This window comes from Pezoporus flaviventris, unplaced genomic scaffold, assembly GCF_033815535.1.
Source record: "Pezoporus flaviventris isolate CSIRO_AGI_PZ_B2104156 unplaced genomic scaffold, CSIRO_AGI_Pfla_v1 ptg000083l, whole genome shotgun sequence".
In the NCBI taxonomy this organism is placed as follows: domain Eukaryota; kingdom Metazoa; phylum Chordata; class Aves; order Psittaciformes; family Psittacidae; genus Pezoporus; species Pezoporus flaviventris.
In genome coordinates, this window is record NW_026892631.1 from 11184074 (window position 1) to 11328252 (window position 144179).

The window sequence follows — 144179 nt, forward strand, 5'->3', positions numbered from 1 at the left end:
CTCTTAAAAGCGCAGAGTTGAAATACGAGGTGTGACATCGAAAACGAAGGTGGAAAACCAGGCGGAGGAAGGAAGTCCCATCGGGGAGGCAGCAGCGCAGCCCCTGCGCTCCTTCGCACATCCCTCCTCCGCCGCCCTGCACACCGGCTTCGCTCCGGCGCGGCCGGTACTGCGGATGCCGCTAGCGCTTGGAGTGACCGGGGTGGCTCAGCGGGGCGGCATCCCCTTTCCCCGGGCGGAGCTCCGCACCGCGGCCGCCTCCGCCCGAGCAGCTCCGCGGGCGCGCTGCAGGTGCCGCGGTGCTCCTGCCGCTGAGCCGCGCCAAAGGCTTGTGGGGGGGTGAAAGTACAGAAAGTTGTCAAACGGCCAAAACCGGGACAATTCAACCCAAAGCGGTGACGGCGGACACCGCGTCCCGCTGTCCCTGCAGGCCGCTGCCGGTGGGGCAGCAGCGGCCCAGCTGCCCCCCGCCGGGCAGGCCGGGGGCGGGGAGGCCGGGGCGCGGCGGCGGCGCCCGGCTGCCCCCATTGGCGGTGGCGGCGGGGCCGGGCCGGGCCCGGGCCGGGGCGGAGGGGGCCGGGCCTGCCCCCGCGGCCGGCGGCGGCCCGAGGTTTAAAGTGAGAACTTTCCGCTGGCGGTGCCGAGCCGCACAGCCGCCGCCGCGCTCTCCTGCCCCGCAGCAGCCGCGGCCGCCGCCTCCCCCGGGCGGGCCGTACAATCCTCGGCAGTGTCCTGAGACTGTACGCCCGCCTCGGGGGCGACCCGGCCGAACCGGATCGCCGACCCCCGACCGACCGCTCGCTCGCCGCCGCCCGCGGAGCCCCCGAGTCCCGCGGGCAGGTGCTGAGCCCGCCCCGGCCCGAGAGGCGGCGCAGGAGTCGGCAGCCGCCGCGATGACAGCTGACAAGGAGAAGAAAAGGTGAGGGGCCGCCGGCGAGGCTCCGGTCTGCTCGGGCCGCTTCGTGCCCTTCCTCCTCCTCCGCCGGCTCCCCCCGAGGCAGGGCCGTCCTGTTCGGGGCTTTGCGAGGGCTCGGAGCCTTTGCGCGGACCGGCGGCAAGAGTTCGCCCAGCCCGGGCTGGGGCTGGCGGGTAGAGGAGAAGGGGAGCAGCGCCCAGCCCGGTCCTTAGGGCCGCCTGCGCTTCCCTGTCGGGCGCAGAGCGGAGCCCGAGGGAGCGGCGCCGGGGCTAGCAGCGCCCTGCGAGGAAGCGGCCGCGGGTCCCGGCTGTGCCCGGTGGGCGGCGGGCAGGTGCGGGTCCGCTGCGCTGCGGGGTGGCTTTGGTGCACGGTGTGGCAGGGCTTAGCCGCCTGGTATCGGTTAGGACCCAGTTGTTAGGAAAGCATCCTTCCCTTGAGGACGGGGGTTTGACGGGTAGCACCCTTAGCAAAACGCGTTTCGGGGTTAAAACCTTATGGATGTAACTGCCCGCCTGGTAAACCCGTGCTGATTGCTATAAAACCGACACACTGGGACAGATCCTCTCTCCAGCCCAAGAAGCTGGATGTCGCATCAGATGTGCGGCTCGCGGAGTTCCTCAAGTGCCGGCGAGCTTTCCTAGACGGCTGGCAGCTCGGGAGCGCAGGGCGCTGCGCCGTGCCAAGGCCTGCCGCCTGGCCGGGATGTAGCGCTGGGCATTGCCATGGGTGCCATAAGGAACCTTCCGAAGGCAGGAGAAGTGACTCGCTAGTTTTCTATCGCTGTCTCAGTGCGTTTTCCTGTTGGTTCTTGCGATTGAACGTCGAAATAGAACTGAAGGATCCCTAACGCAGAAGTTACAGGTGGAGATTAAGAAGTCTCCAGTCGTGGCTTCAAGCCTGTAAGCAATTCCTGGGGATGAGCAAGGGCACTGACACGGTGGAGGCTTAGCAAGCGAATAAAGGTCCACCAAGTCTCATAACAGGGTGTTTGTTGGGTCTGTTTTATACAGCAGGCACTCACAAGGCTGGATCTATTATTGGCTCAGGTTGCCGGTCTAACTGCAGATTGTGTTTGTAAACGATGTGATTTACAGACTAAGAATTTTATCTTGTTATTTGTCGTGTGCTTTCCAGTTGATGGTGCACTAAACTTTAAACACTGTGTTTTGGTTTGTATAATAGCCCCTTTTTTCATTGAGTCACCCTATGACAATGTAATGGGGGAAATGTTACAGTATAAACCATGCATTTTCTATGTAGTCCCCTCAGTTTATCAAACGCTAATGTGTTAAGGTTAAATAATTGCCTCAAGTATATTTTGTTCTAGGCATTAATCTTCTGTGCAGGCTATAGAATAGGGGTATGGTTTGTGTCCTCTTGTGTTGAGCAAGGGAGTAAAAAATTATAGCACAGTATAATGTAGTTATGAAAATGTTTTATAGGAATGAGAAGAACGAAATGGTGTGCATGTTGAAAATACACTGCGTTTGTTATTCAGCCTTTTTTAATGAGGTGCTCTTAATCTCTTCACTTTTAACCTCTTACTTTCAAGCACTGTGAGGGGTTGGTTGAGCGCTGTCTAATCTTGCAGGACAGCATGCTGGAGTGCTTTGTGGAAATGCTCTTCTGTTACGACAGAGAAACTTCACCGGGCTGGTTTGAACACTAATCCCGACCCTGTCACTGATTTTACATCAATCTCGTGACAGTCTTGTGATGGTGTTCCACTGACCGTTTGCTACCTCTTTCAGGAGCAGGGGAATGGTTATCTGGCTCTTGGGATTGTTGTGTAAATTAATGTTTGTGGAAGAACTGGGGGAGAAGCAGAGACGGGATTTAAGATAGCGTGCTTGTGTCTCCCTGTCTGTGAGCATATGTACGTCCCGAATGGGCACCTACCCGGTGTAGCCTGGTGAAGCAGGGTTATTTATTTATGGGTTTTTAGATTTTCCAGTACTATTACGAATAGATTTATTGCCTTGAGTTCACCAGTTGTTGTATTATTTGCTTGATCTTTATCCAGATACGCAGCTAGGAAATCTAACCTGACTCACTAATAGCATTTATAAATCAATTTCGAGGAGAAAAGGTGGTGGGGGTAATCTGGTTTACCAGCTTTCCAGGCAGATCTGGAACATATGTTTGGAGGAGCAGTTCTTTTACTGTTAAACAGATGCACTGTGGAAGTTAATATTTGATTCTTTTAATGGTCCATTTAAGTTGAGGAGCATCCTCAGCTTCTCATTTGAAGCTCTGTCAATAGAAAAGAGCAGTTGCTTTCTTTGGAACAAATGTTTATAGCACTTTTAATAGGCTATTTTCCCACATTTCAAGTCAGTGCAAGACACTGACCTGCGATTAACATGGTGGTTATTTTAACTTTAAAAAAAAATCATTATCTGCACAGTCTTAGATACAAAGTCTGATGTTTCTTAGAGTGCTAATAAATAGAAACTGCGAAAAGGAGGAGTAAAAGGGTAAAACACACTAGCAAAATAGTAAAAGCTAAGGAAACGGCATCTGTGGTTAATGTGCAGTACAACAGCTAGTAGATAGGTCCCAATTGGGGCAGTTTTGTGGAATACCTTGGTGTGGTTTTGCATTATTTAGTCATCATGTGTTTTTGAGGTATTTGAGGGACGTAGTTATTTTGTTAGGAATGGATAGTGTGTCAAATGGACTGTTCTGGGTGGAGAAACGGTATGAGTTTGAGAAGTCTGAAACCAGGCTCAGGACAAATTGGGTTACCACTGAATATGATTTATTGTTTGGCTTCACCTTTTCAGTTGTGTTCGAAGATTTGTATGCTTGCTGCCCAGTTGTATGAAAAGCCAGATCTGCAGCTCAGGCAGGTTCTGTGCTAGTCCCCGTATAATTATACCAGGTTTGACCCCAATGGTGTGATGTTATATGGGCCTGTTTAACTTCTGGTCCAGATAGTAAACAAATGGGAATCCCGCCAGTTATTGGCTAGCTAAATGACTGCTTTCAGTTACCCTTTCACTCTGGGCTTTATTAGATGTTGTGCCCCTCTGAGCAGACACTTTGTGCCTCAGTTTCCACTGACCTCTACTTCAGGAGAGGGATCTGCCAAGCTGAGGTCACTCTTGGCAGCTACTCCTCAGGATGAGGAGGCAGTCCTGATGGCACCGCTTTCCAGAGCTCAGGTAGTCAATTGCTCTCTCTTAATGGGTGTAATTTGGGTACCAGGAAATGCAAGCGTTTGGATGTGCCAAGGTGTTGAACTGCAGATTGCAGGAAACTTACTACAGGTCTCAGTTTTGTTCTACCTAGTGACATGTAAAGAATGTCACTGTTGCCAGGTGTACTATCTTGCTCTGCAACAGTGGTGAATTACATGACCTTGTCCCTCCACTTGCCAATGTATCTTGTTCCTAATATTCTTGGAAGCCTTGCTTTATGTACTTCAAACCGCAGAGCTTTGAATACTTTCCTTTGTGGACTATTGCAGAGGTTATTTGACTTCATAGAAAAATTGATCGAGTGTTGTTACTGCTGAGCATCTCCCCGCACACAGCCCACATGTTCAATTTAATCCTATTTGCCTCTATGTTAACATCTGCCCTTACAATTTTTCTTATTTGGGGTTGACAAAAGGAAATGTAATCTCCTGAATTCAGGTTGAAATTGATTGGTTAGCACACTTCTGTGATACGGTAACATCAAGCAGCTTGGACTTGCGTTTCAGCACCAAAAATGCAGGTGCTTCATAGCTTGCTGGTCTTCGTGGATGACTCTGGTCACTTCTTCCAGTCATACTTTGGTTTTGCCCCTTCTGGGTTCTGCACTCAGTGCCCATTCTGTAGTTCTACAGATGTGGAAATGGCTTGTGTAGTTAGGCTGCATGAGTACCTTGATATTTCCCTTTGACTGCAATGGCACGTAGCAGAGGTTGGGCTGAGCTCTGATTTGGTGTCCTGGCCTGCTTGGGACAGCTTGACTTCCATCTCTCAGCTGCTGTGGTTTCACCTCTGCAGAGGCAAAGCATTTGAGCTTAATTTGAGCAGCGTGCAATGCAAATGCTTTTTGTGTGTACCATCCTCCCAAACTTACCTGAGCTGCTGAGGATTTGTGCTTTGCAGGGATGCTGCAAGGGCTGGCTTGGCTCTGCTTTGTTTAGCACTTAGATTTTTAACCTGCTCTTGGACTTACGCCCCTTAGTATGCAGCACTTTTCTGTGTCATGTCCTTTTCACTTCTGATGTTGATCATCTCCTGTCATATTTACCCTGAGGTTCATTGGGAATATCTTGCATATCGGAGCTACTCTGCAAATAGGAGGTTTGGGATTAAGCTCCTAATTTAGGAGAGGCATCACAAGTGTCAGAAATGGATATCTCTGCCTTCCTATAGCATTGTTTGTTATGGTGGATTCATAAACATTAAGTATGTTTGTTTTCAGGTTCCAAGTTAAGAGCTGCTGTTAGCTGTGGTAGAGGCAGAACTCTTTGAGTCTTGAACCTTTTTCCATTATTTTCAAATGGGATAGCCTTGTTAAAACTGAGAATGAGGATAAACATTAGAATAAGGGAATGAGCAATACAAAGGCAGGTTTTATTTACAAATAATAAATATATATAGAATGGTTTTAGTCCTCTAAAGCTATTTGTGAAATGCTTTTCTTTTAACTACTCCAATATTGAGAATGTCTTGTATACCCTAGTAATTATGAATAGCTTGACTCCTATGTGCTGGCACAAGGTTGACAGAACCCTTCTCTGAAACTAAGGGGAAGAGCAAGTGTGGTTATAGTGCAGCTGGTGGGATTTTCTCTCATGTATCGTTCTTGTGCTCCATTTGCTTAAAAGGTAATACAATGATGTAGTTATGTGCTGAGGATAAAATCTGGACTTCTTGTATAAGAAAAAAGTAATTGTTTTCTTGAATTTACAAGGCTACTTTTAATGGATAATCTTTCTAAAGTATGTAAAAATGGGAAACAGTCTTTTACTGTGCTCTTGGAAAGTAGATTAATGGAGTAGGCCAATTGGCCAAAGTAACTCTTATTTAATTATGCTATTTACTTCTTGAACTCAAATCTATTTCTGATTTTGGTTTTTTGCTCTGTGACTTTCTTTAGGTCTAGAAAATTCAGCTGAAACAAAATCTGCTGTAATAAGTTCTGATATAAATGGGCATCTTTAGGTCTTAAAACAGTTAGGTTTGTAATTTAAGTTACTTGACTCTTATTACAAAGAGCTTGGAGTTGGATAATGTATCCACTGTGCTTCTCTGTCAACTGCATTGCATGACACAACAAATGGTCAATATTCCATTCTATAGAAACTCATCAGATGTCTTACCCGGCAAGAAGCAAAGCAGTTTTAGTTGAGTTTTTATGTCTGAGCTTCAGTCAAAGAGGTGCCCTGGTCTTGACCCTTCCTCTGTGTGCTAATATATGGAATCAGCAGTTTTCTTGGATTAGGGGAATGTTTAGGGTGTTGCCTCCAAAAAGGTTGTCTGAAAAATTCTGGAACTTTACAATTGCTTTATGTTAGCCTGTGGGTGTGCGGTTAATACTGGCTTATTGCAGCTTTATGGACAAGTCCTGTGCATCTGGGCAGGAGGGAAAACCACTTTCTTACTTTGTTTCTGCTCTCAAGTGGGGGAAAAAACCAAGATATAATACAGCTGCATAGCTTCTTTTATTCCTAATACAAAGACATTAAACCATCCCCCAAGTTACAAACGCTTCTTCGTTCTGCTGTGTGTATATTCATACAGTGATCTGCCTTCAAGCAAACATCAAGTGTCGTATGTTTTAATCTTATGTGGAGTATCTGTAGAACCAAACTGACAGTTTTCCAAAAGCATCTCAACAACTCATTGGTGTTTCCAGCAGCATACAGGAGAACTCAACACACCTCTGAAAGGGTGTCTTGCCTGCGCCTGACTTACCCCTCCAGACCCTACTTCTTGAGGTCGGTCCCTAAATCCCATCTGTGACCTACATGAATGAAAACCCAAGGCTATAATGATTCTAATGGGCTGTAAAGCAGGATTGGGGTGAAGAGACAACAGGGGTTTGGCCATTTATGGGATTTGGCTGGGATTTGTTTGTTTTTTTTTTTTGTTGGTTGGTTTGGTTTTTTACTATATCATCAGTAAGCTTAAGAGGTATTGCCCAACTCTGATATTATCTCACAGCTACTATTAAGTGTCCTCAGCTATTTTTAATCCCAACTAGTTGTTGTGGTGATTAGGTCACCATTTACTCTATAAACACACTGCTGATTTAACAGTGCACCAAGATGAAGGTGAGGTTCTGAGAATGATGATTCCCCCCTGAGTATATGCTTCTGTCCTACAGATCTGTAAAATGAAGACTGTATTTATTAAATAGGTGGTGGACAAGATGCTTTTTCTTACTGATCTGGGCTGGTGTCAAACCTGCCTCAAGTTTTTCTGAATTTAAATAAAGACTTCCTGCTGTGTGCCCTTAAGCTGGCCTGGGTATTAGCCCTTTCCTGCTGCAGGGAGGGTGGTATATATGACCAACATATGTATATTATATATCTCTATATTATATATATAATCATATGCTGTTTCTCACCTTCCATGCTGCTATGCCCACAACCTGTTTAACATCTTAGCTGTCCTCTTCTTTTCTACCTGGGGGCTGTCCCTGGAAGCTGAGGCCATCGTGATGGGGGACGTGGTGTGATGGTGCATGCCTGGCTTAGGGTCCTGTGCTCTAGAGGGTCAGTCTTTTATTGTTTTCCTACAGAAAAGCCGTGAGTGCCAAGTCTTACAGTGCACACTGCTGCCTGCCTCAGCTGTTTTGGTTTTTACTCCAAGAATCACTCATTGCCTTTTGCTTTTGCCTCCTTCCCTGCAACCCCAGCAGAACAGGAGGCTGGAGCACTTTATATTTGGGTATGAAATACTGTGTTCCTTCTGCTACTTTTACAAATAACGTTTTGGTGCCAGAGGAGTGAGAGCAATCTGCCCCTCTCATTTTGTTTCGGGAAATTGTCTTATCTAAGGAGAGGCTAAAATTAGAAGGGATATGGGGAGGGTTGTGTGTGTTGGGTTTTTGGTTGGTTGTTTCGTTATGTTTTTAAACTGAGCAACTCTTCTAGCGCATGAATCATGTGGGTGGAACTTATGGCACTTGATAGCAAGCAGCCTGTCTGAAGGTATATGTGAAATAAGATTGCCAGGATCATTTAGAAACTATTTGGAACTACTGAAATGTGAACTTAATCTATTGTAAATATTTGTTACTCATTATCTAATATACGAAAATACATTTGGTTAGAGTTAGGCAAATGAAGGGAAGATACAAGGTGCCGGTTTCGAAGAATGAGTTAATGAGGAGTGGAAGAGCTGCAGATGCAGTTGATAGAACGAGTGTTTTCTGTAAAAATAAGTATTTTATTGGAAAAGAATCCTTCCAGAGCACCAGTGAAACGCAAACCGGTGTTAGACCAAAGTGAAGGGATGGGGTTGAGAAATGGTAAAAACGTTTGGAGGTTGCTGAAACACTTGGATTCCTGTGTTGCCCATTGTTAATCTAAACCAGGATGGTTTTCCTTTGAATGAGACTTGAGTAATCTTTAGTCTCTTTTTAATTTAAAGATTTATTTTTTTTTTCCTCTGGTGTTTGACTCAGTGAGTGATTTGGTTTCCCCCAGATCTTTTTTGTTTTCCCAAAAGCTATGAGACACATACATGAATCTGGTTTGGTGGCTTGACCTCGATCAAGTTCCTGTCTTCCTTTCGGGGGAGACTCTTATACATTTATCTGCTAAACCAAAATATTAGGCATTTCTTTCACATTACTCGTGAAACCCTCATCACTGAAGGCCTTGAACTGAGAACAGTCCCAGTCTTTCATGAAATGGAATTGCTTAAACAAGTTACCAGGTCTGCTGAAAGTATTTCGTTGTCTTTGGATTGGTTAGGGCAGGAAGTGTGATTTGGCAACAACAAAGGTCTCCTCTAGTTCTGGTTATATGAACAGCTTTTAAAAGACCATAGTATAACTGAAAGCATAGCAGTAAAGACCCTCCCTACCCCTGGTCCACATCACTGGCCTCTGATAGGATGAACAAAGTCAAAATGTAGGAGAGATGAGAACAGCCTGTTGCAGACTTTCTTACTTGGTTGTTCTCAAAGGACTGATAGTTTCAGAGTCATGTTCCTGAAAACCTGCCTACGTATGGTGAGAGATAGAAATGTTTGCCTTTCCCAGGAAAGCCATTGCTTTAAGTAACAGGAGATAATATATCGTGAAATATAGTGATCCCAAGTAATACCCACCTTTGGCATAGTGCATGCGTTTTCCTTAGGTAGTCGGCTTCCGATTCCTTTAGTATGTGTTGTTTAATACAGAGTAGGTGATTTGCTGAATGACTGAAGAAGTCAGTGCAATGGTCTGAATAAGCTGCATACAACCTAAAAAATGTTCCCTATTGCTCTTTTCTTAAAAGGGAAAGCTGTTGCTAATTTATAGCATCAAGAGGCCTTCCTAACTTTCCTAAATCTTTGCATGGGAAAAGGCCATTAAGAGCTGAAAATTTTGGTGCAAGTTGTTTAATAGTGTTCAGATGTTACTGCATAATGTTTTCCTTTAAGATACACACGTGTGCCTGTAAGAGAAATATTTGTTTAGTAAGCTGAAGGAAGTATGAAGTGGGATGGTTATTACACAGTTCTTATAAAGGTGGTAGAAGTAAGCTTTAAAGAACATCCCTTGTATTTTGTTTTAGCCATTAGCATATCTAAGGTCTTTACTGCAATAAAAAGGTACTTCAACTCTTGGTATCGCAGTTGTGGTTCGCACTTGCATTTGTATGATAAACTACAAAGCAACCCCATTCAGTCATTTGGTTTGGGACATTCTTGTGGCTGGTGCTGGTCTTTGAGCCCTGTCCATTGATTCACAATTGTATCACCCTCTCTGCCGGTAAATTCTTGGTGTTATTGGGTACTTCAAAGATCTTTTGTGACGTTAACACAAGATCCCCCACCCCTCTGCATTTCTACATTTGTAAATATGGAATGTTGCTAGGAGGTTGCTAAACTTTAAGCTGTCATGCGATTTGTATCCAAAATTTGTTGCCAGTACCAGAGTGTCTTCTGAGATTGGATGTGTTGCTGCCTGGTTAGATTTTTTGTATGCTATTATGATGAAGTAACATACTCACCAGCTGATGGCAATGACAGTATCTTCAGATTCTTAGGTAATAATGGAGAGCATTGACTTAAAGCTGATACAAAGCTTGCTTGGAACAAAAATGGTTTTTGAATGAGCTATGGAATGGCAGGATCATGCATGCGTGTGTGTAAAGAAATTCAACATTAAGTGGCTTTATCATGCCACTACTCCTTAGGCAGTATTTTGCTGGGATATAAACCCAGTGACTGATTATAGCTGTTCCCCATGCCAGGATTTTTTCTAAGGATTCAATTGTCTCCAGTGTGTCTTATAAACTGGGAGGGAAGATAGGAAATTAGTGGAAATGCTTCTGCTGTTTTTCCTGTAGAGCTTTTGCCAGGTGATCCCTTCAGAGAACTGGGCAAATGTGGCTTTTCCAGAAGGAGGCAGCCTTTGGGAAGGATGGGCTTTTAGGAATGGCCTCCACAAGTTGCACTCACCAGGAGGGAAGGGCTGTCTTTGGAGGGATTTGATTACCATTAGCTCTAGCTGTCCCTGGGTTTTCCCATCTCTCCTTAAAGGGAGCCTCTGTCAAAAAGGAAATAATATGACAAATGTAGCTTTGGATTTACATCTTCCAGTGTATCCTCATATTCACCTGAGTGACCCATTTCTCATCGTCCTTTGAGCTAATGCATGAAGATTGGGGAATATAGGAAGCTGGAATTTGACGACTTTTGTACTTGAAATGGGTGACCTTTGCTTGCACAAGAGGAAACCAATAGCCCATCTAGCCAAGGATGATGAGGCCTGATCTCAGCAAAATAGCATGGCTTACATTTACAAGGAAAGCTAGACATTTTTCAAGCTTAAGTTGTCTTCACACTGCTACTGGGTTTTACATAACAGCAAAGCCATATTTATGTTCCCAATGATTCACAAAAGAGCACTATCCTATTCGCTTAGGCTTGTGCTGGCTTGAAAATGAGATAGAAGCAAGATTTTCTTGAGGGAAGCTTACTGCTGGTGTTTCGTAACACCCATTATTTCCCATTTAAGAAAAACAAACCCCCCAACCCCACTTTTGTTTGTTAACCACACGGCTGGCCCCAACCAAAGCATCTTTGGCATGGGGACCCACGCCGAAGCATGGTGAAGCTGAATAAAATCATAACTTGGATTCTGTCTCTTGAGCTTGTTCATTGCTCTCAGTAGAGCTGGCTGGTGAACAGCTTCAGCAAGTGATTCTGGCCTCTGCAGTTGCTTTTCCCATTGCCTTTACTCTCCACACCCTCTCCGAAAGCCCTTCTCACTCAGCCCCGGATCTTTGTCCTGCTTGGGATGGGGTGCGCTGGGTTGGTAACGTGGGCTAGACGGGGTGGCTGATCTCTTGTCATTACCCTCGCTCCCCAGTCTGGAAAACTGGGATGGTAATATATCCTTCCTTCCACCCTTTGTGTGTCTTATTTATTTAGACTGTAAACTTTTTAAAGTAGGGACTTTCTATGCTTGAAACAATGCTGTAGCGATGTTGGCGAGAAGCTTGTATGATAAACCTAACTTGAAAAATGCTTGAACAGAGGGTTGTCAAGTGGAAGGAGTCTGGTTATCTCTTGCTCTTCTTACATCACTGGTTAATGGCTTTCTTTACTGTACCACTTCATGTTAGCCCTTGGTTTGTAGCTTACACACATGGGTGACCTTGCTTCACCACTGAATTTGGCCCTCCTGTCATGTAAGATCCATGTGCAGTTTGGACACCCCGAGCAACTGAGAAATGGGATGGTGGTGGCAGGGGATTGGCAATGCCCTGAAAGTGTCAGAGAGATCATAAAATGCAGTGTTCTGTCAGATGTCATCACAAAGCAGGCAGGTGAGCAGCCAATTGGGCAATAACAAAGAAAAGGAGGGTTTGACCATGGCGCCAAAACCAGTCTTTTCCGCAGATAGGGAGTTCATTAGGGCTCCAGTTGGCAATCATTTGCTCTCAGTCGCTTTAAACTGAGCGCTGTAAGAAAGGAAAGCAGTACTGAATTACAGGGTTAATTTGACATGGGTTTAGCAAGCTCCTTCACATAGACCACATAGACTGAAACCTGTGCATCTTCATTTGCATTAAGGCTTCTCCCATATACAGGTGGCAGGGCAGGCCTGAAGAGGGAGCAGGCACGTTCTTCTGCATGAAGAAAAGATATTGAGAGAAGCCTAACCATTTATGCAGGCTATAAAAGCCTAACATTTTTTACTGGCAGCTTTGCATACTGTATACACAGGCCCTAAGAAGATAGTGTGAGAAGCCATGTTATCTGTATAGCACCGTGCCTTTCCCTTTGCCTGCCACATCTTAGGACAACATTCCCCACCCCCCCAAACCTAAACGCTACCGTAAACACAGAGAAACTAAATTCCAGCCCCTCCAAATGCAAGCATGAAGCAGCAAACAACAGTGACCAGCACTGCTGCTTTCTGACTGCTTCCGTTTAGATTTATTTTAAAGGAAGCATATGACCACAAATGTTGCTTATTTTAAGCACCACAAAAAGTGCCTTTTCAGTGCTCTTCCAGCCTGGTGAATAAAATGAGCAGGGAGCAAAGTCTGCACTGCAGGTCACCATGAGGATTTCAGGTGCAGTGATTGGCATCTAAAGATAGAGCTGAAAGAAGAAGGGTACCTGGTGCCTGACCTGTTAAAACCTTCAAGAAGAAATCGTGTCAATATGAAGTCATTATAGAACATTCCTTCAGAGGGAGTTGATGTGATGAACACAGTACACACATAAGGTTATATGTTGGATTGTGTTTTGAGTAGGTTACAGCTGTGAATGTGCCTACAGAATCACTTGTACATTGAGCTATGTGCTCGTGTTGGTTGGGTTTCTTATTTTCTATTTGTACCTTATTTAGATTAAGTGCTTTGGCTTTTGTGCCAAAGTAACTCCAGCTCTGGAATCTTTCAAGTCTAATAATGTATTTAGACCTTTTATCATGTTGGGGTTCAGTTGTCAACTGTGTGTAATGTGAACTTTTATCCCTCTTAGAAGGGAATTTTGTAATCATTCTACTTGGGTTCTACTGCTGTTAGCTGATAGATTAAGCAAATGAAATGATCCAACAGTAAGGCATAAGGAAAGCAAAGTAAGCATCTGTTCTTATGCTATTACTTGTATAGGGAGTCAGTTCTGATTAACAGAGTTCTAAGAAGGAAATATTTGGTGGGTGAATCTATTTCCATACACTCTGTTTTGAAAGCGTTTAGTTTGCTTGCATATCAGGAGTTGTTGTAGGGCATATAGTGAAACTGTGGAATATGGAACTACTGTACCGAAGGAAAATAAAGATAAATGTCTCAACCTAGAGATGCACTAGCTGTTGAGAGTCAGAACATCCCCTTTCACCCCAGAGAAAGTAAATGCTTTATGGCTTGTGATGGTATATTATGGTTTTCTGTAGCTGAATGTGAATTGCATACAGGAAGTTTGGAGCAGGATTTTGGCTGGGTGAAATACTGAGAAATGCAGTCATCAAAAGAAATCTTAATACAAGATTTATTTTTTGTAGAAGGTGAGACAGTGATTTCAAGAACTATCCTCCTCTAGCTTATTTTCCTAAGGAATCAAGACTTACACTGTTACACTGCGTTTCTGTCTCCATTCCTGACAGAGCTGTAAGGATCTCAAGGATATTAGATGCCTGGGAATAGGGGTTCAGAAGCAGCATTGCAAGAGCTTCAGGGAAAGGCTGTAGCACAAGTGCATCCACCTGTAGAGTCCAGGGACTTCCTATGGCTGAAGTAGTCACAGGGACAGTAACTCCAGCCAGGTCCATGCTTGCAGCTCGCTGTGCCACAGGTACCAGGGTCCAGCAGGAGTCTGCAGAGCCTGGAGAAATGCAGTTTGGGTAGCACCCTTGTTTGAATAACAACTCCTTGTTTTTATAGCATTGTTCAGTAGTTAACCCATGTGGCATTTTCAATACTCATCGTGAGATATTTGGTAAAAATAAATACAGATAAAATGGTTTTCCTTACTCTGGGCATTTCTGAGTGTTACAGTGTGTTTAGACCTTACTGGTTTTGGATGAAGAAACTGCTATGCAATTATGATAATACTAATGCTTGATATTGTGAGGTGTATTAGACTGGCCACATTAAGATCACCAGTAGGTGATCTCTGGCTCTAAGAAGTGCATCTGGACTTCTTTGTGGGAGATAGACATTGCTGTCTTCAAATGGAGAAACAGCTGCACTTCTGAACAGCTGTAACTCTGGATCCAGCTGTAGAAAGGTCTATTTTGGTTGGAGAGGTCCAACCGTGTGTGTGTTTGGTGTTGCTTGTCAGGTTCATGATTAATTTTGGGCATGGTCGTACCAGTGGTAACAATGAAGGCATTGTCACCATTAACTTTTTCACTTTCCTGTGTTGCCGTGGTACTTGTTGAATTATTTTTGCAAAAGCAGTAGGTTATGGGAACCTTTATGTGTGCAAACCGTGGGGCAGACGGGAATCTCTTGTTTCGAATTTGTTGTTCCCGTAAATGATGGTATTGATGAAAACTTGATTTATTGGTGCTGATAGTCGGCATCTACTGGAGATCTATTATAATTCTCAGAATCACTTCCCCCAGTTCAAGGCAGTACTGCTGTTTGGTTTTTGTTTGTATCGTGTATTTGCTGGAAGGAGAGCACTATTGTGTGTGTTTTGAGGGCGATTACAAACATAAAATAGATTCTCCTGAGAACGCTTTGTCTACGCTCATCACAATTGGTAATTGTTTTATGTTGTGTAAGACTTTGCATGCTGCACTTCTTATTTGGCTGCGTCTGTGTGAACCTCAAAATGGATTCCCACCTCCAACCTTTTGTCATCAATGTTTTAAAGGAGAATGAATCCTAGAACAAAGCGTGAAACTTGTCTGAACTCATGTATCACCAGATAATGAATTTTTGCCATATTGAGGCCCATTTTTTCAGCCATTTTGGAAACAAAGTTGGCTGCAACTTAACAGATGCCTTCTCCATGTAGAACCTGGATGAGGTAGTTCTCAAAAACGAGGAAAAAAAAAACCCAACCCCCCAAATAAAAACCCAACATCCAAACCAATTATTTTCCGCATGTAAGCGGATTAAAATAGTGTATTTGTATGAGAAGTGGGTGTCATCTTTTTGTGCCAAGTCCACTTGCCGTGGTCATTCCAGAATGCCAAGGGAAAAGGAATCCATAACCCTCGCATATCTTATTAGCAGAGTGCCTTGAGGTAGAGATGGGCAAGACGCGTGGAAAAAATGAGGCTTCTGCCAAGTACTTTCTTTGTAGGTCACTCATTGTAGTTGAAATTACAGGGAGCACAAGAGCAAGCGGTCTATTAGCAAAGCCATGCAAACAAACCATTCGCCACTTCTAACAAACGCTGGACCAAAAATACGCCTCGCGTTTTAAAAATAAGCCAAGACTTGGCGAAAAATAAGACCCCAGGTTTATCTGCATTTCATCAGGTACATGGCGTCCTGGAGCCTAGCCCACTGGCAGAAGCATGGGGAGTGTTATCCTTTGCAGCACTGGGAATGTTCTCCGCTGAATTTGGCGCCAAGGACCGAGCTTTGCTTGTTAGCTGAAGTTCACACAGACTCCTTGCCAGGCCTGCCCAGAATGCTGTCTCCTCTGACTTCCTGTGCTCTTGCATAATATTTCCTTGCCGGTTGTGTAACCGTGGCTTGCTCTGGTCACTGCCCGGTTTGAAGGGTTGACTTCTTAAAAGGCCAGTCCTGCAAACGTGTGGCTGAGCCATGCGGGAGGCGGGAGGCGTCCCGGTGGTGACGCTGATGGAAGCGCCCTTCCAACGGGGAAGCCGCTGGCGACAGAGGGGGGTGTGGATGGAGATGCCAAAATGTCTGAAGGCAATAAAGTTGCCTGCCGCAGCCCCGTGACCAGATAAGCGAGCGGCACGGCTTCAGATCGACTGTGCTTTTGTAATACACCACTGTTGCCCTGAGGTTAAAACTTAAACAGGGGAAGTTTAGATTGGATATAAGGAGGAAATTCTTTCCTGTTAGGGTGGTGAGGCACTGGAATGGGTTGCCCAGGGAGGTTTGTGAATGCTCCATCCCTGGCAGTGTTCAAGGCCAGGGTGGACGAAGCCTTGGGTGGCATGGTTTAGTGTGAGGTGTCCCTGCCCTTGGCAGGGGGGGTTGGAACTTGATGATCTTAAGGTCCTTTCCAACCCTAACGATTCTATTTCTGTAACAAATATAGGTGTTAATTGGTGTGTGTGTGAGCACCATGGGCTCTGTATCAATGAAAGAGCGTGTTTTCAGAGCACTATGAAGTTCTCATTACTGCTAGTAGTCACTCAGTTAAAAGTCCTTACATTTGCCTTAAAAACATGCTCCAGGTGCCTGGAGTACTGATTACAGCAAGTTAAGGCATTTAAGAAAATAGTGGTTTCTTTCTGCTGGTTTTAATGCTTTCATGCAAGTTGTTTCTGCAGTTATCTACCGTTAAAATGCACATCAATTTTGTGTTACTGTTGAAGCAAGTGTATGTGTCGAAGTTTACCATTGATTAGCCTGTATTATTTATATATATATATTTTGAAAGTGAATTTCATAGCAGTTTGTGCCATCTAACTGCATTTACACTGATTGTTTTTCAAGTATTTGTGTTTGCCCATGTACTTATACATGGAGCACTGCGCATAACCCAGAGCTTTGTCAGTAACTCATTTTCGGAAAGATGCTTGTCTACCATGACACTTTCTAGGACCATGTTTTAAATTCGGTTTTCGAGCTGTTACTCTTGTTCTTTGGCAACCCTGGTCCTGGCATGGCTTTGAAAAGCAGAAGAGTAGGGATTACAAATAGTCGCTTCTGTATGTTTGTAAACTTTACTCTGTAGACTGTCCTGGTTTGTGTGTTAGAGTTCTCCGATCCTGTATGCTCTTCCAGTTAAATGCTACTTATCTGCTGTGAAGAAACAGAAGAATCACTTTAAAGGAAAAGCATTAGCATTGAGTTAGTCATCAGTTGTGCGAGATTTATGTGTAAATCATCTCATGCCATAATCTCTTCCATGAATCCAGGTTTCCCGTTGTCATAGAAACTTTGACATCAAAAAAGTTCACGCTGCCTACACATGACTTCTTGCAACAGTGCATTGTTAATTAATCTGATTAATTCAACGGAAAGTACACTTTTACTGGTTAATGTGTGTTATGAGGCAGGTTTTCTGGCCATTTAAAAGTGGTTTATTACCTTGTGTTCCTCAGATCAACATTTTAATGACTGCAGTCTAGCTAATATAGTGTTTGGAAAATTGTCAAAGTTATATAGTGGCGGTACTACTGACACCTAGCAAACCATTTTATAGTACTGTGAATACCGGAGCTTCTGGGGGGCAGGCAGTAAATATACTGCATTTTGACAGATTCAAAGCCAGAGTTCCTCGTATGGCTTGACCACTCAGCTCTAGCAACACAGATGCCAAATAAACCAGGTTCACCTCCACACGTTTTTGCCAGTGATGGAGAAGCCACTTTATGTGCCAGTATCAAGCTTGCTTCTCACTGATGGGTTTGAAGTCTTGGATAAGCCATACAAATATGAATTGCGTGGTAGAAATAGTGGTGCTAGGATGGGCCTAACATGAAGCAAAAAGTGTGAGAATTACCAAAGGTGTTGGGCTGAGCATTGCTTAGCCAGCTAGAGAGCACAGTTCGCAGTCATAGAAGAGGGATTTCCTCACTAAATGGAAGCAGACATAAATGTTGAGACCCAGCATTCTGTTTCTTTTTAAAAGTCTTTGTCTGTCCCGTGTAAATAATCAGTGAGCAGTTTTAACAGATTTCAGACAAAAATGTGTTGCCTTATAAAGACAGGGAGCTGGGAGTTTACAATTTACTCAGCACATAGAATAACGAGGTTGAGAAACTCTTGTTCAGAATAGATAGGATGGGTCTCAGTATGGGTATCGGCTGTGGTAGAGGCACACATGCTCTCTGAATCCAAAGGTAGCAAGCGCTGAAGAGGTCCACAGTCACATACATGGGCATGTTCTTCTTGCTCTTCTTTTACTTTAGTTAGGAATGTGAAAATAGGCCTTGCAGAAGGGTTAGGGGTTTAATCCTCAGCTGCACAGGGAGGCACATCCCCACTGCATTCAGTGGGGTTTTGTCTGAATTAAGCAGCTTGGGATTATGCACTTGTGTACATGTCTAAATACAAACCTCGGTCAAGTAAACAAGCGTGTAGCTGTATGCAGTAATCTGCTTTCCAAGCTGCAGAACACCCTGTGTAGCTTGCGTGGCTGAGTACAAGGCCACGTCTCGAGCTCTGTTTGAGCTCCTGGTAAGGCCACTGATTGCCGGTCCACATGCGTCTCGCTGCAGGAGGAGAGCGATAGATATCTCGGAGGGGTACAGCAGCCTCCGTCACTCGGCTTGTGGTGGGGTGAGATACCGCCGGCCTTTGAAGGACGTGTTAAGGCAGATACATGCTTTCAAAATGCCTGTGCTCCCAGATAAAGGCAGAAGGGAGCAGCTTGCCTAACGCTGGATGTTTTCAGCCCGACATACCTGCCCCTTCCTGATGCTGAAGAACTTCTCTCTGTTTCTCAGGCTGAACTTTTACAGGAGCAAGAATAAACCTCTTATCTGAGGAAGAGACTGTGTAAAGGCCAACTAGAGCCACCAGAAATAGGGTTATGCTTACAGTGCCAAAGAGCGTTTTTCATGAGCTGCATTCTGGAGCTGACATTGAGCAACATCTGTAAGTGTCTTGTGTAGGGGGGAATGGGACATACACCTGCCTTTACTTAGATACTCCTCATACAGCTATCACAGTTGAGAGTGCTGATATTTGTTTTATTTTGTTTTCTTCTTATAATGTGAAGTTGTTCAATGAAACTTGCCCAGAGGCTGTAGCCTGGCAGGAGGGAAAGCCAGACTGGTGATGTCGCCACAAAACGTGCCACGTCTCATGCAATATTGTGACTTGTGTGCTATAATTAGGGAGCTGTGCACATGAGGCAGTGCTAGAGGTGTGTAATAACTACTTTATTGTATGCTATAAAACCCAGTCTTGCTGAATACTGAGGACCTCAGGAGTTTTGGAACAGCTTCTCCTACTGTCTGAAGTAGTAATCCAGCATGTTTAGCTTCTTAGAGGGTAGGTCTAATAACAGTTAGTACATTTGTATAAGTATGCTTAAAAAGCTTAAATGGATGTGGTTTGAAAAAGTGAAATGAAAGAGCTGTAAAATTAACATTAAACCCCAGCATATGCTATGGTGAGGAAGTGTAGTCTTAGCCGTGCTACAAAAAATAGAGATCTGAAAAGCTCTCTGGCTGTCAGATATACCAGACCAGGCAGAAGTGGGTATTAAATGTTACTGTTGCTTATGGTGTGTTGGGTTTTGTTTGCATTTTTCAAAGCGTTAGGGAATTATGGGGTTTGTGTGCTTAAAAATGGTGACATTTCCAAAAGCTCCCTTTTCATATGAAGCAGAGGATGAGAGGGATGCTTTCCTTTTGCTGGTGCTAGTGCTCCTGCAAGCTTGGTGAGCTTGTCTTTTGGGTGGAGGTGGTGTATGCAGCACCAGTGCTGCCTGGAGGCTGGGGAGGGACAAGGGGGCTCTGCCCTTTTTTTCAGAGCTCTGCTCACCAGCATTAATTTCTCCTGAGGAGGCTGCTGTAGGTTGCCTGCTACATGGAAGGGCTGGCAGGACAGGTCTGTGAGCTGTGAAGGAAGCTGACGAGCGGTTTCAGCTCTGAGTGTCCTGCTGGCCTACCTCAGCATGTATTTTCAAAGGGGTTTGAGTATATGCTTGACTTCAGTCATCAAAAGCAGCTGTAGCCACCAGAACAGACTAGGGGATTGCAGAGATAAGATGCTAGCCATGGCTAGCGTCAGTTCCTGATCACCTGGAGCATCAGTAGGTTGCAGACTTACAGCCCTGGAAGGCAGAGAGAACAGCATTTAGAGCTCTTTGGAAGTCTTGGGGATTGAATAGCAATCACAAGCAAACAGATTTTTGCAAGGATGTTGGGGAGCCTCTTGTTAATTCTTGCAGTAATGATTGAACTGTTTTCTTATTGCTTAAAAATTGGTGCTCTCATTTGTTTGTCACTGTTCAATCAGTGAATGAAATATGTTGTAACAAATTGCAGCATAGGGAAATAGTCTATTTCAGGCAACATATGAATACTGGAAACACAGGCAAAATGAAAGGTGAAGGTTAATGATTTAATAACAAGGTCCTGGGACTGTGCAGTGTATATAGAAGGCAGCAATTTGCATTTGCTTCCTGTAGGGTGACTTTACTGAAGAACTGAGGGCATTTAGCATATGCCGATGCTGAGACTCTTCTATACATCTGTTGTTATTTGGAAAGTGCAAAATCTGTGCTAGGGACTTGCAAGATGCTACAGGAGGAGGGAGGCCCTGGCAGACTGGAGAGCACTGGTGTAGGCAGAGTGTGATGAGGAGAGGAGATGCTTATAGGCACTCCATAAAGCTGGGTGAGGTACAGAGTGGTTAATGAGGGCAAATAAGCTCTGTTTGGGAAAGGGGTGTTTATGTGCTACATAGAATTGCATATACAGCAAACAGCCTTAAATATGTTTTGCGGTTACCACTACCTATATACAAAGCAAAACCATAATTACAACGCAGTTCTTACTTCTGAAACATCATCGTGTGCCAAACAAGTTGTGGATATTTGTAAGGGCACAGTAATGTCAAAGATCTCCCGAGTGCAAAGAGGATAGGTTTACGGGCACCAGCTATGTTCACAAATCCAGCTGAAGCTGAATTCTCATTCGCATCATATTGTGAAGACTTTGACCTTCAGGTGTTTGACGATGGCTTCTGCAGCACCTGCATGCCCACAGCAGATGTCGCGGGTGGCAGGTGGCTGGAGGTGGGGCAGCTGGTGGAGCAAGAGACTTGCTCTTCCCTGATCCTAGTAGGGCTGTGCAGTATGTGCAACAGCATCATTAATGCCCCTTTGTTCTTCCCCAATGCTGTATCAATAGCTGGGGGCAGAAAAGTCTCAATTTAAGGAATTTTTTAAGAGTTTGCTGCTGATGACAATGTCTCAGTAGTTTCTTTGCCTTTTTGACCATGCTGGTGGCTCTTTCTGCAGCAATCTGCAGTATGTTGGCTCCTTTATTTTTATTTTTAAGCATTTCCAGAAGTTTAAGGAAAAGGTTTTTTCTCGTATATTTGTATTTTTATTTTATTGGCCAATTTGAGACAGTTTTAGAAGAGAGAATCGGAATGTCAGTTGGAAACACGATTTCCTAGACAGCTCAGGACACTTGTTCAACAGCCTTCCCTCTCCTACCAGTGCCCCTGCTGTTGTTTTATGATAAATTACTGATGAAATAGCATACAGGTCAGATGCCTAATGTCAGAGCCAAAGGCTTCAGCTTTGGCAGAGTGGCCACACTCCCACTGACTGTATGTCCCCAGGTTAGCCGTAGGGTATTGAAATTGCTCCATTTACTCAAATTATTCATTGGACTTTTACTCAAAACAGAAAAAGAGAGCATCCCCAAGCCCCTTTGTAATGCTTAATAATAGATCACTAATCATTTTAATGTGTTAGAAAAAAATCCACTGTTTATGACAGTGTGTCTGCAGTAAAGGATTTGTTTTGTCATCCTTTCATAGCATTAAAGAGTGTAAGAAGCACTAACTTTTGCAGGCACCAGTAGAGAAACTAATTGAAAATATGGAGATTTCATGCTTTTGCTGCCCTGCTTGTGCCCTGTTCAATACTAATGGGACTCCATGGGATGTAGATGGCTACAGCACTTTTGCTGTTATATATAAACCCAATTTGGGGAACTTTTAGTGTTTTGTTATGTACAGTGAACCTCTGGGAAAGCTTCAGCCTTTGACCTCTGTAGCGGGTTATGACAGGGAAGAATCGTAAGAGCTTGATTTAGACTCATCTGTGGAAAGCTGGTTAAAAATACTCAACTACCATGTTCTTCCTCCTCCCCCATCCCGGTACAGGACCTCTGAAAATACATTCCCTGTGACTTCATTTTTATCATGACTTTGGGAGTCCTGTAGCCAAGCCTGCTTGTAAGGAAATGATTAAATTATGTTCATGTTTGTCCTTTGGAATCGCCTTGGTGGTAATCCAAGAAGTATTTTCTTGCTCTTCCAAATTTCCATGTGCTTTAATATTAATCTATTGTCATCAGTGTGACCTGCCCCAGCAGTCAAATTTGTTTGGTGGTCATGAACTGATTGCTGAAGGGGCATAAAAACTGGAGTACATTTATTTTGGGCTTTTAAGAAACTTAGTTGAAGACAAATAAGCTTTTATTAGAAAACAAAATGGCATTTGACAGTATCAGTGGGCAGTTTGTCCCAAAACTGGATGGTCATTAAGGAAGTTGTGGTAGCAGAGCTCTTTAATTCTGCTTTCACAAACCAGAATATTCTCTCTTTGAAATACTTTGTCACTACCTTTTAATTTGCATTATATGTTAATAAATGTTTATGCTGGGGTTGTGGTGGCAGTTTCAGACTGAGCAACCAGTAATGACATTATTTGTTGCCTTTGAGAAAGAACCCTTTTATGTGGTCTTTGTATCACAAATTGAGACTTTCCCAAATATCTAGAATGATAGAATCCCTTCTTTTTAATGATAGCACAGGCTGTCTTCGGAGCAAGCCAGAACATCTGGCTGTCAGTTCAGACTGTGAAATTCTGGCTTGCTGATGCCTTTTTGTTAAGTAAAGGTGAAAGAACATTTCATGCAAGAACAGAAGTGATTTTATTACCGAGTAGAATGGCTGTTACTAATGACTATTAGGTGCACTTTAGAGCAGTCAATATTTTGTTGTTTTTCTTGCAAAATAGTTTGTAATCAAAGCCATTATCCTGTTGCTTAAATGGCAAGGCCACTGTTTTCCCAGAACAGCTGTGTAGTTACATTAGCTTCTATAAAGAAGTTTATTATTTTAGATGAAAGTTATAAAGCAATCTGTTTACCTCTACTGGAGTAAGCAGAATAGCTGAAAATATGCTTGAAGAAAGGATGAAGAGGAGAGTTGGAACAACATCCTCCAAGGGTTCTTTATGCATAGTTAATCAAACACAACTTCTTTGTGGTTTTGTGGTCTTAAGAAAACTGGATGGAAGGAAAGTGGTATTTCACTCCTCAGCTGACTGAAATGTAGTGATTTCCTTGTTCAAAATACTCATTCTCCCCAGTTGAGATGTTTTGGAGGCAGACAGAACCAAGGGGGGGGGGGGCAGAATTAAACATGAAAATACAAAAACTTCCATTAATGGTGTGGAGAAAATAAAAGCATTAGCATGCATTCTGTTCTCCTTTAGAAACAAACAGTGGTTAGATACAGGGGGTTCAGTACCGTGTATGCTGAAAATGTGGTCTAAGAGCTTTAATTTACTTTTGTCTGTCCGTGTTAATGGACAGAGCAAGTGCTGGAGCTGCTGTAAAACAAATCTGTTTTCCTTTTGTCTGCTGTGCCAGATAATGAAATAAAAGCTAAATTATCGCTGATAAAAGTAATTTGCAGAAAAGCAATGATAAAAATATAACAGCAGAGCTTGCCATTAGCAGTTTAAATGGATAATGTTTGCTAGTGTTTGTTAACCTACTTCTGTCCTCTGGTTTCTATTGTCTTCCTCCCTTTCCCATGCTAGCAAGGGCCTTTTCATAGGGCATTAAAATTAGAGGTATGATAAATCCTGGCAGGGTAACTATGAGAGGTAACTGCTGTTTTTCTTTTCCTTCTTCTGTACTACAGCATTGCCAAGTCAAAGCATGTACACAGTTTCAAGTGCAGTTATCAGCATAATTTTATCTATCCCAACTTGAGGAATGTATCTGCTAATGATGAAGACCGAGAAAATGGTTTATCTCATTGCAGCCCTGGTAACTCCTATCATGAGTTATATGATATTTACTGCAAAAGCCTTAGTTCTCTGAGTTGTGTTTAGGTGAGACTCATGTTTTCCTTTCTGTCTTCTTTTTATGTTTTCTTTTTTAACTCTTAAGATAGAGAAATTTGAAGTCGTGTCCCAGTTGCTCACAAAAACTCAGAAATGGGAAGGCAAATGTACAGCCTTCTGAGCCCTGTGTGTTGGCATGTGTGCATGTATAAATGTACACACATATGCACAAACATTTGAACTTTATAATTTCCTTGTCAACCAGCCTTATCTCTCTTAAAATTGACTCATTCTTTTTTTTAAATGCTTGGAATTCAGATAACTTTTATGATGGGGAAGCCAGTGTCCCGCCTAGAATGTTAGCCATAGAGTACTTTGAATGGTAATGGTTTCTTGTAAGAGCTGGGCATGCTCACTGGTACCTTTGTAGCTTGTGAAAGTGTTTATATAAAGGCCTTTAGTTGTGAATGACTACATGGGGAGCAAGTGCTAAACTGTAGCTGCGGTACCTAAAAGTATTTGATGTTTGCAGCCCGGACACTGCTGCACGGTGCTTGGCAGTTTGCAAATGTCAAGGGCAGTTACCCTCTCGCATTCCTAAATGGCTTGCCTCTGACCATCCTTCAGAAAACCTGCCCTTTCTCTGGCACTCTTCTCCAGCTACTGCTGCCAGCTGCTGCTTTGTTGTGCAGCTGCAATGGTTGTATTCCTTGGGAAAGCTGGGATGTGTTGGTCCAGGCAGCCTGGGAAGGCACATGAACTCCCTCTCTCTACCCTAAAAAATTAAACAACAGCACATTGAAAGCTGGGAAGACTCTTTTTGCCTGTGTAGCTATGCAGAGTATTGGCTAGAGCACAGTCTTGTCGCTGCTGGTTGGACAATTCCTTGTAGGCCCATGCTATCACATGTATAAACTTTGTCAAGTACTTGTATCTGACAAAAACCTTTTGTGTTAATCTCATAAATGATACAGGTCGGTATTGTTCTGAAGTGCTCTAATATTTATTGTGCCCGAACGGTGTTGTTATGAGTTTATAATGTTATAATACTTTGAGCTTTGCTTCTGTGTTATGTCTGTTCCGTGTGTCATGCTTTATTCCCTCTGCAGCTTCAAAGTGCTTAGGAAAAAAAAGTGTGCTAGTAAAAGTATGTTTATAGCAGAACAGATAATTAAGCTGGTCTTTTGCAATACTGTTCAAATGGCTCCAAATGGCCTTCAACGATGCTTTTAGTGGCATAATAATTAGGTATTAATAGAATGGAATAATAATAATGCCATATTGGAAGAAAGCCTAAATTTTAGTTTGCTATAAATTTGGGGTTATATCGGCAGCAACCTGCAAGCATGGTGGCAGAGGTCTGCTTGCCAGTGTAGAGTAGGAGCTGTATTCTGGCTTTTAACAGGCAGGCAAGCTATGATGCACAAGTTGAGTCTGTTCATGGCATGTTAAACACAACTTCACTGAAGCAAAACCTTAGTAACGTCAAGTCTGTATCACCATAACTGGATGGCAAAGCAGTGTAACGTGTTGCCACCGTGTTTATGTACTGGTTAACAAACATCAGTGAATAAAACGGAGTAGCAAAACGGATACTTGCATGGAAATGGCCAGAGTGTGAATGCTAATGGACAAGTTGATGTAGAGGTAGCTCTGCTGTTTGTCATATTTACATACGTATTTGTGATCTTGTGGGTGCAAATGGATGTTGACAAACTTCACTGCAGAAAATGGTCCTCTGTTCCCTTCTGAGAGTGAAATAGAGAGGTGGACCACAAAACTACTGAAAACATGCATGAAAAATTGCAAGCTTTAGGAAAATGGTGTCTGCTGAAAAGTGGGTGTAAAAATGCACACAGAGATGCACACGACTGCAGAATTAAATCATGAGGATGGCTGGTCCTTAACTAAGCTCTTGTTTGAACTTTCAGTCTGCCTCCAGGGGAGAGGTTGTAAGTGCTCAACACCTCCTGGCCTGCAGTGTGTCAGAAGCATGCTAGAAAGTGAGCCATATTAGTTAGGTTAGGTGAGCAGTCAGACCTGAGATGTTTGGACAGACAGCCATGAAAAGAAGTTGATTGAGGCCAAAACTGGAAAAGATGGTGCAAAAGGCTTTTTGGTAAATGAAATTGTGCTCCAAGGGAGAGTTGTCCTCATCAGGAGAGTACCTACCCTTCTGAGAAGGGCTGGGAGTGGTCTTGCATGTGCAAGTGCTAGAATGTGGTAACTGAGCAAACAATCATGGGAGTTTCACGTGAGGGAGGACGGTACAAGTTGGTGGGCAGCAGCATGGGGAAAAATATTTGAGCAAACAGAAAATAGATCCTGATGTAAGGTTTATTCTTAGAGGGTTTTTTGAGGGCTGAGTTGTATCTGCACAGTCGTGGTCACGTATGTTGGTATGGAGGTGCTGCTTAATAGAAGATTCTTATCTGTTCTATAAAGCTTTTATGCAGTAGCTTTTCTCCTTCCCCGTATCCCTGTGGGCAGGAGGAGTGGCTCCTTCAAGACTATTTCTGATGCACTAAGTCTTGATACATCAGGCTGATCGAGCTACTGGGCAGGCTGGGCCCTTTTGTTCTTGAAAGTGTTATTCATGGAGTTAAACAGAATTAATCTTTGTCCTTCTGACTGCTCTCAAAGCTTGGTTAATTAAGGTGATCAGCGCTTGCATAACATTAACAGAGCCCAGATGTTCCTGTATTTCAGCTACACTTGCACCTTTTACCCTGTGTGAAGCAAGACACGTAGGGTGAGAAGTTCTCCACTTCTCTCTTTATCTAATTCTAGGTCTGCACTTGAAAATATTTTCCATGCTCTTGAAGTCTTTCTACACCCAAGGGAATTTTTTTGGTGTCTGCTTTCCCTTTCCTCTCCCTAAATCTGCTGACGGCACTCCCAAATCTTTCTCCCATTTTCTGAATTGTGTTATCTACTTCCTGCAGAGATGGTTTGATAAAAATCTGGTTTCCAGTTCTCTCCATGCTTTTGGGCCTCTGTGTGGTAGAGAACATCATTTAGTGAAGCTATGTTAGTGGCCCTTCTTGCTTTCATTTGTGGTATCCATTTCAAATGCTCCTCAATAATTGTATTAATTGTTCTATAATGAAATAGAACTGTATTGACACATGAGAAATTCTCTATCATAGGCTAGCAAGACATTCATTCTTTCTTGGCTTACAGAGTTCTGTGAAACCTTCATTTTCTACAAGTCTATTCCATCAGAGTTACCTTTTCCATGCAGACCCATTGTCTTGTTTTAACTTCCCCTGAAACTGTTGTTTCTACCTGTTTTCTTCTTTAAAGATTTACCCTTCTTTCTTGGTAGCCAGGATGTTCCTTCCCATGCCAAACAGTCACTGCCTACTAGTAGCTGGTCTCATGTGATATGTCCCAGGAGAATTTGAGAGCAAAGTATTTCCTGTTTATTGGCATTGACATAAGAAAACATAAAATAGAACTTACTTTGAAGAGCTGTGTTCCGATCTCCCATCCATGCAAGTCAGGGTAAATCCATTTAGGTTAATGTGGTGAGGTGAGGATTCATACCAGGGACTGGTGTGATATGATTCCCCTAGAGGAGGACTTGGGGAGAGAAGACTTCGTCTTCGTCCTGGACTAGCTATGTCCCCACTGTCCTCTCTTCCTTTGTACCACAAGCACCATTGTTTGGATGGTGTTTCAGATGGTTTTTTTTGCTGTCTTTCATGTGCTTGGGTTCCCTGTTTCAGTTTGTGGGTGAGTGTCAGTACTGGATCCCTGCTCTGAGTTGGAGTCTGATGGGTCAAACACAGGGCATCCCACTCCCCAAGTCAAAGATGTTTTTCCCATCTATTTAGTTGCCCTTTAGGTTTTTAATTCTAGAATGAGGAAGTGAAGACTATTTCACTATATCTCAAGATAATAACTTAAATAGCTGCAGCAACCAAAACCATGGGAAGGACACCTTTTGAGACTGGCTTTGCAAAACTGTTTTGAGTCAACCTAAATCGGAGGGCATGCTCCATGGCATTCAGTCCTTCCCATATGAAAAACAGGGGAAGGTCACACAGCAGCAGGCTTTGCAGCTGCTGCCTGTAGCCATCCTTTTGATTTTTACTGTCCACAGCGACTTGTCTGTAGAAGTGCTTATGCCCAGCAAAGTAGTGTGAGGGTAAGTACTAGTGAACAGTGTAATTCTGAAGGCACCTAAGTGATGACCTGCTGTGCCTGGTAAGTATGTAAGGGAGGAGGAGAAATGGCATTCATAAGAGTAGACCCAAGCACTGCACTTTCTGGGAAGTGGGGTGGGGGGGGGTGTGTTGTGCATGGAGTTTCTTCTCCCCAAACCCCATAGCTTATCTTGTTTGTTTCTCTTGTCTTTCCTCTCCCATCTGGCCAGCCTCCAGTTTGTAACTCTGCATTCTTTCCTGCTCAGCTTAAAGTTTTCTCATGTTAAATGCTTGGTTTGAATTTGCACTTCGGTTTTGCACAGAATGTATCAGTGATGCAAGACTTGCTGGACGGGGGATTTTCTAGAATAGAAAATATAAACTGAAAGTTAAGTGGTGTTGGGTTGGCATGTTTATGTGCCCCAAATAACTTCAGACCTTTAAAAAAAGAGGCAGTAAGAAATTAATTCTTATGGACAGAAAGAGAAAATAGGTGAAAATGTTTTGACAGTAAAGCTGACTGATCAGTAGAACAACCTACTGAATGTTACAACAGGTTGCTTCTCCATCCCTGAAAGATGACTGGCCAGTAGAACAACCCATTAAATGTTAAGGTGCGTTAGTTCTCCATCCCTGAAAGATGACTGGCCAGTAGAACAACCCATTAAATGTTAAGGTGCGTTAGTTCTCCATCCCTGAAAGCTGCTTAAATTGACTGGAGTATTCTTTTAAAGAAACGCTCAGATTCAAATTGTATTATTCCAGGTGAATCCTGCAACCTCTGATCCACAGGTTAGGCAGGTTGCTGGCATTCTTCCTTTCCGGACTGATGAGGTTTGATGCTGTCATCCATCCTTCTCTCAGAGCTGTTAGTAAGCCAGGGCTTTGGGGAAACATGGCTTTATTCAGGATTTAAGTAAAACATGCTGTAATCCTAGTGAATAATCCCTGTGTCTACAGAGCACAGGCCTACACCCTACCTGCACTCTGACTTGAAACTTCATTGGAAATACAGCCCATCAGTAGGGTTTGATATTTCTTGTCTCATTGTGGATCAGTTTTACTCGCTGTGCTTTCAGAAAGGTTTTATCCAGTTGGTGAAAATGAAGCAACCTCCTCAGCTGGAGCAAACATGTATTGGTAGTTTTATTTATTGGTCAATAAAGCTTTATTTATTATTATTAATGAAAATTGCCTCTTTGATTCCTAGTTAATGATCTGAGGTATTGGACCCCTCCAAGTGGAGAAACTGCAACTGAAATGCTTGGTCATGTGGGTTTGTTCTGCTGATGACTTGTTCCTTTAGGGTCCTTGGAGATTTTTTCCCCCCAATGTTTTCCAAGTTTTCTTCGGACTAATGGCAGGGTCAGCAATGGTGGAAGTCCATTACTTGTATGAGGAAGTGAGAACAAAAACGAGGGTGAATGTTGATACTGGCGACAGTTTCATCCAATTGTAAGATTTTGCTTTTTAAAAACATCAGGAATAAAATTAACAGGATGCATATAAAGTGGGTGTATTCATCTGTGTCGTGTTAGTGTTGAATTGTATTGGTGCAATTTAGGACTCCACTTGGTGTGCTATGCCTTGCTTTTTTATTATTACTGTTGTTTTCCATCTGCATTGCATTATAAAGGTTTCTTGGTATTTCACATCAGTGTACAGCTGTTTCAGTAAGAGAGTTAAATATTTATCCCTCTCCTGTATTCTGCATGAAAGAACTTCCCCTGTTTTCCTTTTTTCCTTTCCCTGTCTGTGAAGGGATAAAAATCCTTTTTATACCTACTCTTGGCCATAGCAGCATGTTTTGTACAAACATAGCCAACTGTGCTGGCATACAAATCCAATTCAAAAGAACATGCTAACACAACAAGAGATGTTACCTTTTGGATTCAGCTTTTATCAGCAGCAGGTACATGGTGCTCTCTGTACCTGCCTCATCCTTCTTCCGCACCAGAGTTTAGGGTAGGGCTGTAGTGTGGTTGTTTCTCAGTGTACCTCATCTTTGGCCTCCGTACCCATCCCAGTTGTGTTTTCTATTAACAAAGTCATCAGCTTTGGCAGTGATTACAGCTTCTTTTCTTCCTTTTCTTTCTGCTTCCCCTGAGAAAGCCATCATTTTTCGGAACAATTGTGCAGTTCGGTTGATTAAGTTATTTAATTTAGCAAAGGACAGGAAGAATAAAAATTGTGTTTTCCAAGAACTGCTGTAGAGAGGCACAAGGTGTCCTTGCAAAACAGCGTTGGTAGTTCCTGGCACTTTCGGCTCTAAATGGATGAGAGCAACCTTGCCCGTGCCTTGGGAAGTACCATCTGGTTTTTGTAACTCTTGTAACCCCTTGTGCATGTACTGACACAGTTGCTTGCATTTCAGCATGTGTAGCATGGGCTTTCTTGTCAGAACTTTGGCTGTTATACAGCTAGAATCAAAACAGTGAAATATTGAGGTACCACACCCTGACAGATGCAAAGTTCCAATCGATGGCCAAGACCTTCGTGATTGTAATGTGTTTCTTGTTAAATGAGCTTAACATTGTATCAAGTTAAGCGGAAAACTCTGGAAGAACTGAGTTTCACCTACCTACCTTTGTCATGAACAGAATTTATTACAGTTATTAGTCTTCTGCCTCCTGTCCTCCTGGGGTGATGGGGCCATGATGAACATGAGAATCGGGCCCAATGTATGTGTATGTGCCTTGTTTGCTTAATTGTAAGGAGAATATAAAGCTGTAGCAGGAAATATGGCAAGATACTGGTAAGTTCATTCACAGTTCTGAAGTAAAACCCAGAAAATACAAAGAAATGTGGCCATGAGCTTTTGCCTTTGTGCGCACACCGAGTGCTTCCAAGCTTTTCTGCTTCCCATTTATCACCATCTGTTGTCTAGAGTAACCATCCTTTGGTTGTAGATACGTAGGAGTTGAAGGAGTGAGTAGGCAGGAGGAGGACAGGAAACAAGAAACACCGAAAGAGAAAGACTGCCTCCAGTTGATTTGTATTACACCACAGGCTGCCCTTATACTAGTTCCCTTTGCAAGGTTGTGTTTAGTGAGTGATTACTCAGGTGATGTCAGAGGAGCTGGCGGCCATCTCCCAACAGAACCAAGCCTTCATTTTTAGAATACTTGAAATACTGCAGTTGAGTGTGGAGAGGCCATGACTGTTTCCTCCTCAAGTGCTGGGGTTTCGATGTCCCTCTGCCTTCTGCTGCAGCAGCGGGTGCAGAGGGGCAGGGCAGCAGCAAGAAGGCTTCTCAGGGCTTTGCTAGGAGCTGAAGGTAGGATTTGGGGGTGCACAGAGAAGGCAGTGATTGCCCCAAGTTGCATCACTCCAGCCTCTGATTTTAGCTGTAAATATAGAGAGATTGCCTAACTTTACTGCAGTGACTGCTGGTTTTCTGGGTAGGTGGCTGAAGTAGCCTGACCATTTGCTTCAGTCCTTTCCCTCTTAAAAGAAGAATACAATTTACGCCAGTTTATGCTATGAATAGTCAATTTTTGATTGACTTCAGCTAGTTATAAACTTGAATGCTACTGGGAACTTGGAATCGCAGCATGCAAAGTTATCACTATTCCAGTTTAGCCAGTAAGTGAATTAAAGGGAGGCAGACAATTCAAAAGCTGCTGTATAAACCAACAGCCCCTTGAAAAGAAAGGAGGAACTAAGAATGAGCTGTGTCCAAGGATGTTTGCACAGACAAAACTCACACCCCAGAGGGCAAGAAATGTAGCCTGACTCTGGCCTGCACTTGGTCGTTGTTGCAGGAAGTGGAGGAAACTGTCTTACATGGAATGATCAAAATTTAGAGCGTCTGTGTTGTTATTCTCAAGAATTATTATTCCCTGCTTGCCAAAGAAATGGCTGTTTAATCTGTCTTTCTTTCTGCATATCCTTCTCCTTGCTGTGAATGGCTACAAGTCACCAAGAGATGGAGAGGGAGAAACCATAAACTTCCATCATAACCAAGCGCACATTAAAATGATTGAGGTCCAAAAAGTAAGCAAGGGTCACTATTGTTTCATAAAGACTTTATCGCAAGAGCTGTTTTCTTAACTGTATTATTAGAAGATCTGGCACTTGGGGAGGACAAGGCACGGGTTATTACCAGGCAACAGCACAAAGTGATTTTAATGACTGTTTTGAGCATTCTCTAAAGGTGACAAAAGGTGAGTGCTGCCACTGCAGTCTTTAGAGCATCCAACAGAGGCCCTGTGCTTGAAGCAGAGTGACGCAAAGTGGCTGAATTTCCTTTGTAGATGTTCTGCTGTCTGTATACTGAACCTGTGGCTAAGGGCATCATCACAGAGCAGCCCACAGCCTTAGGAGAAGGAGCTCTCTTTGTGTTCCCAAGGCTGGTGGGAGGGTTACCTGCTCAATCTTGATCTGTTGGTAAGCTTGCTGGTTGTGATGGAGGCAAGCCTGGGTGAAGGTATGGCCTCCATGCCTTCAGAGGCTGGTCTCCAGTCTTCAACTATCTGCTGATATCAGAGACCCATTTCAATATGGATTGTCTTTATTGCTCTTTTCTGTCTTGCAGCTGTTCTGTATTAAATATTAATTCTAGCTACTGTTTTAATTGGCAGAATTAGGGGAAAAAAAACCCAAACAAACAGCTGAAATGCACTGTGGAGGGCTGTTCTCCTATATCGCAACTTGTTTAATTGTGGCACTATGTTTCCTTTATGATCCCTATAAATGCTCGCTATCGTGTATTTACCAGCCAGTACAGTTTTAGATTTTGATGAAGTTATCCAACTGAGTCAGCTTAGAGAGCCTGGAGATGCATGCGAGAAGAAAGGTGGTGATGGAGGTTTCGGTGGATGCATGCAGATGTCTTCTGTTTTGGTGAAGATTGCAGCTGCTTTATGGCTTGGGGGTTGAAGAACCTACAACATGTTGAAGGGTGGGCTGTTTGTTTTCCCTGTGTTGTTTTTATGTACTGAAATATTGTAGTGAAAATAACTGGGTGGGGTGTAATGAATGTTTTCAAAGACCTTCCTTTGAAAGAGGCTTTTTTTTTCCATCCCTTGGTGGTCACCACCCATTTTCCTGTGCTGGTGCGCGCCTCTCTCATTGTTCCTTACCCACAAAGGCCCCTTGTGTGAACCTGTCAGCAAATGTGCCAGTGCCACGAGATAACATACCATGGGATATTGGTCCGAGCCTGGCTTGAGCACCGGGGTTTTCACCCGCAGATGTTGGTGGATATTGCCTAAGGTGTAGCATAACCTTAAACTGTAGAACTCTGGGTTTGTCAGCAGTGTTGGCGTGACTCTTTCAACTATTAACAGCTGAGTGGGCTTGAGGCTGAAGCGTAGGTGTGCATACCACTGATAGTGAAGTCGTGTGATGGCAGCGTTTGTCCCTTAGGCTTGACATAAAGCTTAATCGTTCACCTGCAGTTGTGCCACGTTGATAAATGATGCTGGATGTGGTTTGGTATGGGCTGGGCTGGGCTGTGGTCGCTGCCCCATCTGAAAAATGGGGCTGCTTTTGAGGTTAATTTCTGTGCTTCCCCCCACCCCACCCTGGCCTGCAAATTACACTTGGTTCACCTTTAGCTTTAACCCGCTGGTGAAGAGATAAAGCACATCCTTTGGTATGTGTTTTTTTTAGAGTGGGTAAATAGTTGGCTTATCTGAAAGCAGATCTTAGCAATACCTGCTGAGCTCCTGAGCAACAATATGTAGGGACCTCTAGATTAGCTGTCAAAACTGACTGATTACTACAAGTAATGCCACAAGATAAGGATCTGTGATCTCTCAAACACAAATCATTGATAGGGATCTCGGGTTGTGCATTGTCATAACCTTATCCCCACTTCTGTGCTGCTATTTTAGCTCTAGCTGTACTGCAGGGACTCCTGGATGTCTAAGTGGAAACTATGGAGAAAATCGGAGCGGTACATTTATCACCCCCAAAAATTAGCTGATTTGAAAGCAAGTTCAGTTTTGTCCAACACTGAAATAATCCTTTCTGTCGTATTGTTTAGTGGGTTTGGTGATGGGCTTTCTTTAGTCTACAGGTTATCTCTGAAGGCTGCGGTATCTTGGCTAGTGTCAAAGAGTCAATTGCTGCAGAGAAGGAATCCATCATCCCGTGTCTTGATAGAGCAGAGCAGTGCAAAACCAGTCTGGGAGGGAAGGCTTGAGTTAGATGACTTTGTGCTCCTCTGAGATTTAACTGTATGCTGGGCTGCTTGTTTATCTCCAAATGTCCTCATTATTTGAGAAGATGGAGGGGGCATTTTGCTGGTCTGTTTTAGAGTATGGGCTGCAGCAGCTTTACAAGGGTAATCCAGAGCTGTCCTGGCCCTTTCTGTGACCAGCACTGGGGCTTGCTGGGCATGCCTTGAAGCAGGAAACTGCTCTGCCTGAAAATGAAAAGACAAGAAGTCACTCAGTCATCTATCCCTAATGGAATGGGTTGAAAAGGCAAAAAGGCAATACTTCTATCTGCTCCAACTGCTGATCAAAGAGCAGCCTGGCATCTCTGGACATTGTGAGCCTCATGCAGTTCCACAGGGCTGTGCCTTGCCCTAAGAGCAGCATGTTTGGCACGTCCTCCCAGGTACCAGGCTTGTGCTGGCGTGGTGACTGCAGGACAGGCTGCACTCACAGCATCGTAAAATAATCCAGGACCAGATTAATGGCTGCTGAAATCCTAATACTTATCTTTCTGGTTCAAGGTACTCATAAAACTAGAGGGAAAATGGTAGAACATAAATCCTGTAGATGCTGTTTTGCTTACTGTGATTAAATTTATCAGGCTCTGGTGACATATCGTGAACCTAAATGCTTTAAAAAAAATAAAGCACTTCTACAACCTCAGCAAGGTTTTCAACATTGAACTCCCCACGTACTGTTTAGTTGCTGTGACAACTTCAGTATTCACAATGATACTTTAAATTGCAGGTGCAAAGTGGGTTTCTTTTAGTAGCTACATTAAATGCAGCTAATGGTATAAAAAGGATGCTAGTGGTACAAGCATTTCAAAACTATATAGTTTTATAGAATGCTTTTTGTCTCAGCACCATCTTATTTAAGAAACAAATGCCAGGAATGTTCTTGAAAATAAATAAGATACAAATCCAGTACAGCTTAATTATTAAGACTAAAGGCACCATCAGAGCTTCAGACATTGGAGAAGTTAGTCTTGCATGTGGTTTTAAAGTTATCCTAACGAGCTGATGTGTTTCCCACTCAAGAAAACGTATTCTTGACTGTTTAGCACCAGCTGTAGTGGTCCTGGGGTGATGTGGACTTAGTGAATTATAAATATGCCAAAGACACCATACCACAGGTTTGGTATTCACTTAGGTCTCATCTCTTGATACTCTAAGCATACTAGCCAAGTCCATTATCGTTGTGCCAGACATCCTTTGAAGAGGCCTAATAAGAGTAGAAATTAGTTTCTTGGCCTTAAACAAGAACTCTTCCCTCATCTGTCGCTAAGACACTCCTATTCCTCATTTTCCTGTCTCTTGTCCAGCCTTTGGTTTTAAACTTGGAGGAAAGAACCGCATCGCACATTGATATGGCAGGAGATGCCAAGCTTCGTTACCCTAGCAGTGATCTATTATTTAATTGGTATGTACAGAAACACAAGAAATCCCGAAATCAAACCAAGGAGTTGGTGGGGAGTTCCTGTAAGTTAGGGCAGCTTTAAAGGAAGGGTGGAAGGTATTTCATTTCCTTATTTTTGTAATAGCCCTTTCTGTTGGTAGCTTTTCTTGTTACCTTCAAACTCTCATTTCCTCTATTAGCAAATTCCCCATTTAGGCGTCGTTTGTGTTTTGTCTGTGTACTGGGTACCATATCCCAACGTTCTCAGCTTTCATAGTTTGGCCCAAGTTCCTGATGAGTGAGTAAATTGCTGTTTCTAGCACTTTTTATTTACCGATGGTCACTTCTATTCCTTGAACGGAGGGGGCTTTCAGAAGCCCAGTGTGCCATCCAGAATAAACTGCTCGTCAAGTACAATGGTGACAAATGCTTTCTAAAGGAATCTTAAGGCTAAGTAAGCATCGCCGCTGGCTGCTTGGTGTCTGTGCAAGCACATCTCTGGAGGCCATCAGGCAATGTGGTCCTGAGACAGCTATGGAGTGCCTCACAGGCAGAGAAACTCCTTTTCAGTTATCGTCCTGGTTCAAATCAGCAAGGCATTTGCTGAGCAGCAAGTGGAGCAAAATGTAAACATGCAGCAAAAAACGCATTTGCTAGGTTGAAATAAATCTTTGTTGTTATCCAAGATAGCGCTGCCTGTTAAAGTATTTTTATTGAGTTTTTACAGGCTTGAATTGGAAAATATTTTTTCTGCTGAGCATCTGATTTTTTTTTTTTCCATTTACTTGTACTGTAAAACATTTTCTTATCTTTGCATCCTTAGAATGTATTTTTCTTGTCCTGCAAGGTAGCATTTGCATCTTTACCTGTAAACCATTGAAGGTGAGCATTCACTAGGAGTGAATGAGAAATTTCATGTGACAGCTGAATTAATTATGGATTCTTGAATTTTAAAGTGCCGGAGCTAGAAACATTTAATGACCAGCCGCTGGATATCAGGTAATACACTGGTTGTTTTACTAGTTTGCATACATGGCAGTTTGAAGCAAAGTCCAAGGGTCACCGAAATAGTGAAGTAAACTCTAGCGAGTCAGTCTGAACTGTGTATTTCAAAGTGTACGGCTGTGTTGTGCAGTACATACATACGAGCGAGGGCTACCAGGTTACATAGAAGGTGTTTTTATATAAGGTGTGGATTACGATTTCTCTAAAAGCTTCTGTGATCTGGAGCCTACAAGGTGGGAGTGCAGTTCAGTGCAATTACTGTGCTGCCCAGTCTTAAACAAGCAAGCGTGTGTGTGTGTACACAACCAGGGCACCAACCCACATGGACTTGTTGAGAGCAACGAAACCCAGAGCAGAAGATTGCTATCTTGGCAAGCTTAAAGGAGGCCCACGATGTCCTCGACAGAAGGGAGGACTGCTGAAGCTGACCACCCGGTACCAAGGACTTTGATGGGGTAATGTGTGTGGGAAGGACCAGAGAGATGTATGGGTGGAGGTGGCGAGCAGGGATTTGTGATGGTGATGAAGTACTGGTGGGGTTACGATTGCAGAGTATGGTCACAGTTGGTGGAAACTGGACTGAGACCTCAAGTCAGTCCCTGTCTGCTGAGCCAAGAAGGGTTATGTGGGTGCCTGACTGTATTCCAGACCAGTGAGTGATGCCATGTGTTGGGGTGGTCTCTTTACACCAGTGTTTGTGGGGCTGCTCCCTGCTGTGTCTGGGCTGTGGGTGCCCAGGCAGCACAGTCCCCGTCCTGGCTGGCTGCCCCAGCATATCTCCCAGCTGCCCAAGTCTGAAGCTATCGCAGCAGTGAGCACTACAGACAACCCCTACACTGTTGTGATAGCTTTGCAAGGTTGTTTAAGACAGATCAGTTATGCAGGGCTTCAAGGTTTTCCAATAAGTTGCTGTGCCTGGAGTTCCCAGTCCTGCCGTAAGAGAGGCTTCAGAAAGCCAGATTATGATCTTCACCCCAGGTGTGCAAGTCCTTCCTCTGCAGGTATTCCTGCCTATTTCAGTGGAGCTGTGTCGCAAGAGACTGTTGGAGATGAGCAAGGGGATAGGAATCTGCCTTCTTGGATCCATGCAGGGCATTCCAACACCCCTTTGGATGCTTCCAGCAGATAGGATCTCATCCTCTGTTCCTGTTATCGTTGTTGGGACCAGTTTGTTGTTTGGGTTCTTGGGTATGTTATGGAGAGCTTTTGCTCCTGAACTTTTGTGAGCTTCACCTGAGAGGGCAAATACTTGCCCATTGTGTGTCATCTTTGCTCACACATGTTGGCCCGTGAATTCTATTTTCAGAGTGCAAATTAAACATGCCAGGAGGGAGTGGGAAGTCATGTAAACAGCTGTCCTGGGGGTACAGTGCCATACTTGTGTTCTGTGGTGGCCAACTGCCTGCCCTGTCTTAACTCTTCCATTCCCTATAGCCTCCATGTGTGTAAATACTCTGGCCTTGGAGCATCATCCAGCAGCCCTCAGAGTTCTTGCTGAGAATTGGCATCTTCCTTTTCCTTCTCCTTGAGCTTCCCAACTACCCTGTGCATAGCCCAGTCCTGGATGGAGTCCCCAGTCTCATTTCTTAGCTCGGTCTCCCCATTTCCAAGGATATTTGAGTTTTTCCATTTCTTTCTTGTGGTTTTATTGGGAAGGGTCATGCTGTGATTGCAATGTAAAGGTGCGTTTGTGGCTGAGTGGGGTCTTATCCTGCCAGATCACAGAATGGTTTGGCTTGAAAGGGACCTCAAAGATCATCCAGTTCCAACCCCCCTGTGCCGGGCAGGGACACCTTTCCACTAGAGCAGGCTGCTCCAAGCCCCATCCAGCCTTGCCTTGAACACTGCCAGGGATGGGGCACCCTGTGCCAGGGCCTCAGCACCCTCATAGTAAAGCATTTCTTCCTTATAGCGAGTCTAAATCTACCATCTTTCAGTTTAAACCCATTCCCCCTTGCCCTGTCCCTGTGTGCCCTTGTCCAAAGTCCCTCTCCAGATTTCTTGTCAGCCCTTTTAGGCCCTGGAACTGCTCTAAGGTCTCCCCTTATGGAGCCTTCTCTTCTCCAGGCCAAACCAGCCCAGCTCTCTCAGCCTGGCTCCATAGGAGGGGTGTTGCAGCCCTCTCGTTTGGATATTTGGACTGGGGGCTTGATCCCAGGGCTCCTGAAGGAACAAATGTCGGGGAGCACCTGGGAGGATTCCCCTGCACCACCTCCGAGCCTCGCAGCAGCGTGCGGGTGGCTTTCTCCTCTCTCTCCCCTCTGCATTTTCAACTCCGACACAAGCTCGGGTGAGGGAGGTTTCTGCTTCTGCTTGCATCACGTTCCCCGAGCAGTGACGCACACGTGTGCTTTTTTTTGCCACATAAGTGGGTGGTTTATGTGCTGGGAGGGAATGATTCATACATTAGCTGGAACCTGGGCCTTTTCTCTGTTGCTCTAATGATGTGTGAAGAGGAGTCGGTGTCCTCTGTTCTTCCTGGCCTTCGAAAGGGCAGCTCCTAGAGTAGTTACGTTTTCATGCTGTAGCTGTGGGTAGTCCAGCCTTGCTGCGGGTGAAATGTGAATCCTGTAGCTACAGTTAGGGAGTTAACGGCCTTCAATATGAAAATACTGCTTTTAGCAGATTTCTATCACTCAACTCCAATTTTTGGAGGTTCTTGCAACCAGGATGAGTAAGCACAGAACAACCATCTTAGAATCATAGAATAGTTAGGGTTGGAAAGGACCTTAAGATCATCAAGTTCCAACCCCTCTGCCATGGCCAGGGACACCTCACACTAAACCATATCACCCAAGGCCTCGTCCAACCTTGGACATGGGTGTCCCTGGGAAGGAGAGCAAGCAAGTGTAGATGTCTTGTGACTGTGGCTGGGGCCAGAAACTGTGTGGGGCAATCCCTCATTGTGCTTGTACTAGGCTGGCTACACTAACAACGTGACCTGAGGGTGTGCTGGGTGAGGAAAGGCTGGGAGGAAAACTGAGGTGCAGGAAGCCACGGGGGAAATGCTTAACAAGCAAATTGTTTGTTTGCTTTAAATGATAATAGGTGAGCAAGAAAGTCCTTTGAAAGCCACTGGGCAGGCTGATTCCTCCCCTTGTGTTCTGATGTGAAAAAGCTCTTGTGCGGTGTGGAATGTAATGAAGCATGGTGTCTCTGCAGAGAAACCAAGCACAGCAGTCAGGAGTGAGTGGAAGCATCTGCAGCACAGGGAGGAAAAGCCATTCTCTACTCATAGCATCAGTTATTAGAAACCTTGAGCATCCCGTGGTTAATGAAACCAGCTCATCTCATCAGCCACGCTTCAAATTACATCTACAGAGCTTGGCAAAACCAAGTATTCTTCTTTGTGGCTGGAGTGGTGTTATGAGACCCTGTCTTATACAACCCGTTTTTACTGCATGAGTTGTGACATGGCTTTGGCCTCGGTAACCCAAGTTTTGTATTTAAATGAGGAGGGATCGGATCTTGTTCTGTGCAGGTTGGTTTTAATGTGAAAACTGTGGGCTCCAGATTTAGAGCAGACCTTGAATGCTCATGGGTCAAGTTAAATTTTCCAGGTTTTGCAATTGGAAATTCGTGCAAATCTTGCCATGCAGATTTTGTTCTGTTTGGTTTGGTTTTATTTCTACTCTTTTATTTCCTCAGTAGAATTAGAAACTGAGAAGCCTGGGAAGACATGGGGCATTTTCTCTTGTACCTTCTCAGAGAGCTGTATGAAGGGACTTCTTTTTTACGTGGATGTAGTATGACTTTCTCGGCAAAGAGAGAAGTAAAGCGTTAGAGTCGCCTTGTAATATCTGGTCCATTAGATTCAAGCTCGGGTGGGTCGGTGCTTGCTCCAGCAATGCCCCTGAAGTCATTATCAAAGTTGGACCCTGCTGTTACGTACTGAAGTGTGTATAGGTCTCCTCATGTGCATGCCTCCTGTAGCAGATGTGGTGTTAGAAAATATCCACCTCGGGCAAAATCATTGTGAAAGAGGTTGCCGAGGGCAGGCCATGGATCTTGAGGAGATACTGTAAGCATTTATGAGGCCCTTTGCCCTGTTAGCACACCCTCTGGTGAGCACCTATCCGATCCCTGTGCATATGCCAAGCTTCACGTGTTTTGCAGCATGAGGGCCCTACTGATGTGTAGTGTGCACATTCCTGCTTTGGATGATGATGATGTTGAATGCTCAGCCTTGCTTGGGCCCAGCAAACATTGTACTGTAACTTTATTCTTAGCATTCAGCACACACCCTGGCTATTTTCCCCTATTTCTAATTTATGAAGGCACCCATGGCTTCAATGCTAGAAGCTTTTGAAGGCAGTCTAGCTCTTCTAGAAATGGTCATCTTGTTTAGAATACAGTGCTATGTATTAATACTCTTCTTCTATCTTATGCAGAATGAGGCCAGTCATGATTGGAACAGTTTCTAGTAATGTGATGTTTTCCTCATCATCTTCACACAAAAGAGTATATTTATTGGAATACCCTGTTTTGATAGGACTTTGTTGTTGTTGATCCATTATTAGTTTATAGGCTCTTTTTTTATATACTGACATTGAAAAAAAGCAGGTTATAAACTGCTTCAGTTTTAGGCAGCCTTGAGGATGGAGTGATGCTGCTAGTGATCCCACAAATGAATGTGCAGCCACAATGGCAAAACCAGCAGGGCTGATCTATTCCGCACCCTGTTCTGTGCTCATTCTGTTTGCATTGGTACAATATTGCAGGAGTCTGCCTGAAAAGTGATACATTCTGTGTTGACATGACTAAGATGCAAAACCTCAACTCATGCAAGTGAAGGACACTTGTAGTATTGGCAGAGCTACATGGGTTTGATATAGCTGATGGGTTTGACTGGATTCAGGTTCTTCATGTTCTGAAATAAGAATTGTGCTTGATAAAAGAACCTGAAAGTCAGTGAAGCTCCCTCTTAAAACAGTCCTGTCCCAGATCCATTATAAGTGTATCCCTTGTGTATCTTGCATGTTAAATTTAGCTTTGTCTCTCAGTGGCTTAACTTTGCATGCTTGCTTTGTAAAATGTCATCCCCTTCATTATTTTCTGCTCTTCTGTTTTCTGTGGACTTTGAAGACCGCTGGCTCTTTTGGTCACATTCTTTTATTAAAGAAAGAATCTATTTTCATAGACAGTGGAGAGCAGGCTATTTAATTAGAATATCCTCCTACAAAGGAGGGGTTTCTTGCAAGTAGCAGGATTTTCCCTCCCACTTGGTATCCTTCATGGTCAAGAAAAAGTGTTTTTCCAGAGTAGTGTTGGATTAATTGCTGAGAGAGTTGTATATACAAACACAGCTTGATACCCTATCACTACTTTGATTTCAGTGTGGGGTGCAGCCATTGAAACTCTCTGACACTGAAATAACTATGACACATCCACATGTATTGTAATTGTTCCAGCTTTAAAATGGGTTGTTACTTCATCCCAGAATACTTGTCAAGTAAATTAATTTAGATTGAACAAACAAAACTTTTATTTTTAATATTTCCTGAATTCCAGGAGTAATAGGATGCTATTTTGCATTGATTCTCTCACCTAAAGCAGATCCCATTACACTCAATGGGGATTCAGGGAGTCCAAAGGCTGACCTGTGTAGAATCGGAGCCCTTCCCAGCTGTGGCAGTGCTCTCCCAAGTCCCATTTTAAAGGAGCAAATAGACATTAAAGTCTGGTCCATTTATTTAAATCAGTTGACGTAATGGATTCATTCATTGCTGAGGAGATTTACTCTTGCAAATTCTTCTCTTAGGTCATGAATTGCACTTGAAGAAATGCTTTTTTCTCTCTCTTCTTTACCTACCAGGAGCAGTTCTGAGCGGAGGAAGGAAAAATCAAGAGATGCAGCAAGATGCAGAAGAAGCAAAGAGACCGAAGTTTTCTATGAACTGGCACATGAACTGCCCCTGCCCCACAACATCAGTTCCCACCTGGACAAGGCATCCATCATGCGCCTGGCAATCAGTTTCCTGCGCACTCACAAGCTGCTGTCTTCAGGTAAGATCTGGCCATAAGAAGTTATCATTGGTAGTTGATGGTGGCCTGGTAAGATTGTATATGTTCTTCTCTGAGTACAGGGTCCTAAGGTGAGAACAGGACATACTGCTTGTGTTGTAAGAATACAACTGGATTTAAAGATTGGTTGGTGGTTTTTTTTTCCAACAGAATTATGTGTATTTTAATTGGGTTAGCAGGCACACCTTCCACTAGACCAAGTTGCTCCAAGCCCCATCCAACCTGGCTTTGAACACTGCTAGGTTTCTAAGGTTCTCTGGGCAACCTGTTCCAGGGCCTCATCACCCTCATAGTAAAGAATTTCTTCCTTATTTCAAATCTAAATCTCTCCTCTGACAGTTTAAAGCCATCCCCCCGGTCCTGTTGCTGTGTGCTCTTGTAAAAAGTCCCTTTCCACATTTCTTGTCAGCCCCTTTAGGTATTGGAAGTTGCCCTAAGGTCTCCCCTTAAGGAGCCTTCTCTTCTCCAGGCTGAACCAGCCCAGCTCTCTCAGCCTGGCTCCAAGCCAGAGGTGCTCCAGCCCTTGGAGCATATTCTTGGCCCTCCTCTGCACCCACTCCAACAGGTCCAAAACATCAGTGATATCAGTCATATAAGGTCTTCATTACCAAAATAACAACTAGTGCAGTTTTGCCTCTCTAAAATAAAACCTCTCAAAACTCTTGAATGTGGTTTATTAAGCTCAATTACAAGATTTTAAGCTTTTAAGTTTATTCAGAATTCAAACATATGCCTTAAGCTTCCATGCTGAAACAAGTAAATTTTGATTTGGCGTGGCAAATGTGTTTGTGCCAGCACATTCAAAAGGCAGCTGGGAGGTTCTGAAGGTCCAATACTTTCTTTAAAGGAACTAATTGTTCTTGCTATATGCTGGCAATGAGTAGTAGGTGTTTATGACATAAGATAACTAAAGCAAACAACTTTTAAAGACTCAACATGAATGGACTCTATGTAATCAGAATCTTGCTCATGTTCTAAGAAATGTGAACCAGGGAACCAGCATCATTTTCATGTGAAAACAGGCAAAATTAACAATATTCTTATTTTGCACCTGTATTTGAATAATCAGTTTGATGGAAATCTATGGTTTGAGTAACCTGTAAGATCAATGCAAGCAACTGGTGTTTCTGGGGAACTTTGGCACAGTAAGTATCAAGAATACGTTGACCAAACAATGCCTGCATTGTTTGTGAAAGGTAACCCCCAAATTTCATCTTTTCCTTAGTTAATGGCAAAACTCCCAATAAGGTCACGATTGCACTTCCTTTCCTTAGAGAAGTTGAGTCATAACATAACAATTACTTTCATAAATGCTATTAGGAAGTGTCTCGTTTTGTGGACAGCTATGCTGTTGGGTTGTTGCTGGGTAGTCTGAAAGATGTGACAAACTCGATTCTACTCCTGAGCGCTCCATAGTTTTTGTAGCTGCTTTGCCTTCTGCTAAAACTATTGTATCAAATGTGGATATTTCCATCTTAGCTTATAGAATGTGGCTTTTTAACATGTCCTTCTGTGGAAAGAAAAGTTTATTTGCTGAGCAGTGTTTGGAAATCATCTCAGATTTCATCATGTCATTAATACTGGAGAAGTTGCGTAAAGAGATAAATGTTGTTGAAAGTGCCGTACACCAAGCCAATGTGTTGTTAACTTTCTCATAAAAACAGAGCTTTGGCTATTCAAATATTTATATGGTATGAATTAGAGACTGACAAAGCACAGGAAAAGCAAACTTCTGAAGGGCTGTGGAAAAAAAAACTATATATGTGTGTGTATATATATACATATAATAGTTTGATGCTGTCATCATTGGGAAAATATAATTGCTCACCTGCAAACTGTGAAGATTAAAGTGAACTTTTCATCTACATGTGTATTAGTGAGGAAAAATATCTACAAATAGAACATCTGTTTTAGTGCTTCTGCAAAGGCTTAGGCTCATATCATTTGATAATAATGACAACTCAGTATATGTTTATAATATTCATACATACACATAGTTACATGATTTTTCCGTGACAGTGATTGAAAAACAATGTGATTCATGTAGGTGATTTACATTTTTTGGAAGTACTACCAGAAATTATTTCCTTAGATGTAAATCCGATGCACTTCCTCAGTCTGAATATTAATGTGGAGTAAGTCCTCTCATTAACAGTTGTGGAGTTAGACAAATGCAGATTTGTCCATGGGTACATGGAGATGTAGGTAAGGGTTTCAAAATCTTCAGTGCTTTTATTCTGAGGAACTGGAACTTAAGGTACTTTAAAGGGATAGATTTTTTTCTGGATGATTTTTGGTATTATTTGCTCATGAGAATACACAGAGATGAAAGAACTCAAGCCAGAAAACCTCATCTGCTATTTGTGTTCTTCTCATTTAAATTAGATTCTATATCTCTGATTGTGGGCTTCTGAATAGTGTTGGTTTTTAAGGACACTGGCTTTCACTACAAGGCCATCTGATTTACTTCAAGGAGATAGGTTTTTGATACAGCTTTAGTCTCACAGGTGAAGGGGTTTTACTGCCCATACATTTTGACAAGAGTGTGGAGCAATATGGGAACTCTGCTTGTGTGATGCCTGTCCATGCTGTTCTTGCTCTTGCTCTGGACCCTTTCTAAGCCCCAAGCAAAGCTGCCCCCCATTCCACTTCCATGTTTAGTAGACTACAGTCTGGCCATTAATTCAGTGTTGCATTTGAGGAGCCTGATTTGACTGATGACGACCGTGGGGGGTACTGTGTCATCTCTGACAGGTGAACTGGGAAATAGGGAGGTGGAGGAATGCAGTGTGCATGGGAAGCAAAGGTCTGCCTCAGCCTGCAGACCCCCGCTTTGCTTTATGTTGTCTTCATGGAAATGGTTTTGGTTTATTTGGGCTACATGCTTGGTGTAAACTGGAGTTAAGTGGGAGTATTTATCCTGTCATTAATTGGGACATTAAAATAACATCTTCTGCGTTTGTATGTGTATATATACGATGTCATTAAATAAGCTTGCAGTACAGCTTGAAAAATGCTTTGAAGGGTAGTAGAGAAAAAAGTTACTCCTTGATTAGCACTTTCCTCATGTATTATTTACTCTATCAAAACCTACTGGTAAACCAGGTTTTATTTTATATCACTGGTTGGCCATGATTCTCAAATGTGAGCCCATCTCTTCGTTTCATGGCAGTTTTGCCTGCAGTGGGGAGAGCAAGGCCCTTCCCAGGACTGCATCCTCATCTTTCTGCAAGCCGATGCTCCAGATGGGATTTCAGAGATGGCCGTAGGCAACGTGCCAGCCTCAGTCTGCTGGCATTGAGTGTCTCATACCCCTTCCTATTATTCCACGACTCGGAATAGGGCTTTTCGCTTGTGTAGCTCGGGCTGTTTTACTAGCTGTGTCTGCATAATGATTATTTATCTGTCAGGAAGCCAAGACCTAGGGAAATCTATGCCCACATTCTTCCAGCAGGTGAATGGCAGAGCCTGTGAATCTGAGCCTTCATTGAGAGCTCTCCTGCTACGTGCCTCTGAAAATCTCAGCTTCAGGGTTGCAGGGTGCACATCTCCTGCAGGCATTGCAGGGCCCGAGCTTGGCCCTTGTATCCTATCATAATAGGAAATAGCTGGTTGTATATCTCAGAGTTCAAAAGGGTAAAAAATACCAGGTTTTGCTTTATAAAAGTTGTTGCTTTACTTAGTAACACGTTTCCCTTTGATTTTCACAGTAGGCAATTCTGTGTGGGAATGTTGGAGAGGAAGCCTTTAACATTTAGAAATGCAGGCTGTTCGTCTGACGGCCTGATTGAGATTAGTATCGCAGGAAGCAAACTGAAACAATAGCTTTATAATTCTGTTTCCATGTTGCGCACAGAACAGTACAGGGTACAACTGGAATGCAAAGTAGAAATATCATTTAATTATGCTCACCTTAAATATTTTTCAAGATGTCCTCTAATTCTGTTGGCATAATACATTTTTGCCATCATGACATTCAAATGTTCGGGATAAATTTAGAACTGATCTTTGTTTCAGGGAAAGGTTTTGATCCCATAAAGTTGCTGCTGAAAATAGACAGTTTGATGCTTATCGCTAGTGGACCTTTTGGGTCTTGTGTCCTTTAGTGTAGTCAGAAAAACTGATAGCAGTACTTGTTGCCTGTTAGTCTGTAGTCTAGCTAGTAAATTAGCCTAATGCTTTTTTGGGGATTAATAGATGGGAAGAGAGACATAACTGTCTTTTGCTGAAGAATGGCTGTCTTGGTTAACAGCTAACATCATTATGGTTGTTAAGGCTGCCTCAGATAGTCTCTTTTTGTCTGGATATGAGGAAGAGAATCCACTTTAGTAAGCCTGTATGGGCGTTAGCATGTGGTGCCCATAATTTGAAGTGTTCCTTTGGACCACATTGATGCTGAAGGCATTACAGGAACCAGAACTCCTTGGTACCAGTGAGTTTCTGTGTGCCAGCGCTGCAGACTTTTTTAGTCAAGCTAATCAGGCAAACATAATTTTATCAGCTCTCTTTCATCCCATCCCAGTGGTGTGGTCACCAGGGTGTCTTTTCTGTGCAGAGGTCCAGCAAAGGAAACTGGATGGGAGTTGCTCCTGTGCAAGCAGACAGCAGCAGAAATGGGGAGGGAACAGGGAAGCAGACGGGAAGTTGTTTGGGAGAAGGGAGGCCATGAGGAAGCCACTGTGAAGTTGTTTCAAGGGAGGGAGACAAGAGAGCCGGAAAGCCAGCAGGGAGCAGAAGGGAAAAAATAGCTTTTCTCCAGGCTTTTAAGGGAGAGGACAAGCTACAGGGAGAAGTGTTGTGGGCATTGTTTTTGAATGTCTGGACAAGCTGCATCTAATCTCAGGCCATTGTGGCATAAAACAGTGCTTTAAAAATAGCATGGCTACTTGTTTGCTTTTATTAAATTGGAAAAATAGCTTTGTGCCAACCGTGCTGCCAGGAATGGGAGTGGAGCTGGGTGCTGAGTGCTTCGGCTGCTTAAAGTGATGTCCCTTCTTTGGGAAGCTGTGCCAGAAGGTCCCAAAGGGCACTGGAAGCCTGGTCTGATGGGGTGCTGTGTCTTGCTGTTCAACGCTGAGGGCTGTAGGACTCAAAGCAGCTTCCCGGGAGCAGCATCTGAATGATTTGGCTAGATATAAACTCTGCAATTAAAACAACACTAACATAAGTGTTTTCTTTATCAAAGTTGCTTGTGCGCTTGGAGATAAGAGCTCTTCAGGAAGCTTCAAGTTTAAGAGTAGCTTTTTCTTGGTGTATCTAAACTGAAAGCTTTTATTGAACACATTGAAAATATCCCCTTGAACAGGATGTACTGCCCTGTCAAGACAAGAAGAGAAAGGAAAAAAAAACAGTTGCTTTCCTTTGATGGAAAACAAGGAACCAGGAAGAGACAAGTCTGGCTCAAGGCTGCTCTCTCTGGGGCAGGATGGAGCTGCTGTTAGATATTCCCTAACTTTTGCCTGCCGGCATCAGGTGGTGTTTACAGCCCTTTGTGGAATGGCAGCTATAACCTGGTGTCTTTTATGCACAAAACATAAAGAACTTTCTGGTATTTGTAAGATCCAGGATGAGAGGCAAAGCTATGAGAATACTGTGGAGAAGTTGATGTGGCCTCCAGTAGAAACCTTTTTTAATCACTCTTTACCTGTGAACTGACCAGAAAAGGCCCCTTTGAGTCAGATCAAAGGTGTTGAGGGGAGTAGAAGCTGTTTATACCTGAGCAGTTATTGCTTGTAAGGAGACCCCGATTTTTGAGCCATCAGGCTCGTTCCAAGAGGTTGGACTGACGGAAATGAGCAAGCATCTACGGAAAAAGTGTTCTTAAACTTGGGAACAGTGCACATCCTGACAGTGGGAATTAATCAAAGCTTGTTTACAAGAGCTATTTTTAGCATAAAAGGTTATCATAAACACTGCAATAAGCATTTGCCATTGCAGTTCAAAGTTTCTTGATGCTGAATAAATTCCACTTTGGGGGTTAGAAAACTTCTCAAAGTGGAGTTTACCAAAAAATACCAAACTTTAATACAGGCAGAGACATGGACTGAAAAATACTGCATCAGAGTTTGATGCAGACTAAGAAATGCTGCCTTGGGGCAATATGAGCAGCGGGATGACCCATCAGACTGGGACATGGGGGCACTTGCTCTGTTCTTAGTTCTGCTGTAGCTCTGGCAGCTGCCCCAGGGAGGCCAATGCGCTTGTCTGAGGTTCTCTGACATGTTTCAGCATCTCCTGAGCTCACCTAGGCAGAGATTCTTCCTCCTTTGTAGGCTTCCCAGTACTACATGAGCACAGTCTTGGCCAGGATCCATAAATGTAACTATAATATGAACAATAATATCACAGCACTTCATTCTGCTGAATGTGCTATTAATTTAAACTGGCATATTTGCAGTCCGGTCTCCCTGCTATGCTGTTATGGTGCCTGCACTGAGATATTCCTATTAATAGAGGGGAAATGGAAAAAGTTGTAGGGAAAACAAGAAGAAACACGTTTTTATTTCAGAATTTAGTTAGCAGCTATTTGGAAAAGCAATGCTGACAAATGGGAAAAAATAAAACTGGGGGTAAATGGAATCTACAGTTGCCTTTCTTTAAGACCTGGAAAATTCCAGGCAGTCTACATGGGGTGCTGTTATCTGGCCTCAGACCTACTGGAAGACTGAAGTTCTGCCCCTGCCTCCTCATCCTGACCTGCTTCCGTTTGGTCCCAGCTTTCTCAAATGTTTTCCATTTGAAGCCAGATTTTCTTGTGCTAGTGCTGCAGTCCAGCTCCGAGGTGAATTAATGAAGAAAATTGAAAGCTAAGTGAAAGACAATGGGGATTTCTGGGAGCAGCCTGCATTTGTTTCTTGTCTTGTTCTTGTCTTTATTTGTTTTTCTTCTGTGAAATAGGTTCTTTCTAAAGCAAACTAGGTTTTTGTGAGTGGCAACGACTGATGTATCAGTCTCCTAATGTGTGTATATCCTCTATGTATTAGTAGCTAGTGATTTTCACAGAAGGGGGACGAGCTATAATGCTGTAACTGCAGCCATATAAAAGGTTCTTAGTATAATTATAGTAATATAAATAATAAGTTACCTGACACAGGGCGTTCTAGGGCTGCCATGGTGATGCCCAGCGTAGTTCTGTGCTATGGACTGATGATCTTGAGGTAGCTAATATGCTTTAAGGGTTTAGCACAGATGACACCTTATGGGACTGAGTGTTTGCAACCACCACAAAGAACCTGGACACAGCAGAAGCTGTGAGCACTTTTGGTGCATCCCCCAGTGCTTGAACATCCCTGGGCAGGCTGTGGGGGAGATGCTGATGAGGGGCAGGCAGGGAATGGATGGGCAGCAACAGCACAGTGGTCCCTGGAGGTACTTGTCTTCTACCTTCATGTGCCTGATAGTGCCTACATTTTCCTCAGTGCAGCTGCTCTGTAATAATAGAGCATGATCTACAAAGTACTACAAGAAACCTTGTCTGCCAGCTCCCATTGCCTGATGGGGATGCTGAAGGGGGAAGGAGGAGATGCAGTGGGGTTACCAGTGAAGCTGGAGGGTGTCTGCAAAGCACCTTGGGTGTTCTTTGGGGTTATGTGAGGGGGGTGCACAGCAGCACAAACCCTCTTCCCTCCCTCCTCCCAGTCCACATTATATATACCTCCAGCTGGACAAAGGTAATCGTAACGAAAACAAGTTGAACTCTGATCCCACAGAACCCTATAACCCTGTGCTTTAAAGCTGGCTATATCTTTAAGTGCTGTGCTCAGCTAGGACATTAAGCGTTTGAACCTGCAGCCCTGATGCGAGTGATCCTATGTCCTCTGCCTGTATTTGTATAAGTAATATAATTTATATACATGGAAAAGCAAACTTTATCATCTGATAATACGAGTAAAGTGTTTGTCTTTCACTGTTGGAGGCATTTAAGAATACAAGTGCTTTCAATAGCCTTCCTGCCTTTGAATGGCCATGTTTTGTTAATGCGAGCTTAATGAGCTGGGGGTTAAAAAATGGAAAGGAGGGTCTGGGGTTAGAGCTGAAAAGTCATTTTCTTCTCCGAACCCACGCTTGGCTGATTGTCTTGGGCTACAGCCATGATCCCTGCTGAATAAACCATTTGTTTGCTTCCGGAAAAGTAAAAGAAGACCCTTGACATTCTTTACACAGCAGAAACAAGCTTGGGAGCAGATGGTCACTTACCTTTTTTTTTTTTTTCCTCCTTCCCTAAATGTCATTATGGTCAAAGTGCATACTATTCAGATGTATTATTGTGTATTTTCTGCGTTTTAAATGCTAGCCCTGATGTAATTTCCTGAAGTCAGTTGCTTTGTACTGAGGAGGAACTGGCTGTTGCGTTTGCACTCAGAAGCGCAGCGCAGGGACACGAAATGATAAATCCCCAGCCTGTGGTGGCCATCCCCAGAGAGCGTCTTCTCTTCCCTGCTACGGAACAGTCGCCTTGAGAAGCAAAAGGTGGCAAAACAAGTGCTCCCAGTGGCACTGGGGCTGAGTCCATTTCTTCCCTTGCTGGCACGATGGGAAATGGGCTGCTGCTGGGGAGGAATGTTGAGATGCAGGATGAGGATGCAGCAGCAGCCAGCATCGTTTCTGTCGCCGCTCATCTTTTCCAAACAGTGGCTTGGTGGGTTCTGCACTGTAAGTGCTCATCCCTCTGCATTTACTCACTGGCCATCCTTAGGTACTAGCAGATGGAGTTGCAGGAGGTTTCTAGATTGAACTCGCCTTTTAATCATAATTCACTGAGACTTCAAAGGAAGAACTGCATTTGTTTGGCTGAGCCTCTTCCCTACCCCAAAAAATGCCAACCCCAAACCACTTCTAATAATGTTTTACAAAGCAATACCCCATTCCTTGTTCTAGACTTCTTCCAAAACAAGTATTTCAACAAGGAACATGAAGGGAAATGATGAACGTGCATATGGCCAAAAGAATGTGCACAAAAGATGTGCTTCAGTGTTTAGGTATCTAGCTGTTATGTACTGAAAACACATCTTGCAGAAAGACACTAAAGGTGAACAGAGGGTCTGTTGCACTTGCCAGAGTTCAGAAAGATATCTCCTGCCTTGCTAGTGATAAAGGCATCCCTTTTGTACAGTGTTCAGAAGAGGGTTGTCTTGTCTTGGTTGCCCTGTACCTGGATGTGTTTGTGTTGACAAAGGCTGGCTATGGTGCTGAAGACTTTACATGCCTTTTTTTTCCCCCCAGTATGTGCTGACAATGAGAATGAATTAGAGGCAGACCAGCAGATGGACAACTTGTACCTGAAAGCTTTGGAGGGATTTATTGCCGTGGTGACACAGGATGGAGACATGATCTTTTTGTCAGAGAATGTCAACAAATACATGGGTCTTACCCAGGTAACTTGTTCCATAACACTTTCCTGTCTTTGTAATACAATTCCTAGAAACGAGGCCTATGCCTAAATGCAGAAAACCAGCTGTGTCTTGTTGCAAAAAGAGACTGGAAATAGAATGTCTCATTTCTCAGCAGGTACCATGTACATCAGACAACAGTGGGGGGGGGGGTGTCCCCCTCCCTTTCTATCAAAGTCCTACTGTCTTTGGCAACTGCAAACTTACCTTCCTAGATATTACCATGGAGAGGAGAATGGGAGTTTATTCAACTTATGCTTTAGACCCTGAGACATGGGGATTGAGCTGCTCTTTTATGTACCCCCACTTTTCTGCTTTGTGGATTGGGGGTTTTCTCCTTCTGTGCTGAAAGCAACCGGTGGTGTTGGCTGTTAACTGCACTTGCAAATGCAAAGATAAGGAATTGCTCTGGGGAGAAAATGAAGTTCTGCATGGGATAAACAAAGGGAGGGTCACAGGCTTTGTGTCTGTGAGCATTCTGGTTCTAATGACTGGTTTTATCTGAATAGGTGGTATTTAAAACCGGGTAAATATCATCAATTGTTTTTATTTGGCTAAGTGTAGTTCTTACTTCTGCACAGGTGGAATTAACTGGACACAGCATTTTTGACTTCACTCATCCATGTGACCACGAAGAAATTCGAGAGAATCTCAGCCTGAAAAACGGTAATAATGAAAATACACAAGTCACCATTTGCTTTTTAAGTAACCAAATGAGGTAACTGGCTAGCAGTAGAGATGTTGGTCACGGTAAAGGGAATTTTCATTCCTAGAGTAATCATTAACTGTTATTCACTGCTTTGCAGATTTCTTTTGTTTTGGTAGATATTGCTTAAAAATGATAGCACCAAGTACTGTTTGTTCAGTGTTTTCCTTTCATCAAGTTAAGGCAGGCATAATGTTTTCACTTGTAAGGCTTTGCAAAGATTTATGTGCTAAACCTAAAGATAGGTTTAAATGCACAAAGTCCTATTGAAGTTCCACTTAAAGTTTTAGGTCTGAGCTCTACAAACTGCTCTGCAATGGTCCATGCATCTTTGATGGTCTCTGCAGGTAAATGATCTGAGAATTAGTCTGTTTTTTCTATTGAATCCTTCCTGCTTGTGAATAGAAGAAATCAAGAAGCAAAACTGAGAAAACCTATTTGCTATTTTCCTTATAAAGGTCCAGGCTTTGGGAAGAAAAGCAAAGAGATGTCAACTGAGCGTGACTTCTTCATGAGGATGAAATGCACTGTTACCAACAGAGGCAGAACTGTTAACCTCAAGTCTGCCACGTGGAAGGTACCGTGTTTGGGCCTTAATATAAGTGGTTTTGATTTGAAAAGACATCTTGTCACGTAGAGAAAGAACATTCTTAAGTTTGTTTCTCATTCAAAAATCCTTATTTCAGGTTTTGCACTGCACTGGACAAGTTAAAGTATATAACACTTGCCCTCCTCACAGTCTGTGTGGGTATAAAGAGCCTCTTCTCACCTGCCTTATAATAATGTGTGAGCCTATTCAGCATCCTTCAAACATCGATATCCCCCTGGACAGCAAGACCTTCCTGAGTCGCCACAGCATGGACATGAAATTCACCTACTGTGATGACAGGTAAACCCCACTGACCTTTTCTTTTCCATAGGTGTTTCTGTCTTTTTGACGAAAATGAGTAGTCCTTCCAAATGTCCTCCTGCATGGACCTGGTAAGCAAAGAGTAGGAGAAAGTACAGTCTGTTACCAAGGCAGCTATTCAGTGGCTCACTTAATCCATCTCAAATCTCAGTTTAGGCAAAATGGTATTTCTGCTTGTTTCCTTCTCGTGCTGAGTGAAGAATTCAAGTTCACTTGCAGAAGGCAAGGCAACTTAAAGCCATAAGCATTAGCTTCTTGGGTTTTAGCAAACTGAAGGATACACAGGATTTCTGTCTGAAACGACATGCTTTATACAAGGACTGTTTTATGGTTGGTTTGGCCCAGGATGCTGTTAGCGGTTAGCTGGAAAGTACTTTATGCTCTAGATTATCTAAGGATTGTTAAGGCATCCAGAGCATCTGCGGCTCTGGAATGGGCTTGGAGCCTCTTGCTCAATGAAAGCAAACCACTTTTGCTGGTTATCTGTCTGCTCCATTTAGTGGTAAAATGAAGAGGGGCAGAGGAGGATCTTGGATCAAGCAAGGGGCTGTGTGTCTGTACTCCTTGTGGGTTTGGTGTTTGTTTGGGTGTTTTTTTTAAGTTTGAGGTCATTTCTGAATGTAGTATGCAGTTTCCCATCTAATGAAACTGGTTTCCTGAAATTCAGAGCTGCTTGCAACCGCGGAGGTCTGCAGGGTTATCAGTGGGATTATACGTACGCTGCATCTTACGCAAAACCTCCCAGGACTGAGGTCTTGGTTGTTTTTTTCATCCTTCAAAGTTTTGTTTTTTAAACTTGTGCTAAGCAGGATTTATGATTTCAAAGAGTCTGATGAGCAACCATATCGGCTAGCAGCATATAAACTAGCAATGTCAGCAGCTGTGGATGGAAGCAAGATGACAAGTGTGAAGCTTGACTGACCTTCTGGCCTCTCTGAGAATATAGCCACGAGTGTGCTGTAACTAGAAATGCCCTCTGATGTAACTGCAATAAAACAGACTTTTTTTCTTGTTAATACTTTTAGGGTTGAAAGTATTAACACATCCTATATAAGCAATATTTACTAATATTTACTAATATTAATTGTATATACTATAGTATTAAGCAAATCCTATATGAATAGAATTTTCTGCTGGAGGACAGGAAAGCAACAATATGGTAGTAAGCCATTATTAAAGGCAATTTACCTCTGAATTATTAGGGCCATTCAGTGGCAGGCTAGAGGATTTTGTTGCATGGCAGCATTCACATGCATAAGCAATTATAAATGAGAATTAGAGGAACTGATGCCTATCCCATTAAAGATACACATGCTTATTTTAAGAAGAATGACACATTATGCCCTGGCTTAAGCAGTGGGAGTTGATTTACAGGGAAAACATTTCACATGGTGGAGATATACAACAGCTTCCTCTGGAGGATTTAACTTGAAGGGGATTTCAGAGATTCTTCTTTAAAAGCAGGCAATAGAGCAGCCCATCTTTGACTAAATAGTTTTGGTTGGATGGTTGGTTCATGTTTTATTTGGGATTATGATAAAGCTGTAAACAGCCAGCCAGAGCAGAGAAGGAAGAGACCTCAGAAACCTTCCAGGTTCTTCCCAGCAGATCCTCCTGGCTCTTGCTTCCCTCCCAGAGGGATGCTGATTTCTCTCCAAAATGCGACACATCAGTAGACACATAAAAATGCAAACGCTCAGCTGTTATTATCAAGTTCGGTGCTGCTAGACAGATTGCATTGAAGGAGCAGTTTATGCCAAGAATGTAAATCCAGGCTGAGGAAAAGCAGCCTGTGCCAGTCAGATGCCTAAACCCTTTTTGACACACTCTAGCCTTTCTGCAGCGACACGGCAGGGCTGACACAGCTTGGCTCTCCATGAGCGACTGTGTCTTTCCAGTTCAGGGCCCATTTCATCTGGGGCCGTGTGCCTTCGCTACAGGGCTTCTGCAGCAATCTGAGTGTCCTCTTTGCAGTTCATCTGGTGTGGACAGGTCTGCTTCCAGGGGGCATTAAAGTTCTTGGTGCTGAAGCATTCAGGTAAAGAAACTTAAGGATTTCTGAGGAAGTACCTTAACGAATGACAGCCATGCGTGGTCTTGCTAATGGAAGCACCCGCTTTCAGTGTGAAGCTGAAGTTGGGTACAAAGGAGAGCTGCCCTTGTACGTGAAGCTGGAATTTATCCTTGTGGAAAATGAGGATCCCATCTGTCATCTCTTTAGGAAAGCTCAGTAGTCTCTGTCTGTCACAGTGCAAGATGCAAAATATAAGCTGGCTACCTTTCAACACTTCATAAGGAAAGCTAGCTGGCTGGCATGAAGTGCCTTGATTCTCTTGGCTTTTCCACAGGAGCATGCAGAACAGATTCAACATGGCATCCCTCATTTTAAACGTGTGAGACATTACCCCCATATATTTTGCCTTCCAGAAAGAATTGGTATATGGGGGCCCATGACTGGCCAGTGGTTAGGTAGGATATGCTTGTGTTGTTAAAACGGCTTTTGCAAGGCAATGAGCCTGTAAAGAAGGGTTTGTGAGGTATAAACAACAAAAATAGGTTGCTCTGTTAAATGCATGCTTCAGCCATTACTGGAGAGTGGTTTAAAAATGTTCCCTTGCTCCACTTGGCTGAGTGGTTTACAGGATTATTTTAGCTGTAATACAGAAATGCTGATCAGCGGTACGATGCAATAATCCAAGTGAGGGTTTCGTTTAGCTGCACTATGCTTTTGTGTTGGGGAAGATCACCAGTGAGGGTGTTTTAGTCAGGAAAAAGGCAAGTATTTGGGTGAAGGTAACTTTATTAACTTGTGGCATAGCTGATGCTATGGGATCATGGGGCTGATAAGTGGACAAGAAACAGTGGCTCTATGGTCCTGTGGTGGAAAAATCCACAAAACAAAAGTGAAAACCGTATCTGAATTGGACAGAAAGCCCCGAAAGTACTTCAGCACATTAAGTCTTGGCCTTCATGGTTCATGCATAACAAAAGAAACCCATATGCGGGGCTTTGAATGGGACCAATGTATTGAAAACAGGGAGGTAGGTGACACTGTTTTCTCACCTTCATCCCTGTGACCTCTTAGGGAGGCTGGGGAAAGGAGAGGGAATTGCTCTTTGCCCACAGTTGCTGTGGGTAGCATGCGTCAGGTGAGGGAAGGATAAGGAAACAAATCTGTTCTGCATGGGGGAAGATGTGCAGGCGGCAGCGTCACATACCAGCTCGCTGGCACCGGCACACTGAGAAGCGTATGTTCCCCATTACCTTGAAGGCATGACTTGTTTTGGGGAATTGTATGTTCTTGGTTACAAGAAGCCAAATTAGTTATACTCTTTATTGTGTTTTCTTGAGTGGAACTTTTTAATGGAAGAGTTGAAGCAGAAAAAGGCGTGATGGAGGATGTGTGGTGATTCAGAATAGGGTGGTGCAGGAAGATCATAGAATGGTTAGGGTTGGAAAGGACTTGAAGATTACCTAGTTCCAACCCCCTTGCCATGGCCAGGGACACAACCTGCGATGTCCGTCCCTTGCAAAGATGCAAGGCCAATACTGTTGGTCCCAGTTAGATTTCTCCTAATATGAGTGTGTACACGTGGTATCCAGGCTGTGACCAACTGAAAGGAAACTGAGTTATGTCCCTGTAAAACAGAAATATGCAGGCCTCAGAACTTTGGTGAGGTTTAAGTCAGTTTGATGTTTGACCTGTATTTGGGGAATATTTTCAAATCAGGTGAGAATGCAAGTAAACATCTGAAAGGACCTCCTGTCCCTCCATCCCTGCTCGGGGGGAAATGCGGTACGGAGACAACAGTGAAGTGAGGCATTCTGAAACCGAAGAACTGCATTGACAAAACTGGCTTTTGGTTTATGTCCTATTTAAGGACAAAACATGACCAACTTCTTTTGTTAATAATGAAATTTAGGTAGACCAAATGAATAAGAAAGACGAAGTCCTGGTGAAGTTTTTCATGTACCCATCTAGACTTTGCCTAGCAGGGCAGCTACACCTGACAGGCCAGCTCTCCCTCTAAGGAGTGGATAGGAGTCCCAGGATTTTGCATTTTCTTTTCTTTGTTGCTCTGGGTTATAATAGAAGCAGCCATGAATATATCCAAGAGGAAATGTGGGTACTTGGCAGGACAGCTTTACCCCAAGCACCGTGGCTGTGTTGGGCTTTATGTTTTCTTTTTCTTTCTCTTTTTTTTAACTCATTCTGCTTTAAGTATAACTTGGTTTGTTTGTTCCCGTCAAGACCAGTTTAACTTCAATAACTTGGTAGCAGTTTGAATACAGGCAGACTTTGTTAGAAGATCCACACCCTCACACACACAGTCCACATGCAGCCCAATGAGTATACACCCAGCTATTTTTTCATGAGCAGTAAACATTACAGTGGTCTTTCACAAAGAGCCTGACTTCTCAGTCCTGATGGTTCCTATTTTAACTCAAGAAACGGTATACAATAAAAAGCTTTGTGTTCCTATAAAGAGACAGAAAAGCACCATTTTAAGAAAAAAAAAACCAAAATACTTGAAATAGCTCGTCTCATTAGGAGATGGAGCCTTTCAAGGAGCGAGCTCTCTTTGCTTTGCCGTGTCTCAAAGAGATAAAATGGGGCAAAGCTGTACAAATCTAGAAACAGGATTCAGATCGCTCGTTCCTCCATTGTGTACCTTAAGCACAAACTCTGCCTCTCAAAAAGCATTTAAGTAGCAGTAGCTGGGCCAGATCTGCTGGTAACATGGAGGGCTACTGCCCGCCTCTGCTGTGTTCTGTGGGATTTTGACCTCGCTGTGCATCATGGTGACCAGTTTAGCTCAGAAAGCTGAAGTGCCAGTTCGGCACAACGAAGATCCCCCCAAAGGTATTTGCGTTTTCAGAACAGAGGACAAACAGCTTCTCAGGCACCTGTCATCTCCAACAACAATTAGTATTACAAATGCAGGGGGAACACAAAGCCTACATAGCAGGAGCACCATCCAAAACCACCATACAGTTTGTTTTCCAATTTTGTCATTCCCCAGCTTGCACAAAGAGCAATTTTCTGTCTGGTGTCTGAGCAAAGTAGAGGTCTTGTGTTCTGGACTCAGTTTTGTAAATGACCCTTTGGTCCCACAGGGTGTATGTGTTTCTGTGTCTCTTTTAGTTACGTATTCCTTCTCCTCATAGCTCCGTAGGATGCTTTTTCCTTTGCACTTAGTCCTCCGTGTTCTCACTTAGCACTCTGTATTGCTGAGAGGCTCCTGTGGAAAGCATGTAGAATTTGGAGTGTACACCTCAGACTGATGCTCAGGTGAGGTCAGTGCAGGGACCTTTGCTGAAGCACACGCTACCTCCTGGCACCTCTGGGCGCTGTTCAAGCTCTTTGCTGTGGTCAGTCTTCCATCAAGCATCTCAAGATTGTCGCAGGACAGGGGTGATGGAGATGGACCCGCATCCCTAGCGTGTAATGCGGCATGGAAGTGGCTAACCTGGTTTCTAGCCCTGCAATGTCCTTAGCCTGCAAGATCAAGCTTCTCAGAGTCAGCAGCAGCAGAGGAGGAATAAAGGAGGATGTGATCTGCCAATTCATTCACCCCAAACCAATACTGCTAATAATTCCTGGAGAAGAGGGTATTGTTATCAAATAATGGTCTTTTAAAATATACTGAGCCAGTTTTAGGTTTTTTTGGGACGGGAGAAAGAAACATTCTGTATTTTGAAATAAATAAATGAATACAAAATCGATTCGCTCCCAGGAGTGTTTAAAGAGAAATGTAATCAGTCTGAATAGTGGTAACAGCTTAATGGGTTAGTGAGGAAGGGCATAGAAGCTGTTTAGCCATTTCTTTTATAAAACAGCTACTCCTCACTAGTAGATTGTGCCCAGTGCTGTGGGGTTTGTGGGTAATTCTTTGATCTCTTTACTTTTCTGTGTACTTTTTAGTTGGTTGTATTAAAAAGATATCAAATTGCCACTTGATAATGCTCATCCAAGATTGTTACATCTAATTAAATTTGATGTTGTCACAGCTGGATCGCACCACAAGTGGTTCTGTGCCATGGAATAAGGAAAAGTAATTTTATAGTGAGGGTGCTTGTTATGAGCAGCGAGGAGCACTTTCAAAGAGGAATTACAGGACTGGAATAGACAATTTTGCATAGAGATTGCAGTTCCTATATGATAAGGGTTAGGAGTCCTTCAGCCTGCCATAATGCATATTTTTTGCTTGCCATCTCAGTTTCACTGTTGATACCCTCGAAGGCTGTAATGTGGTTTTGGATTTGCATTGGTGCTGCTGGGTACATGATGCTGCTTTTTTTTCCATTATCTTTTATTTCCTTTTCCTTCTCCCTGCTCAACCCTCACTTGGCTCTCGGCTCCAAACGACTGGATTAAGAGTAAATCCTCAACTTCCTGAATTTTAAAAGCCTTCCCCATGTGATGAGCTCCAAACTAACCGGGATGGTTTTATTATACTATGCCATTATATAACCAAAGGCCATAGTTTCTGTTTTTTAAGGACTGTATATTTACACTGGTCCTGGCAAAAGCCTCAGGCTACTTATCCCAACGTGTCCCAGCTGACTGTGTAAAGGCAAGCAGCAACTGTATTTTGGGAGCCTTGCTTTTATTAGGGCTTCTTCTGTGTTTGGTTCTTTTTCTCCTTGTGGCTCAGCTCTGAGGACCGACTCGTTATGAGAGTTACTGCTTTTATTAAAACAGAAAAAGCCATTGTGGTTTCAGAGAAAAGCTGCAGATTTGGCTGGGGTGCATTCTAAAGTTGCTGGTCAGTGAAGGAGAGGCCAAAAAACCAGCTCTTTGGAAACCTGATTCTGTGATTTTCCCCTTTGTTAGGTTAACTGTAAGCATAAATGAAACTGTAAATACAAACAGGAGAGTAAGTCTTCGGGGGGAACCTGGTAAAGCCAACTACAGTCTTTGCTCAGCTAAGCCATTATAAACCCAGGTTTGTTCTGTGGAAATCAAGACACAGTAGGTTTTGGAGTGACAAACCCAAGGTGTCCCAGGGGTATGAACGGTACAGTTCTGTGGAGGCGAGGGAAAAGCTGACTCAATGCCTTGGCGTTCAAACCATACACAAAATAGCTCCATCTTCTGTGTCTTCCTTGCTGGAGGGCGATCCAGGAGATGAATGCCATGTTCTTGCTCTGTTTGCTTTACGGTATTTACATGTCTGTCTTGTAAAGACATGCTTGTGTCTGGAGGGCTGGGCCAAGGCTGTCCTTCCAGGGAGTGCACAAGCCTGAGGATGTGTCTCTTAAAATGCCACTGATCAAATGTGATGGTGCCAGATAAACCCTTTCAAGGGAGTTAGGAGGCATAACACTTGGGCACCACCATTGATGGCAGTGACGTGCTGCAGGCTGTGGCTGTTCCTTGCAAGCCTCCTGCCTTTCCAAGGTCTGGGACAGCTTAGCAGTCGGTTTGTAGGTGTTTCTGCTGTTGCTCTTTGCTACATCACACGTTGTTATTGCCCTTTAGAAGCTAGGAGAAGGCATCCAAAGGGTTGTCGACTTGGAAAACAGTCATGTTTCCTTTTTTCCCAGAAAAAAAAATATCTTTTTGCTTTTGAATTCAATTTTTTTTTTCACTGTGTTTCCTGTAAAGTTGTGTGTGATGGTTTTTCAAATTGGATTTAGGAAAAAAGAACCTTTTTCCTCCACCCCTCATTAGAGGAAATCATCTGCAGTTTGATGACCTGTTTTCATTTATTCAGGCACTTTTGAGAAATTCTACCTTGCCCAAGTACTCCGAAAAGCTCTGAAAAACAGTCCATTTTTTGAGATCATAGTTTTCTTTTTGTAAAATCCTACTCAGTTTGTGGATTAGTCACCCAAGTAACCTAATCCACGTGCTGAAGTTCTCATACAATTGAGAACCACCAAGTACAAGAGCTGATTCGGTTTTTACTTTTAACTGCCCTTCATTTCCTCACCTTGCATTTTTATTCTATTAAATGCAATACCCAAAGTAGTGATTTAACCCTTTGATGTCTGTTTTCTAAATGTACATGTACTTTTAAACCTGATGGTGCCAACCGCTACCCTCCTCACGTGTATTTGATTTGGAAGGGTGGTATTTGGGAGATCCTGCATGTAGGAGATGACTTGAGGACTTTGTCAGTGAGGGTTTTCCAGTGCAGACCTTCTGTAAGGTCTGGTTTAATTCTGTTAGGCTAAGGGCTAGAGCTGATGGTTACCCTGTACATGTTAGCATAAGGCTAAGGTGACCTGAATTTTAAAGTCTGTTCTGTTGCTTCTTTTTTCTTAACCAAGAATAACAGAGTTAATTGGCTACCATCCAGAGGAGCTGCTGGGCCGTTCGGCATATGAGTTCTACCATGCCTTGGACTCGGAGAGCATGACCAAGAGTCACCAGAACTGTAAGTCAAATACTTATTTGTCTTCATAGCTTGCACATAAAGCACAGCTTGCAGGTACCTCAATAAGCAGTTGGAGATACAAATGTGTGCCAGTATTCTCTGAGAACAGTATTTGCACTTGGTAACAAAACTTACAGGTCACTGTGCTTGTGTTGCTGAAACCTGCTGCTAATCTTTGCAAAGGGCCTGATTTTTGCCCTAGTTTAAACTTTGATGGTAGAGAGGAGAATGGCTGTCTCTCTGAGGGATAATACAAGGATCAGCTGAAAATCTGAGTTAGGCAGTACTGGCTTGGTGAGAAGGCTCTTTACTGGTGGTATTATCCTTCTAGTGTGCCGTTGGGCTCAGCAGGAAAGAGCAGCTGTAAAGGGTAATAGGAAGGACTTATTGCAGTGTAATTTTGAATGTCTGTCTTCTGCTACCAAATAACAACTGTCCTCCCCACCCAAAACAGATGTGCAAGGAGACTCTCTAAAAGGGATATTCATTATGCAAATAATATATACTGCCAGGCACAGCTGCTGCTTGTTATCCTTATGCCTATGGGAACTGCCAGTTTTAGCTGGTTTTAATGATGGTTACTGATGGGTTTACCTGAATTATTCTGGGAGCAGAAATCAGATCCAAGTTCGGCTCCCTCTTTTCAGCAGGCCCCGCAGTGTCTCTTGCTCACAGAAGAGTTCTTTGAATTAGTCAAGTTTTCAGTGTCTGTCCTTAGTGTTGGTGCTATGGCTGGAGACAACACGGTGCGTTAATGTGCAAATGACATTCCCACCCCTGGCTGTTTCAGCCATTGAGTAGTTACTGTATGCGAGAGTTCTAGGCAACAGATCGCTGAAGTGTCTGCTGCTGCTTTTATGATAGAAAACAAAGCAAAGCTCCTAGACTGGAGTCCACATGCTAAAAAATCCCCATCTTGTAGTTACTGTGATCAAGATCTCTGTCCTCGGGGGAAAAAGCCCATAACTTAGGTCACGTCTATAGGGAATCATCCACCAAATAGACTTACAGGAAGTATTTCTCTATTTCCCAGAGAAAAGTGGTAGCAAAGAATAACTGTGTGACCTTTAGGGGGAAAGGGAATATGCGTTAACTCCAATGGCAAGGATTCAGTTGAAATGTTGCTTGAAAGAATGTTTGGCAGTGATTAAAGTTGTGTGCTGCAAAACAGTGTTGGTATGAATCATCCTGTTTCCAGAGCTGCCTAAAAGAAAAAAGAAATCAAACCATACTTGCAGAGAGTTGTCTGGGAATGTGTCTGTTAAAATGGTTTCTTAGGTAATGTGTTTGTGTTTTTAACAGTGAAAAGGAATTGGTGATGTTCATAGACGGGATGTCTGTATCCTATGCTGGGCTATCTAGAGTCATCCTGAGGAATCAGGGGGTGTGCTGCACTGTTGCTTTTGACTTGTTGAGTTGCATTTCTAAGAATGGGACAATGCCAGGGAAGGAATGAAATGAGAGCTGACAATCTCTTTGGTAACAGGACAGGGATACCTTCATGGTTATCCCTATCTAGTTAATGAAGTGGGACCGCTGAACTGGGACTTGTCCATCTTGACCAGGAGTTGACTGAGGTCACTCCTCACTCTAGCCGTTTAACTCGCCTCATATAGTGCAAAGTGTATGTCTATATGCCGTTTGTGCTTACAGCGAAGAGCCGTGTCCTACAAGGTTTTGCTGTTGGGAATGAGGACTGATTGAGAATCAGAATGAAAGCAAGGGAAAGTCTAGAGGGGCGAGTTATACCAGCAGAAGTGCTCAAGGCACTGTGCACTGCACAGGTTATAAATATTTCGGATCAAACTGTACCATAGTGTTTATGATAGCACAGAGTCTTTGCTGTTGGAAGCACAGGACCAAAGTCTGTGCTGTGATAAATGCTGTTGCCGACAAGAGCCAGCGAATTTGACCCCTTTAGTTCTAAGATAAATACTTTCCATGTCTTCCGGGACAGTCGGGCTTCTTACCAACTCGGAAGAACCACAAAGGCAAAGTGACAGCAAGCAGTGACTTGAGAAGGCACACACAAGCCCTCCGAATAAGAAATCCCTAGGTTTTGTAATGTGTGCTGTTGAGAGCTTGTAACCAGGGTAACCAAGCAGGTATATAACTTATAGAGACCTTCCTAGTTCTTCCTAGCATGTAGCTATACAGAACTTTCAATCTTCCTAATCATGGCCATTTATACATGGAAATATCCACCTCACAGTTTGTGTTCAGCACACTTGTATTTATCAAATAATAATCTTCATTAGCAATAATTAGAAATAATAAAAATATGCTATGTATAGGGTATATATTCATTCAGTTAACACAGTCATCAATTCTGACAGTGCCAACCAGTTAGTGTTGTAAAGATTCACAGGAAATAGAGGGAGGAGACTGAAGTTTGAAGAGAGGGACAGAGGAAAACCTCAAATGAGTCTCTTGGTTAGAAGCAGAATGCCTTCCCTTTCTTTCCTTCTAATTTAGTGATAAATCATGCTTATTGCAACTTTATTACAACGCAGGGTTGTTATTTTGTATGTGTTATATTTATTATATATTTACTATCTATTTATTATCTAAAAATTATATATTATTATCATATTTATTATATTGGGTGAAATAACCTCACATTCAAGCAGGCAAGCAACAATGACATTTGTGTTCTTGGCTGGAAGTATAGTTGCATATAGAGTATAAGAGTCTTAATTAGTCACCATCAGATGGGAAGACTATAGAGTGCATTTGGCAGTATTTAGTTATCATACCCAACTTTTTGCATGTTATGCAAGCAAGATGAAAATCTGTCTTGTTACGTAAATATACACAAAAGGTTGACTGTAGAGCTGTACTGTCCAATTCAGCAATTAATAACCTATAATCACTTCCATTTAAGAGTGGCCTTATTGCCATTAAAGCCAATGGGAATTTTGCTGTTGACTTCAGTGGGGAGCTGAATGTCACCATCTGGACCTGCCACTTGGTAGCACTTAGCAGAAGTTTGCCAAGCCTTCCACGTGAATCATATTTCACAGGTCCTTGGCAATTGAAAAACAAGTTTTTGTTTGCCATTAAATTCATCCCTGCCTTTCCCCTTTTTGCACCCAAAGATAAGGAATATAATTGAAGCCTATTTCATTGAGATGTAATAATAATAGCTCTGTAAAGATACAGACAAGGTATGATTAAAAACAACCAAGAGAAAAAGAGTGAGAAGTTCACTCTGAAGGCAGAACCTTAAATGCAGCATTGATACTAATATGCTCCTAACTGCTGACTTTGTTAATTTATGAGATTACCCCATGGAGAGATTCTGCTGTACTTTATAGTATCAGAACATGACATGCTTTGAATAACAATCATAAAAAAGATTAAAGCAGTAAAAAGCTTCTTTGTAATGTAACAGGCGCCTACACTGTGACTCTTATTGATGAGCTGACGATTAGGAAGCAGCGTAATTATGTTTCACAAGCAGAGCAGAGCAGTCCAGTCACTAAAACACTCTGAAATGGAAGCCTTTTGATTTTGTTCCACCAGAAGTATTTAATCAATAGAAGTAATGTTCTACTTTGTCTAAATAAATTAAATGAAGGATGATTAAATACTCCTAGGAAGAAAACAAACTTCAGAGACACAAGGATAAACACAGCAACAATTATCTGCAAAACAGTTGTATTTCATGGGCCTGGATTTGTACATTTGTATGGTGGCAATGTAGGAGAGACTGGCAATAAATAGTTTCCCTTAAAGGCCACATTCACAGGAAGCTTTTCTGTATAAAGACTGCAGAATTGAGTTTCCAGCCCTACCGAGTCAAACTGCATTATTTTTAGGGCATTAGTTTGGTGTAAAACCTGTTTAAAAGGAAAGATTGCCAATGTGGTCAAAGGTTTAGCTGAGCCAGTTCCCCACTTTTGCTACTCAATACAACTACCTCTGCTCACAAATACCAGTTCTTCTTAGTACGAGTACTGCTTGCGTATTCCAGCCCTAATTATATTGCCATTGATCAACAGCGGTTTTCTTCAACTCGCACACTGTCACAGTCAGGATGTCGTAAAACTTCACATCTCAGAATTCCAAAGCTCCAGTGTCTTCAACTATTACAAAATATTGGAAGGGAGGTAGGATTTCACCCTTCAGACACCTAGATGAGGCTTTAAACCCGAGCTGTACCATTGTCAGTTTATTGCTTGAGAAACACGGGCCACTTCAAAAAGCATTTCAAGTTGGGTAAACATCATTTGGTTTGTGGCATGGCTCTTGGTTTCTTCTAGGCTGCTAGTTTCAAGCTATTGCAGAGGAACAACGCAGATCAAGCACATAGAGAATGCAGTAATTCAGCTTTTTTATTGTCCTAGGCAAAACTATCCCATTTACCATTCTTAAAAGAATATGAAACTTAAGCATAATAGTACTTCTTCAGCCTCTTAAGACCAGTGCTGTGCTAGTGGCACCTCCACTTTGCTTGTGATTTTGATGTCTCCATCTCTTAGCATTAAAGTATAAAAAGAGACATAAATATATAAAGTACAGATTTGTATAAAATATAGATGTATAGATTTATGTAAAATGTATTTATATCTATATTTATATAAAATACAGATTTAAACCATAAGATTTTTTTAATTTGAGTGTAGCTCTTAAATCATTCCGACTCTTGGGCTTATCCGGCACCTAAATAAGGGAAATATTAAATAGTTGCCTAAATAAATTCACCTTCTTACAGGTCAACTTTGGAGCTCAAACAGGCACACACTTCCAGAACAGGGACTCTCAGGAAACATGCAACCAGCAGGCATTATTCTGGGGGGGGCAGCTGGGGTCTTACGTTAAGAGTTTTTAAATCCCACCCTCTGCTCTGAAGACTCAGGCTATCTCAGGAATTCAAATGCCAGAGCTCAAATTTCCAACTTTGAGTGGAAACCTCGAATGAACAGCCCCTTGATAGTCAAGAGGGCTGAATTTTCCCAAAGTTGAGCATCCTTGATGACAAATGTGATAGGCAAAACTGCACTAATTAAAACTCGGGAGCGGGTTTGTTTAAAACAAGTGTTACTTATGGTACGTTCCTGTCCTGCTGAGTGATTTATATCTCTGTGCTTCCTTTTCTCAGTGTGTACAAAAGGTCAAGTAGTGACAGGCCAGTACCGTATGCTTGCCAAGCATGGTGGATACGTATGGCTGGAGACTCAAGGCACAGTGATTTACAATACACGCAACCTACAGCCTCAGTGTATCGTCTGTGTCAACTATGTGCTGAGGTAAGCCGTACGGGCCAGAAAAACCACGTATGGAATCACGTGCTGGGAGAAATGCAATAATCAGGAGGGTTTTGAAGGGTCTGTTTATCCAGTGTTGTTATTCTGACATCAGTTTAGTCATGTTGGTTCAGTCTTGTTTACTGATGTTAGACATCGATGAAGAATGTGGCATGTCTGCTCCTATGCATGCTGTTGAAATACACCACAGCCCTTCTCTTCTTCAGAGTGGCTGCTGTGCTAGTATGAAAGTATAAAGCCTGGGCTAAAGATTGTGTTGTGTAACATGACTGCTAATGTGTTTTGGTTTTCTAATGCTGTGTCAGAGACAGAAAATGAAGTAGTAATTGCATCTTATATTCCTAGGAGAAACTGTTTACTCCTCAAAAATCAGGGCCAATCAGGAGTTTTGCCTCTTTTGCCAAACTCGAGTAGTTTTGGTCCTAGATGGGGCCAAAATAGCAAATACTTATTTGAGTGATAGTCTGGGTCATTACAGCCTCTACTACATCCCTTCAAAAAGCAGTGCAACAAAGCCCTGACTATTCCCACAGAACTACTGACCACGGTCTCTGCCTCACCCGAGATGGTGGTGCTCAGCAACGCTGGAACCGTGCCTCGCCTGCCGAGAGCCTGGCATGCCACCCAGGGAGGCCAGAACGCTTGTACGGGCCCCAGCTTTAGAGCGCGCTTGCTGCCTACATTACTCGCATCTTTTTGTTTTTTAGAGTGCAAAATGCCTAAAACCTATTTTCTTGTCAGTGAAATTGAGAAGAACGATGTTGTGTTCTCCATGGACCAGACGGAATCGCTCTTCAAGCCTCACCTGCTGACGATGAGCACCGCCTATGAGAGCGGCATCCCAGCGACAGAGAAGAGTGACTTCTTGTTTACTAAGCTAAAGGAGGAACCAGAGGAACTGGCTCAGCTGGCACCAACACCCGGCGATGCCATTATTTCCCTGGATTTTGGTTAGTATTTGTATAAATAATTTTTGTACAACAAAGAGCCGTGTGTGAGCCTACATTTATAGAAACTTTATAATAGACAAGGTCTGTTTGCTGTGCGCACAGACTGGGAGTAGTGTCTATAAGAGCCCACATGCTCACACCAGTGGAAAATTTCTGTGAATGGGAGCAGATTCAGGCTTTCTTGCTGACTAAACAACACGCATTAAGTCTATGCCAGCTTATTGTCATGGCAACTAGGAACAGTGTTTACTTTTAATGAATAGCTGCAATTATATCATAACACAGACAAGCTAAAAGCGTTCATTAATATTGTTAAAACTCCATCCAGGGACACAGAAGTTTGAGGAAGCCCCTGCCTTCCCCACTGCTGTATTGACGCCAAACAAAGCATGGCCAGTGGAAGTGAAAAGCCACGCTGCTCAAGGTGAAACGCTGACGATACCATCCTTTACAATGCCTCAGATTGCACCTGGCAACAGTACTCCAAGTGCAAGCAGTAACAGTAGCTGTTCCACGGTAAGAGGAGCTATAAAAATAAACGCATGTTATATTGTGTATGTAAGTCCCATCAATATATGTAGATGATGTTTTCATCTTAGCAGTCCTGTCTCATTCCTTATTAACAGGGACAAGTGTATCTATATCCCTCCTATACTGTGTATATCTTAAGCACCAGAAGCAAAAACATCAGATGGGAACTATATTCTGCCTTTACATTGCAATCCTCTTTCTTTCAGCTGTTCCTCAGTAATTACCATAACTTACAAGACAAGTTATAACAACATGCTACCTTTCATGAGTTAGCCTTAAACAAAAAGCTATTGTAAAATCATGTTGTCCCTAGCACCACTGTCCCAGAGCCCTCCTCTTTCTGTTCGTTACCTAGAAGCTAAAGTCTTTAGAAAGCTTACCCAGCTCAGGCTTTTGAGAACAGTTCCATTGCATTCCCCACTGAAAGAATGAATGTGTTTTCAGGGCATTGCCCCCAAGGTCTGGAGCCACTTCTGGTTGGCCCTTTACTAAAGGATGTCCAGCAATAAGAAAGGCATTGAGGTATTGCTGCACATCTCCCTTCTTGACAAGAGTATTTAATAGCGTACATTTCATGGTTCTGGTCTGAGCTGCCAAAAAAAACCCCAAACCATTTAAACCAAGAAGATAACTAGGTTCTTGTATTGGGTGTCTGTTTTGTAGTGACCAGTAGTGTTCTCCAAAGTGTATGATAGAAGCAGACAGTTTTGGGTTCTGAGGACACTATGTATACAGTCTGGCCATTTGCTTTTCATAGGGAAGATCCATTACTGAACAGTGCAGTATAAACAGCATAATGCTAAACCAATACCGTGGTTGTCTTGCTGCTTATAGCAAATTCTTGTTATCTCTGTGCAGCCAAGCAGCCCAGGAGATTATTACAGTTCTGTGGATGAAGATCTGAAGATTGAAGTGATTGAAAAACTTTTTGCCATGGACACAGAATCAAAAAGCCAGTGCACCTCACAGGTAAAGAATTAATGTCTCTCCCAACAGCCGTAAAGATCAGTCCTCTGCTAGCAGGTGACACAGACATAGTGATATTACGCACTAACTGCACTTGCACATATACATCAAAGCTTTGATGCACAACACTAAAATTCATTCACTTTCAAAAGCTGGGGTGTAAATTTCTATCCCTAACTCTGAAGCAAGTGTTTTAGGCTGTCACTGTGGTGGCACTGATAAAGCTCTCTGTTGCTGCTTGTTTTCCTTATCCAGTCTACAGAAGCTTCCAGATTCTTAAGAGAAAAAAGGCAGCAATTTCTTTTAACCTAGCCTAATGACGAGAGTAACAAGTAAACATCCTTCCTAGAACAAAATAAACTAATTCTTGCAACACATTAAAATGAGAAAGGAATGTCCCTCCATAGCACATATCTCCTTTAACTACAAAATGCAAACTGGTGTAAGTGTGGAAATTCCCTCTACAAATAAACTAATCCATTATTATAACGTTGCATCAAGTGAGCTAGTGAATAAAAGGTGTAGGCCTGATTTGGCCCATCTAACTTTAGATAATTAAAATGCCTTTGTTAAGAGCTTATACTTTTTTATATACAAACTGGCTGGCAGCTCAGACCTTGTACTCTTCTCCTTCTATTAATCCTATGGAAAGTTTGGGGTGTCGGGGCCCAAATGAGGTGCCTCCATTTGCCAGTGCAATTTGCAGACTTAGGTAGGCTGTCATCCATGTCCTGAATAAATTTCATCCAAGTCTGGACATAAACAGCAATGAAAGCTGTTTCAATAATAGAAAGAGTGGACAGAGAGGGGGAGAAATGTGGAGCATGATTAAACTGAGTGCAAGACTTGACATTGCAGACTTCAGTTTTGTCAGGTTCAGCATCTGCTTGCTCCCATCACATCAGCAGCTGTGGTGGGAAAAATGAGCCTTAGAAACATACACCTGTCATGAGCTGACTGGTGAGCCAACATTGATTTCCCTCTCTGTTCAGAGGCCAAGAGGAACGTGCTTAAATAAGACTAGTTCTCCAGGGGAAAAAAATACATGGATTTAAGTGCAGTAGTGCCATCTGACTAAGGGTTTTTTTAAACATTTGCATTTTTTAGATGCATTTTTTTCTGTAGCTGGATTATGAGGAAGCTCCATTTTCTATTTTAGCATGTAAAAGCCTGAGGTTGAACTGCACACCACATGTTGTGGAGTCTTGGCAGACAAATTATTCAAAACATACTGAAACACAAGATCTACTTCAGATCACGCTGGTGCTGCAGGCTGCAAACAAGATGCTTTAGCAAATACTGCCTAGCTGGGAGGGGTTTCTTCTTCAGGTTGTTGTCTTTGCTACTGATGCCATGATGAACAGGTGTACTAGTCACAGAATTAAGGCATGTTCAAGGAGGAGTTGGCTGGTTTCATATGGGTAAATTTGGCATCAGTGATTTTTCTGCTTCACATCTACATGTATTCCCTGTCACACTAACTGCCACAACCATTATAAACCTTTATGAACTTTATTTTTGTGCAGACTGACTTCAATGAACTGGACCTTGAAACCCTGGCTCCTTACATTCCTATGGACGGAGAAGATTTCCAGCTCAGCCCAATCTGCCAAGAAGACCGTCCTCTCTCTGAAAGTGCACAAAATACCCAGCAGAGTCTAAGTAGCATGAGTACCATCTTCCAACCCCTTGCTTCTGCTTCACAGAATCAGTTTCTCCCGGAGAAATACTGTCCGCAGCTATCAAATAAAAAAGTGAATCCTGGTCGTGGGTCCCTGTCATCGGTGTTCTTCAACAATATGAGCAGGTCATCACTGCCACCGTACCATGACCAAGCCAGCACTCCCTTGTCTTCGATGGGAGGAAGACCAAACACACAATGGCCACCTGATCCCCCATTAGAATACATCCCTTCTAAATGGAGACTCATGGATAAATACTCAGGATCCCTATCAAGTTCCCCCTCAGGACCACCAATACATTCTCCAAATATGCCCATATATAAAAAAAGGTAAGAGTTTCTGTGGTATATCTATTTATTTTACTAAGAAAAGTGTGGGAGGGGAGATGAGAGGGATCATAATATTGACTAATTCTTTTTCTCAACTCAGCTGGAATAGCTGTTTTGCTAGGCATCAGACTGTGCCTCTGGGGAAGTCAGTGTGGTGCTCTCCCAGTAGCAGTCAGTCTGGTGGAAGCAGAAGTGGGGTAATTTTTCATTGCCTGTAAGGACACACAAATGAACTTTCTGCTGGGCAAGTAAGCATTACCCCAATAATTTTGCACAACCTCCTTTATGCAGCTGAAGAGAGGTACTGAAAAGGCTTTCCTGGGCCAGCAGTAAGCTGTGACATATACATGCTTTCTTACCTTGCCTTTTTTTTTTGCACAACAGAAAACAGGGGAGAGGAAGAGATGACAGTACACTTGGCATTGGTTTATGGAAATGCTACAACTAAGATTTAAAATTACAGGCTTTTTTTCTACAGCCCTTCCTTACCTTGTTCGCTTTCTTACGCACGTGAACAGTACATGATGAGATGTAGATCAGAGGCCACAGTCCTAGAAGCTTCGTATGATAGCTGGTAGCTTCTCTGTAGCTCTTGGGTCCTCAGTGTTGAAACAGGCAGGAAGTATGTCAAATGGCAGTCATAATTTTAAAACATGAAGCTGTGCAGCTTGCCTAGTTTGCATTCTGGGATTTCTTGTTGGCAGAAATACCAGTATCTGAATATGCATCTGTAAAGAGAGGGTTTGTCCCCAAACAGCAGCCTACGTGTTTGTATTTAGTATGTAAAGCAAGGGGACAGGTGTGGCTCTCAAAATCCTCGCCTTAAAAATCACGTGACTTTCTTTTCCACAGCATCTTTGTGTCTGCCTGGAGATCCCTAGAGGCTGTTTATGTTAGACTTTCATTAGCCCTTGATCCCAAGAGTCAAAAGTTTCCAAAGCTTGTAGGATGACTAACAAAAGGAAGTAAAACATTTGGGATTTGAGGTCTGTCCACTGCCATGTGTCTAAAGACACCTTAAATGTCTTTAAATGAAAGAATTTATAGAAGTGACCAAGATCGTATAGATTTGCCTCCCTGCTCACTCACCCAGAGATCTTTACTCCACAGGCCTTTGGATGCTTTTGGGCAGCGAGGCATAGATGTAAACCCAGCAAGAATTGCTCTGGCTAACAGTTTGAAATTGAAGCGGCAACTGGATTATGAAGAACAAGCGTTACAACAGCTGAGTGGGGTAATAAGAAATACATCTCCTTCACAAGCTTCGGACTCACCGTGGTCATCGGTGTTGATTATTTGGTTTGCTTTCCTTTGCGTTCTAGGGAGATCCATCTGTCATTAATTCATCTCACCTCATGTGGAAGAGAATGAAATTTCTCAAAGGGGAAAACTGTTCCTTGGTTACAGAAAAGAAATCTCTCAGCACAAGTGTTCTTACTGGTAAGACAAAAGAGAGTGGTTTTGCGATGAAACACAATTTTAAGAGAGGTTGAATAGGAAATTAAGCTCTTTCAAAAGGAACTGTAAATAAGCTCTGTAAATATGACATTAAGCTAAAATTAAAGATCAAGTTGTATCACTAAGAGTTGAATAATTTCAGGTACATTTAATAAATACCAGGTAGATGGTTTCATGTATGTTCGCATCCTTGCTTTGGATGTAACAGATCAGCTTAATGGAGATGGTCTGGCTTCATGCTGATTGGAGATGCAGACATCTCAGAGCTAATACACACAAGCATATCTTGTACAGTAGCTCTATTACACAATTGTACAGCTAGTGCTGTTTGTGGGCTTCTTTTGTGACAAGCTGTAGGTATGCCCACACTGTGACCATCACAGCAAGGATCACTTTGCTCTGAATTAATATTATCTATTAATTATTACACTACCTTAACCTTTTTCTTCCCCCCCCCCCCCTTGTGTAAATCAGATGAATTTGTCTGTAATTCGAGGGGCCTGAGCCAGCCAATGAATCAACTACAGCAGCAGCAGCAACAACAGCAGCAGCAACCAACCTGTGGCAGTCCTGGTGAGAATTTGAAAGCAGGAGCATTTCCCCCTCCGTTTTACAGTTCCCATTGTCAGGACTATGCTGTCCAGCCAGCTCATAAAGTGTCAGGTAAGAGCTGTCAAATACAGAAGTAGGAAAATGCTAGTACTTAGTTCCAATGCTGATTTTATGGAAAAATACACCTAAAGAATTATGGAGGAGGCTGATAAACTAAGAACCAAAAATGTATTGTTTCATAGCATGAGAAAATAGTTCTGTTGTTTAGTATGAAACTTTAGTGATTACATTTGTTAAAGACATTTTTGTACTTTATTTCAGTTAAACTTGACTTTTTACCTTCAGGGTTGAGTCATCCTCCATCCATACTCTTGTCTTGTGATACAATTGATTAAACTGTACTAAGCAACTTCACTGCAGCATTGATACAGGAGTTTTGTAGCTTACAGTCTTGACAGCCTTATAAAAGTTAAGTAGTTAAAGGGGACATACATACATGTCCCTTTTAATATACAAGGGGAGTGAGTGTCAATTTATAAACTGTCTTTACCACAGCTTTCCTCATCTGCACCAACATAATTTTTCTCAGAGCAATGTAAATCAGGGGTAGACGTGAAAACTTGCACACGTCTGTGTGACATGCTTGCAACAGCTGAAGGCAGAGCCAGGCATAGGTTTGCTCTGAAACCTGTAACTGCTGGTGGTTTGAGGTGTATTGATATATAAACAAAATGAAATAAAAACTGATATAAACAGAAGAAGGATGAGAGGAAATAGTCTCAGCACCGTGCCTTACTTGTCTAATCTCTTCCAGGTATGACCAGTCGGCTGCTGGGGCCTTCCTTTGAACCCTACTTGTTGCCCGAGTTGACAAGATATGACTGTGAGGTGAACGTCCCCGTTTTGGGCAGCTCTACGCTTCTGCAGGGCAGTGAACTGCTCCGAGCGCTGGACCAGGCAACCTGAGCAATCCTGCAATATTCCGTGGCCTATACTGTTCAAAACGGCTTGTTTTTAAATATATTTTTGCAAGTAGACAATTTCTAATACAGATACACTTTTACAGGATTTTACTTAGATATTGAACCTGTCCACGTTACCAAATAGTGGCCTTTTGAAGTTACTCACTTTATTATTCATATTAAAGAAATACATCTACTGTATTTTCTCTATTGCAATTAAAGTGTTGTTTAGAGAGTTTGATTACCCTCCCCCTTGTCTCATGACCTGTAATTTATATGCTGAAATTTTCTGCAAATTTCATGCTGATAAAAAGCTGTGGTATAAATGCCTCATTCTGCAATGTACTTTGGCTGCAGTAGTGCAAAGATTTCTTTTTATTGCCAAAGATGAATGAAACAAATTTGATCTCCAACCACAGCTTTTTGTTGATCTGCCAAATTGAAATCTTCTGAGTCTTTCTGTTTTCCAGCATTTATTGTATTGTAACTTTAATAACTTTTGGAAGGGTATACTAAGGAAAAATCCCAGCCTTCCGCCTTCTCCCCCTTCCTTTTGTTTTTATACTTTTTGTTGAAAGAAATGTGAATGGTGAACTGCAAATGTTTGTGGGTATCTGTGAAAGTTGCACGTTGTAAGCTTTTTTCCTCAAGAAGCAAGCCACATTCTCAGCTGCCTTAACCTGGCTTAGCTCTACAGCCAAGGGAGTCCTACAAATTTACCCCAGTGGAGGATTTAGACCTGTGATTTCATTTGTTTGGGGTTTGGTTTGTTTGCTTTGTTCTTTCCTTTCCTTTTTAATTTCTCTCTGGGTCAGTTGTTGATCATCTCTTGGTACTTTTGCTGTATCTTAAGAGCTGTTTCTGATAAAACTAGTAGTATTTGTTATGGTGTTGCTGATATTTCAGGCATCTGACCAGCAGGCCAGCACTAACCCCTCTGATTAATGTTACACTTCTACCATCTTATATGCTAGCTAGCAATATAATTGCAGTATTGAATCATTAAAACTAAGTAATATTTCCCAGGCTATTAGGCTAACTCAGTTATAAATAGACAAAAAGAATTAAGGATTGTATAGCAAGATGAATAGCTGGCAGGCAGGTTTGTATCATTTTTACTTGCCTTACATTAATCGGTCGTTGCAATGTCATTAAAAGGTAGCCAGACATTTCGGAGCTCTTTTCCAACTACCATTAAAAAAAATAAGGCTTTGAATGCATTCAAAGGCAAAGGAATTCTGAAGTTTGAATTACAACATATTTAAAGAGCAAAAACACTGAAGTAATAAAAGGCAGGTGAGCAGTTCTGACTTAAAATACATACAGACCTAGATCGATGTTGGCATATACCATCTTGTTTCCTCCACTGGTATAAATCATTGTAGCTTCATTGAAGAAAATGGAGCAGTGGCAACGTACAAAAGGTAAAAATCTGGCCTAGAACCTTAGAACAAAGATATGTTCTTTTGAGACTTCCGATTGCGCTGAAGCCTGGTTGATAAAATTGCTTTATATCATGCACTGACACTTGCAGGGAGGGAGCCTTGGGTTCATAGAGCACTTCAGAGTTCACTGTGTTAAGCAAGTCTTAACCACACAAGAAAAGCTTAAAATCTTTTGCTATTGATACATAATATAAAAAAATCTGGTAGTCCTTATTGTAGACAATGTTTTGAGAGTTTATTACCAAAAATAATCTGCTCCTAAAGTAAAGTTATTACCATATGGAAGAATATATTGTAGGCATCAAAACCTGATTAAAATTGGCAAGCCAGCTTTGACAAAGGTGTAGTGGCAAGGACTTAATGCTTCAAGGATTAAAGACACTTGAATCCCGCTCTGTTTCTTATTTGTGTAGTTGCAGCATTAAAAATGTTATACCCTAACAGTTTACTAAAACACTCTGAAAAATTATTCCATGTCTTAATATTAATCATACTTTTTATCATAATTATTTCATAATCTATATTGCTGAATTCTTATTGACAATATTATAACTGTATGGGAACTTTAACTTGATAAGGAAATGTATTTTGACACTGATACCTTATTAAAGTATACTGATCCTAAATTCTTTGCGACTCGTTTGCTATGAATTTGTTATTTGTTGTATCATTGTAAAACAAAAGTATTTATTAAATTATTTATAGAAAATAAAGGTTTGCATTGATCTTTGAAGACTGAAAGAATGAACAAAAGTTACCTGTGTTCGAGAGCTGGGAAGTACCACCAAGCTGTTTGAAGAGTTTACCCAGCTTTCCTCAAACGGAGAATTAATGCCCTGCAGGCCACCCTTCTGAAACACATCCTGTGGTCCAGACTGCTGCTTCCATTTCCTAAGCCTGTTTCTGTCTGAGGATTTGCAGGTGCCTCTTGCATGTTACCCTTAAAAGAAAAAAAACATGGACAAAATTACATTCTAGAGGCTGAATTGCAGCAGTTCCCTACTTCAGTTCCTGTGTCATAACCTGTCTTATTCTGGCAATCCTCAAGCCCTCTGCTTCACACCCCCCATCACTTTACCCCAGTACTGTTGCTAAACATGCCAATCCTTTTCTCTGCAGAAATTACTGCTTTTGCCTATAGAATCACAGAATGATTTAAAGATCATCTAGTTCCAACACCTTCCACTAGACCAGGTTGCTCAAAGCCCACCTTCTCTGGGCAGCCTGCACCAGCATCTTGCCACCCTCACAGGAAATTACTTCTTCTGAATCTAAATCTACCCTGTTTCATCCTAGAGGCGTTTCCCCCTTGTCCTGTCACTACCACCACTGTTGACACTGTAGGAGGACAGACACATCAAGAAATTCATCTCCAAACATGCACTTAAATTCAGACTGGACTCTGCAGCAGCTGTTGGTGCTTGACCCTTCTGATAACTGCCTTTGAGCCATGCAGTGGCCATAAAGACACCACTGAGCTGCTCAACAGCAACGAATCTCCTGAATAACCTGCATTAAGTGGGCTATCATCCCCTCCTTTTCTAGATGGGATGCTCAGGAGGCATAGAAAGTAATTGCTTGCTTCTCAATCTGTTGTAAATAGCAGTAGTCACACAACACCCAGCAGTGAAGAGTGAATAGTGGTGTGCCTCTTAATCTCCTTTTTAAAGCATCCTCTTGATCTTCAGGGCGCTTGGACAAAGACTAACGCAGCATGCCAGATCCTAATCCAACTGAGGGTTAAAAAAAAAGACAACCAGCCCACCTCCTAAATAGAGATTAACCTGTTCAGACCACTTTCAGCCTTTTACAGGTTGTAATCACTAAACTGCTAAATATAAAACAATGATGCAAGGCATTTTTGGGGGGACCCAAACATAGCATTCGGGGGGGGGGGCTGGAAGCTCCTCAGAACATGTTCAAATTGCTTAAGGAACACACTAGTCATGCCTTCAGCAGTGATATTTTTTCCCCTGTCTACAGCTCACTGTTTCTCACCTTAGTGTTTTTCCCTTACCTATCTGGACATGGCAATTTACATATCTCAAAGACCCAAACCCTGGTCAGAACCATAATACACAGATTATATCAACAACCAGGTTTTGTTCTGCTGAACAAGGATTTATTACAGCTTTCTAAAAACTTTCATTTCCTCTCCCAGATGACCAGCAGAAGTGCTTATAATTAAGCATGCATCATCTCTCACTGCCTAGAAGCACCATTTCTTGGCATCAGACCTTGTATCTCTAACAGCACAGCACCCATCCCAACTCTGTTGTTCAACTCTCATTACATTGTGCTGAAAAACCAGGCAGTTTTGCCAAGCCCTCATAGCTTGGGCTGGTCTCAGTCTCTGGCCGATTTTCAAGTCGTATCGTCCTTTTAAAATGACCAACACAATGCTTTTTCTAGAGCACAGATTCCAAGCAGGCAAGAGTCATGCTGTTACTGAACAAATGATAACAACCAACTGCAGGAAAGTCTCAAGATCCTGGTATATATTGCGATTACTAATTAAAACTGCAAAGAAAACCCCAGATAAGTTGGAGGGAAGTCCAGCTATCATTTCAGCCAAGACACCAGTCCCTAAGCAACACAGATCTGTGGACAGTAGGTGATTCATCATGCTTGCAACAGTAGGCAGAGACATGAAAATTCTCTAACACACAACTATTCCAATTCTAGATGAAGGTTTCATGCGTTACTTCTCCCTGAGGAGCTTTATAAAGCTATTTACAGACATGCCAGATACATAAATAAATCAATCAAAGAGCTACAGTGGAGAATGGAAATATTCACCTACATTGAAATAAACAGCATTGTGTTCTTCCTTTCTTTCCCCTCCAACTCTTAGTATAGGCTTCCCAAGAAAGGAACAAACAACATCTGGAAAGAAAGAAAACCTTAACTCTATTTTCTTAAGGCAACAAGAATCTGTCACAAGCCCCAGTTCTGCCCCCTTCGGACAAGCCAACACACAGCACACAACAGCTGCCTTTTGGTCATCTGGGGCTGTGTCCAAGCTCACCCATGCCCACAGGGAAGGCAGGCTTGGATTCCTGCTTGCCCAAGCTCCGTTCGTTGTTGTTGCTTTCCTTGGCCAGTTCAAGCTGCAAAAGCATGGCAGGAAGGCTGTAGCAGTTGGTATGTACCCCATTTTTGGGGTGCTCACATTAAAACTGGCTTCAAATTAAAAAGTGCTACTTTTTTAGCTACTCAGCTCAGAAGCACCATCACCGTTCCTTTTGTCTCAAAGCCAGCCTGCGGTTCTGGCAGCTTGGGATGTGCCAGAGGTCTCACATGGAACATTTTCCTTGAAGGAGTCCTCAATTCCTGTAATCAAGGAGTTACTTAATTCTCTTCAGCCACGCCTCTCAGTTAGTAATGGGGTTAAGATGCCTCACCAGGGAACTGAAGCACATGCATAAACCTGGCTTGTGAAGCCTACCTGCAAGCCAGCTCCTGTGCCTCTGACACTGGACAGCACCAGGCAGCTGGAGGCAACAGCAGCTGCATCCCCCCCTCCTGTGCTATCATCTGCCGTGGAAACTGCTGCATCTTAACCAGAGTGCCTGTGCTTATGCTTGGGGAGCATCTCAAAAGCACAACTCCCCTTAGCTTCATTACAGCAAGAGAAGTAAGAAACTCCTCAAAGTCCCTGGTTGAAAAGTACATATTTAGACCTTGGAATTACAGGCAAATCTGGCACGTGAGATCCTCAAAGGCAATTGCACCAGTAAACACAAGTGAAACCCCCAGTTATAATAAATTATATGATTTCTAAGCTAATGAGTTGAGTTCTGCGTGTTGGTCTTTGAAGGATGGGCACTGGCTGGATTTTGCATGAAAAAGCATTATAACAACAGCTCCTGTGACTGAAACCCCGTCTCCCCATAGCACTGGCAAAGGCAAACAAACAGCTGCCTCTAGTGCAGAAGGCACCTCTGTCAAGCATTGCCTTCCCCAGGCACACTGGTGTCACCCTCTACATGTAGTTCCAGAAGGACCGTGGGTCCTAGAGAAACCACAGCTTGTTCATCCATCGAACACGAAAAGTCCTCTAGTGTCTCAACAGTTGAACACGCTTCTTGGCTGCATCAAGCAACCTTTATTGCCTAGTCTTCATTCCTGGCCTTTTCCTCAGCTAATAGATGTCTGTTTCCATTTGCTACTCAAGCAAGTGATGGTGGGGTATGGATGAAAAAGGTTCTGCTGGCTCACAGACAGTACCTCTTTCATCATCCCCCTGACACTGCGCTTCAAGCAAAATTCTAACACATTTCAGATGTACATATAGTTTCTCGTGCAGTTCTGGAGAAGAGAGCAGAATTGAGCAATTTCCCCAGACAGCTGAACTCTGTAAAGCCAGAACAATTTCCCAGCCATAAGAGGAGCAGAGCAGTATGGGCTTGCTCTTGTAGTCATATCAGCACCATAGAGCTAACACTGGTGGGAGGGGAATCCAAGTTTCTTCTTCCCCAAAACTTCTCCCTGTGCAAATAACTGCATGTTCTGGACAAAAATTAAGCCAGAGATAGAGCTACGTACACTTGTTAAAGCACTTCCAGATGCTGCTATGTGCTTGACAGACACAAACAAGCTCACTTAGGGCGCTACTTGTGAGCACAAGCTTATCCCTTGGTATTTTCAGCCCTGGGCAAGCCTTATGCATTCATTCGCACCAGAGCTTGGCTGTTCAGAACTTGGAGAACACCAGGGTGCCCCAGAGGAGAGTGACCTGCAGGGATCTCCGTCCAGTTACACCCATAAGACAGAAAACACAGAGGTTAACACTCCTGCAGGCCAACTAAAACCCATTCATATGTCCACCAGAAAGAGTGATCACGATGCCACTTCAGCAGAGTTTTACATAGGGAAGCTCTTCCTGAAAACAACAGGGATGTATCTTCCCGGTTACAGCCGTTTACACAACTGATTTGTCTAGTGGAAAAAGTCCAGCAGCTTTAAAGCCTTGCTGTCTATTTCTCAAGATGCTGGTAAAGGCCAGGTCTGAGATGGAAGAGAAAAGCACAAAAAAGCTACCCACAGCTGCCAAAAACCCAAACCAAAGGCCACACAGCTCCCTGGCTTTATTCTGTTGCAGAAGTTGTGTCAACTTTGAAGTGGCATACTACAAAAGTGCCCCCCTATGATGAGCCTTAAGATCAATCCAGATATATGCAACTGTAGTTCCTCCCCTCCTCCACACAGCAGCACCAAAACAGTGTTGCACTGGATCAAGTGAAGCATAAAATCGATGTCGTCACCATCCATTTTTAGACGCACTGCATGACATCCATTGGCTTTTTTTCCTGGAAGAGCCAGCAACACTAATTGTGACCATCGCCTCTCTCTGCTAACACAGTGCTGTCCTTAACTGCAGCCCCCAAAACACACTGGAGTTCACAGAAAGCAATCCAATGGAAGTTGACTGGGAAAACAGGTTGACCCCTGTTATGTTCGTTTTATCTGTAAACATCAAGATGTGCTTTCCCATGCCTTGCTCAGCTAAAGACGTGCTTGTAGTTTTTAGCATATCTACACCTTTTAACACAGGCTGTTGTTCATACCTTCCATTTGTTTACTCTTTAGTCAGATTGAGTGCACAGTATCACCGCTTTTAGGGTCAGTCTGATCACCACAGGAATCTCAAAGATAAAGGAAGCACCAACACTGAATACTTCAATTTCTGGTCAACCTTCTCAACACCTCTCTTCTGCAGAATCTATGTTTAATCATAAGCAACACCTTGAACAACTGTGTGCCGGGTTTGCTCTTATCTAGCACCCCTTTCTACCTTCCCTGCATCCACAGTAAGCATAGTCCGTGCAAAGCCACCCAAGCACTTTGAAAAGTGCACAAACACCTGGCTTTTATAACCATTAATTATACCTTAATGTACCAAATAAACAACTTAACTTGCGCTTTCATATTTAGGGTGACTTCTCCAAGCCCCCCTCTTAGACATTCTTACTCCCTTCCAATGCAAAACCAAGAGGAAAGCATCTTCAGGGGGGGGAAAGAAAATGGAAAGCCACTAAAATACTTGTCTGGGTAACCAGCAGAGGAACCAGGAACCAATGAAGTATCTGGAACTCATTTAAGCTCATTGGAAATACAGGAATCAGTCAAGTCAACAGTGCTCTCATTCTTTCTGCAGTCCCTGCTGGGCAGGGTTTGTTTGCACTGAGGTTTTGTCTTCGAAACACACACACACACTTAGCTAAATACGATTTTGTTTATCCAGGACTTCTTCTGTACTGGTCAGTGCACAAATGCTACAAACCTGTGCTGAAAATAATAAACAGGGTGAAAAGCACCTGTGCACAGCATCCAAGAACCACAACAGCAGGCTGCCACGCTGGGCACACTGAAAAGATGTATCCTGAAACCTGCTCTAAGTGGTTCTGTTCAAAACCCACCAGGAGAATCCTTTCCCCAGTGGGTATGTTGAGACTGGATGCCAAACGCCACAACTCGGGAAAGCAGGGAAGTTCTCCTGTTGAGCAATTCTCCAGGATGATTCCAAGAAAGTAGAAGGAATGCTCCTGTATTCCTTCCTCCCCTTTACTGCTCCACACATTGTGCCTCCTTTCCATGGAAATCTCTCAAACAGGGGTTTGATTCTTTTAGGCAAAATGGTGTCCTGACTCATGCCAAGGCAATAAATCCCATATGTCAAAGACTACACTACAAATCACTTGCTGAGGGGTGACCGTTCCCAAGCAAGCCCAAGAAAAAGGGGTCTTCTGCAGCCTGTGGCAGGAAGCCCTGCTCTCCACAGGGTGTTCCTGACCCCAATGTGGGAGCACATGCTGCAGCTGTGCCCAGCAGCCAATGCTGTTCCTTGAGGCCAGAAAAGCAGCAACTGAATAAGCTGTTTATTTCATGTCCTGTCATAGCTGACCCAACATAGGTCACCTATATGACACGATTCACTTATATAGAACCATAGAACAGTTAGGGTTGGAAAGGACCTTAAGATCATCCAGTTCCAACCCCCCTGCCATGGGCAGGGACACCTCACACTAAACCATGCCACCCAAGGCTCTGTCCAGCCTGGACTTGCACACCACAGGGGATGGAGCATTCACTATATACAGTAATATACAAGAGGGCAAATAAGCCTGGCAATGCATTACTTCCACGATTCACAGAACATTCATCCAGATGCAACATCATGTATGGCAAAAGCTGCTTAACAGGAAATTGCCCCAGGAAGCTTTCCAAAAACTGTCATTTCCACTTTCACAGTAGGCCCTCAAGCTTCACTGCCCAAAGGGCATGAGCATAGCACACCAATTTGCTGCGAAACCCCCAGCCATGCCCCCCCCCCATTTCCTCACCACCAAGATGCCAAATTCTTCTCCTGAGTGAACACCTCCAGCTCGCCATTCCACAACGTCCATCAGCATTTAGAAATCCTTTTCCAGAGGCTCTTATTGGAAATGCAGACCACACAGTTACAAAAGGAGTTCTGGGATCTTGTCTGTACCACTGTGACTCATCTTTGAAAGGAGTATTGCAGCAGCATCCAAACATACATTCAAATTATTTGCTCATTCTTTGTTTAAAGTGAGGTAACAAAAGGAAAAGGATGTGGACAGTCACATGCAGCACACTCTGCAGTTGAACAGGCCAAGTTTTGACAACGAGACACATGTAGAACTAAACCAGTGCATACCCAAAGAGATACAGGCTTATGTTAAGAAAACTAGGCATTCAAAACTGTGTTTTAAAGATAGTATGTTGCAGCTGCGCAGCTAATGATAGATATGGGAGACTCTGTTGCACTGGCACCACACCGTGCCAGTGACTGGACTGATGCTGAAAGAATGAACTCATTCTCCTTTGGGATCTCCAGTCAAGATCCAAGCAAACAGGTACTTCTGCAACAAACAAGGAAACAGGACAGAGTGCCTTCGAAGGCACAAGTCAGCAGCAGGGTACGAGGCCTTTTGGAAAACAATACCAACTCTTCGCTCCAGGTTTTAAATGGAAACAAGTAGACTGTCATCCATTTCTACCCAACCACAACAACGCTCCTGCACAACATTTCTTCCTGCTAATTCATTACATCTTTGGATTTTTCTGTTCTATTGAAAATCACCTGACTCACTTGGATGCTTTAGCTTCTTATTGTCTCTCCTCTGCAGCTACACAAACATGATTTACAGGCTCTAAAGAACGAGCTACTTTGAAAACTTAACTTTTCAAACAGCCCAGAGAAAATGGTTGTCATCCTTCCGTTTCCAACCAGCAGTCTGTGTAGATTTTACTACAATCGATTCATGTCTGTGTCATGTTTCATTTTCATGCTTCATTTTACAAGCCCGCTAATCAAACTAATGAGGTTGAATGTGAAGAACCCCCTTTGTTTCAAGCTGAACAGCCTCTGAAACCACAGTTACAGTGGTCTTTCTTGGCTTATTCATTTCCTGTTTGCAAGTAATAGCAAAAAAAATACAGCATTACAGAATTTTCCTGCTAAACCTTAAAGGCAGAAAGCCATCTTATTACAACACCGCCTGTAGTTCACAGGAGTTCAAGCTGTATGTTGATGTAAGGGGGCCACACAGTGCCTTCCACATGTGAACAAGTTTAAATGAGAACAAAATCTTATTCACTGCTTTGGAAGGGTCACAAGTATGTTCTGTATGTTCCAAATCAGGGGCTTAAGATGGTCCAGTGAGCAAATGCATGTTTGCTCATGGGAGTTTGTGCTGTGCTGACCACATTCCTGCGTGGAGGATGCTATTTCCCCTGAGCCTGAGACATGATCAGGACCTGGGACCTTCCTCATTCATCAGCCCATCTAAACCATGAGCCACATATATAGAGATAATCCAAGGCAGGAGACAGAAACTAGAAGTGCAGATGGAAATTCCTACTCAGGGATTCATTACACAGCCATCCCAGGCTGCAATACAAACCCACCAGTGCTCCTCAGAGCTTTTTGTCACAAGTCAATAGGGATAGAGAGAGACAAAGATTTACAAGGGAATACATGCAATTACAGGACAGTGCCACAAAGGACAACACTGTCAGCCCGCACACAATTCCAGTAAACTTGAAATCGTAATCTCTTAGAAGGCTTGGCTTGAATTCATTTGTTTAAGTATTGTTTTCTGCTTAATATCACATACAATTCTCCATCCCACCCTTGCTTCCGAAAGCAAAGTATCAGTCACAGCACATAACAGTAACCAGAGAAAGGCTTGTTTCTGACCCTCTAAATACCCAAAGTAGCTACGCAGACCATCTGTGGAACAAGTGACAATCACATTGCAGAGTTAGAAGGTCACAGAGCACTCCATCTTTACCATCAAGGTTACTATCAGTATTACTAGACTGGCTCATGTAAATACTACATCCCGAGTTGGAAGTTTTTGGAATATGGGGGATTAGAGGTACCAATCACTAAGTCTCCTTGTCCAGACCAGTCCATGGAGATGGGGTGAAGATTTATCATGCCACAGCAGGGGCCAACACTATTTCCATGTGGGCTTCACCTGGTTAACCTTCAGCACTTTCCTAGGGGAAAGGAGGAGCATCCTGCCCTTTCCCACTCCTGGAACAAAGACACCCATCATGAAGCAGCACCTTCCATGTCAGCGGGAGCCTGGCTGTGCAGACAGATGCGGGATGACTACTAGCTAGAGCCTATATCCACCCACAGAAACCAGACTTTCTGAAGTGCTTTTGTTTCTCTTCTTTTTCACAGGAGAGAAACCCAAGCCACTCATCGGCAGTACCATGGCAGGTAAATAACTGCGAGCTGATGGATCTGAAGAGTTGTGTGCAGAAAAGGCACTTTAGCTTTCAACTATCTCAAGTGATCCTCTGACGTTTAATTAGGAATAATTAAAGAACAAGCAAAAAGCCTGAATCCTTTCATGAATACCTGATAGGGACATGCTAGTTATTTCAAATGGGAGCTTGGTTCCAGGGTGGCAGATTCCCTTTGCACAGAAACAGGAAAAGCAAACTAAACTGTTACAGAAATAGAGCAAAAAGGTGTCAGATTTCTTCCAAAACAGAGATATTTTTGACAACAAACTGGTTAGTAAGCTTAAACAAGATGAGTGACTAATGACAGGCAGTGATCCCCCACAATCGGCCTCAAGACACAGGTGTTATTAAAAATCAACATGTAGCTTTACTGAAGTCTTTAAACACTGTACTGCCTCCCAGACATGGGAAAAGAATAAAACTGCCTGAGCAGCTTGGGTTTGGCACAGAAAAAGAGAGTTCATTAAAGAATTGGGTTATTCCCAAACTGTGCTGTTTAAAAAGCCCCATTATACCTGCTGCACAATAGGTGGGATCCACTTTCTTTCAGCAACACTTATGTCAGATGTTAATTCAAGACTGTATCGTGTTTAACAAATACTCCCCTAAGAGAAACTACTGAAAAGGGGTAAAGTCATCTCTCTGGGAGTACTGCAAGCAGAAGCTCACTCACTAAAGCATGTGGGTGAAAAGCAGGCGACACGGCAACGGATAATCAAACAAGATAGAAGATGGAATATCATTTAGAGTCATCAGGGATACAGGAGGAGCAATGGAAGAGGATGATGGTGCTTCTCAAAGCAAGGAAGCTCAGCCTTCACCATCCCACTACACCTCCCAAATTCTCTCTCGTCCTTGGCGAGATGTATATTTTGCTCCTCTAGAGAGGACTGTGCCCTGACCCACGGGATGCCCACTCTGTGCTGCAGGCTGCAGCTCTTGCATTCGGCAGAGCAGAGGACAGATAGTCCTCACCTCTTGAGCATCCCACAGGCACACTCCTCCTCCCATGGGGGTCACGGGAGACAGGACAGGGCACCACAGCTGCAGGGGCAGCTGCGAGGGCAGCGAGCCACATGCAACTGGTGAATGGGGAGACACATCCTTCCTCCAGCAGATGTGGAGGCAGCCCACGGAGGCCACCCTGTGCGAGGGCACTGGCACGGGGGCTGCCCTCACATCCTGCCCCGGCACGCCAGCTGCACAGCCCAGCTGTGCATGGTGCCAGACAGGCACTGGCACGGCAAGGAGGGAGGGCACGGTGGAGATGACCAAAAGGCAGCACGGGGAGAGCTGTGAAAGGAACAACAGCACCCACCCACAACACTGCACCGCTTCTTAGAAGGCCATGACCCAGGAAGCCATGAAGACTTGCCTTCCCCATCCATGGCCACAGGAGCATGCTGGGTGCACCAAAGGGCAGCAGGGCAAGAGGCAGGAGCATCAGTTTCAGCAGGAGGACTATGAAATGGAGACCATGGAGACTCATTGTAGCACCAGATGCCTACAGACCGTTTGCAAGGTGCTGACTGTTAGTCTTGAAGCTACATTTGGAAACTGAGGGGTTGCACGGGGTTGCAGCATGTTCCTGACTGCTGACCATGGAAGAAAGGGGGCTCTGCAGCCACACAGGAGGAACAGAAGGTGTAGAAGGAGGAAGGAGAACTTCAAATCATTTAGATTTGAAGTTCTCTGGTGCAGGGATTTTCTCTCCCTGATGGCTTTCAAAGTACCTCTGAGGATGGAACCTTGAAGACATACAGAAATTCCCATAGACAGAAAAAATACAAAGCAAAAAAGAGGAATCTTAGTCACAAGATGACAATATAGAAGATTTAAATTGGCCTCTACCTCTCTAAGTTGTTACCACTCACCAGTGATGCTTTTACACTACTGCTGTGCACTTCTTCCTGGCTTACCAATGTGTCACATCAGCATTACGTATGAATCCTCAAAGATTTCACCTCTTCACAGAACCATAGAATGGTTTAGGTTGGAAGGGACCTTAAATCTCATCCAGTTCCAAGCCCCTGCCACAAGCAGGGACACCTTCCACTAGACCAGGTTGCTTCAAGCCCCATCCACCCTGGCCTTGAACACTGCCAGGGATGGGGCAGCCACAACTTCTCTGGGCAACCTGTGCCAATGTCTCAGCTCCTTCATAGTGAAGAGCTTCTTCCTAAGATCTCATCTAAGTCTCCCCTCTGTCAGTTTGAAGCCATTCCCATTTGTCCTGTCACTACATGTCCTGTTAAAAGTCCCTCTCCAGGTTTCTTGTAGGCCCCCTTTAGGTATCAGAATACTGCTATAACATCTCCCCTGAGCCTTCTCTTCTTATGCCCAGCCAATCTCACCTTGCATCAACAAAACCAGCACTTCATGCAAAATAACACGTCTGCTGATCAGAGCAGACCTTAACTAGGAAACAAAGCATCACAGTTTCATGACAACCCTTTTCCCCAGTATTCCCAAGGGCATAGCGATCTCCCTCTTTAACAGGACACTTTGTCTTCAGCATTTGTGTCACTGTAGCTAGGCGATCACCAATAGCTAAGCTCTCAAATTACAGTAACAAATATCAGCAGGGGTAAGTCCACGAGTATCAGTTAATACATATTAATTTAAACCACACAAACTACAGCCTGATGCACTGACCACCCTGAACACAGTTAGCATACCCCCCTCATAGCAAGCTGACAGACCTGCTCCTGTGGTGATAAAGTGCTGAATTTCATCTAGAGCTCTAATCTTGCATATGGTCCTTTCACCATCGCCTGGCCCTGCTGCTATTCTTGCAGTTTTTAAATACTCTGGAGGAACCACCGTATCTTTCTAAAGGAAGTTCAGCTGCACAAAGTGAGCAAAGACAAACAAAACTAAGTAACAGTGCCTCAGTTCCATTTCAAAACTAACAACCATACATTGCTTGGACAAGCAGAACAAATGATAGTCTACAGCCCAGCAGCAGGAAAGGTCACATTATTGTTGTGGTTATTTTTTATATTCAACCCTTCCCATCTCATTTGCTCTTTTCTTCCATGCCCTCACATAGCGCAGCCTGGTCTCAGCATGGGAGCCTGATCTATATGTAGGAAGGGGACCGTAAGACTTTCCTGAAACGGAAGGGGCCCAGTTTGCAACAGCCCATCAGGAAATAAGAGCTACTGTACTGCCCTAGGATTTTGAGCTACAGCTGTTTAATAAATTCAAGGTTTACTCTACAAATTTTTCAAGATCTCCTGCAGAGAAATTGTCAAGAAATGTTGGAGCATCATGAAGGGCACGCACTTAAAATGTAAGAAAAATAGACTGAAACTCCCAAAGCACCATCTCTCTCTTCAGTTGCTTTAGTTCTAAAAGGATGGGTTTAAAGGCAAAATACTTATGCAATGGGAAATACGTAGGTTTATACACTTTAATAGTTATAATGGGGGGGGAGGGAGAAAGACATCTTCCAGCCCCCCCATATATTTCAGACAAGATTTTGGACCTGAAGAAGGGTTTGCACATCCCAAAGTCAGTTAGGTTTTGGAGAGTAGAGCTTAACACAGGGCTTCATGCAGTTTTACAACAGCACAGTTTAACAACATCAATAAACAAGGAACATTACAATATCGTGTCATTTATTCTCAGAGCTTTTTGTTACGCAATTCTCACCCAACCACCCTTCATACTTATTCCAGGGAAACACACAACAGTAATGTGTGTGTATTTTGCTCTACAGTCTTTCCTCAATATGACAATGTTTTCTTCTCGAGCTGCTCTCATTAGTTCTTAAAGGAAACATTAGCATCAGCAGATCTGATCACAGACAAAATTCTTCCTAATGGTTAAACAATGTTTATGCTTATAACCAAAATCCCATAACAGACTAAGCCCTTTGGGATGCGTCAGCAGAAAAGACCATCTAGACAGCACAAGTATCGTGCCATATGCTTCTTCATTAAAGCAACTGTGCAACGCTCATTCAAAAAGATGAGCTTTTTAACTTTATGCTTCTTCAGTAATAAACCAGTGAAATTACATTCCCCCCCTCCCCACTACACAGTTTGCCCTTTAGCAATGTTCCTCTGAAGGACAGCAAACTACTACTGTTAAATCCCCCCCCAGGATTCCTGAAACTGAACCAGTTTAGCCCTGATAAGAAGTTTTTAATGGGCTCTTCCCAGAAGCATGCATGTTTCCTAAGAAAATTCACCTAAGAAAAGTGAAGCAATGAAGCACACAAATGCCTGTTTATGTAAGTCCATTCATGTGCAAACGTCTGCATGAATACCAAAGGCTGAGACTTGGGATGTCATTCGAAGGTACTTCGAGTGAAAATGTCATGATTTAGTGCAGACAAGGTCTTAAAACCAGGGGTTCTGGGTGTTGGAATTTGAAACTTCCTTGGTGAGAAATCGGTCTTGGTCATGATGAAACAGTTCGTCAACACTGCACTTCTGAAAGTATCAAGTGTTTTGCATATATAAATGTTGACAATGTAGTTAACTAAATTCAAGATAATTCAGCTTTATGCATGTTTGAGGTTTATTTACAGATAGACCACACAATATGTCAAGCTTCTCTACTGGGGTTTGTATTTATAAAAATCTGTGAATACGTATTTTCTGCCTTGTGCTACTCAGTTTTCCTATGGAGTCCCCAAAAAGAAAGACTTCCTCGGCAGAGTGAATTGTTTATACTTCTCATGGGTGACAAAATGCAAATGGACTCTGGTCTAGAGACAGAATTATCTGTGCAAATGCACAATTAAGACAATATGGCCTTTGAGCATACTTACAGATGCAAACCCATCCCATTCAGATGATTTAAGCATGGTATGAAGTGCAAAGAAAACAAAAACTCATTACATTTCGCTATCCATAAAGTACTGTTTCTAAAACTCGCTTCTGAATCCATAAGAGAGCGCAGAGGACTAAAACTCCTTCACAACGTTTCCCTGCATGATCTACTTATATACGGGAAACTCATCAAATCCTCATTGTGACAGCAACACAGGAGCTCCCACAACTGCTCCCACAATCCCCAGACTGCCTTCTGGGCTGTTTATAAAGGAAAGGCAGAGGATTTACACAAGTACATGAGGGTTCAAGAAGTGTTAGACCCAAGATTATCAAGCATTTCCATCCAGTGTGCCAGTGGTAAAGTACCTGGGACTCTCCACTGTAACCTTGTATTTCCTTTCATCACAAAACTTGCTAGCAAAGAAGTCTCAAGTACCTGAATTCTGAGTACCTGTGATGGAAGAAAAGCCTCTAGGTCATATTCCCACAATTCACAGCTAGACAGTTTGAAACAGATCCAGATGCCACTCCTAATGGCCCTTTTTGATGAGCAGAAATCACTGACTAATGATGCCCAGGAGGTATCTTTCTACCCTCTGCAGAGCTGCAGTCATTTTCAAGATTCTCCATTCAACACTACTGACGCACATTTCTATCATCATAGCATATCGTTGCATCTTATAGTCAGTGTAATTTACCCACAATTTTATGCCCTCTTCCCCTAGAAAGATGTCAAGAATCGTATCATCATACCATGAAACAACTAACTTTGCGAACAGACCGAGAGCAGCTGCTCCTGAACATCTGGCTTAACCTGTTGCCAGGAGCATAATTACCCCTTAGAATGCTCAACTGCCAGAGACCTTAGGAGTCACACAGTTTCTGGTATGATACTTTTTTACCCATATAATGAGCAGCAATTACCAAAAATAAACTATAAACTAGAAAAATCCCTCCCTTCTAGACTTAAGTGCAAGAGCTGTCTTCTCATGAGAAGACTCTGTACACATTTTGGACACAGTACTCATTAAAAAGCCTTTCCCAATCTTTACTCTCTGAATACCAGTCTTTCCCCTGGTTCACTCTACTGGCAATGATAAGAGGTAGATGATTACAGACGGCTACTCAAAGCCACCACTGAACTGCCCCAAGGAAGGGCCAGCCTTTGATCGTGGTGGTATGCACAAAGACACAATAAAACCCAGTAAAACATATACAGTCATGATGAAAAAAGATGAAAGATCTTTGGACTAGCTAATTTGTTGCTAATTTTGCCTATTTGGTTTCAAAAGAGGCTGAGAAAGTAAAGGACTAAGCAAACTTCTAGCATTGCTAAGAAACTGCTGGAGAGGTGATAACTGTTACACAATTTAACATCTATTGGCAAATAAGCAAGCTGGAAATTATTGCCCACTTTCACATGGCTTCCCGTCCAGTAAGCGGGTTTCCACCCAAGTTCTTCACATCTTTTCTGAACATGAACTTTTCTTTATCAAAAGTGATCCTACCACCCAGGCTCAAACATCAGTTACAGTTCATTGTCAAAGGTATGCCTGTCCTGTGTTGAATTTGTGAGTATCTCGTTTCCATAAATTGTCCCTGTTTTTATTCATTAGGTCATCTACATAACCTTGTTATTGGGAGACAAAAAGATGTAAAAGCATTGCCAGAGCTATGCCTCTATCTCCTTTACAGCCCACAAATCAACTCTCTCCTATGTATCCTGTGAAAAAAACGAGCTCCAGTGCAGAGCTGAGACCTACTAGCCCAACTTGAAAACTGTATTCTATCAAGTATGAACATTAACTTCAACTTTTAGATTTAGGAGAGTTGGCAAGGATGAATTATTCACCTCCGGTGTTTCTGGTCCCATTCAAGATTTTTTAGACTTCAATTCACAGACTAACCATGGTTTGCTGGGAATGGGAAGGAACCATGCCCGAGAGGGACCTCATTCATTCCTATGCCCACTGGGGATTTTCATATCTTACAAAGTATTTCAATGCTATAAACCACTTCAGCTAATCTAGCTGTTCTTCTTTTCTTTACTGATCCTAGAATGTCTTCATATGCAATGTCTTTCTGTAAGTATGTCATCAAACCATTGTGGAGACTTCGTTAGTGATCATATCTGCTTTGCCATAAGCATATTAAATAAAAAAAAAAATCAAGCCAAGAATTATTCAGATCTAGTCAGAGAATCATTCAAGTATTTACATTTAGTTCACAGCTAAAATACAAGCTTAAATATAAGATGTAAAACAGACTTCCCTTTACCAGACTGAAATTTGTCCTTATGCTAGCATAAAGCTCCAAGGTAGCTCAGAAAGGAAATTACACAGACTCTTTTGCCTTAGTTTGTCTGGAAGTGAAAATAAGCACAGGTCATTACTGAATATGACAAAGCAGCTAGGGACCTAAATGCTCTATGTAATATTTCTCCTTATAAAGTGTACAAATGTTCTTTCGGCTTCAGTATTCACAGTGAGCATTTAAAGGCCATGAACTTGAAGAGCACATTGTTGAACTCTTCTTCCAAACACAGCTGCCAGGGTGGGATAAGAGAAATACCGCTCAAATTGTTTTTATTGTGCATATCTACAGGACATAGGTGAATACCAATGTAACCTGCTATTGCTTTAAACACAAAAGAGGTTTGGATGGGAAAACCACACCCAGATTCCAGTTTACAAGCAAACCCTGTTACATCTTTCCAAGTCAGGTGTTTCAGAGTGGTCTGTCTCTTTACCTGTGTAATATTTCCCAGTTCTCTAAAATACTGAGCTTCCATCCGATGGGGTATGTGTTTGGAAACAAGAAATGAAACAATTGTGGAATAGCATGGGTTCAGTAGAGCACAAAGGTATTTTCCTTGTGTCAACAGAACCATAGCAATGTCCAAATACTTTTCATACTTGGCTTCAGTATCTTATGATATATCTGGTGCTCTTAATAGTCATGTCTCAATCCTGATTCACATGCAGTGAACCAGATGAACTAGATTCATTCCTACGCAGATGCCCACATTCAGGCTCACCAGCTATCCCATACACCTACAAGATCACCTGTCCCAGGCCTCTTGGGTCACATACTTTGCTTAACCAAGCTGTATTGTGCACCTTGTAACAAAATATCTTCCCTCTTCCAGGAGGCCAAATACTTTATCAGCTCACTATTTATTATGACTTTTCTATATTAGCATAGTGCTTCTATGGAAGATATAAGGAAGAAATTCTTTACTGTGAGGGTGGCGAGACACTGGACCAAGATGTCCAAGGAAGTTCAGAATGCTCCATCCCTAGCAGTGTTCAAAGCCAGGTTGGATGGGGCTTGGGGCAACTTGGTCTAGTGGAAGGTGTCCCTGCCCATGGTAGGGGGAGGTGGGGGAGTGGTGGTGGAACTAGATGATCTTTAAGGTCCTTTCTAATCCAAACCATTTTATGATTCTTTGTGTTAGACAAATGCAGATTTGTCCATGGATGCATCTTAATCCTTTAATCACTAGATCATCACTCCTTATCAACAAGGTTAGACACCTGCAGTTTGAAAATCCATGTATGACAGTTTAAAGTGGAAAACCTTTTAGTGTATGAACAGAGGTTAGGAGTTCATACTACAGTGTTACTGTGCTTGTCCCTTACACCAAGGGAAACTGTTTATCATGAAAGATTGTCAAAGCTATGGAACATTACAGAGCTGCTGTTCACATGCTCCCACCGTGAAAAGCAGCAGCATCAGGCAGAAGCATCAAAATCTACAGAGTTGGCACTTAAGTCCAGCTTTCATATTTTCTGCCTTATTCTACCTCACCACCAAATTTCCCACTGTGATACTGAAAGGAGTAGGATAGCTGCAATTCTAATGGAAACACCTAGCAACTTCTATTTGCCATAGAGTTTCAAAGGTGTGTTCAGTAGCACAAACTGGCTAAGCAACACATTTGAACTGCAATGCAGCTCTAGATACCAAGATCTGAGGATATGCTGCAGGCCAGTTTAGCCATTAGCAGGCAGAGACCAGACAGGGATGAAGCCACTCCACCATGGCAAAAGGCAAATCTTTTTCTTCGTGTCACCTTGTCCTGCTGGGGACAATGAAGATGAGCACAGTGAGAAGCCTTCTAACAAGATGATTCACTTACCTTTTTCCATTTCTGTCTGTCCTGATACAGGGCAAAATGATCTGTATCTTGTCTGCTACTGAAATACTGGCCCTGCTACACAGGCACAGCCAACCTAAGCTCTGAGAGGCACTGTCTTTGCTGTAGATAGGAAGATGTGCTTCCTACCCTGTGAAGAATGAACGCTGGAGAACACTTTGGGATTTTTTGCTTTCAAACAGAAACATCACTATGTAGTTACATGCTCCATCGTGGAACAACAAAAAACAACCCACCCCAAAAAAATCCATAAGAGCAAAATGGTAACTTTCACATTGAACATTCAACCAACAAGCACATCAAAATCGAGGGGGAGAAATGCTTTAGGTCACAGCTAACGGTGAATCACGAGGGCTCTCCTGCCTACAGAAATCTGTGATGCAGAAAGCAGACAGATTTTTACTCAGCTGCTAGAGAGCTTTGAGATGGGCCCAAACTGTAGACCTGATAGAATAGGTAGTATAGAAGAGGGACCATCCTCATTAAAGTTGAAATCTACTCCAAAGATGTGCACATGTGTTTTCCTTACAATGAAGGAGGAAATTCCTAGCCCTCAAGAAGCAAACCCAAACAGTGCCTTACATAAAGCTTCTAGAGCCAAAGGCAATCTCAGCAATAACTTGAACAACTTCAGATTTTTCACAGTATGTTTTCAGGAGCTTTGTTTCAGCAGTTTTAGAAAGTATTTGAAAGCTGTGACCTGAAAGAGCACAGGAGTTCATAATGAATGTTGACATCTGCTTAACCTCACACCTCTATTTCTGTTCCTACTACAGCTATGACTGTCACTGATTAAAATCAGTGTCACAACCTTTCGTATTCACTCTAGAACATAGAAAACTTCAACTTCCAACTGTAAGCTGGGGGGGGATGGAGAAAGAAAAAGGATATAGTAAAAAATTTGAATTTCTCTATTTAATGATCAGCATGACCTGCCTTTAACCCAAACACTATGGTTAATAGGTTTCCTGTAGGCATCATGTGATTAGAAGCTCTTGCACCTGTTAGCATCTTCAGGCATATATTTTTGTGTTAACGGCCAGCGTCTTTGTCTATATAAGCCACGACTACATTTTAAATTGCTTAAGTCAACTTCCTCAAGCAACCACAGAGTGAGAGGTTCTCGTGGGAAAAAAAAGATGCTAGGCATCAGTTTTCAGTTCAGAAGACCTCAATTAAACCTATAAATTGTCTTATCAGAAGAAGGGAGAAGACATTAGAAACTACGTGGTCAAAATACAGGGTAATAAATAGAGGAATAATAGGTCACAGGTGGAAAAATATCTTTATGTTTTACCTTTGCTTTGAAGCATTGTTGCTTTACCCAGATTATCGCAGATAACAAGTTCTCCAAGGGTAAGCATCATAGTATTCATCTACAACTGCTCAGAAGAACATAAGTAATTCCTGTGTGGGGAGAGGACAGAAGGCTTGTGGCGCAGGGTGCCTCGTAGAGTATCTCTAACTCCTCTCCTATGGGTTTGCACCCGGAAAATAATCTCAGTGAGAAAACACAAGATATTTATCAAGGAACAGCAGGGTGGTTTACACCATTCTTCACTTCCATTGTGCCTCAGAGTTGTTATTAATACAGTTTCCTTCTTCCAGGTTACACATCAGGGCCAGGTTTTGCAACTATACTTTACTGCTCCCCCAGCAACCCATTTGACTTTATCCTCACCTCCACTCATTCCTTTTTCAGAGCTCCTTGAAGAAGCAGAGCTGAATTTCCACTCCCTGCCTGTGCAACGCACCTGGCTCCTTTTGCACCAAAGCACAGGGGCACGACTGTGTCTGGGGTGGGTTTCACTGCAAGGCTTTGTACGTGCTGATGCCCATATACAGGCTAACGGCCATCACACGAGGTCCTCCCCAAATATCAGGCAGTCACTGTGGCAATGACAAAGTGCATTTGAGGCCACTGGTACAGTGACGTGCAAATAACTTTATTGAGGTATCTTCTGCCAGCATTGCTCATGGTTTCACTTGCAGGAACAAATGCAAAAGATATGTAATATAAAATACCACAACACTGGCATACCAGTTCGACTGTACTCATGTGTTGCATAAAACACAGTTCTCTGGAATAGCTGAGACTACGCAATTTGGGTTTGTTGGTTTTTTTGTTAGCATGGGCAAGACCGGAGATACTCTCCGATTATCTGATTCTGGCTCGCAGTCACTAATCCCTTTGTATGTCCACACCCAGGTCCTGCATGAACCCTGACCAACCACTGCCCTGTGCTCAGGCCACTCAAACTGAAGCAAGGGCTTCTTCTTCAGAGGCTGCTCTGTGCTGAACAAACAAGCACCACCCAGCATCGCACTGAACAGAAAGATTCATGATTTGTGCCTTTCTTCCAGCTTTTTTATTTGCAAAAGAAGCCATTTGCACAAAAGCTGAGGGTGAAGAGCAGACTTGTCTTCTGGCCTGACGTTTGCCCAGGCTGACAAGAAGGTTGGTAGCACGTGGAAGAATTCGGTAGCTCAATGATACAGGAGTTGAAGAAGGAACCTGCTAGCGCTCACTTTGCAACAGACAACAGCCCAAAAACCTAACAGGATAAGTAACCTAACCTGCCACAAGGGCAAAACTGGGAGGTTGTTACCATCATCAGATAAAGCCCTTCAATTTTTGCACAGAAATTGTGTTAACCTTCATAAATGCCTCCTATCTCATCTTCCCATGAAGCCATCCGTTTCCGTATATCTTTACTGCCTTTGTAACACAATAGTGACGACCAAGATGTGGTTACGTTGCCTCGGGGTTTATTGTTTGATTTCTGGTTTTGAAGTTGCTGTATCTGCTCTGCGTACTAATTATGGTTTTGTACTTAAGGCTTGAAGAATGATGTTTAGAATAAAAAGCAAGCAAGAGATGAGTCATTAATACGGAGAAGTTGTTTTGCCTTAGGTTTCACTGCATGGTTTTGACAAGGATGATGCATGTTTCTCAGGCGCTAAGCATATTGGGTGGCCATGAATTAGGCAGCTACAGGTTTGTGTTTTCCTGCTTACTCACATTTTCCTTAGCCATTTATGAAGTTAAAAAGAAAACCTTAGAAGTTCTACAATGTGTGATAAAAATTCATCTGCGTAGGCTCAAATGAGCACAGAGAGATTGGGGCAGGAGGGGAAAACCAACTAGCACCCAGCCCTAGCTACTCCCAAGGCCATCACAGGAGCCATAAGCCCACCAGGGCCTGATCCCCACAATCCCAGAGGAACACAGAAGCACAAGGGCAGGCAGAAACCCAAATTAAGGATTTGGAAGATGGAACATGCTGCCTGGGCATCTCCTGATACTGTCCCAGCAGGGTCTCAGCCCTGGCTGAATGCCCAGGCATGAAAATCGGTCAACACTAGAGCTCCTTTTGGATGGAGAGTAGTTACTGGCAAGGGGTAGAGAACATGTTATAAGATGTGGGGGAAGAGCATTTTGAGATCTCACAAGACTTAATACAGGATGTTTAGTGAAGGTACCAGAGGTGGGAAAGGGGATAGATTTAGGTTATTTGGGGATGAACACGTGTGGGGAACACAGAGAGGTACAGGGACAAAAAAAGGTTATCACATGTAACAGGCTGACTGTTTGGTACACTTGTCTGGCTGCACGCTGCCCCATCTTATTAAATTCATTTCTAACTCTTTTACTGGGCAAGAGACCATTTGCTTTGCATATGTGTGTGTGTGTATGAGGGTCTGAGTGCAGCTACTGGAGTCAGACCATGAGTGGGACCATGGGTTCATGAAGCAAGTGGAGGTGTGCAAGGGAGGATGTATGTGTAAGCAAAGAGTGAGGCAGTGAGGAGGGGAATCAGCCTGGGAGCAAGGGGAATCTCCAAGGGCAAGAACCACAGGGGAGCTGGCTACTGTAACCAGGGTCAGAAATATGCCTCTTTTTCCCCACCTCTCACTAGAGGACCTCTGTCCTGATCAGCCAGATAGAGAAGGTGGACGCAGCCTTTACTAATGCCTGGGAATACATCATCAGCCTCACTGCCAGTGGGACCTGGGTGTGCAGCCGCCTCACCTATCTCAGGCCACCGGTGGTATAGTTTCCCCTAATTCTTTTCTGAATTATTATTACTCACACATAAATTGTTATCACTACTCCATACTGTAAGAATGCTTCATAATGTACTGTTATCATCAAGAGACCTTTACACACCAAATTATTGTTTCAGCACTACATCTTCAAGACCATTATGACCTTTAAAAAAATATTAATAATTCTCTGGAATTAGATCAAGGCAATTTAACTGGAGAAAAAGTAACTTAACAGTCATGACAGAAAGAACCATCTATTTTTCACAGGAAAGAGCAGATGTGTTTGCTGTTCACAGGCAAATCCCTGACTGGGATCATGATGGATCTCCCCATCTCTTAATTTATCCGCTGTCAGATGTTAAGGGCCACAGCCCTTCAGAGATGAGAAGTAGATGATCAACACCAAACAGAGTCAGAGAAAACTGCCTGAAGAGTGTGCAGGGTATGTAAACAGGAAAGGAAACACATGCAGGGAGAGGCAGAGTGCCTTTCCCCAGGTCATGCGCCAGGTCCCTGACAAAGCCAGAAATAGAGCTCTGGCTTCCTGAGCCCCCGTCACCCCACGGCACACCTGGTCTCCCATGCGGTTAGGCTGCAGACATTGCTTTTGTGCAGCCACCCCTTCAGACACTGGTGCATGTGGAAAACAGAGCCACAGCAACCTCACAGGAGCAGCATCTTTGCTCTTTTCAGGAACTGAAGTTTCAGCAGAAACAATTGGGCCAGGAGGTTTGCACAGCAATTATGAGATTTTAATATTCCTCACTCCAAATCTGTTGTGTATCCTTTCCTGGATAGTGTTTAAGAGATTTGTTTTGCTCTACAAACTCAGGTTCTCCTCCCATGTAAGGGGCTATTTTTATCACCGGACAACATCACCGCAGAGCCCAGTTATATGCCTGCTAAGAAAAACTCCCATTTTAACCACTAATACAACAAAAAACATGGCATAAGAAGAAATCACTCTACTAGACAAACACCAAGCCAAATATACAGCACTATTGTAGCCCTTTGCCTCTGAGCAGTGGAGGCATTTCAGCCTGGAAGCTTTTCTTAGTTATGCAACTGATTTCAAGTACAGAAATACTCATTCTCTACATATTCAGCGTGATGACAGCTGCAGTGTCTGTAATGAATGCTGGGGACCCAAGCTTGTTTACCGAGAAACAAAATTCATCAGGTGAGAATCAGATGTGAATTTGCTCTTCTGGGCCCCTTTTCCACCAGATGCAGGGCAGCTCCTGGGTTCATTAAGTAACCACGACACTCACAAAATCAGAGCTGCAGGCTCACTCAAGAGCAGCATCTGCATCATTCCCACCCGGCAGCATCAGTACTCGGGGCTCTACTTCATACCTGCAGGCTGGTTTGGCCATGTTAACACAATCATACGTAGGTGGTTTGGTTTCAGTTTTCTTATTTTTACTAGAGCAAAAGCATTTGGAAGAGAGTTTGCATTGTAACCCAAGGAAATTATATATACAGTTTGCTCTTATGCCTCTGGGCTTCTTCCTCTTCCAGAAGGAGCACACCTCAGCTAAACAAAAAGCGTGCTCCCCTCCACCAGGTTTGAGCTAATTACGTATGTTATTCAGCAGTCACATGCTGTTACCTGTCTTTTAGTACTCAAGTACCAAAGAGTAGAACATGTGTGAGTGCACACTGCCTTGGTACATACAGACATACACCACCACATCAGTGTCACTAGGAGCAGGTCCCGCCTCAGTCAGTCCTGTGCTGCCACTGCTCATTCCCATCCCAGGGCTGAGGTGAATTCACCTGTAAAGCCTCCGAGCTCTGGAGAAGGGGAGCCTGGGAGCAGGCTGTGCTCTCACTTGCTTCCTGTGGCATTCCAGCCCCTTCATCCTCGAGGTTTAATTGTCAAAATTGGAGCTTTTTCAAAGTGTATAGCACAAGATGATCCTATGATCCTTTCCAACCCGAACCATTCTATGGGTCTATTGTGAGAGATATTACTTTTATTTGGCAAAATCTTGCCATTCTCCTCAATCACCAGGCTATGCTGGGGCTGAAGAACAGTGGGACGAATGTTTCGATGATGCACATACAGCCTGGAGTAAACAAAAGTGAATTAATAATGCTACACCTGGGCAGTTAGTGCACACGCTGCCTATTACCAGGAGGCTGCAAGCCAAATGCCATTAACCTCCAAGGCAGATCATTATTAGACCATAACACCCAACCTGTCATGTCTCATTGTTTCATTAACACAGTTCTGGAAAGCTTCTAATAAAGTCAGGGAAACTGTTGCCTCAAAATTAGCAGAGATGACAAGATTTTCCACGTGAATACTGAGGAGGAGAAAAGGAAGGTTATTACAACCATTTTAAGGGCATTAGAGATAACTGAGATAATTCTGCTTCTGATCTAAGGCCCACTGAAGGCAGTAAACAGGCTCCTACTCTTTTCTTCTGAAACAGTGATTTTATTATTATAAATATCATTCTCCCCCACTCATTTCTTATATTAAATTAGAAGTTGCCCAGCCCAGAAGAAACCTGTAATGCATGTACCAAATATTTGCATGGCTGACAAGCTCTGTCTTTGAATCTTCATGAAAGGCATATAATTGTGTTTAATGCAATTTATTTGTCATTAAAGAAGTCAGCTTTGATCCAAACATCTTTGCAACAGAGATCCAAAGAAACTAAAACTCCAGGTCTATTTTAAAGCAATGTGCATTTAACATTCATTCCTTTCTTATCTGATTAGGAAATTTATTCCCTAGAATATTACAGAAATATAACAAAGAAAAAAGGTGATACTTATGTAACTTCATTAATGCCTTGCAACTTATGGCTAGGTTTTGTTGTTGAGAGTATTTCATGCTTGGTTTTGTTGCGTTTCATAAAGAAGAGACAAGATGATCTTCAAGGTCCCTTCCAACCCAAACCACTCAATGATTCTCATCTAATGTAAACCAAAAACCTTTGGGACAAAGATCATTGACTGCTCCACAACTCTGGGAAGATCAGTTGGCACCTAACCAAGTAGGCTTCTAGCAGTTTAATGGGTCTTGAATGCCAGCTGACAAAAACACACAGAAATCTAACTGGGAAAGAAAGAAAAGGAGGGTTTTGGAAAACCTTAGAGGAAACACTTTCATTAATGATTGTATTGCCAGTGTCAGTTTGTCTGCATTTAAGCAATTCGTTGCAATGTGTGCAAGGCCAGCACAAACACTGTACTTCTCTTCACGAGGGCGGAACAAGCTAGCTGGGTTTTGTTGCTGGTCTTTTTCTTTCCTTGCTTTAATCAAGACATGAGCAAAATAAATGCCATCAGTTACAGGAGAGAAAATAAAAGAAAATAAAAATAAAATAAAAGCAAAGGAAAAAAGTCTCTAAAAGAAAAAAAATGTTTTTTTTTCCTTTGCCAAACATCTCCAGGAAACTTTCTGTGGGAGTTGGGACATTCACCTCCCAGAATCTGGCCCCCAGTGAGGAACTGAAGTGTGCCAAGCCAAGGAAAGAGGGAGGGTAGAAAAAAAAGGAATCAAATTCTACACTGATTGTGAAATACTCCAGATCATCGAATTTCCTATTACACATGTGAAATATTTCTTTAAAAGTAGGAGAGTTCCTCAGAAGTCATGATTGCTTAAAAAGAAAGAGAACAAAAACCCTTGAAGCCTGTACTCATTTGACTTTCAAACTGGTTCTTTCCACATGAAAATTAGTTATTATGGCATTCAAAAATCACAGCACTTGCAGTGGATGGGACCATCTTTTGGCCACATCAGTCTCTGCACCTTAGGTTAGCCTGTTTCTGACACTGGCAAATACCAGATGCTTGGGGAAAAAACGTGTCTAGCACAAGCCTGTGGTAACAGCTCACCAGATTAGTCTGCCAGGGTCAACACAATTCACAGGTCTCCTGTGAGACTCCTTAAACCCAGAACTCTTGAATCTACATGAAGTTCTACCACATTGAGCCTCTGATGAAGTTACAAACCACCTCCCCTCAACTTTAAACCCCAAACCCCCTAAAGCTTTTCACAGCCCCTGGTTCTCATAAGCAGCAGCAAGCAGCTAATTCCTTTTCATCTTCTCCTTCCCTATGGTGTCAAAAGACTTGCCCATCCTCTCTCAGTAACTTCTTTCCTAAGAAAGGAAGTCCTAAGCTTGCTTACAGCTACTGTACAGAAGATGTTCAGTGCCTTTGACAACTACTGGCTGCTCTGACCTCAAAGCTTCTCTAGCTCTAACCTACCCTCTGATGTGGAGCTGCTCTTAGCCCTTTTATGTGGTATTGGCCTTGGACTACTTATGCCATTGTGTGAAGCCTCAATGCAGGCAACAGTGGAACCAAAGGCTCTTCCAAAAAACCAACAGCAAGGCAAACATCTGGATACTGCACCTACCAAGCGCTCAGGGTATGGGAGACACATGCATTCTTAAAGTCAATGAAACAACCAATGCCACACACCAAACAAAATCCAGGTTTTCTTTCTAAGCCATATAACTTTTGGGTGAAGGTAAATCAGATATTTAAGCAATTTGTATTTTTTTTAAAGAGAAAACAGTCCTAGAACAGACTCACTGATATGAACAGCTCAGTTAAATGGAATTCCTAATATTATCATGCTAGTTTGAATTTTCATATGATGAACCTGTCTTCCTACCTGTGTGACATGGAAATTGTCACGCTATAAAGACAAAGGTACTTTAGAACGTCTGCACAGTTGAAGCAACTCCGTCCCAGGGAGCTTTTCTGTAGGACACCCTTGTTAATTTAGACCTCAAAAAGGGCCTGAAATATAATTGTTAGGCTCCTAAGGGCAGAAGATCCATTCTGGAAAGTCAGTTTTTCCATTCGTTTTTAAGCAACAACAAGCACATGCGTTTGAGTGCCGCAAGAGGTAAACTTGCATTTCTGTCCCCAGACAGAAGGATGGAATTTGCTGCTTCTTCAGATGCTTTCCACTCCTTTCCTCTGATTCACTGAGCTCTTCATTAAGAAAAATACCGAATTAGATGAGTAAATCCTGTGTATTAAGGATGTGCTGGGGATGGGGGGGGGGGTGGTGGAAACATCACGGTATGAGCTCTATTCCCTCTCATCTCTTGAAGGCTACTGGCCAGATATTGCAGGAGGACCCACAGGCTTGGTGCTATCAGACCCTGCAGCAAGTCAGGAAAACTGTCCCTGCAGACCTGTAGAATCCATGCAGGGAAATAAAATACAGCTCCACCAGAAAGCCATCAGTAAGCAAAGAGTGCCAGCCACACAGGGCCTGAATTATGACACAGGGACAGCTTCAGTTCCTTCAGATCTCACCCCAAACTCAGCAAACACCAAAGAAGTCAGGAAGCTTTCCTTATAACCGGAGCACAGAGCCAGGCCTTTGGCACTGTGTTTAGGGCACAGTTGTAGCTGTAGTTAAAAAGCTGTGGAAGCCCAGCCCCAGATGCAGAGATGAAGCCTTCATAGCATTGCATTCTAATAATTTCTGTTTAGATGGCTTAGTTTTAGTTAAGGTTTTTTTTCCCCCTAATTCCTTTTTCTGTGGGAATCTGCTCTGGTTTAACCCAAAGGTCTTTTTAAAGTCTGTGTGCATTTACAGTGCTAGACAAATATTTGTCAAATATACAGGCTGCTGGTCTCGGTGCAAAGATATGGGGGTTATGGGGGAGGAGGGAAGGGGAAAAAAACACCAACAAATGCAGAGCGTAAAACTGAATGAACCTGAAGGTAAAGCATCGATCCGCCAGCCGGAGACACATTCCTGCTAGCAGAGACTGCCACCTTTTGGGGAACGGCTGAAGAGGCGAGCAAAGAGGATGCTCCGCCTTTCCCATCAGTCTTCCAGGCCCGGCTCTGTATTTGCATGTATGTCAGAGTCAAACGGTTTTAATTTTGCAGCTAACTTCCAGTAGAAGAGACTACTTGCAAGAGAATCCCTGAGCTCCCTTAGGTTTTTAGTCCGTTTCTATAAAAATGAGGTCTATTTTTATGGAAACATCTCAGATGACAAAAAGTCCAACTCATTTCTCGAGAATTAGCAGTGGAGATGAGCTATATTCGAACTCATGCCTCACTTGAGGAGAGCAAAGGAGGAACTTTGCTAGGACACTTCTTGGCTGGAAGCAGCCTGTCAGCCTGCAGTGGCTAGTGGAAGCCACAGCCATGCTAATACTCTTCCTTACCCAGACATGCAAGGGACAAACAGGGGTCCCGGGGATAGATATACCAATAGTGAAACAGATCACAAGTCAATTGGATTAAAACATCCTTGGCTGGCTCTGCTATCTTTTGATGGCTTGCCTTGCAGATGCACAGGGACAAAGCTCCAAGGAAGAAAACTAAATGCTTTCCACTCTTTAGATGAGTTTTGTAAGGATGCTTTTATAGCATGTGGGAAATAAAACTGTGAAAGATACTGATTTAGGATTTTCAGACATGTTTTATCTGCAGGCTGATATAAAAATACGTAATCAAGTTAAAAACAAAAACCAAACTCGATCATGAGAAAGACTGAGCTGTTGCAAGAAAAATATTCTCACCACATCAGTTGAAGTGAAACCAGCAAATATTGTAATTTCTGTGGTCTTGGTCCCTCTTATAAGAGGGGATTTGGGCTTATTTTCCAAATTTCAATCCTAATTTGACAGGTATAGGGGTATTAGGCTCTTGAGAGAGTCCTGACAATAGGTAGGGAAAGGGAAGTCAGCCTCAATACCTCATGGAGGGCCAGATTACAGCCAGAGCTCATCCACACCATTAAACACAAGGGGCTGTGCAGGAATCCAGAAGTCACATTTTGTCTCACAGCACGACCTGTAGCTGTGCCCCACAGAAACCCCTCTCCCGAGATGCCTTTTTCTGGTTCTATAAAACATGGTCTTTACATTGACACTGATGTCCCTTGCTTGCTCTCTCGGACAGGGAACTCTTTCAAACCACAGCAGAAGCCTTCTGTACAGCCCCTGGGAGCAGTGATGCCAAAGGGGGTGCTTTATGTAAGCCTTAACATCACTCAACACCTAAACAGCCTTCCAGCCCTGTAAGATGCTCTCTTGCATCACCACAGGAGACTGCAAGGACATTACCCTTCAGGAGGTCCAAAGCACCTACATCATGTTGCCCTGCTACTGCAAAAGGGAATAAGGCAAAATGCTGTCATCTGATGTGTCTCCCAGAGCAACGTTTCCCAGCAAGTCTTCCATTCCACCCAGCTGCTCTCCCAACCAGGCTACTACCATCTCACCCTCTCCTTCTTGCTCCTTGTCCCCATCTGCACTTATGGTGAAATTGGATCTTCTTGTGGAAGAACAGTGGAGACCGAGATATTAATGACCCCAAAGAGTTACTGGGCCTGTGAATGAAAAATGACACTAGAAGGGAGAAGCAATGAATGTCAACCAGGAGGCTTAGTGATCAAAGGGCAAGAGGAAAAGAAGTTACTTGGACAGCGTGAAAAAATTTGCTTGCAGGGAGCAAGCCTCCTTCCTTCCTTATCAGCTTATTTGAAAAGCAGGAGCCATAGCATGTCACACTGCAGAGGGCATTGGAGAAAGGAATTTGACAGAGCCATATTAGACCCAGCACCTTAGTGGGGCAGGTGCTAAAAGATACCTTGATTGATTTTCCTCTCTAGCAAGAGAAGGAGGGGCAAGAGAATAAGGTACTGAGACCTCACTGGTTAGAAGTCACAACCCTAGGATCTGAAAACACCATGAGAACACCAGAAATCTCTATATAAATCACTACAGGTTGCCCTAGTCTTTAAAATGCAGTGACACATGTTAAACTCTACAGATACTTGACTACCTAGTTATTCCCATTCTCAATGCTAAAATACCATGGTAGCTACAAGCCACTGAAGCCCACAGGAATTCAAAACCAAGTCAAAACTTGCCAGAGGTCAGGAGAACAACTGATCATAAAAGATTGATTCCACCATAGCATGAAGGCTAAAACATTTCAGGGAAAGAAGCCATTAGAGTGGCTACATAGCCAGCACCTGTGAACTAAGGTTTAGAGCCAAAGTAATTTCCCACCCCTTACAGGCTCCGGAAAGAACATGCTCCTGCCATCATAGGAGAACATTCTCAGACATCAGCTTGTCCAAACAGAATAAAAGCTGGGCATTTTCTAGCTTTAATAGACAGAGGTATTGTTCACTGCATAGGAATAACACAGAAAAGAACTCGTTTCACCCTTGAATAGCTAGTCTTGTCAGAGGCAGAGATTCAGAATATCCTTTTTTTCAGTCAGACATCCTTGAAGGATGCTACAACTTTGGTGAGCCAAGAAGAGTTAATCGATTAAGTTCCTTGTTCTCCTGGGAAAAGAAAAAGCATTTTCTCCATTGGGATTGCTGTAGCAGAACTGACAACAGATACTGATTCAGTGAACTGAAGAACACTGTTGGGAATACGTGACAGCTGAAGGCTTGTCTGAATCCTTGTCCAGCACAGACACAGGATCGTGCTGGGGTGATCCAAGTTTCCAGGATTCCATTAAGAAGTGACAACGCGACTCCAAACAAGCCAAGAAGTAATTTAGCCTTTTGCAGTTCTCAACCCAAAGGTAGATAGGCTCACTCTGAGAAGACACCCCTGAAAACAGGGTAAGCAAAAACAGTTTCAGCTGTCATGGTCTTACTGAGCTGCCTACAGCACCACTGGATTGCCTCCCTTCTGCCAGCCTCAGTGTTTTCTGTCTATTGGTTTACTCTCAATGTCGAGGGCATATTTGGCTTGGCCAAGAACATGGATCAAGGCAAGAACCTCTCCTCTGGCCTCAGGATATCCCATGGAATGGGGCAAAAATCAGGCTCCAGGACAGCTTTGTAGTAAAATAAGACAGATAACCTCCCAGGCCAGCAGAAACGTTCAAGTTCTCTCCTTAAAACAAGCAATAAGCTACTCACCAAAAATCTATCAAGACAAGCTTTAGCAGCAAGATAGGGCTGTTCTATGAGCCAACCACACCAAGTTTGTCACCTGGAAGAATTCTTCTTAACTTTGGCAGGTGAATGAAATAAACATCATCTGTTCTAGGCACTGGAATGAAGCTGGATGAACAGGTCTGCCAGCCTAACTTGCCAGTTCAGGGTTATTTCAGCCAAGACAACTTCTAGTCCACATACCTCCTTTCTACCCTGGTCACATTAATAAAAACCTTATTACCTGAAGGATTTAAGTAGAATACAATTCAAAATCATTAAAAGCTAGGAGAGTAAAGACACTGCTTAGTAACACAGGGCAAGATTTGTCACCATGTTGAGGTCTTAGACATTGAAATCCCTCCAAAAATTCAGCCAGGTTTGGTCATCATGGAGCACATCATTCCTTTGGCTCCTTGGACCTCTACCCTTGCTAGATTTAAGCAAATGGTTGGAAAGCTTCTATCCCTAACCTTTCCTCAACCTCCCTTCTTTCGAAAGGAAGGGGAAAAAACCTAACCTAGAAGACATTGTCTACCCTGGGGTGAACAGAGCAAGGGCCTTGAATTATTTTGAAGCTTTCTAGATACTCCTCCAAAAGGATAACCAACATTTAAAGCAGCTGGAAAAGCAAAGGTCAGTTACAAAGCCAGCATGCAAAGATGACTGACTCTTCAGTGAGAAACCCCTCCGAGCCCAGTGCAGCAACTGATGATCTCCAAGAGAGGGCAGTCTGAGACTAGAGACGATTCACAGGGAGTGCTGCTGTTACACCTGGGTTTTGCCCCATTTTATCGTAGGTACCTAAGAAGCCTGATGTCTAAATAGCACTGGCCATTAAATCTTGGCTACACGTCAAAGCTTACAAGTTAGCCTCCTGCAAGCTTCAAAGGGGAGGGAAACGTTAGATTCCTTTTACAGATGCTGTAACACAGGGAAAAGCATTCTGCATGTGGATTTAGTCCAACAAAAAAAAAAGCCTGCACTGAAACACATGCTCATCTTCAAACACACCATCAATTCTAAAGCAGTCAATGGCACATTTCTTTGCTTCCGAGTTCACCAGCAGCAAGATGATGGCGAGAGGCAATCGCACAGATCCTGCAAGGTCAGATACTAGTACAGCAAAACCAGCAACAACAAAATTGCAATTTAGGTACTGTTTTCCCCCCAAAGACAAAGGCTCTTCTGGGGTTTTTCTTATTTAATGTCACTATGAGCCAGCTAGACTGTGCCAGCCCTGCTGTCTACTTATCCCTCTTCTCTTTACTACCTAAACAAATAGGGAAAGAGAAAAGCACCAGACCAGAGTTCTCTCTACCTCTCCTCAAATCCTTAATGAAGGCCACCTGGAAAAGTTAACCCCAAAATCCAGTCCAGTACCTTCTTTCTTGCCAGTGAGCAGACTGGCTTCTAGAAAGAGGCAAACCCTTCTACTAGTTCCTACTGTTTCATCTGCTCTTGCCTTACAGGTGGCAAAGCTCACAGACATGTTCACCCCACTCAGAGGAACTGGAGGCCACCAAATTCCACCCCTTCAAACAGAATCACCCTCAGCATCTTAGAGGTGCACCTCACTCTTTTTCTCCACCTTTCTCTCTCCCAAACATTCACATGAAGCTTTGTTCATGTTGGTGACCAATTTCATTAAAGTCCAATTTTAGTGACCTGGTAAAAGAGGTCACACACTCAATGTTTTCTCTAGTAAGGTCAAACCACATGGATAGCAAGAGTCTCACAACAGCAGTTTGACTTGCTTGGGCAGAACACACAAAACAGAACACCAGGGGAGAAAATTCTTCAGAGACATTAAGTTCCCTGCTGTGATTTCAGGGCTGCAGATGAAAGCAAACACAGAACTGTTTTCTTCCTTGCCTCACTGAAGTACTCGGAAATCCTCCAAATTAACAAACACTCCACCAGCTTCTGTTGCCAACAGAACACCATGGGAAACCCCAAACAGCTCAGATCACAGTTGTTGCCCAGTGTGCATACCTGGTTGAATTCTGTGGCTGTAACAAGACTTTCACTGCTATACTATCCCATCTGCCTGGGCAGTGGCAATACTCCTGAGTACTTTTGCAAGCCAGAACAGCTACCACTGAGGTTTACAGAATGATTTCCACTGGTTTCAGTGAAAGCTGGACCAGGCTGTGTCATAGAAGCTGCCTGCATGGCAAGGTCCTTGGATGAAAGCACACAGAAAGGCTTTTAATATTCTCTTCACAACAATAAAAGCAACAACATACCTCAAGAGACCGTGGCTTTCAAGAAACCAAATTACTATTTCCCTAACACCCATCCAAGGCAGGGTATTTCAAGTGGTCTGAAGGAGTTGAGCCCATGGAGCACTAAGCAATGAGAAGGAATCCCCAAAGTATAGAGTTAATTAACCTAACCACAGCACTGCAAACACCTTTTTGGTTCATTAGAGAAAAGCCAAGAACACAAGTCTCTTTCCAAGACACAGTACACTTCTGCAGAGAGGTAAAGTGTCTCGCTTTTAAACAGACCACACATTGCAAAGCCAGCCCTATACAGCCAAACACACACACAAAGAAAAGGATAATTCAAGAACATTATAGTAATATAGGCCAGCTAGTTTGGGTCTTTAGAAAGAAAATGGAAGCTGATAAGGACCAGCGAGGTTTCAGGTGTGAGGCTGAGCCCACATGTAGCTGTGATTGGTAGCATACCAACTGCAGGCACTTACCCAATCAGGCCTCACGTCCCACCACTGAGATGGAGGACCAGCCATTCACACACACAAACACATGCTTTTTGCACCCTAATTTTGTACAACAGGGAGTCATCCCCACAACTTTATTGCAACTGGAAGCCTAAATCGCTCTGTAAAACCTACAAAGCGGTTTATAAAGCTGAAGAGAGCACCTAGCAGGACCTAAAACAGTTTTGTTCAGCAGAGCTTCTGTTAATCTAAAAGGTGTTAACAGCAGACCCAGTAGTCTTTTCTCCCCACTCCCTCTAAGCCCAGTGCACATACTGAAGAATCTAGCTACTCACAACTGCTAACAAGTAGAACTGGCCTTTAACCCAGTCCCAAAAATACTTGGAGCAAAAGCATCCAACCTAGAAGAGCAGCAGCACTTCACCTCAGCAGCAGAACTGTGTATAGCACTTTGCCACAGACAAATTATTCCATAGAACCAGGAGGGCAGAGTCCCCACCTCTGCCTTTACTGACACCCTCTTTCCCCCTGCTCTGCCTGCCAGGCTCAGGCTGGCCGGGAGCCCACCTGAGCACACAGGGGACCCTGCTGCGGCTCAGCAAAACCATCTTTTTCTCCTCCTATCCTACCTCACCCCTCGCATCAGACAAATCATTATTCACAAATTATTACGGGTTTTACCCGGACAACACTTCCGGCATCACGCAGATGTAAAATTAACGTTACACACATCAGGGTGCACAAACCCACCTGTAACACCCCTTTCTTCGCATTAAAAGGTTTGTATCACTCACCCCTGCACGGTGCCGAAGCTCTCCGAGGTTTCTTTGTCCCTTTCCAAGCAGGGATATCCCTCTGCTGTCGCTCCCCGTGCTCCCTGCTTGCCCTCGGAGCAGCCTGCCCTGCGGTGCCCGAGGCGGGCCGGGGCGGGGCTCCCGGTGCTGGGTCCCGAGGTTGTCCCGAGGCTATCCCAGGATACTCGAGCCCCGGGCAAAGCCTAAGGAGCCGCTGAGTCAGGCGAGCGTTGAGAACAGGAGCGCTGCTCGGACCGCCCCTAGCCTGGCTCGACCGGGTCAGCGCGAGCAGAGGGTCCCAGTGATGTACCTTGCCCTCTAACAAGTCTCAGCTGGGACTCATTTGAGCTGCTCAGCGCTGGGGGTGGAAACAGTGGATGATGGGCTGGCAAGATCTTCCTTTCCGTTGCACTGCCCTTTTTCTTGTCCCCTCTCCTTAGCCTTGCACTGCAAAGAAAGAACAACGTAAATAAGACAGAGGAAGGTTTTGAGCAGGTTTGTTAAGGCTGTGTAGAGGTGGGAGCTCAGCTTGGGCTCAGGGTGTCAATCTGAGGTCTGAAGTCACCGACTAACTGAAAAGAACCTGTGCAAAGCTCTTGCAACAGAACTGACCTCGCAGGCTTCTAAAACCCCCAGCTTTCGTACAGAAACACTGCTGGCTAGAGGGCCCCGGAATGAAGTTGCTAAATATGAAATGAGTTTCGGCTCGCTGGTGGGTTGGTGTCTTCCTTTCCCTTCCAAGCTCGCCCTTCGGTTTGGTGCAGGTGGTATCATTCTTATGGGAGAGCAATAGATAAATGCTGTTGAATGTAGCCTTGACTGTAGCAGGTAAATTGACAAACATTTTGTTTTGCCAGGATCAGTAATTCCCAATTCAGGTGCTAATAAATCACAAATCAGCTGCTGAAGCACATGGGAATTCGAATGTGTTATTTGTAATTGTGAAATTTGGGCTCTTTGGAGTGGCTTCTGGAACTCAGGGATAACTTTATGCTGCAACCCTGAGGGTGAAAAAGCTCTTGTTCTTGTGGTTCTCTTGAAATCAAACCAGCTGTAAAATACTGTCTCCTTTTAGGCTTAAAATAGCTGAAACCACCGGTTTCCTGTGGTTTCACAGGAAACCGTGTACTTTGTGATGAGTGTGCCTACTGTTGTAAAAGTAAGGGCACAGGGCACAGCCAGGCAGCTCAAAGGGTGTATTTGTCACTCCCGTGAAGGGCAAGAGCTGACCAAAGTGCAGAGGACCTGAAGCGTTTAAGGAGGAGCTTGGATTATTCTGTTCTATGCTGTATGGATACTTCTTAAGACTTCACCTACAATGATTTTCAGCAGTTTTTTGAGCTCTAGCTGCCAGAAGGCAGGCAGCTGCACAGAAATTGCCACTTAAAGAAAAACCTCTAGTTCTCATCAATGTGGGAGTATGTTTAAAAGTATAACATGGGTACCCATGAGGGCCGAGAGAGCACCTGTTAGGGACAGGCAAACCCATTTTCTTCCCTGATTAGGTGGGGATATGGGAATGTTTGGAATATGCCTGTATGGTGAGGCAGCTGTCTTAAGGCTATTTAGTATTATCTCCTGTGCGCAGTAAATAAAATGCAAAAGACTAATAACTCTTTCTGCCTCTCCCCGAAAGCTGGCATTGAAAGAGCTTCCAAAATAGCATTTCTGTGCAGACAGTGCTGTGGAACTTCTAGTGGTCTCACATCTGTGACTAACTGGGTTGGAACTAGATGAGCTTTGAGGTCCTTTCCAACCCAAACCATTACACCACAGATTCATGGAATGGTTTGGGCTAAAAGGGACCTTAAAGCTCATCGAGTTTGAACCCCCTGCTGTGGACAGGGACACCTTCCACTAGACCACGTTGCTCAAAGTGGAATAAAGGGGGAGAGTTCTATGGTTCTATATTTGTAGCTGTAATTTGACTTAATATTCATACAGATTCATACAACCTCTGTTGATTAAAATCCAAGAGTCACCAACAATGAAGAGAAGCATTCAAAGTCACTTGTGCTATTGCAAACCATATTTATATCCAGGCTATCTGCAGTGTTTTCAGATTCAGCAGAAAACAAAGGACAGACTTCTCTCCAGTGTTTGGGTGACATTCTCATTATTTTAGTGAAGGAAAAGCACAGATTTGAGAGCAGCTTATTTAGAGGTCTTCAGTCACTTAAAAAGAAGTAAAGTCGAATCACTGCCTTCCACAGAAATCCTAAAGTGCTGAAGGGGCCTGGGATTTCAGCAAGAGCTAATGGTTACTTTTGCTGGAAAAAGAGGAACTGCAGCTGGGTAAAGCTTTTATTCACTTATTTTTGATTGGTCTAGTTCTCTAAATGTGTGTATGTAAGCCTTAACTACAGCAAGCAATGTCTCATTGCCACTTTTGCGCATGGTAGCAAACAGATCATTAAATTCTCTCGAGCATCTCCCTCCATGCTAATAAACACAACTGTGAAACCTCTCTGTGATAATTCATTATAGGTAAGATCAAGTCACTGTGCTAATCCAAGGAGGCGAGATAAAATAGAAGATGTTCCAAAATGATTTCTTATTGTGTGTACCTTTATTTGCATAGATGAACGCTCCTGAATGATGCAAAACATGTTGGTGAGACAGCATGAAACCAGATGATGCCATTCAGTGACAATTTTCTTCAGGAAATCAGTTGGTTTTCCTTAAATAGGCATGTAATGATACTGAAATCCTGCATGTATGATTGGCGTAGTGATAATAAAAAAAGCAGCAAAAATGGGGCAAAAAGAGTAGAACAAGCAGCTTTTCTTAAGAAAATTTATTGTTATTTCTGTAATCTTGGAAAATAATTTTAAAAATGTAGTACACAATAGCAAAACAGAACAGGTAATGGGTTTGGAAAACGTAGAAGACCAGCTCCTTTAAAGTATAAATAACATGAAAGACGATGAAGCAGTAAAGGAACAAGGCATATTGGTTCGAGGGCTGGAGAACGTTTTGGAGTCCTTCGCTGACCTGCAGAAAAAGGAAAAGACACACATTGTGTCACACATCCACTCCATGCTTCTCTGAGCACACCTGGCCCTCTGGCACGCTCAGTTCATGAAAAGTTGCTGTGAGATATGCCAGCATGTGAATAGAAAGTGCATCAGCTATGCTGTGTTCAGTGGCAAATGTCACATCCCCACCAGACCCATAGCATAAGTTAAGCTTTTTCTCTTTGAAATGAAGGTGACTGACCTCATATTTACTGCAAGAACTAGTGTGCAGGTACACAAAGCAGGTCATGTGAAGTGAGTGCACATCCACGGTAAGGCTTTTGTGCATCTGTCTCTACATCTGTGGAATAAACTGTTGCCTATGGTTTTCCACTGTGTGGCCATTTCACACCTTTACACATGTTCATGGGCAATCTCTCAGGTCTTAATTTAATAAGAAAATCCAGTAGTTAATTTGTTTAATCCAGATGCATGTCAGTAATCTAGCAAAATATATACTGGACCTGATCCTCACTGTTTTTCTCTGATAGAACTTCACTGATTTCATAGGAACTACATTTACTTCACATAACTGTGAGATCCTATCCAGGACTATGGATTAGCTATATGAATAAATCAATAAATATATATGGAAAACTTCAGAGATTATCTGGTACGTAGCTCAGTGCCATTCTTGTGTGTGATCTGAGCTCCTATGTACAACCACAACATGCATGCTACAATGAGTGTGTAAAACATACCCTACTATCCTGTCCTGATTTAGAGCACAGAATCTGCAAGAGAAGGCAAACGCTGCAAGTACCTCTAAAACTCTGATGATTTAGAATCAGATACTCCTCTTAATCTCTCAGTCTAATGAGAAATTGCATTAAACTGGAGGAGAGTTGAGCCCACAGACAGCCAATGTGATCAGGAAGAGCCCAGGCAACCAAGAGTGGCAGCTGTGCCATTTGCTAAACTCTGCCAAATAGAATGGTCTCTTCTGGGCTGGACTACCGTTAACCACAGAGTCATATGCCTGAGCATACAATAACCTCATCTACTTCTGCAAAAAACAGGCTTGCCAAATCTGACTAATTGTCTATAAAACTTTCATTACTTTGGGAGGTTCTTTCATCCGATTATTTATTCATGCATTTATCATCTCAAGTCATCTAACTGTAACCCAGGAAATTGCTCCCACTAGCAATTTCTGTAGAAACAGAAACCTGATCAAAGTGGTGTTCAGAGCAATCCCTCTGATGGGGAGGGAGGAAGTAAGGAAAAAAAGTGTTCTTGGATCCTTACATCATACTCTTAATTGTGAGTTAACTGTTCTTTAATATATTTTATAGCAATGAATGTTGCCACAGGTCATATTCTACAGAGTGGAACAACTCCATTCTCCTTAAGTTTGTGTACAAGCTGTAAAGATCACCTAGTCAGGATTTTAAAAGAAGTCCCAGGACTACTCAACACCTAAAAGAATAAAATCTTGCAAACTGCTTAACATATTGTCCTGGGTTCATGTCATGTGAATGTTTCAGTCTTTACTGTGTTCATCCCTTTTTGTGTTTGCCTACTTACCGATCCTTTTACTGCCTGATGACGAATCTGCTCCATTCTCTCTTCATGAAGCCTTTGCTTTTCCTTATCCTCCTGTTCACATTTCAGTTTAGTCAGCACAAAATGCCACCTCAACTTCTCAAGCTCAAGATTAATTCCTGTGACCTTCTGGTCACAGACCTCCTCTGTTTCGGTGGACACTTCTGACTGCGAACTGCTGGTTTCTCCCATATCCAAACATCCTATAGGACGCTTAGCGTCCATGCTCTCCTTTTCATTGTTTGAACTGGAAGACAATGTTGAAGTGCCTGCGATGTCTTTCTGCAGTAAATTAGATAGAGGGAGGATAAATTAATATTTAAGCTGATAGTTGAAAATAGAATATGGTCATCTAAGTCAACCTGAATATTCGTTCAATTGATTATGCACACATTTGTATATTGACTCAAGAGTTACCTAAAATTCATTATTTCCCTTTAAAAATGGTGTTCCTAAAGTTGGAAATCTTCCATTGAATGTCGTCTTACAAAATATGACATATCCACCATATAAAAATTTTCTGATTTGAAAATGTGAAGAAAATTTTGACAACATTTAATGAGGGCCTGGCTGGTTAAAACCAAACAATATCTTTCCGCAGCTCAGATAAGGATGGCTTTTCTTTCCTGGAAATAAACCTTGTCTGAAAATCTACTTCAGCCTAGGGAGTTTCTTACTGCCTCCAGGATCATCAGATCAGAACTTGCAGGGTACTTCTAGTCATTAGATAGAAATCCACATTATCCTTTTAAGTGACCACAGCTAGGTAGACATTTCAGCCTGTGAACTAAGAGTTCAGCCTCTTGTTTCCAGGCTCACAGTACTTGCTTCATTCTATAAAAGTGATATAGGGCATAGATTTTACATCTGCTAAAGATTTATGCAATTAAGATAATTGGGTTTTGTTGAGTTTGAGGAAGAGGCGCAGAAGAGGAAGAAAGTAAAGCAAGCTGATTACCATGGCTAACTGATGTCCAAAGGCGGAGCAGGTAGCAGGTTAAACAGAAGGCAACAATCTCTTCACAGGATTTCCACACGTAAAATGTGAAACCAGCTGTCCCAGTTCAAAGAACACGAGACAGTGACTGCAGAGGTTCTGACCTTGGCCCTTGGCTGACCTCCTAAGTGCTGTTGCCACAACAAACTGATGCTCGCTGTTGTCAAGGACGCGTTCTACCGCCCTCTTTGTTTTGACTACCGGAGCGGAGCGGTATCCAGGCTCTTCAGGGTGGACTGAACTTACCTCCTCCTCTGTCACAGATCATCCTAACCCGGTCACTGTTTTCCCCCTGATAAATACACCTATCTGTACGTTGCAGTGGAGCTTTCTGCCAGAATTTGTGGACTTCTAGAACATCCCCATGCCCAACCCAATTAGCTTTTGCTGGGAGGCAGGATTATTGGATCAGATAGTGCACCATTGATGATAGTTATCCCATTTTGGTGCTCCTGGATAGTTTCTCTTTAAGGTGTCGCGCTGAACCTCATGGATGTAATTGGCCCAGGAATTTCTGCACTGTCCTCTACTCCCTGCTGGAGATATGCCAGCATTTCAGTTAATTTCATCTATAAACTGGAATCCCTTCAAGGGACTGATCACAATCTCACAGTGACTTTGTGATACACTAAAGGTTGTCCCTGTAGTAAGGTCATGTGAGCCCTTTAAGAAACTCAAAGAAACTTTCTTCTTACCTGTTATTCAGGAGTAAGGAAATAAAGTGCTACTGTTACTAGTCTAGTCTAGTCGATTCTAAAGGACCTTTCAGAAAAGGATCTATCAATTACAGATTATATAATCATCCTCAATTGCTTTTTGCCCCGTCCCCTATAACAAATACCCTAGCGCAAAGGCAGTATATTTGCTCCGTAAGTGAAGCGTGGAGAGCTGCGTGACAGATCCAGTGAAGATAAGAAAGACTAATGAAGTCACTGAGACCACTTCCCATGGCATCATTTATCGAGTGTTCTGTCAGCTTATAGCTGGATTTTCAAATCCCAAGGCACGCTGAAGACAGAGTGATCCACAGGGCTCTGGAATTCCATCATTAGTTTTGACTGAACGTATTATAGGGTTTTTATTTGCTTCTGGTGCTGATGATCCAATTACCCCGTTAAACATAGGTCCTAGTTACTGAATAATCACAAAAAGAGTAAGAAGACATGTAGAATACTTGGGTGTTCCTGTGTATTTGTGCATTTACCTCACACTTTCCAAAGGGAATGTGCATTTTCTAAGAAGACACGGAAATGGAACTGTGTCAGTCTTTGTGCTTTTTTTGCAGTTAAGTTTCTTGAATTCCTGATCACAAGTCAATTGGATTAAAACATCCTTGGCTGGCTCTGCTATCTTTTGATGGCTCGCCTTGCAGATGCACAGGGACAAAGCCCCAAGGAAGAAAACTAAATGCTTTCCACTCTTTAGATGAGTTTTGTAAGGATGCTTTTATAGCATGTGGGAAATAAAACTGTGAAAGATACTGATTTAGGATTTTCAGACATGTTTTATCTGCAGGCCGATATAAAAATACGTAATCAAGTTAAAAACAAAAACCAAACTCGATCGTGAGAAAGACTGAGCTGTTGCAAGAAAAATATTCTCACCACATCAGTTGAAGTGAAACCAGCAAATATTGTAATTTCTGTGGTCTTTGTCCCTCTTATAAGAGGGGATTTGGTCTTATTTTCCCAATTTCAATCCTAATTTGACAGGTATAGGGGTATTAGGCTCTTGAGAGAGTCCTGACAATGGGTAGGGAAAGGGAAGTCAGCCTCAATACCTCATGGAGGGCCAGATTACAGCCAGAGCTCATCCACACCATTAAACACAAGGGGCTGTGCAGGAATCCAGAAGTCACATTTTGTCTCACAGCACGACCTGTAGCTGTGCTCCACAGAAACCCCTCTCCCGAGATGCCTTTTTCTGGTTTTATAAAACATGGTCTTTACATTGACACCGATCTCCCTTGCTTGCTCTCAGACAGGGAACTCTTTCAAACCACAGCAGAAGCCTTCTGTACAGCCCCTGGGAGCAGTGATGCCAAAGGGGGTGCTTTATGTAAGCCTTAACATCACTCAACACCTAAACAGCCTTCCAGCCCTGTAAGATGCTCTCTTGCATCACCACAGGAGACTGCAAGGACATGACCCTTCAGGAGGTCCAAAGCACCTACATCATGTTGCCCTGCTACTGCAAAAGGGAATAAGGCAAAATGCTGTCATCTGATGTGCCTCCCAGAGCAACGTTTCCCAGCAAGTCTTCCATTCCACCCAGCTGCTCTCCCCACCAGGCTACTACCATCTCACCCTCTCCCTCTTGCTCCTTGTCCCCATCTGCACTTATGGTGAAATTGGATCTTCTTGTGGAAGAACAGTGGAGACTGAGATATTAATGACCCCAAAGAGTTACTGGGCCTGTGAATGAAAAATGACACTAGAAGGGAGAAGCAATGAATGTCAACCAGGAGGCTTAGTGATCAAAGGGCAAGAGGAAAAGAAGTTACTTGGACAGCGTGAAATACTTTGCTTGCAGGGAGCAAGCCTCCTTCCTTATCAGCTTATTTGAAAAGCAGGAGCCATAGCATGTCACACTGCAGAGGGCATTGGAGAAAGGAATTTGACAGAGCCATATTAGACCCAGCACCTTAGTGGGGCAGGTGCTAAAAGATACCTTGATTGATTTTCCTCTCTAGCAAGAAAAGGAGGGGCAAGAGAATAAGGTACTGAGACCTCACTGGTTAGAAGTCACAACCCTAGGATCTGAAAACATCATGAGAACACCAGAAATCTCTATATAAATCACTACAGGTTGCCCTAGTCTTTAAAATGCAGTGACACATGTTAAACTCTACAGATACTTGACTACCTAGTTATTCCCATTCTCAACGCTAAAATACCATGGTAGCTACAAGCCACTGAACCCCACGGGAATTCAAAACCAAGTCAAAACTTGCCAGAGGTCAGGAGAACAACTGATCATAAAAGATTGATTCCACCATAGCATGAAGGCTAAAACATTTCAGGGAAAGAAGCCATTAGAGTGGCTACATAGCCAGCACCTGTGAACTAAGGTTTAGAGCCAAAGTAATTTCCCACCCCTTACAGGCTCCGGAAAGAACATGCTCCTGCCATCATAGGAGAACATTCTCAGACATCAGCTTGTCCAAACAGAATTAAAGCTGGGCATTTTCTAGCTTTAATAGACAGAGGTATTGTTCACTGCATAGGAATAACACAGAAAAGAACTCGTTTCACCCTTGAATAGCTAGTCTTGTCAGAGGCAGAGATTCAGAATATCCTTTTTTTCAGTCAGACATCCTTGAAGGATGCTACAACTTTGGTGAGCCAAGAAGAGTTAATCGATTAAGTTCCTTGTTCTCCTGGGAAAAGAAAAAGCATTTTCTCCATTGGGATTGCTGTAGCAGAACTGACAACAGATACCGATTCAGTGAACTGAAGAACACTGTTGGGAATACGTGACAGCTGAAGGCTTGTCTGAATCCTTGTCCAGCACAGACACAGGATCGTGCTGGGGTGATCCAAGTTTCCAGGATTCCATTAAGAAGTGACAACGTGACTCCAAACAAGCCAAGAAGTAATTTAGCCTTTTGCAGTTCTCAACCCAAAGGTAGACAGGCTCACTCTGAGAAGACACCCCTGAAAACAGGGCAAGCAAAAACAGTTTCAGCTGTCATGGTCTTACTGAGCTGCCTACAGCACCACTGGATTGCCTCCCTTCTGCCAGCCTCAGTGTTTTCTGTCTATTGGTTTACTCTCAATGTCGAGGGCATATTTGGCTTGGCCAAGAACATGGATCAAAGCAAGAACCTCTCCTCTGGCCTCAGGATATCCCATGGAATGGGGCAAAAATCAGGCTCCAGGACAGCTTTGTAGTAAAATAAGACAGATAACCTCCCAGGCCAGCAGAAACGTTCAAGTTCTCTCCTTAAAACAAGCAATAAGCTACTCACTAAAAATCTATCAAGACAAGCTTTAGCAGCAAGATAGGGCTGTTCTATGAGCCAACCACACCAAGTTTGTCACCTGGAAGAATTCTTCTTAACTTTGGCAGGTGAATGAAATAAACATCATCTGTTCTAGGCACTGGAATGAAGCTGGATGAACAGGTCTGCCAGCCTAACTTGCCAGTTCAGGGTTATTTCAGCCAAGACAACTTCTAGTCCACATACCTCCTTTCTACCCTGGTCACATTACTAAAAACGTTATTACTTGAAGGATTTAAGTAGAATACAATTCAAAATCATGAAAAGCTAGGAGAGTAAAGACACTGCTTAGTAACACAGGGCAAGATTTGTCACCATGTTGAGGTCTTAGACATTGAAATCCCTCCAAAAATTCAGCCAGGTTTGGTCATCATGGAGCACATCATTCCTTTGGCTCCTTGGACCTCTACCCTTGCTAGATTTAAGCAAATGGTTGGAAAGCTTCTATCCCTAACCTTTCCTCAACCTCCCTTCTTTCGAAAGGAAGGGGAAAAAACCTAACCTAGAAGACATTGTCTACCCTGGGGTGAGCAGAGCAAGGGCCTTGAATTATTTTGAAGCTTTCTAGATACTCCTCCAAAAGGATAACCAACATTTAAAGCAGCTGGAAAAGCAAAGGTCAGTTACAAAGCCAGCATGCAAAGATGACTGACTCTTCAGTGAGAAACCCCTCCGAGCCCAGTGCAGCAACTGATGATCGCCAAGAGAGGGCAGTCTGAGACTAGAGACGATTCACAGGGAGTGCTGCTGTTACACCTGGGTTTTGCCCCATTTTATCGTAGGTACCTAAGAAGCCTGATGTCTAAATAGCACTGGCCATTAAATCTTGGCTACACGTCAAAGCTTACAAGTTAGCCTCCTGCAAGCTTCAAAGGGGAGGGAAACGTTAGATTCCTTTTACAGATGCTGTAACACAGGGAAATGCATTCTGCATGTGGATTTAGTCCAACAAAAAAAAAAAAGCCTACACTGAAACACATGCTCATCTTCAAACACACCATCAATTCTAAAGCAGTCAATGGCACATTTCTTTGCTTCCGAGTTCACCAGCAGCAAGATGATGGCGAGAGGTCAGATACTAGTACAGCAAAAGGTCAGATACTAGTACAGCAAAACCAGCAACAACAAAATTGCAATTTAGGTACTGTTTTCCCCCCAAAGACAAAGGCTCTTCTGGGGTTTTTCTTATTTAATGTCACTATGAGCCAGCTAGACTGTGCCAGCCCTGCTGTCTACTTATCCCTCTTCTCTTTACTACCTAAACAAATAGGGAAAGAGAAAAGCACCAGACCAGAGTTCTCTCTACCTCTCCTCAAATCCTTAATGAAGGCCACCTGGAAAAGTTAACCCCAAAATCCAGTCCAGTACCTTCTTTCTTGCCAGTGAGCAGACTGGCTTCTAGAAAGAGGCAAACCCTTCTACTAGTTCCTACTGTTTCATCTGCTCTTGCCTTACAGGTGGCAAAGCTCACAGACATGTTCACCCCACTCAGAGGAACTGGAGGCCACCAAATTCCACCCCTTCAAACAGAATCACCCTCAGCATCTTAGAGGTGCACCTCACTCTTTTTCTCCACCTTTCTCTCTCCCAAACATTCACATGAAGCTTTGTTCATGTTGGTGACCAATTTCATTAAAGTCCAATTTTAGTGACCTGGTAAAAGAGGTCACACACTCAATGTTTTCTCTAGTAAGGTCAAACCACATGGATAGCAAGGGTTTCACAACAGCAGTTTGACTTGCTTGGGCAGAACACACAAAACAGAACACCAGGGGAGAAAATTCTTCATAGACATTAAGTTCTCTGCTGTGATTTCAGGGCTGCAGATGAAAGCAAACACAGAACTGTTTTCTTCCTTGCCTCACTGAAGTACTCGGAAATCCTCCAAATTAACAAACACTCCACCAGCTTCTGTTGCCAACAGAACACCATGGAAAACCCCAAACAGCTCAGATCACAGTTGTTGCCCAGTGTGCATACCTGGTTGAATTCTGTGGCTGTAACAAGACTTTCACTGCTATACTATCCCATCTGCCTGGGCAGTGGCAATACTCCTGAGTACTTCTGCAAGCCAGAACAGCTACCACTGAGGTTTACAGAATGATTTCCACTGGTTTCAGTGAAAGCTGGACCAGGCTGTGTCATAGAAGCTGCCTGCATGGCAAGGTCCTTGGATGAAAGCACACAGAAAGGCTTTTAATATTCTCTTCACAACAATAAAAGCAACAACATACCTCAAGAGACCGTGGCTTTCAAGAAACCAAATTACTATTTCCCTAACACCCATCCAAGGCAGGGTATTTCAAGTGGTCTGAAGGAGTTGAGCCCATGGAGCACTAAGCAATGAGAAGGAATCCCCAAAGTATAGAGTTAATTAACCTAACCACAGCACTGCAAACACCTTTTTGGTTCATTAGAGAAAAGCCAAGAACACAAGTCTCTTTCCAAGACACAGTACACTTCTGCAGAGAGGTAAAGTGTCTCGCTTTTAAACAGACCACACATTTCAAAGCTAGCCCTATACAGCCAAACACACACACAAAGAAAAGGATAATTCAAGAACATTATAGTAATATAGGCCAGCTAGTTTGGGTCTTTAGAAAGAAAATGGAAGCTGATAAGGACCAGCGAGGTTTCAGGTGTGAGGCTGAGCCCACATGTAGCTGTGATTGGTAGCATACCAACTGCAGGCACTTACCCAATCAGGCCTCACGTCCCACCACTGAGATGGAGGACCAGCCATTCACACACACAAACACATGCTTTTTGCACCCTAATTTTGTACAACAGGGAGTCATCCCCACAACTTTATTGCAACTGGAAGCCTAAATCGCTCTGTAAAACCTACAAAGCGGTTTATAAAGCTGAAGAGAGCACCTAGCAGGACCTAAAACAGTTTTGTTCAGCAGAGCTTCTGTTAATCTAAAAGGTGTTAACAGCAGACCCAGTAGTCTTTTCTCCCCACTCCCTCTAAGCCCAGTGCACATACTGAAGAATCTAGCTACTCACAACTGCTAACAAGTAGAACTGGCCTTTAACCCAGTCCCAAAAATACTTGGAGCAAAAGCATCCAACCTAGAAGAGCAGCAGCACTTCACCTCAGCAGCAGAACTGTGTATAGCACTTTGCCACAGACAAATTATTCCACAGAACCAGGAGGGCAGAGTCCCCACCTCTGCCTTTACTGACACCCTCTTTCCCCCTGCTCTGCCTGCCAGGCTCAGGCTGGCCGGGAGCCCACCTGAGCACACAGGGGACCCTGCTGCGGCTCAGCAAAACCATCTTTTTCTCCTCCTATCCTACCTCACCCCTCGCATCAGACAAATCATTATTCACAAATTATTACGGGTTTTACCCGGACAACACTTCCGGCATCACGCAGATGTAAAATTAACGTTACACACATCAGGGTGCACAAACCCACCTGTAACACCCCTTTCTTCGCATTAAAAGGTTTGTATCACTCACCCCTGCACGGTGCCGAAGCTCTCCGAGGTTTCTTTGTCCCTTTCCAAGCAGGGATATCCCTCTGCTGTCGCTCCCCGTGCTCCCTGCTTGCCCTCGGAGCAGCCTGCCCTGCGGTGCCCGAGGCGGGCCGGGGCGGGGCTCCCGGTGCTGGGTCCCGAGGTTGTCCCGAGGCTATCCCAGGATACTCGAGCCCCGGGCAAAGCCTAAGGAGCCGCTGAGTCAGGCGAGCGTTGAGAACAGGAGCGCTGCTCGGACCGCCCCTAGCCTGGCTCGACCGGGTCAGCGCGAGCAGAGGGTCCCAGGGATGTACCTTGCCCTCTAACAAGTCTCAGCTGGGTCTCATTTGAGCTGCTCAGCGCTGGGGGTGGAAACAGTGGATGATGGGCTGGCAAGATCTTCCTTTCCGTTGCACTGCCCTTTTTCTTGTCCCCTCTCCTTAGCCTTGCACTGCAAAGAAAGAACAACGTAAATAAGACAGAGGAAGGTTTTGAGCAGGTTTGTTAAGGCTGTGTAGAGGTGGGAGCTCAGCTTGGGCTCAGGGTGTCAATCTGAGGTCTGAAGTCACCGACTAACTGAAAAGAACCTGTGCAAAGCTCTTGCAACAGAACTGACCTCGCAGGCTTCTAAAACCCCCAGCTTTCGTACAGAAACACTGCTGGCTAGAGGGCCCCGGAATGAAGTTGCTAAATATGAAATGAGTTTCGGCTCGCTGGTGGGTTGGTGTCTTCCTTTCCCTTCCAAGCTCGCCCTTCGGTTTGGTGCAGGTGGTATCATTCTTATGGGAGAGCAATAGATAAATGCTGTTGAATGTAGCCTTGACTGTAGCAGGTAAATTGACAAACATTTTGTTTTGCCAGGATCAGTAATTCCCAATTCAGGTGCTAATAAATCACAAATCAGCTGCTGAAGCACATGGGAATTCGAATGTGTTATTTGTAATTGTGAAATTTGGGCTCTTTGGAGTGGCTTCTGGAACTCTAGGGTAACTTTATGCTGCAACCCTGAGGGTGAAAAAGCTCTTGTTCTTGTGGTTCTCTTGAAATCAAACCAGCTGTAAAATACTGTCTCCTTTTAGGCTTAAAATAGCTGAAACCACCGGTTTCCTGTGGTTTCACAGGAAACCGTGTACTTTGTGATGAGTGTGCCTACTGTTGTAAAAGTAAGGGCACAGGGCACAGCCAGGCAGCTCAAAGGGTGTATTTGTCACTCCCGTGAAGGGCAAGAGCTGACCAAAGTGCAGAGGACCTGAAGCGTTTAAGGAGGAGCTTGCATTATTCTGTTCTTTGCTGTATGGATACTTGTTAAGACTTCACCTACAACGATTTTCAGCAGTTTTTTGAGCTCTAGCTGCCAGAAGGCAGGCAGCTGCACAGAAATTGCCACTTAAAGAAAAACCTCTAGTTCTCATCAATGTGGGAGTATGTTTAAAAGTATAACATGGGTACCCATGAGGGCCGAGAGAACACCTGTTAGGGACAGGCAAACCCATTTTCTTCCTTGATTAGGTGGGGATATGGGAATGTTTGGAATATGCCTGTATGGTGAGGCAGCTGTCTTAAGGCTATTTAGTATTATCTCCTGTGCGCAGTAAATAAAATGCAAAAGACTAATAACTCTTTCTGCCTCTCCCCGAAAGCTGGCATTGAAAGAGCTTCCAAAATAGCATTTCTGTGCAGACTGTGCTGTGGAACTTCTAGTGGTCTCGCATCTGTGACTAACTGGGTTGGAACTAGATGAAGCTTTGAGGTCCTTTCCAACCCAAACCATTACACCACAGATTCATGGAATGGTTTGGGCTAAAAGGGACCCTAAAGCTCATCGAGTTTGAACCCCCTGCTGTGGACAGGGACACCTTCCACTAGACCACGTTGCTCAAAGTGGAATAAAGGGGGAGAGTTCTATGGTTCTATATTTGTAGCTGTAATTTGACTTAATATTCATACAGATTCATACAACCTCTGTTGATTAAAATCCAAGAGTCACCAACAATGAAGAGAAGCATTCAAAGTCACTTGTGCTATTGCAAACCATATTTATATCCAGGCTATCTGCAGTGTTTTCAGATTCAGCAGAAAACAAAGGACAGACTTCTCTCCAGTGTTTGGGTGACATTCTCATTATTTTAGTGAAGGAAAAGCACAGATTTGAGAGCAGCTTATTTAGAGGTCTTCAGTCACTTAAAAAAAAGTAAAGTCGAATCACTGCCTTCCACAGAAATCCTAAAGTGCTGAAGGGGCCTGGGATTTCAGCAAGAGCTAATGGTTACTTTTGCTGGAAAAAGAGGAACTGCAGCTGGGTAAAGCTTTTATTCACTTATTTTTGATTGGTCTAGTTCTCTAAATGTGTGTATGTAAGCCTTAACTACAGCAAGCAATGTCTCATTGCCACTTTTGCGCATGGTAGCAAACAGATCATTAAATTCTCTCGAGCATCTCCCTCCATGCTAATAAACACAACTGTGAAACCTCTCTGTGATAATTCATTATAGGTAAGATCAAGTCACTGTGCTAATCCAAGGAGGCGAGATAAAATAGAAAATGTTCCAAAATGATTTCTTATTGTGTGTACCTTTATTTGCATGGATGAACGCTCCGGAATGATGCTAAACATGTTGGTGAGACAGCATGAAACCAGATGATGCCATTCAGTGACAATTTTCTTCAGGAAATCAGTTGGTTTTCCTTAAATAGGCATGTAATGATACTGAAATCCTGCATGTATGATTGGCGTAGTGATAATAAAAAAGCAGCAAAAATGCGGCAAAAAGAGTAGAACAAGCAGCTTTTCTTAAGAAAATTTATTGTTATTTCTGTAATCTTGGAAAATAATTTTAAGAATGTAGTACACAATAGCAAAACAGAACAGGTAATGCATTTGGAAAACGTAGAAGACCAGCTCCTTTAAAGTATAAATAACATGAAAGACGATGAAGCAGTAAAGGAACAAGGCATATTGGTTCGAGGGCTGGAGAACGTTTTGGAGTCCTTCGCTGACCTGCAGAAAAAGGAAAAGACACACATTGTGTCACACATCCACTCCATGCTTCTCTGAGCACACCTGGCCCTCTGGCACGCTCAGTTCATGAAAAGTTGCTGTGAGATATGCCAGCATGTGAATAGAAAGTGCATCAGCTATGCTGTGTTCAGTGGCAAATGTCACATCCCCACCAGACCCATAGCATAAGTTAAGCTTTTTCTCTTTGAAATGAAGGTGACTGACCTCATATTTACTGCAAGAACTAGTGTGCAGGTACACAAAGCAGGTCATGTGAAGTGAGTGCACATCCACGGTAAGGCTTTTGTGCATCTGTCTCTACATCTGTGGAATAAACTGTTGCCTATGGTTTTCCACTGTGTGGCCATTTCACACCTTTACACATGTTCATGGGCTTAATTTAATATGAAAATCCAGTAGTTAATTTGTTTAATCCAGATGCATGTCAGTAATCTAGCAAAATATATATTGGACCTGATCCTCACTGTTTTTCTCTGATAGAACTTCACTGATTTCATTGGAACTACATTTACTTCACCTAACTGTGAGATCCTATCCAGGACTATGGATTAGCTATATGAATAAATCGATAAATATATATGGAAAACTTCAGAGATTATCTGGTACGTAGCTCAGTGCCATTCTTGTGTGTGATCTGAGCTCCTATGTACAACCACAACATGCATGCTACAATGAGTGTGTAAAACATACCCTCCTATCCTGTCCTGATTTAGAGCACAGAATCTGCAAGAGAAGGCAAACGCTGCAAGTACCTCTAAAACTCTGATGATTTAGAATCAGTCTTTACTGTGTTCATCCCTTTTTGTGTTTGCCTACTTACCGATCCTTTTACTGCCTGATGACGAATCTGCTCCATTCTCTCTTCATGAAGCCTTTGCTTTTCCTTATCCTCCTGTTCACATTTCAGTTTAGTCAGCACAAAATGCCACCTCAGCCTCTCAAGCTCAAGATGAATTCCTTTCACCTTCTGGTCACAGACCTCCTCTGTTTCGGTGGACACTTCTGACTGCGAACTGCTGGTTTCTCCCATATCCAAACATCCTATAGGACGCTTAGCGTCCATGCTCTCCTTTTCATTGTTTGAACTGGAAGACAATGTTGAAGTGCCTGCGATGTCTTTCTGCAGTAAATTAGATAGAGGGAGGATAAATTAATATTTAAGCTGATAGTTGAAAATAGAATATGGTCATCTAAGTCAACCTGAATATTCGTTCAAGTGATTATGCACACATTTGTATAATGACTCAAGAGTTACCTAATATCCATTATTTCCCTTTAAAAATGGTCTTCCTAAAGTTGGAAATCTTCCACTGAATGTCGTCTTACAAAATATGACATATCCACCATATAAAAATTTTCTGATTTGAAAAAGTGAAGAAAATTTTGACAACATTTAATGAGGGCCTGGCTGGTTAAAACCAAACACTATGGCCCTTTTGACCAAGTGAAAGGATTTTACATTTTGTGAATTTGATGTTAATCTATAAAGACGGGAGCTACTGAGGTCCTTCACCTCTGAGAATAAACTCTAATGTCTCACAATCCTCACTTTCCTTTGCAGATTCAGTTTCCTGGCTGATCTACATCTTCCATGATGCACTGTAGTTTTACATCTGGAAGAATTTTATTTTCCACTTACCATCTTTTCATGCTGCTGCTTCTGGGCTTTCTGGGAAGTAAGTTTTAGAGTTTTTTGATTTTCTTTAAGCTCTACCATAACTGTTTGGAAAGAAAATCCTGATTCTTCTAGATCAGAGCTTTCTTCCAAATCTCCTTGTATTTTCTGGTCTTTAGCAAACAGGGTTCCTGTCTTAAGACAGGGGCCCTCCACTGATGCCAAAGCACCTCCAGGGACATTCTAGAGTAGAACGTAGAACGGACATAGCTCTGTGCTGACAATGAAGCAGGTGACCCTTCTAGATGCAAGAACAGGAACGACTCTGAGAATGTGGGTACGTACACACAGGGCATACTGGAGCCCATAGGAAAGTGTCTAGGGGCTTAGCTCTCATTTCCATTCCATCGTGTTCCTCGCCTAGGTATGAATGAAAAAAATAAATCGCTGGATATAGGCCTGGAGGCAGACCTGAAAATCTCACTTGAAGGCTTTTTAAGCAGAGAATTTGTTGTCAGTTCCCCTTACAGTAACCTGTGGAGCTGGCCCCCAAGAAGTAAGAATAGTATATCACGCTTCTATAAAACGTAACATAATCAATATCTTTCCGCAGCTCAGATAAGGATGGCTTTGCTTTTCTGGAAATAAACCTTGACTGAAAATCTACTTCAGCCTAGGGAGTTTCTTACTGCCTCCAGCATCATCAGATCAGAACTTGCAGGGTACGTCTAGTCATTAGACAGAAATCCACATTATCCTTTTAAGTGACCACAGCTAGGTAGACATTTCAGCCTGTGAACTAAGAGTTCAGCCTCTTGTTTCCAGGCTCACAGTACTTGCTTCATTCTATAAAAGTGATATAGGGCATAGATTTTACATCTGCTAAAAGATTTATGCAAGTAAGATAATTGGGTTTTGTTGAGTTTGAGGAAGAGGCGCAGAAGAGGAAGAAAGTAAAGCAAGCTGATTACCATGGCTAACTGATGTCCAAAGGCGGAGCAGGTAGCAGGTTAAACAGAAGGCAACAATCTCTTCACAGGATTTCCACACGTAAAATGTGAAACCAGCTGTCCCAGTTCAAAGAACACGAGACAGTGACTGCAGAGGTTCTGACCTTGGCCCTTGGCTGACCTCCTAAGTGCTGTTGCCACAACAAACTGATGCTCGCTGTTGTCAAGGACGCGTTCTACCGCCCTCTTTGTTTTGACTACCGGAGCGGAGCGGTATCCAGGCTCTTCAGGGTGGACTGAACTTACCTCCTCCTCTGTCACAGATCATCCTAACCTGGTCACTGTTTTCCCCCTGATAAATACACCTATCTGTACGTTGCAGTGGAGCTTTCTGCCAGAATTTGTGGACTTCTAGAACATCCCCATGCCCAACCCAATTAGCTTTTGCTGGGAGGCAGGATTATTGGATCAGATAGTGCACCATTGATGATAGTTATCCCATTTTGGTGCTCCTGGATAGTTTCTCTTTAAGGTGTCGCGCTGAACCTCATGGATGTAATTGGCCCAGGAATTTCTGCACTGTCCTCTACTCCCTGCTGGAGATATGCCAGCATTTCAGTTAATTTCATCTATAAACTGGAATCCCTTCAAGGGACTGATCACAATCTCACAGCGTCTTTGTGATACACTAAAGGTTGTCCCTGTAGTAAGGTCATGTGAGCCCTTTAAGAAACTCAAAGAAACTTTCTTCTTACCTGTTATTCAGGAGTAAGGAGATAAAGTGCTACTGTTACTAGTCTAGTCTAGTCGATTCTAAAGGACCTTTCAGAAAAGGATCCATCAATTACAGATTATATAATCATCCTCAATTGCTTTTTGCCCCGTCCCCTATAACAAATACCCTAGCGCAAAGGCAGTATATTTGCTCCGTAAGTGAAGCGTGGAGAGCTGCGTGACAGATCCAGTGAAGATAAGAAAGACTAATGAAGTCATGAGACCACTTCCCATGGCATCATTTATCGAGTGTTCTGTCAGCTTATAGCTGGATTTTCAAATCCCAAGGCACGCTGAAGACAGAGTGATCCACAGGGCTCTGGAATTCCATCATTAGTTTTGACTGAACGTATTATAGGGTTTTTATTTGCTTCTGGTGCTGATGATCCAATTACCCCGTTAAACATAGGTCCTAGTTACTGAATAATCACAAAAAGAGTAAGAAGACATGTAGAATACTTGGGTGTTCCTGTGTATTTGTGCATTTACCTCACACTTTCCAAAGGGAATGTGCATTTTCTAAGAAGACACTGAAATGGAACTGTGTCAGTCTTTGTGCTTTTTTTGCAGTTAAGTTTCTTGAATTCCTGATGGATTGTGCAGATATCACAATGCTTTAAATGCTTACTAATGATGCATTTGTTCAATGAGTCTCAATACACCCACATGAATATAGTTCCCCATAAATCTTACAGAAATATAAAAAAGGATTTTCAACACTGTCCAGGGATCAAACGTTGTAATTAGGAAAGCAATCTGTTTTTGGTGAATGACTTAATTGGCAAGTGGGAGGCACAGGATGCTGTTGGATAGACATGAAATATACAATCATCTTCCTACAGTAAATAGGTATTTGCAAAATCATTCCTTCTCTGTGTACCAAACACATTTCAATCTTGTGCAGCCAGACTCACTATCAGGTGCTTCAGAGAGTTGTGATGTTCTCAGCCTCTCACATGCTCTTGTCCTTGATTTATTGTTCTAAAATATTTGCCTTCACATTCAAACCAGAGAAGCTAATTTCTTCTTGAGCCCTTTCATTTCTTCTCGCACCCCAAGAAGCGGAGGCTGCTACTTCCACTTTCAAATTATTATCTCTTTTGCCTTCTTTTGCTTTCCTTTTATCTCGCCAAACTTGCGGTCCTTTGCCATTAGAGTGAATTTAATGCATAGCAGGAAAATGACTTTTGCTGTCATTTGTGCTGCAGTTATTGCTATATGTTGCAAAATTTTACTTTCATTTCCTTCTTGATATGATTCCAGTTGCAAGGACACAGTAGTGCATGTAATAGTTCGGATATCTGCCTATATTTAGAGAGTGAGGGATGTTCATGCCTGAGTAGGAAGTCTCTCTTCACAATGTATTTCAGTGTCTGAAGATAATTTCTCTATAAAGCCTAGCGCATCTGATGAGCATCTTTGCTGGAGGTGAGATTTGGAGCAGTACGTTAGTAACCTGTGTATATTTGCAACATCACTAAGACTTCCAGGATGCCCAACATTTAGAAATTTAGACAAATGCCCAAATTCTTCTTTTTCTGCCTGGCCAAAATGTACATGCAAAAAAAGAGTGGACATTTCAGTGAAATAAAATACACATAACCCTCGGCAAATATAATGGCCAAAAAATCATGATCACCAACATCCCCAAGCTCTTTCAAGGCTAAGTTGCCTCCTCTGTGTATTTTCTGGTGAATCCCAGTGAACTGTTTTAAACTATCCTGCCTAACTGTGCTTCACTGTTCCTTTTAGTGACTTTTGATGACCTCTCAGAATATACTTTTGAATTTCCTGAAGATAAGCACAAAACACATGGGCTGTACATACTGGATAACAAAGACAATAATACTAAATGTGTACTGAAAGTGGTTTCATTTTATGTAAAACTCATTCTTTTGCTATTTTTACAGCTTGCTTAATAAACTCATGCTCTGCTCCTGTGTCAGCACTGGGATACTTCATTGTCATGAGCTGATTTATCATGGTTTCTTTTCTTTCCTTTTCTTCTTTTCTCTTTTCTTTTCTTTTCTTTTCTTTTCTTTTCTTTTCTTTTCTTTTCTTTTCTTCTTTTCTCTTTTCTTTTTTTCTTTTCTTTTCTTTTTTTTCTTTTCTTTTCTTTTTTCTCTTTTCTTTTCTTCTCTTTTCTCTTTTCTTTTGTCTTTTCTTTGTGCACCAAGAAAAGGGCTCTTCCGTTTTGTTCAAATGGTGCAAAACTGTTCACCTGTAAGATTTAATTACCACATACAACATACATGCATACATACATATGTGATTATTTTAAGGTATTTGTATGTCATGAAGGACAGAACAGGAAATATGAATATTTCTGTGGCACATCAGGGCAAATCAGTTTTCTGTGTTATAGTAACTGATGAAGATATGAAACTCCTTAATTTCAGACTTTACTTTGTATTCATTACAATTCTAACTATATTCCAGCAAAGATAAATTCCTGAAGCCTGGGTCTAACCCCACCTGCTCCAGTGAAAAGATGCCTCCTGGCTTCTCCCAAGGCAGGTATTAGCACAGCGCTGTCGAGCTGTCTAAGCTTGATAGATAGCTGAAAGATGAGAGTAGAAGGCTGTGCATGTTGTGTCTGAGTAAGCACATGAAGCCAAGTAGCAACAACCACCACAAAAGCACCACCAGCCTGACTTTTTATACTAATTTTGCACAGCTGTAATTGACATCACAAGATTTGAGACAGCACAGTATTGCTTTTAGTCAGAAATAATGCCGGGGGACAGTAAGGAGTTGGTGGCCGTGTTTTGGTATAGGGCCTTTAAAAACCATGAATGCATTTGAAATGGAAAAAGGCTTTTTTTGAACACTTGACAGAAAGTTCCGCAGTTATTCCAGGTAGTATTAGAAACAAGCTCTGAATAAAAATAAAACCATTTGCAAAAGCTGAGCTACTTTTACTGCTGGTTCCAGTGCAGTCAGCATTTTGATCACTGAAGAATTAACAAATATTTTTGCTTCCAAGTGAATTGCTCCCTGTTCTAAGCCCAAAGTTTTGGTTAGCTTCTGGATCACTGTTGGGAGTCTGAGCCAAGGAAAGGACAGCCCTGAAAGATGAATGCAATCTTTCTTCTGTTGGCTTTGGGCCATCAGTATAGAAGATGGTCTCTCCCATTGCTTATGCCTGCAAGAGTTTCACAGCTGCCTGCAGATCTGTTGGACCCTTTCAGAGAAAGACAATCCACTGACAAAAATGTCATTTCTTCCTATGCAGATGCTGGTTGGGTGGTGCCTCACATTTGAGGCAGTTCAACATTCCTCTTTATAACCAGTTTATTGCATTCATTGCATGGACAGGAGCAATAGCGATAGCTGGCAAACCTCATTTTTTTGAATATTCAGGATATCTCCGTTCAGATGAAACGGTTCACTAAAATTGGAGTGTACTGTATCTCTACTTGGAAAGCTGATCATATGTACTGAGAAAGGAAGGAGATTGAAATATAGCTACTTGGGAAGCCATCTCTAGCATTCTGAGAACAGAGGGGCATCACGTATTCAGTAAGCAATCAGACCTGTGCTCAAGCCTGAGACACCGTCTCAGAGCTGTCACCATGATTTATTTGGATACCTTACTCTCCTCCTACCCTGGGAACCAGCTCATGATGACAGCTGTACTTAGAAGTACCCCCACACTAATACCACTCACATTAAATGTCAGCCTAGTTACTCAGCCTGTTCCATCTCATACTGTGTGGTCAGAACTGTCTCAGTATGACATTAGCATTTGAAATGTGTTTCTCAGTTATCAGGAAGTCTCAGCCAAAAAAAGATAGTTATTACTTCAAAGAGAAAAAAAAAAAGTTCTCAAGCCATCAAGACTACATTTTTTCTTTCTTAAGACATATCTGACATTTCTATAAATTTTTGGGGTTCGTACTTTATGACTAAATCTACTGAACACTAAGACATTTGTCTTGATATGCATATGTAGACAAGTCTCTTCTCCCAAGACATTATCATATAAACCAAGGTCAGATGATTCAGTTAAAAGCCCAAATTGTTCCTGGCACTGCTCTACTTCTGTAAACAGAGCATATTACTTATTTATACTAGCTGACTTTTACTTCTTTTTTTTTTTTTTCTCAAGAAAGAAGTAGAATTACAATCAGAGCAATGGAAGCACAACAGTGTTTCTTAGCCCAGTGGGTGGAAGTTGATAATTCAGAACACACATATAAAGAGCAATCTGGGAGATGACTCTTGGTGTTTTAGAGAAGTAAGGCAAAAAAGAAGAAATGAAAATCCTCATAGGACAAAGAGACAGACGAAGAAACAAGTTGAATACATGGACTGAATAAAGAAAGGAAGCTAACAAATAGCTTTAAATGGCAAATGCTCCCCAAAAACAAAGCAAATTAATATCACCAAGACTGAATTCCCTCATGGAGAAGCTCTGGGGACAAAGAACAATAGATGACTCAGAGAGGAGCAAAAGAGCAAAGAAATATTAACTGAACATAGACACTCTTGATGTGAAAGGCAGTCTCTGTCTTCAATCTGCATTTGTGTGTATTGCATGGGGAGGATGCCAACATTGCAGCATCCCAGGGCACGCATCCCCTTGGCTGATGTGTGCCACCCTGCTACAGCCATGTATCTTAGCTCCCTTCACATTCGCCTAGACAAGTCCTAGAGAACATTTCCATTTTGGGGATTTGCATTTACTGAAACCCTTAAGAAGCAATGCAAGAATGTCCATCCAGCCTCCCCAGCTGGCTCCAGGTCTTCATACTTAGTCCTTAATGTAAATCCTGTTAAGGTTTTCTACCAGCATGACTTGTCTTCACCATCCAGGCTATCAGCCTGCTGTTTCCTGAGAGCAAATACTTACAGATACTCTGTCAGCTAAAATCTCTAGAGAAACTGCCAGAGCACACACTTTTTCCAAGAAGCAACTCCCAGAGTTTCCCCTTCAACACTTCTCTGAGGCACCTAACAGCTGTTCTAATGTTAGCTAGGAGGTCCCTGGCTGGTAAGCACTTGGCCCCATTCCCTAGCTTCCCTGCTGCTGCTCCAAGCAGCCATCTCTTCAAATGCCAACATCATGCAATAGTGGGAAGGGGAAGAGGGGAAGGTCATATCACGGCCTATACAGCACAACTCAAGAATGACGGCGATCAGCACAGCACAGTCAAGACTCCTTTATCCTCCAGTTTTAAAGACAATACTATAAGGAACAACAGTCTTCTATAGTGAAGAATAAAAATGCTGTATGGCAAAGAAAACATACAGTTTTATAAGGCTTGGCACACCATTCTGGAGTGGGTCCAGGAATGGTGAAAGGGCTCGAGCAGCCAGATGTAGCAGCATGAAGAGGTTTAGGCTATGCAGGCAATGACATAACAAATTTCAGGGAAGCATCTATCACCAATGCAGTTACAAATATTCACCATACTGGGAGACGGAGCATATGCAACACTGAATAGTCACATTCTCTCTGTCTCTAGTTAAATGGCAATTAGACTGCTCTGGAGTGGATATGTAACTGGACAGGAACAGCCTATACAAGACTTTTCTCCATTGCAGAGCTTTCTTCAAAAGCACTCTATGTTCAAAAGCGTGTTTCTGGGGCTCTGTGTGTGTGTGTGTGAATAGTAAGCCTAATTGTAGCCTATATTGTCTAGGTGGCCACATAATACTTTATCATTACCCAGACCCAGGCAACGGCAATGCTAGTTCATCAACTTACTCTTAGACAAAAATTATCTCACCTAGAACAAGAAAAGAAAATAGAAACCCAGAAAAAACAGTCTTGGGTGAGAAAGCAGAGAATGCCTGCTGCAGCATGGGGCTGCATGACCACCAGCTTACCAGGTGAACAGGATATTTGGTTTTTGCAGACTAGTTGAACATGAGTCAGCAGTATGCCTTAATGGAGGACGAGGCTCAACAGCATACTAGACTGCATTAGCAAAAGTACAGACAGCAGTTAAAGGCAAGAGCTTATTCTCTCCATTCAGTACTTTTGAGATGACATCTGGAGTATCACACTTGGTCTGAGCTCCCCAGTAGCTAAGATACACTGTCAAACTGAAGGAAGTCCAGCAGAGGTATCCTAAGATGATTAGGGGACTGCAGTGCAGGAATGAGAGACCTGGGTTTATTCAGTCTATAGAAGAAAAGTCAGGGGGGGTGTGGGTGTGGGTGTGGATGGATCTAGTATTGACTACCTAATGGGCAGTGGTAAAAAAGACTGAGCCAAATCCTTCTCAAAGGCACACAGGGAAAGGCTGAGAGAAAATGAGCATAGGTCACAGCCACAGAGGGAAACTGATCATTTACTAATAAAACTTCTTCACAGTAGGAAAGGTCCAGCGCTGCAGCTGGTGCCCAGAGAGGCCAAATGACCCTTGTGATCATGGGCTCAAAGTCACTTTCAGGTGGAAAGAGCAATTTCCAGCTCCTTCTGTGGGGAAGCATTTAGCTGAGCTAAGCTTTAAGCATCATTCGATGAAGGGAGTTACCTTCAACCCGCCAATCAATAACAGCTTGTTTCTGTGTGTGCCAGCGGCTCCATGCTGACCGGCTGCTTCACTTGCTGTGCCTGCTGGAGAAACTCAGTCTGTGCTACGCTTCTGGCCCAGGATGTGGGAGGATGTGGGTTACTGATGTGTGAATGAGGAGAGAGGTGTGAGATTTGAGGGTGGTGCAGGTTCACATACTGAGCTGAGACGCCAGTTTGTAGGAGTGAAGGAATACAGTAGGCTATAAAAGAGGGTTGTCTGTCTATGTACATTTTCTCTCATGGAAGGAGTCAAACACACCCAGAAACTTAGGGTCTCATAAGTCAGATTTGAAAATCTCAAGGCTATCTTACAGATTTTAGAATAATGCCCTTGCCAATAATACTGTGGCCATCAACAATATGTACTTTCTTTAATGCAAGACATAGTATTCTCTAGAAAATAAACTGGGAATGAGAATATTTTGCACACATAATAGTTCTTGATTTTAGTGCAATTTTGAGCTAAAACTGATAAATGCCAGCTCAGATCATAGACATATGATGTGTTAGCATTACGCTTCAGTTTTCAGAAAGTAGAGATAAGGTTAAAGATTTCAAATCAATATATACCAGAACAATGAGATAAAACAGCTACAAGTATATGCCCAGCAGGTTCTATGCTGGCAGTTGTAACAGAAGATAAAAAGAAAATGGAAGGGGAGAGATTCTGAAGCAGTCACAGCTGTTTCACACTCAGTATCTGAAGGAAGCTGAAATGGAAAAGAAATGATACTCAGAAGGAAATACCTATCAAAGACAAAGGAACCTGAGCCAGCTCTTAAGAATGGATGATCGGTTCTCTATTATCTCATGTAAGTTTGTTGCTATGAACAGTGTTAGAGGCCTTTCAGTCTTTGTATGGTCTGATATTTTCAAAAAAAAAGTGGAAAAGCAATATGACTAGGTCATTGGATTTACCTGTAGGTAACCTATGAGGATAACACGTGGGAAAATATGTCTTAAATGAACATTTGCCAAAGCTGAGTAGAAAGCTTTCACTGCCAAACAATCTGGAAGACCTGGAACATCTCTGAAGCATGAAGATCACAGGAAATTATATCCAGCTGACAAGGATGTGGTGGGATTCAGAAACGAGCAAAAAAAAAAATAAATGTAAAAGGTGTTTGAGGAAGAAATGGAGGTTTATCAGCCCATAAATAAGTAAACAAGCATGGGAAAAGGAAGGTTGGGCAGGACACAGAAGGAAGTATCATACCCAGCTCAGTTGTTAAATGCTTCTGCATTTTGCTAATGTCTCCTTCCTTCAGAAAATACTCTTCAGAAATCCTCTTAACCTGTTTTAAATTAGATTGGAGAATATGCCAACAGTGCAAATGCATTCCAAGACGAAGCCAAAACACTCCTTCTTGGGAAGCTCGAGGAGATGAGGTAGGTTATTAAAGTATGATGAGTTCTGCCCTGAAGAAGGAAGTTTAAAAGTTCAGAAAAAAAAAAGAAATGAAAACTGAAGAATAACATTCAGTCTGCTGGGAATAATTCACTTGATGGATGATGTCAGTGTTTTTAACTACCTCCTAAGGAGAGTTAGCTCTTCAAAGCGATCACCTGACATGGACTCTTCAAGGCCTTATATCACCAGGTCCTCAGGTCCTTATCCCCCCTTCCCTGACAAAGCATCCAAACTCTAAGTCCTGTTGACTCAGGCCTATTATTTTGTCTCTTTTGCACAAAATAGAGTCATAAGAGCTGCCTCTCTCTTTGACTATTCTAATATCAACTAAGCCAGCATTTAAACTGCTCATTTGGAGAGATGTGGAGATTTAAACTCAGATCTCCACTCCAAATCAGATGAAGGATTCAAACAAATCTCAGTTCCAGATTTCAGTTTTCTGAAAAAGGTCAGATTGAAGCTCTCATCTCCAGCAAATGTGAATCCTGAGAGGAGAGTGAAAAGCTACCTCTGAAGAAACACAAGACAATGTCTATTCCTCCCTTCAGCGTTTCCGGATGGCTGTCTTGGAGTGTCAGGATGTTGACAAGTAACTTTTAAATTCCAATGAGTTACTCTTAATGCTATAGTTCCTAAGTCCCTCTCTGGGTTTTGTCCATCATATATCTGCCTCACAAATTTAGGGGACATGTTTCTGTAAGTATTGGGGTACCTAATGACATCTCCATGTGAAGATTTATTCAGTATAATTTTTCGAGAGAGAATAACCAGCACAGGTGTTCTCATTAGCTAAAAAAAGAAATAGAGGTGCCAAAGTCATTAACTGGGTATTTGCTAAAGATGACAAAAAAGCATGGATCCTGTAGAGCTAATGGGCAAGATTAAGAAGAAATACTATTAATTCAGCATTTAACAGACGAAGATTTGACACAAAGCTCTCAGAATTCAGTTCCTTTTTGTGGATTGTTAGGGTTGACCTCGGGTTGCTCAAGCTGAAGAAAAGGTCTGTGGAGGTCTGAACAATGAAACCAGAACAACTTAGTCTGTTCTGGTTTTTCATGCCACGTGATCATCTAATGAGTTCCACAACTGAGCTGACACTTAGTTCAGCTTTAATAAAGTTAAAACCCCTCCAAACAATACCTCTGCTCTATTTAGCAACCCTATCTAATTTACTGTCAGTCAAAAAAGTAACACATGGTGGAGAGGCAAATAAGATTTATTTTTAAACCTTTTGAGAATGATTCAGTTACAGTAGGTCATTCCCCCCACAAAGGCTACATTCTTCTTTCTCCATAGTGAATTCTGTGAAATGCTCCTTTGAAATGCTTTCATGCAATTTATCTGATTCTCTTCAGGCAGTGAAGGTTATTGGGCATTTTCTTGCTCTTCCAATACAGTATTGCATGACTTTCATATATACAGACTGTGAGAAATTTTGTCTAGGCTGTCTTTTATCATTGCTCATGACATTTTCAAATGACTAGTTCTCAGCACCATTGTTAGAAATGGGACATGTCTGCAGCCCCTTGTTTTATTTTGTGTTTGCCACACAAAGTCAATTGAAACTACCTCTTTCCAATTGAAACATTTCTTGCCTCAACCCAATCTATTAGTGAAGCTAGTAGAATCTAAAAACCATTGCCAATGTTTTCTGAATACTGAGGTATTTTTCTGCAAAGACTGATACTCACTGAAGAGAAGCAATCAGCAGGTCAGTCTGACCCAGTGATTACTGAAGAGAAAGGCTTCCACCAAAAGCAGTGTAGTTTTTTGGCAAAGATTCGCGTAAGTGATTGTCCCAATTTTGTCCATATTACATGAGCTCTGACCTCCTAGTTCAGCTGATGTCTGCAAGGACGTCATCAATCCTGGTAAGTTTTCACGTTCTTATTCCAGGTAGCTCTAACGTAGGTGATAGATCAATGAGACATTCCCTGGAAACACCATTTTGTATCTGAGTCCCCAAAACAGACTTTTTCCTGACTTGGGACAGCAGTCATTACACTGAGCAACTAGCACCTGCTCTGTACAGTTTGCAGAACAATGTCATCCAAAGTGACCAGGTAGCAGCAACCCCACATGATTGTTTCTGCCCACTGTTCTGGACACCTTCCATGCAAAGGCTTTTCTAGTACCTGCTTCTTATAATAAACTGACAGTACAAATGATCTCTTCCTTTTAATTTCACTTGATTCTATTAAGTCTGGCCTAAAGCCTTCACCTATGGATAAAAGGGTTGGCCTATTTTGCCCTGCTGTGATTCTTCCACCTCTTCTTTCATTCTCAAATCTACCAGATGCTGTAATTAATACTTCCTCAGGTTTCCTTCTCAACAGTAATTGCTTTAGCGCATGCACGTCAGGTTCTGCATTTAGAGATGTCAGTGATGCAATATCACAGGAGAAACACTTCCAGAAACATTAGGGAATATTCAAAAAAAGTCTTCCAGTGTGTGATCCTATGAACGACTCCACTGTCATTGGGTCCTAACCAGCTTCACAGATTCAAGGCCCGTCAGTACCATGATTTTTGCTAGCACAGATTCATTATATAGAAACCTAAGTCTTAGTGGTTTTATCTTTCAATACCCAGCTATATGGAATAGATATGTTCTGTATCCTGTGCGTCTTGCTGCCACCCATAATGTTAATGTTTTAGAATGGGCCATGCTTCCTTACATGCTATCTCACTTTATTTATGCCTTACTATGGTACTTATTCTGTTAAAAAATTCCCACATACTTTGCCACTGTTTGATAAAAATATGACAGTATCACAGTTGCTGAGACTCTACCCCTTGAACTGTTCTCCAGTCATGCACACTCTGTATCTTGTGTACTTGTGAGGTGTAGTTGTGAAAGAGTGAAAACCATTTTGCATTCCATACATCTTGTCCATATTTTCTCATGTGCATGGCATGACGTTCCTGTTGCTGTGCCTGAAGCAACTCGCATTTACTGTAAGCCTTCTGTCTCTATGCCCTTACATGATTTTATCCTTATAATGATGGATATAGCTGCCATCTGCCATTTGTTTCATTAACCTTTTCTTCATGGTGAGTCCGATTGCTGGATATATTCACATTCCTATTATATGTACATTGCGATGGTAGTTTGAGTAGTTTGAGCACCCACATCAGTTCTTTCTATGTGCTTCTGTGCACTTACCAGTGTATAATCATGCTTTTTTTTACCCAATGTCTATTACAAAAGAAAATTGCCTGCTGAAAAATACTTTCCTGCCTCAGTTCCTGTGAAGATCAGTTCTTATAATTGCTTCCTCTTTGCTCAGTTCTCAAAACCTGTTTCGCTTCATATTCTGCAAAAGGGTGCACAGCTCATCTTTTCTTCATCTGATGTTCTCAGTTCTTTCGATTAACTCTTCGTAAGAAATAGAGACTCCAGGATGGGGCAGAATAACCAGATATTTCACAAGTACATTTATGCTTAGCTATTCAGTTCACAGGGAGGAGAGAAATGGCATGAAGGAATCAATTCCTTAGGAACACCTTGGGGAACTCACTTGAAAACATTCACCGTCTATCTAACCATGACAACACTTCAGTGTTTGCTGCAGGTCTGTTATTTTAATCTAAGACTCAAACTTTTTTCCCATTTCCCCTTCTCTCCTTCTCCTTTCATCAGGGATGACAGCATCATCTTCCTACTCACTAAGTATAAGCAGGGCACCATCTTTCCCTCCCCCCCCCCCCCCCCCCCCCTTATATCTTGGCTCTATTTAAATCTTATCACTCTTTCCTACACAGCTTTGCAAAGACCATCCTGTTTTGCCTGAGAGACTGCCAAAGTGTTTGTCGATGGGCTGATAATCTCGTTGCTTGACTACTGTCACCTCCACTTTTCCAGCTCTGTTGCCTCCAGTCCTTTTGCTACTCACATCCCAAGCACTACTGCTATTTTTCTACTTTGCATTTTGTTTATGTCTCCAGCTCCACCTTCCTTTCTTTTTACCATCTTACTGATTTAAACATAAGCATCTTTCTCAAGGCTTTAAAGCCTGCTACAAGGTAACATCACTATATTAATTAGATCTCCTTTGATACAAAAATGACAGTGCCAGACCATGTTACTCTGCTAGCAAACACCTCTGTGAATAACTTTCCTGATCTGTCATGATTGATATTTAACATGATATGAAAATCCCTATCAGGACCAGGAAAACTTCACCAGCACATACTTCAATTTCCTTCATAAGTCTCTTCTTCTCCAGGCTTTCCAGTTAATTGTGAATATTTTGGAGGGTGAACTAAAACCACTCTATAGCATGCAGAACCACATAGATGAAACCGCACCTCCTCCAGCATAAAAGCCAGGAAACATGAGGCAGGCAGGAGAGAAAATAGGAAAGATGGCTTAGTAATCACAGCTTTAAATAAGGTCTCAGGTAAACTGCATCCTGACCTGGCTCTACTCCAGACTGCTTTTACTGGGGAAACTTAACGTCATCTTATTTTCCAGGCTGGAGAAGACAACCCTGGTGCAGGCAGGCAATGAGAGCAACACAGTGGCCAGTGAGGCCAACGTGACTGCTCCTTATACCTGGCACTGCTTGGACATGGGGTGCTGAGCTGACCTCAGACAGGCTTCATGGAGTCCTCTGCAAGGAGAATGAGAGGCTTGAGAGACAGACGCTACTATTTATAAGCCCAGCATTAGTTTCCATGATTTTGTAAAATCTAACTTCTCAATGTTAAGAGTAATACTGTCTAGTTTCACGTTTACTCACTCTTTTTTATGCAGACTTTAAAACTTTATACACAGCTCTACCTAGATACCTCCAGTTATAGTCAATATGAAATTGTTCTCTTCTGAAAGCAGTGAGAAGGCCTTTAAAGGTTTGTCATGCAGATATATGGCCTGGAAGACAGAAGGTCCAAAGCAGAAGAGTCCATGTATTGTAACAGGACTCAGAAGTGAGATAAGATTCAAAAAACTATGTGGGAAAGAAAACAGAGTAGTTTTCTCTAGCTTTTTTCTGTATATAAGCACAAATGACCTTCAGTAAGGTAAACATGCCCTAGTCATCCTGCCAGGTATTTGTACCATCACTTCAAGCTCAGTCCCACACTGCTGGTTTGGCATTTGGCACAGATGACAGCAGAATACATTTCAAGTAATGGTAGGGACAAAAGCCTCCCAAATTGATGATAAAGTTTTTGCAAATGATAGTCAATAAAACAGTTAACATTGACAAGCTCTGCTCCACTCAGCTTAGAAATTCTAAAATATTCAGAGGAATGCAAAAAACATAATGTAAGAATGTAAAATACACGGTAACTCCAATTAAAAAAAATATGCTGTAGCATTAATAAGCTAAAATGTTCTTATATTGAGAAGGTAGACATATTGACTCTGGTTTCTGTAAGGCTGGTTCCTGTACAAGGATTGTAAAGGGA

The 144179-nt window shown here is 42.9% G+C and overlaps 3 protein-coding genes across 3 annotated transcripts; 1 reads left to right on the plus strand and 2 right to left on the minus strand.

Annotated features, from left to right (window-relative positions):
- Positions 1-544: 544 nt before the first annotated feature.
- On the plus strand, positions 545-76965 carry EPAS1 (endothelial PAS domain protein 1). Its single transcript, XM_061475308.1, has 16 exons — positions 545-919; positions 42507-42697; positions 51938-52089; positions 52686-52770; positions 53269-53387; positions 53497-53699; positions 62001-62107; positions 67212-67359; positions 68119-68327; positions 68656-68843; positions 69717-69827; positions 71351-71835; positions 72946-73069; positions 73158-73275; positions 73768-73956; positions 74660-76965. The coding sequence occupies exons 1-16, from the start codon at positions 894-896 to the stop codon at positions 74809-74811; spliced, it is 2607 nt and encodes an 868-aa protein (XP_061331292.1). The 5' UTR covers positions 545-893; the 3' UTR covers positions 74812-76965.
- Positions 76966-113984: 37019 nt separating this feature from the next.
- Positions 113985-116691, minus strand: LOC133280682 (transmembrane protein 247-like). The gene is made up of 3 exons (XM_061475601.1): positions 116677-116691; positions 115982-116281; positions 113985-114431 (listed from the first exon to the last, which is right to left on the minus strand). Exons 1-3 carry the CDS (start codon positions 116689-116691, stop codon positions 114225-114227), a joined length of 522 nt encoding a protein of 173 aa, XP_061331585.1. The 3' UTR covers positions 113985-114224.
- A 10252-nt stretch (positions 116692-126943) lies between these two features.
- Positions 126944-130081, minus strand: LOC133280629 (uncharacterized). The gene is made up of 4 exons (XM_061475512.1): positions 130069-130081; positions 129122-129340; positions 128303-128602; positions 126944-127461 (listed from the first exon to the last, which is right to left on the minus strand). Exons 1-4 carry the CDS (start codon positions 130069-130071, stop codon positions 127255-127257), a joined length of 729 nt encoding a protein of 242 aa, XP_061331496.1. The 5' UTR covers positions 130072-130081; the 3' UTR covers positions 126944-127254.
- Positions 130082-144179: the final 14098 nt, after the last annotated feature.

Excerpts from the sequence above, each read along its gene's own strand:
- EPAS1 (XM_061475308.1), top strand. The coding sequence starts at position 894 with ATGACAGCTGACAAGGAGAAGAAAAG. Across the intron at positions 62,108-67,211 it reads GACCAAGAGTCACCAGAACT|TGTGTACAAAAGGTCAAGTA; the intron begins GTAAGTCAAATA and ends TCCTTTTCTCAG. Across the intron at positions 71,836-72,945 it reads ATGCCCATATATAAAAAAAG|GCCTTTGGATGCTTTTGGGC; the intron begins GTAAGAGTTTCT and ends TTTACTCCACAG.
- LOC133280682 (XM_061475601.1), bottom strand. Across the intron at positions 114,432-115,981 it reads ATCAGGCAGTAAAAGGATCG|GTCAGCGAAGGACTCCAAAA; the intron begins GTAAGTAGGCAA and ends CTTTTTCTGCAG.
- LOC133280629 (XM_061475512.1), bottom strand. Across the intron at positions 128,603-129,121 it reads AGCAGCAGCATGAAAAGATG|AAAGACATCGCAGGCACTTC; the intron begins GTAAGTGGAAAA and ends AATTTACTGCAG. Across the intron at positions 127,462-128,302 it reads ATCAGGCAGTAAAAGGATCG|GTCAGCGAAGGACTCCAAAA; the intron begins GTAAGTAGGCAA and ends CTTTTTCTGCAG.